Here is a 144,179-nt window from a genome sequence, read left to right as displayed (position 1 = left end):
TACTGTTTCTGCATTTTTTCCACTTCCCAGTCTCTGGAAACAGCCATTCTACTGTTTCTCTGAATTAACCTTTTTTAGATTTTATATACAGGCATGCATCAGAAATATTGAAGATTTGGCTTCAGACAACTGCAATAAAGCAAGGCACATAAAAGTTTTGGTCCTCAAAAAGTTATTGAAGTTATATTTACACTGTACTATAGTCTATTTTATGTCTTTAAAAACATGCCCATATCTTAATTAAATAATACTTTATCACTGAAAATGCTAACCACCATATGAGCCTCCAGCAAGTTTTCATCTTTTTGCAATAACAGCACCTGATATAACTGATCATCAATCACTGTAACAAAATATAATAATAATGAAACAGTTTGTAATGTTGCATAAATTACCAAAATGTGACACAGAAGAGACATGAAGTGAGCAAATGCTGTTGGAAAAAATGACACTGATAGACTTGCTCAACACAGGCTTGCAACAAAACTTCAATTTGTAAAAAACTGAATATCTGCAAAGTGCAATAAAGCTAAGTGCAGTAAAACAAGGTATGCTGGAGTTTACTCAAACTCATGTCCACTGAGTTGGTGATGCCATCCAACCATCTCATCCTCTGTCATCCCCTTCTCCTCCCGCCTTCAATCTTTCCCAGCATCAGAGTCATTTCCAATGAGTCAGTTCTTCGCATCAGGTGGCCAAAGTATTGGAGTTTCAGCTTCAGCATCAGTCCTTCCAATGAATATTCAGGACTGATTTCCTTTAGGATGGGCTGGTTGGATCTCTTTACAGTCCAAGGAGTCTTGTCCAACACCACAGAGTCTTGTCCCACACCACAAGACTCTCAAGAGTCTTGTCCAACACCACAGTTCAAAAGCATCAATTCTTCGGTGCTCAGCTTTCTTTATAGTCCATCTCTCACATCCATACATGCAATAAACATGAGGAGCAGATTTGTCTTCAATACTGTTTTTATTTTTTTTGTTTATCTACACAAAGTGGTATTTCTGCATCCTTATGGCTGGATGGCATCACCGACTCGATGAACGTGAGTTTGAGTGAACTCCAGGAGATGGTGATGGACAGGGAGGCCTGGCGTGCTGCACGATTCATGGGATTGCAAAGAGTCAGACACGACTGAGTGACTGAAATGAACTGAACTGAACTGAACTGATGGCTATTTTACATTTAATATTTTGAAGAACCTCAATACTGACTTTAGTATCAGGGTAATGCTGATTTTGCAAAATGAGTTTGGTATGTTCCTTCTTCTTCAAATTTTGGAAGAATTTGAGAAGTACTGACATTAATTCTTCTCTGTTTGGTAGAATTTATGGGGAAACCATGTGGCCTAGTCTTTTCTTTCTTAGGAGGTTTTGGATTACTGGTTGAATATTCTTACTTATTGCTGATCTGTTCAGCTCTTCTATTTCTTCATGATTCTTGATTTGGTTGTCTTGAGTCTTGATAGGTTGTATCTTTTTCTAGGAATTTATCCATTTGTTCCACAAAGATAATCTAGTTTGTTGGTATGTAATTTTTCATAATATGATCCTTTGTATTATCAGTTGTGATGTCTCCTTTAACTTACTTTTTCTTTTTTGGCCACACCTCACAGCATGCAGTATCTTAGTTCCCCGATCAGAGATTAAACCTGAACTTGGTGCAGTGGAGGCCCAGAGTTCTAACCACTGGACTGCCAGGGAAGTAAGTCCCTTAAATAAATTTTTAATCTTTTTTTGAGACCTTTAATTTATGATTTTACTTGAGTCCTTTTCTTAGTCTAACTAATGATTTTTCAATTTCATTTATCTTTTTAAAAAATTAGCCATTAGTTTCTTTTCTGTTGTTTCTCTAGTCTCAATGTCAGTTATTTCCATTGTGATCTTTCTTACTTCCTTCCTTCAACTAACTTGAGGTTTAGTTTGTTATCCTTTTTCTAGTTCCTTGATGTGTACAGTTAGGTTATTTGAGATTTTTCTTTTTCTTAATATAGGCATTTATCATTATAATCTCTCTTAGAACTACTTTTGCTACATACTATAAATGTTGACATGTTGTGTTTCCATTTTTGTTTGTTTCAAGATTTTTTTAAGTTTCTCTTTTAACTTTTTCTTTAATTCAGTGGTTGTTCAGTGTATGTTGTTTAATTTTCACACATTGTGAATTTTCCAGTTTTCTTCCATTATTGATTTCTAGTTCCATACTATCATGGTCCAAAAAGACACTTGGCATTTCAATCTGCTTAAATTTGCTAAGACCTGTTTTGTGATCTAACATATGATATATTCTGGAGAATGTTCCATGCATGCTTGAAAGGAATGTGTACTCTGCTGCTTTTGGATGGAAAGTTATGTACGAGTCTGGTAGGTTCATTTGGTCTAAAGTATAGTTCTGGTTCAGTGTCTCTATTAATTTTCTGTCTGGTTTAGCTATCCACTGTTAAAAGTGAAATGTTGAAGTTTCATACTATTATTATATTGCTATCTGTTTATCCCTTTAGATCTGCTAGTATTTGTTTTCATGTTTAGTGCTCCAGTGCTGGGTGCATAATATTTACAGTTGCTGTATCCTCTTGGTGAATTTATCTGTTTATCATTATATAATGATTACCTTCTTTATCTCATTACAGTTTTGATTTAAAGTCCATTTTGTCTGATATAAGTGTGGCTACTCCTGTTCTCTTTTGATTTCCATTTGCATGGAATATCTTTTTTCATCTCTTCACTTTGCACCTTTGTATGTCCTTAAGGATGAAGTGAATCTCTTATAGGCAGCATGTAGTTGGATCTTGGGGTTTTTTTGTTACTCTGTCCGCCACTTTATACCTTTCAATTGAAAATTTTAATCCATTTATATTTTAGTAATTATTGATAGGTGAGGACTTACTAATGCCATATTATTATTTTCTGGCTATTTTGTAGTTCCATTGCTTCTCTCTTCCCTTCTTGTTATCTTCCTTTATATATTCATGATTATCCATAAAGATATGCTTTACTTCCCTTTTTTTATCTGTTGTGTATCTACTGTAGGTTTTTACCTTATGGTTACCATGAAGGTTACTTAAAACATATTTTATCAGTCTGTTTTAAACTAATAGCAACCTAACTTTGGTCATATCCAAAAACTCTAACCTTCTACCCCTCTTCCCCCACCTTTTATGTTTTAATATAATAATTTAACTCACTTTATATTGTGTATCCATTAACTAATATTGCAGTAATTGTTACTTTAATATTTTTGTCCTTTAACCTTTATACTAGAATTAAGTAGTACCACCATATTACAGTATTAGTGTATTCTACATCTAACAATATACGTAACCTTACCAGTGTTCTTTATGTTTATATATATTTATGTTACTAGGGTGGCTCAGGCAGTAAAGAATCTGCCTGCAATGTAGGAGACCTGGGTTCTATCCCTGGTTTGGGAAGATCCCCTGGAGAAAGGAACAGCTACCCACTCCAGTATTCTTGCCTGGAGAATTCCATCAATAGAGAAGCCTGGCAGACCACAGTCCATGGGGTCGGAGAGAGTTGGACACTACTGAGCAACTTTCACTTAGGGTTTCCCTGGTGGCTCAGATTGTGAAGAATCTACCTGCAATGCAGAAGACCAGGGTTCAATCCTTTGGTTGGGAAGATTCCCTGGAAAAGGGACTAATTCGTGTCCTTTCATTTCAGCTTTAAGAATTCCTGTCAGCTTAGGCAGGTCTTGTGGTAAGAACTCCCTCAGCTTTTGTTTGTCTGGAAAAATCTTTATCTCACCTTCATTTCTGAATGACAGCTTTGCCGAAGTTTTCTTGGCTGACAGTTTTTTTTTTGTTTGTTTGTTTTTTAGTGATTTAAATATATTATCCCACTTTCTCCTGGTCTGTAAGGTTTCTGCTGAAAAATCTATTGTTTGCTTTATGAGAGTTCCCTCATATGTGAGAAATTTCTTTTGTCTTATTGCTTTTAAAATTCTCTTTGTCTTTAATTTTAAACAGTTTATTATATAAATGTGTCTTGGAGAAGATCATTTGGAGTTGAAACTGGAGACCTATGAGTCTCTTGAATTAGAATGTCTAATCTCTCCCTAGAAATTGAAAGTTTTCAGTTGTTCTTTTTTTGAACTTTCTTTGAGAAAGTTCTCGAAGTTCTGTTTTTTTTTTTTTCGTTATTTCTTTAAATAAGCTTTCTACCCCTTTCTCTGTCTCATCTCCTTCTATAACTCTAATAGTGCTGGGTTGTTTCTCTTCATAGTGTCTTACAGTTCATGGGAACCTTCTCCACATTCTTCACTCTTTTTCATTCATTCATCGTTTTATTTTCATTTTTTCTTTGTTATTCTCTTACCGGTAATTTCAAATGACCTGTCTTCTACTTCATAGATTTCTCCTTCTGCTTGATTGATAAGCTGTTGATTCTTTCTCTTTCATGTATCTCCATTCATTGTATTCTTCCGCTCAAGAATTTGTTTCTCTCTTATGATTTTTATTTCTTTTATACTTCTCATTTTGCCCATGTATTGTATTCTTGATTTTGTTGAATGGTCTTCCTGTTTCCTAGTAGCTCACTGAGCTTCCTTAAAACAATTATTTTGAATTCTTTATCAGGCAAATCTCAGTTCTCCATTTCTTTGGGATCAGTTAGTACGTCAAGGCTGTATATTGTCACCGTGCTTATTTAACTTATATGCAGAGTACATCATGAGAAATGCTGGGCTGGAAGAAGCACAAGCTGGAATCAGGACTGCCAGGAGCAATATCAATAACCTCAGATATGGAGATGACATCACCCTTATGGCAGAAAGTAAAGAGGAACTAAAAAGCCTCTTGATGAAAGTGAAAGAGGAGAGTGAAAAAGTTGGCTTAAAGCTCAACATTCAGAAAACTAAGATCATGACATCTGGTCCCATCACTTCATGGGAAATAGAAGGGGAAACAGTGGAAACAGTGTCAGACTTTATTTTGGGGGGCTCCAAAATCACTGCAGATGGTGATTGCAGCCATGAAATTAAAAGATGCTTACTCCTTGGAAGGAAAGTTATGACCAACCTAGATAGCAGCATATTCAAAAGCAGAGACATTACTTTGCCAACAAAGGTCTGTCTAGTCAAGGCTATGGTTTTTCCAGTGGTCATGTATGGATGTGAGAGTTGGACTGTGAAGAAAGCTGAGCGCCAAAGAGTTGATGTTTTTGAACTGTGGTGTTGGAGAAGACTCTTGAGAGTCCCTTGTACTGAAAGGAGATCCAACCAGTCCATTCTAAAGGAGATCAGTCCTGGGTGTTCTTTGGAAGGAATGATGCTCAAGCTGAAACTCCAGTACTTTGGCCACCTCATGCGAAGAGTTGACTCATTGGAAAAGACTCTGATGCTGGGAGGGATCGGGGGCAGGAGGAGAAGGGGACGACAGAGGATGAGATGGCTGGATGGAATCACTGACTCGATGGACATGAGTTTGAGTGAACTCTAGGAGTTGGTGACGGACAGGGAGGCCTGGCATGCTGCAATTCATGGGGTGGCAAAGAGTCGGACATGACTGAGCGACTGAACTGAACTGAACTGAACTAGAAAATTATTGTGTTCCTTTGGTGATACCCAGTTTCCTTGATTTTATATTTCTTGAGGTTTTACGTTGCTGTCTTTGCATTTGAAGAAGCAACTATCTCTTCCAGTCTTTCCTGACTGACTTCAGGAAAGAAATATACTTCTTCAGTCCTGTTAGGGAATTTTAGGTGTTCTTAGACCTTTTCTATGGATATGTCTACTTTACACTTCTTGCTCCCTCATGGAGGGAGATTCTTAAGATTGTGTGCCTTCTCTTGATCCTGCACAGCCAGACCACATACTGACAGCTTCTCATTTTCTTTATTTTCCTAGGGCAGTGCTCAGTTTTGTGTGTTTTTTCACAATCCTGTAGACTTCTCTCAGTTTTCTGTGCGTATGCATGCATGTTCACTAGCTGTTTGTAAAGCCTTGCTTACACCATCCTCAGCGGTGCACACAGGGAGCCAGTCACAGGTTGGGAGGTAGTAGAGTGTGGGTGAGGCATGCAGAATGTAGTGGGTGCTCATGGGCCAGTTGAGGAAATCCATAGGCAAGGCATCCCAAGAAACTTTCGAGCTGGCTTCTTGATATGACTAGTAGGAACATATCAAGACTTGTAGGATCTGCCATATCACTAGTAGGATCTGCAGCCCTTTGATATGTTCCATTCTAAGCCCTGGCTGCTATTATCCCAGCTACTCCCAGCCCCCTAGTCATGCAGCACACCTCAGTATTCTAGATAGGGCCAGAAAGAAATGGGTATCTTTAGTGGCTTCCTATATAGCTGAGAAAGTTAAACTATTTCTCTTACTCTCTTCAGTCCATTTAGTCTCAGGTTTTTACTGCAATAGTGAGCTGAAACTTCTCTGCTGGTCCATGCCAGACATCTCCAAAGGTCCTCTTGTCTGCGAGTGATTGTCTAAATCAGTGTTTTGGGGGTGAGAGATGGTAGAAAGCTCCTATTTCACCATTTTGACCTCTGCCTTCACTTCTTTTATTTTTAAAATCCTGATGTTACACTGACATCTTGTGGTAATTGATATGGCTTGTTTGTCAAAAGCTGACAAAATGAAGCGAGTAGTTACATACTTCAGAAAAGGAAGAAAGATATTAAGTTGTAGACACTGTGTTTAGTGCTATACTAAGGCTCCAGTCCATGGGGTCCCAAGAGTCGGACATGACTGAGCAACTTCACTTTCACTTTCCACTTTCATGCATTGGAGAAGGAAATGGTAACCCACTCCAGTGTTCTTGCCTGGAGAATCCCAGGGACGGCGGAGCCTGATGGGCTGCCGTCTATGGGGTCCCAGAGTCGGACACGACTGAAGCGACTTAGCAAGCAAGCAAGCAAGCAAGCAAGGATTAAATGGCTTGCCCAAAGTTATATGCATGGGGAATGCAGCATTTGAGTCTAGGCAGTTTGACTCTAGAAATGTACTTTCTAATATGATAGCCAAGAGCCATGTGTGGTTTTTATTATTTTTTTTTTATTTGAATTTGTTTATTTTAATTGGAGGCTAATTACTTTACAATATTGTATTGGTTCTGCCACGCATCAACATGAATCCACCACGGCCATACACATGTTCCCCATCCTGAACCCCCCTCCCACCTCCCTCCCCCTATCATCCCTCCGGGTCATCCCAGTGCACCAACCCCAAGGATCCTGTATCGAACCTGGACTGGCAATTCGTTTCTTATATGATATTATACATGTTTCCATGCCATTCTCCCAAATCATCCCACCCTCTCCCTCTCCCACAGAGTCCAAAAGACTATTCTATACATCTGTGTCTCTTTTGCTGTCTCACATAAAGGGTTATCATTACCATCTTTCTAAATTCCATATATATGCGTTAGTATACTGTATTGGTGTTTTTCTTTCTGGCTTACTTCACTCTGTATAATAAGCTCCAGTTTCATCCACCTCATTAAAACTGATTCAAATGTATTTTTTTTTTAATGGCTGAGTAATACTCCATTGTGTATATGTACCACAGCTTTCTTATCCATTCTTCTGCTGATGGACATCTAGGTTGCTTCCATGTCCTGGCTATTATAAACAGTGCTGCAATGAACATTGGGGTACACATGTCTCTTTCAATTCTGGTTTCCTCGGTGTGTATGCCCAGCAGCAGGATTGCTGGGTCATAAGGCAGTTCTATTTCCAGTTTTTTAAGGAATCTCCACACTGTTTTCCATAGTGACTGTACTAGTTTGCATTCCCACCAACAGTGTAAGAGGGTTCCCTTTTCTCCACACTCTCTCCAGCATTTATTGCTTGTAGACTTTTGGATCGCAGCCATTCTGACTGGCGTGAAAGGGTACCTCATTGTGGTTTTGACTTGCATTTCTCTGATATTGAATGATGTTGAGCATCTTTTCATGTGTTTGTTAGCCATCAGTATGTCTTCTTTGGAGAAATGTCTATTTAGTTCTTTGACCCATTTTTTGATTGGGTCGTTTATTTTTATGGAATTCAGCTGCAGGAGTTGCTTGTATATTTTTGAGATTAGTTCTTTGTCAGTTGCTTCATTTGCTATTATTTTCTCCCATTCTGAATGCTGTCTTTTCACCTTGCTTATAGTTTCCTTTGTTGTGCAGAAGCTTTTAATTTTAATTAGGTCCAATTTGTTTATTTTTGCTTTTATTTCCAATATTCTGGGAGGTGGGTCATAGAGGATCCTGCTGTGATGTATGTCAGAGAGTGTTTTGCCTATGTTCTCCTCTAGGAGTTTTATAGTTTCTGGTCTTATGTTTAGATTTTTAATCCATTTTGAGTTTATTTTTGTGTATGGTGTTAGAAAGTGTTCTAGTTTCATTCCTTTAAAGGTGGTTGACCAGTTTTCCCAGCACCACTTGTTAAAGAGATTGTCTTTTCTCCATTGTATATTCTTGCCTCCTTTGTCAAAGATAAGGTGTCCATAGGTGCGTGGATTTATCTCTGGGCTTTCTATTTTGTTCCATTGATCTATATTTCTGTCTTTGTGCCAGTACCATACTGTCTTGATGACTGTGGCTTTGTAGTAGAGCCTGAAGTCAGGCAGGTTGATTCCTCCAGTTCCATTCTTCTTTCTCAAGATCTCTTTGGCTATTTGAGGTTTTTTGTATTTCCATACAAATTGTGAAATTATTTGTTCTAGCTCTGTGAAAAATACCGTTGGTAGCTTGATAGGGATTGCATTGAATCTATAGATTGCTTTGGGTAGTATACTCATTTTCACAATATTGATTCTTCCAATCCATGAACATGGTATATTTCTCCATCTACTAGTGTCCTCTTTGATTTCTTTCACCAGTGTTTTATAGTTTTCTATATATAGGTCTTTAGTTTCTTTAAGTAGATATATTCCTAAGTATTTTATTCTTTTTGTTGCAATGGTGAATGGAATTGTTTCCTTAATTTCTCTTTCTATTTTCTCATTATTAGTGTATAGGAATGCAAGGGATTTCTGTGTGTTGATTTTATATCCTGAAACTTTACTATATTCATTGATGAGCTCTAGTAATTTTCTGGTGGAGTCTTTAGGGTTTTCTATGTGGAGGATCATGTCATCTGCAAACAGTGAGAGTTTTACTTCTTCTTTTCCACTTTGGATTCCTTTTTATTTCTTTTTCTGCTCTGATTGCTCTGGCCAAAACCTCCAAAACTATGTTGAATTGTAGTGGTGAAAGTGGGTACCCTTGTCTTTTTCCTGACTTTAGGGGAAATGCTTTCAATTTTTCACCATTAAGGATAATGTTTGCTGTGGGTTTGTCATATATAGCTTTTATTATGTTGAGGTATGTTCCTTCTATTCCTGCTTTCTGGAGAGTTTTTATCATAAATGGATGTTGAATTTTGTCAAAGGCTTTCTCTGCATCTATTGAGATAATCGTATGGTTTTTATTTTTTAATTTGTTAATGTGGTGTATTACATTGATTGATTTGCGGATATTGAAGAATCCTTGCATCCCTGGGATAAAGCCCACTTGGTCATGGTGTATGATCTTTTTAATGTGCTGTTGGATTCTGTTTGCTAGAATTTTGTTAAGGATTTTTGCATCTATGTTCATCAGTGATATTGGCCTGTAGTTTTCTTTTTTTGTGACATCTTTGTCTGGTTTTGGTATTAGGGTGATGGTGGCCTCATAGAATGAGTTTGGAAGTTTACCTTCCTCTGCAATTTTCTTTTTTTTTTTTTTTTTCTCCAATTTTATTTTATTTTTAAACTTTACATAATTGTATTAGTTTTGCCAAATATCAAAATGAATCCACCACAGGTATACATGTGTTCCCCATCCCGAACCCTCCTCCCTCCTCCCTCCCCATACCATCCCTCTGGGCCGTCCCAGTGCACCAGCCCCAAGCATCCAGCATCATGCATCGAACCTGGACTGGCAACTCGTTTCCCACATGATACTTTACATGTTTCATTGCCATTCTCCCAAATCTTCCCACCCTCTCCCTCTCCCACAGAATCCATAAGACCGTTCTATACATCAGTGTCTCTTTTGCTGTCTCGTACACCAGGTTATTGTTACCATCTTTCTAAATTCCATATATATGCGTTAGTATACTGTATTTATGTTTTTCCTTCTGGCTTACTTCACTCTGTATTTTCTGGAAGAGTTTGAATAGGATAGGTGTTAGCTCTTCTCTAAATTTTTGGTAGAATTCAGCTGTGAAGCCTTCTGGACCTGGGCTTTTGTTTGCTGGAAGATTTCTGATTACAGTTTCAATTACCGTGCTTATGATGGGTCTGTTAAGATTTTCTATTTCTCCCTGGTTCAGTTTTGGAAAGTTGTATTTTTCTAAGAATTTGTCCTTTTCTTCCAAGTTGTCCATTTTATTGGCATATAATTGCTAATAGTAGTCTCTTATGATCCTTTGTATTTCTGTGTTGTCTGTTGTGAGCTCTCTGTTTTCATTTCTAATTTTATTGATTTGATTTTTCTCCCTTTGTTTCTTAATGAGTCTGGCTAATGGTTTGTCAATTTTATTTATCCTTTCAGAGAACCAGCTTTTGGCTTTGTTGATTTTTGCTATGGTCTCTTTTGTTTCTTTTGCATTTATTTCTGCCCTAATTTTAAAGATTTCTTTCCTTCTACTAACCCTGGGGTTCTTCATTTCTTCCTTTTCTAGTTGCTTTAGGTGTTGTGTTAGGTTATTTATTTTTTTCTTGTTTCTTGAGGTATGCCTGTATTACTATGAACTTTCCCCTTAGCACTGCTTTGACAGTATCCCATAGGTTTTGGGTTGTTGTGTTTTCATTTTCATTCATTTCTATGCATATTTTGATTTCTTTTTTATTTCTTCTGTGATTTGTTGGTTATTCAGCAGCATGTTGTTCAGCCTCCATATGTTGCAATTTTTAATAGTTTTTCTCCTGTAATTGAGACTTAATCTTACTGCATTGTGGTCAGAAAAGATGCTTGGAATGATTTCAACTTTTTTTAATTTACCAAGGCTAGATCTATGGCCCAGGATGTGATCTATCCTGGAGAATGTTCCATGTGCACTTGAGAGAAAGGTGAAATTCATTGTTTTGGGGTGAAATGTCCTATAGATATCAATTAGGTCTAGCTAGCCTATTGTATCATTTAAAGTTTGTGTTTCCTTGTTAATTTTCTGTTTAGTTGATCTATCCATAGGTGTGAGTGGGGTATTAAAGTCTCCCACTATTATTGTGTTACTGTTAATTTCCCCTTTCATACTTGTTAGCATTTGTCTTACATATTGTGGTGCTCCTATGTTGGGTGCATATATATTTATAATTGTTACATCTTCTTTTTGGATTGATCCTTTGATCATTATGTAGTGTCCTTCTTTGTCTCTTTTCACAGCCTTTGTTTTAAAGTCTATTTTATCTGATATGAGTATTGCTACTTCTGCTTTCTTTTGGTCTCTATTTGTGTGGAATATCTTTTTCCAGCCCTTCACTTTCAGTCTGTATGTGTCCCCTGTTTTGAGGTGGGTCTCTTGTAGACATCATATATAGGGGTCTTATTTTTGTATCCATTCTGCCAGTCTTTGTCTTTTGGTTGGGGCATTCAACCCATTTACATTTAGGGTAATTATTGATAAGTATGATCCCACTGCCATTTACCTTATTGTTTTGGGTTCGAGTTTATACACCCTTTTTGTGTTTCCTGTCTAGAGAAGATCCTTTGGCATTTGTTGGAGAGCTGGTTTGGTGATGCTGAATTCTCTCAGCTTTTGTTTCTCTGTAAAGCTTTTGATTTCTCCTTCATATTTGAATGAGATCCTTGCTGGATACAGTAATCTGGGCTGTAGGTTATTTTCTTTCATCACTTTAAGTATGTCCTGCCATTCCCTTCTGGCCTGAAGAGTTTCTATTGAAAGATCAGCTGTTAACCTTATGGGAATCCCCTTGTGTGTTATTTGTTGTTTTTCCCTTGCTGCTTTTAATATTTGTTCTTTGTGTTTGACCTTTGTTAATTTGATTAATATGTTTCTTGGGGTATTTCTCCTTGGGTTTATCCTGTTTGGGACTCTCTGGGTTTCTTGGACTTGGGTGATTATTTCCTTCCCCATTTTAGGGAAGTTTTCAACTATTATCTCCTCAAGTATTTTTTCATGGTCTTTCTTTTTGTCTTCTTATTCTGGGACTCCTATGATTCAAATGTTGGAGCGTTTAATATTGTCCTGGAGGTCTCTGAGATTGTCCTCATTTCTTTTAATTCGTTTTTCTTTTTTCCTTTCTGATTCATTTATTTCTACCATTCTATCTTCTAATTCACTAATCCTATCTTCTGCCTCCATTATTCTACTATTTGTTGCCTCCAAAGTGTTTTTGATCTCATTTATTGCATTATTCATTATATATTGACTCTTTTTTATTTCTTCTAGGTCCTTGTTAAACCTTTCTTGCATCTTCTCAATCCTTGTCTCCAGGCTATTTATCTGTGATTCCATTTTGATTTCAAGATTTTGGATCATTTTCACTATCATTATTCGGAATTCTTTATCAGGTAGATTCCCTATCTCTTCCTCTTTTGTTTGGTTTGGTGGGCATTTATCCTGTTCCTTTACCTGCTAGGTATTACTCTGTCTTTTCATCTTGTTTATATTGCTGTGTTTGGGGTGGCCTTTCTGTATTCTGGCAGTTTGTGGAGTTCTCTTTATTGTGGAGTTTCCTCACTGTAGGTGGGGTTGTACGGGTGGCTTGTCAAGGTTTCCTGGTTAGGGAAGCTTGTGTCAGTGTTCTGGTGGGTGGAGATGGATTCCTTCTCGCTGGAGTGCAATGAGGTGTCCAGCAATGAGTTATGAGATGTCAGTGGGTTTGGAGTAACTTTGGGCAGCCTGTATATTGAAGCTGAGGGCTGTGTTCCTGTGTTGCTGGAGAATTTGCGTGGTATGTCTTGCTCTGGAGCTTGTTGGCCCTTGGGTGGTGCTTGGTTTCATTGTAGGTATGGAGGCATTTAATGAGCTCCTGTTGATTAATATTCCCTGGAGTCAGGAGTTCTCTGGTGTTCTCAGGATTTTGACTTAAGCCACCTGCTTCTGGTTTTCAGCCTTATTTTTACAGTAGTCTCAAGACTTCTCCATCTATACAGCACCGTTGATAAAACATCTAGGTTAAAGATGAAAAGTTTCTTCACAGTGAGGGACACCCAGAGAGGTTCACAGAGTTACATGGAGAATAGATAAGGGAGGAGGGAGTTAGAGGTGACCCAATTGACATGAGGTGGAATCAAAAGAGGAAAGAGCAAGCTAGCCAGTAACCACTTCCTTATGTGTGCTCCACAGTCTGGACCGCTCAGAGATGTTCACAGAGTTTTATACAGAGAAGAAAAGAGGGAGGAAGGAGATAGAGGTGGCCAGGAAGATAAAGGGGGGAATCAAAAGGAGAAAGACAGATCCAGCCAGTAATCAGTTCCCTAAGTATTCTCCACCATCTGGAACACACAGAGAGTCACAGAGTTGGGTAGAGAAGAGAAGGGGGAAGGAGAAGATAGAGGCAACCTGATGGAGAAAAAGGAGAGTCCAAAGTGGGAGAGAGAAGTCAAGCCAGTAATCTCACTCCCAAGTGAAAATGGGTACTGAAGATTGGGTTCTTAAAGATACAAAATTGATAACAAATACCAAAAAGCAAAGATTAAAAATCTAGAGTAGAGGTTGGGTTTTCAAATGTACAATATTAAGAAAAGAAAAAAAAAACAAAGTCACAAAAATTATTAAAAAAAAAAAATATATATATATATATGAACTTTGCTTTAAAAAATAGGGTCTCTCTTTTTTTTTGCAAAGTAATAGTAGGTTATAAAAATGAAAATTAAAGGAGTAATAGAGTACTTAAAAATTAAAAAAAATTTTAAAAAAGGATGATAGTAAAAATAGTAAAAATATATCTAGGACTGTTTCTGGTGGTGTTGTGGGCAGTGTGGGGTCAGTTCATTTTCAGATAGTTCCTTGGTCTGGCTTATATTTCTCAAGATCTATAGGCCCCTTCCTTTGTAGTTGGTACTAACTATAGGGTTTTAATCTATTGCACCTGTCACTTCCAAGATGGTTCCGTCTATTTTAGCTTCTTCTGTTTGCTGGTCTCTTCAGTGTCTGATTTCTGCCCTGGCCCAAGGGGGCGGTGGTGGACACTTTTAGGCTCACTTGTTCAGTCGTGCTGTGGGGAGGGAGGAACACTGCAAACAAGTAACATTGGCGTGTGCTCGCAGTGCCTCAGCCACACTGGGCCTGCCCCCACTCACAGCACGTGTGCCCGCCCTGCCCACACTGCTCAGGCTCTAGGTTGCTGCGCCGGTAACAGTCCAAGGTTGGCCCTGGGTTATATGCACTTCCCAGGTCTAAGCCACTCAGGTTCAGGCACTCAGGTAGTCCTCAGAGGCGTAGACTCAGTTGGGCCTGCGTTTTGTGCCCTTCCCAGATCCAAGCAGCTCAGGTGATGAGGTGTTTGGCGAGCACGGTCGCTGTGACTTACCTCCTCCCCGCCCGTCCCTGCCACTCGGTTTTCTGGGTGTACAACCGGTGCACCTTCTCAGGTGGATGTTGACCGTCCAGAACCCCAAGAAGTCTTAGTTAGCAAAGAAGCCTGCTTGCAGTTTGGTAGATAATGCCTCTCTGGGGCTGCGATTGCCGCCTTCCATCTCTGGCTGCCTGTCACCAGAGGGGGATGGTCTGCAGTGGGCTAGCTCTGTTCAGTCCTTTGTTCTGTTAGCGGGCCTGGCGGTGTCTTAGGTTAGGGCTTTTCACGTTGTAGCTATCCCACAGTCTGGTTTGCTAGCCTAAGTTAGTTCCCTCAGATTGCCCTCAGGGCATTCAGGCCTGGTCCTTACTCTAAGCAATGCAGCCTGCGCCTCCCTGCCCAGCCCCCGCTTGCTAGTGGCAGGTGCAGGCGTCTGCGCTGCTTCTCTGCTGGGGGAGTTACCGTTGGGCATGTAATCTGTGGGTTTTAATTATTTATTTATTTTTCCTCCCAGTTATGTTGACTTCTGGAGAAGGCAGTGGCACCCCACTCCAGTACTCTTGCCTGGAAAATCCCATGGATGGAGGAGCCTGGTAGGCTGCAATCCATGGGGTCGCTAAGAGTCGGACACGACTGAGCGACTTCACTTTCACTTTTCACTTTCCTGCATTGGAGAAGGAAATGCCAACCCACTCCAGTGTTCTTGCCTGGAGAATCCCAGGGACAGGGGAGCCTGATGGGCTGCTGTCTATGGGGTCACACAGAGTCAAACACGACTGAAGCGACTTAGCAGCAGCAGCAGCAGCATGTTGCCCTCTGTGGTTCCAAGGCTCGCAACAGACTCGGCAGTGAGAGTGTTTCCTGGTGTTTGGAAACTTCTCTCTTTTTAAGACTCCCTTCCCGGGATGGAGCTCCATCCCTACCTCTTTTGTCTCTTTTTTTTGTCTTTTATATTTTTTCTTACCTCCTTTCGAAGACACTGGGCTGCTTTTCTGGGTGCCTGATGTCCTCTGCCAGCATCCAAAAGTTGTTTTGTGGAATTTACTCAGTGTTTAAATGTTCTTTTGATGAACTTGTGGGGGAGAAAGTGGTCTCCCCATCCTATTCCTCTGCCATCTTAGGACCGCCTCCAGCAATGCCTCCATGTGTGGTTTTTAAAAGTTAAATTAGTTAAATTATGTAAAACTAGAAATTTAGTTCCCTCAGTAGCCACATTGTGGTGATGGTGATTTGGTCACTAAGTCGTGTCAGCCTCTTGGGACACCAGGGACTGTAGACTGCCAGGCTCCTCTGTCCATGAGATTCTCCAGACAAGAATACTGGAGTGAGTTGCCATTTCCTTCTTCAGGGGAATCTTCCCAACCTAGGTATTGAACCTGGGTCTCCTCCATTGCAGGCAGATTCTTTACCCACTGAGCTATGAGGAATAGCCCTAATAGACACATTACATGTGCTCCAATAGCTACACATGCCTAGTGACTACATCTTGGATGATATAGAGAATATCTCCATTTTTGCAGAAACTTCCATTGGATAACACCGCACTAGAAGCAAAACTCTTGACTTCTCTACTATACCACTTCATCTGTACTTGTATATAACATTGTCAGATTATTAAAGCAAGTTTATCCTCAAATTGAAATGGCACCCCACTCCAGTATTCTTGCCTGGAGAATCCCATGGACAGAGGAGCCTGGTGGGCTATAGTCCATGGGGTCTCACAGAGTCGGATACGACTGAAGCGACTTCACATGCATGCACACATCCTCAAATTTTTAATTATTCATTCTGTGCAGATGACTATCACAAGTATATATCTAGCTTAACAGTTTTCCTAATTATCAGTGCCACATTTCCATCTGTATAAAGGATATGTTCACTTGGACACACAAATATTAACCAAACTTTCATTTTTAATCTGAATGTAACTTTTTCCCCTAACCAACTTTCTCTCCTGACTTCCCTATTACCATCTTTCCTACTCTTTTATTCCCAGTTTCTGAGGTTTAGTTATTGAACTTGTTCTGATTCCTTCTTTCTTGTCCCCTGAATCTATATCTTGTCAATCTTTCCTTAAAAATATTTCTCAGATTTTACTTTCTTACTGCTGTTAAACTAGATCATAATGGGTCGACCTGAATCTTATCTTTTCTCATTTCCTTACAATCAACATTTATCAGGTTAATTGTATCAAATATCAATGGCCCTGTCACTCTCATTCTCAGAAAATTATAACAGTTGCCCTAAAATTTGGTTCAGTGCATTCTACAATCTTATCTACCTTATCTCTTTCTTGATTTTTGCATGAACTGTTCATTCTAACCAGACCGGTCTCATTCCTTTATTGTGAGATAATTCATCTTTGCTTTCCTGAAATTATGTTCTTATTCCTCCTCCACACATCTCTACTTATTGACATATTAACCATCCTTCAAAGATTAACCTCAGGGCCCTTCCCGTCTGTGTGGTGAAACAATTTAGGTCATAATGTTCTTAGATGCTAGAAAAGTCACTCTATGTACTATTCATCATATAACTTCTTGTCTTGCTGGGTATAATAGTCAGGATTCTCCAGAAAATACCTATTGGTTTTGTCTATGTCTATCTGTATCTATCTATATATCTAGAGAGAGAGAGATTAGAAAAGGGGAGCATGAAGTTTTAAAAATTGGCTCACGTGAGTGTGGTGGCTGGCAAGCCCAAAATCTTCAAGAAAGGATAAGTGTTAGAAACTCTAGCAAGAATTTGATATCTTGAGCCTGAAGACAGTCTAAAAGCAGAATTATTTCCTTTTTAGAGAAAAAAGAGAAAACTACAAACAAATATCCCTTATAAATATTTATGTAAAATTCCTCAACAAAATACAGTAAGTTCCCTATATATGAACCTAAAGTTCTGAACCTTCAAAGATGGGAACATGCATTCACATGTCCAGTCACATAAGTTAGTTCACATGTCTGATGTACATTATGATGTTCATGTATCCTCTACAAGTGTCTGTGCTTTTGTGTACAGTACTGTATAGAGTATAGTAGTATGGAATCTTTATTTCAAGCCCAGGATGTCCAAAAACAAGGGTAAAAGCTGTGGTGATGGCTGATACTGCTAAGAAACACCGTCTGTTTCACTGTACTACTATACTTTTCAGAATACTGTACTATAAGACTAAAAATGTTTTCTTTACTTTTTGTGCTTGTTTTTTTTGTGTATTATTTGTGTGGAAAGTATTATAAACCTATTACAGTTCAGTACTATATAGCCGATTGTGTTAGTTTAGGTATCTAGGCTAATTTTGTTGGACTTAAGAACAAATTGGACTTTCAAACACGCTCTTGAAATGGAACTCGTCCATATGTAGGGGACTTGCCGTACTAGCAACCAAATTCAACAGCTTATTAAAGTGATTTTACATCTTGAAAAAGTGAGATTTATTGCCAAATTACAAGGGTATGTGAACTTTCAAAAAGCAATCAATTTAATGTGTACGTGCTTGCTATGTCACTTCAGTTACATCCAACTCCTTGCCACCCTATACACTGTAGTCTACCAGGCTCCTCTGTCCATGGTTTTTCCAGGCAAGAATACTGGAGTTGGTTGCCATGCCATCCTCTAGGGGATCTTCCCAACCCAGGGATGGAACCTGCATCTCATGTCTCTTCTGCACTGGAAGGCAGTTTCTTTACCACTTGCACCCCTTGGAAAGTCCCAGCCAATTTAATACACCTCATTAATAGAATGAAGAAAAATTTGTGTCTATCTCAGTTGATACAGGAAAAACATATGAAAAAATTCAATACCATTTAATGATAGTAACACTCTACAAACTAAGAATAAAAGGAAACTTCTTCAACATGATAAAGACCATCTATTAAAAAACCTACAGGTAACATCATACTCAATGGAAAAAGACTGAAAACTTTCCCATTAAGATCAGAAGCAATTCTAGGATGCCTACTCTCACCACTTTTGTTCAACACAGTTCCAGCCAGCACACTTGGGCAAATAAAGGAAACATAAAACATCAAAATTAGAAAAAGAACTCTGTTCTCAGACAAGATCTTTTTTATACAGTGAATCTGAATATCTCTCTCTGTCACTTACACACACACAAAATTGTTATAGCTAATACATGTGTTCATCAACATGCAAAAATCAGTTGCTTCTTACTATTCACATTAGCCAAGATATGCAAACAACTTAAGTGTTCAGCCACCAGCAGATAAATATATAATGTATATCAGTCAATGAAAAAATTTGTTGTGCAAATGTGCCATTGACATTAAAAACATTTATTTTACTTATTACAATTACTAATTCAGCTAATAAAATTATATGGGACTAAACAATAGAAGATGAGATGGCTGGATGGCATCACTGACTCAATGGATGTGAATCTGAGTGAACTCCGGGAGTTGGTGATGGACAGGGAGGCCTGGTGTGCTGCAATTCATGGGGTCGCAAAGAGTCGGACACGACTGAGCGACTGAACTGAACTGAACTGAAACAATAGAAAACTGGGTATATAGGCACTGGTGCTCCTGCTACTGCTGCTAAGTCGCTTCAGTCGTGTCCGACTCTGTGCGACCCCATAGATGGCAGCCCATCAGGCTCCACCGTCCCTGGGATTCTCCAGGCAAGAACACTTGAGTGGGTTGCCGTTTCCTTCTCCAATGCATGAAAGTGAAAAGTGAAAGTGAAGTCGCTCAGTCGTGTCCAACTCTTAGTGACCCCACCGACTGCAGCCTACCAGGCTCCTCCGTCCATGGGATTATAGGCACTACACATCTTTAAAAAGAGTGTTTATTTGGCTCAATGAATTTTCTTTGCTCACTTTGTTTCCTACGTACACTATGACAAGAACACAGTGTGCTTTACTTGGAAATTCACCCTTGCTGTAATCAGATATTAAGGTGTGGTCAGAAAACAGGCTTTAGCAAAGCACAGCTCTGAAAGTGCAATTGGTTTTTTCTGTTGTTGAAGAGGAGAAACAACCCATGAGTTTGGTATAAATCAGCAGATCATGCACTTACCAAGGTGAGCCTAAATTGTTTTGATTTCTTTTAATGAATTTATGAGTTTTATTATATAATTGCTAATTTCTATGAAATGCAGTGTTTGATAGAGTCTATTTAATTACTTATACATATGTTAAATAACTGGAGATGGTATAACATCAGTATAGCAATTATGAAGATTTCTTGTATGAAGTTATGAACATTGGTTTCCAAAACAGGAAGAATATGCCAGTGTATTTGTATCATGCTTTCCTTCTCAAGGTCTCCCCTGGCAGCCCAAATAGTAAAGAATCTGCCTACAATGTGGGAGACTTGTGTTCTATCCTTGGGTTTTTGGAAAGATTCCCTGGAGGAGGGCATGGCAACCCACTCCAATATTCTTGCCTGGAGAATCCCCATGGACAGACCCATTTCTGACCCATTGAAATCATTTCTTCATGGAGAAACTTACTATTTGAAAGTGTATTTTACAGGTTTTTACAGATGCTTAGGTAGTACAGTCCATGGGTCTCAAAGAGTCAGACACAACTGAGCACTAACACTTTCAGGTAGTGTTTAATTGATTACTAATTCCACTCTTGAGTTTAAGTCCATATATGTTATAATCATCTCAATATAGATATTACCCCGTGGACTATACAGTCCATGGAAGTTTCCAGGCCAGAATACTGGAGTGGGTAGCCTTTCCCTTCTCCAGGGGATCTTCCCGACCCAGGGATCACACCCAGGGAGAACCCGGGTCTCCCGCATTGCATGTGGATTCTTTACCAGCTGAGCCACAAGGGAAGCCTAAGAATACTAGAGTGGGTAGCGTATCCCTTCTCCCGCGGATCTTCCCGACCCAGGAATCGAACTGGGGTCTCCTGCATTGCAGGTGGACTCTTTACCAACTGAGCTATCAGGCCCATAGATATTGCATGGCCTAACAAATCAGATTGAGTCAAAAACATCTGTGTATTTGCAAAGAAATGATAATTTATGTTGATAATTGCAATCCTGAGACTAGCTAAGATCCTAACTGGGCTTCATTGGTGGCTCAGATGGTAAAGAATCTGCCTGCAATGCAGGAGACCAGGGTTCAGTTCCTGTGTCGGAAAGATCCCCTGGAGAAGAAATGGTGATCCACTCAAGTATTCTTGCCTGGAGAATCCCATGGACAGAGAAGCCTGGCGGGGCTACAGTCCATGGGGTCGCAAGAGTTGGACACAACTTAGTGACTAAATGACCACCTAAGACCTTAAAATATCATCTAAAGGAAGAATACACTATATTTAATATAATGAGGTTTTTTTAATATTCTAATTTTTAAGAGCTATTTATTCATACATAGTAGAAGCTCTAACTTCCTCATATTTAGTAAACTAGAGAACTCTGCTCCCTCAAATTACTGGCTAACAGAAACTATTGCATCAGTTTTGTGATTGTTTGTTTTTTGTTTTTTTTTTACAGAGAAAACTAAGCACTAGATAATTTAAAGGTTTTTATCAGTAACAATAAGATCAGTGTTAGAGGAGGAATAAAATCCAATATCCTGGGAAAACATGCATTGTTCATGAAATCTGTCTTTTCTCCTTTTTATTCTATTTCTAGAATTTTATTAGCTCCAAATCTAAGCCCAGAATGAAGCAAAGAAGTTATAAATTCATGTTAAGTTCTGAATAGGTGAGCTAGGTAACAGAAACTTCATTTGATGTGTCAAGGTTGGGGGGACATGGTGAAACTCAGCAGCAAGCATGCTTTTCCGGAAGCCCTTAGGGATGTAAAGAATGCTTCATATCAATTAAATGATAAAAGTTCACATTGTCATGATATACTTGTTAATATTTTATTTCAGAAGAATTAAGTTGTAAATAAGATGGCAAATTCTGAACAAGCTGAAGAAATGCAAAAAAATTATCAGAGAAATGGGTATGTTTTGCCTAAATTCTACAAAACATGTTCTGCAACTTCAATTATATCTTATCCTTTTCTCAACTGTAGCAAAATGTCAATAATATTTTCCAAAAATAACAGTGCTCTTTGCACTTTGCTGGACTTTAACATAGTGTTATAACTGGATTAATAGTAAATTTAGGAAGCGTAATTGCTACAGGCTTTGATTTTGTATTTATTTCAGATATTTATTCTTCTAAATTTCTTATCTCTTACCAACATGTAGAGGGAAAATACTTAAATATTTTTAATTCTTTGTGAATCCTTCATTCAATGTGGTACAGTTAATAAAAGAAAATATTGGATTCTAATTATTTTTTCAATAAGTTAGTGTCTATATGTATATTTGTATGTGTGTTATAAAATTTTCCTACACCTGTAATTCATTAACTTAGAGATGTAAAATGGAAATGATTTTAAATATTTTATTTCTATTTTTACCATAATAATTGAGTTACATTTCAATGTAGAAACTATAAAACTGTAGAAGCTTGCTTTAGTCACTAGTTATATATTCCTGAAACAAAATTTATCAAAAGAAGATAGGGCTCGCTAGATCTAGAGCTTTAAGAGTCCACATTTGAGCTGGGAGAAGGGGTTGTAGGGCTTTATCATCTTGAAGCAATAATTTTTGTCATCTATGAATTATCTCAGCGCAAACTGGCCCAATATGTTAGTAAATTATTAACTTCAGGTGGAATAAAATTAAGTGACTTGTCATTTATCAAAGCTGCCAGAACAATATGTTATGAAGCTGAAGAAAGGAATCAGGGGTTCATCCTTCTGTAAAATCTTTTTTAGGAAATTTAATCTGATCCCCGCCGCCCTTCTTTTAATGTTTCAGAGTCTTGTCGTGTGTGTGTGTGTGTGTGTGTATTTAATGACAGATTACAGATTCCCTGAAATCAGTGGACAAAAACTTACATTCTTCATCTGAAACTCCTTGAAAGTGAGCTAAGAAATGAAATTTTCAATGGGTACAAATTTCTCAGTACACTTGTTTAATGTGTACCTAATAGAACTTCTTTCATTTAAAGCATACAGTTTCTCTTGAGCAATTTGTTACAAAGGGTTAAAAATTCTAATTGACCATCTCATGCCCATTAGGATGGCTCCTATCTAAAAATAGTAATAATAATATAAAGCAGAAAATAAGAGGTGTTGTTGAGGATATAGAGAAATTGGAATACTTGTGCATGGTTGATGGGAATATGAAATGATGTAGGAAACAGTATGGTGATTCCTCAAGAAATTAAAAGAATTACCACATGATCTAGAAATTCTACTCTTGGTTGGATACCCAAAAGAATTGAAAGCAAGGACTTGGAGAGATATTTTTACACCTATATTCATAGCAGTATTATTCACAATAGCCAAAAAGTAGAAGCAACCCAAGTGTTCACTGCCGGTAAATGGATGAACAGAATGTGAGGTAATACGCACTGGAACAGTATTCAGACTTAAAAAGGAGAAGAATTCTGACAAGTACTACAACATGGGTTAACCTTGAAGACATTTTGTTAAGTGAGATAAACCCTTCAGAAAACAATAAAATACTGTATTATTCCACCAAAATGAAGTTATTAAAGTAGTCCGATTCCTGGAAAAAGAAAGTACAATGGTGATTGGCAATGGCTATAGGGGAGGAGTTATTTATTGGGGATTGAGTTTCTTTTGGCCAAGATGAGTGTTCTATGAGTGGTTGATGGTGATAGAAGCACAGCAGTATGATTGTACTTAATACCATTATATTCTTACAAATAGTTGAGATGGTAAGTCCTATGTTATATGTATTTTTTCACTATAAAAAAAAATTCTACTTCAGATATGTGTCTTTCAGTTGTTACCTAACTAATAAAGCAGAGACAGCCAGTGATAAATTACTTTCCCAGTGATTATACTAAAAACCTTTGTACTGTATATCATCATTTGATTTTAAAATCTCAGTGTTGATATAAACTTGTTACCAAGTATAAAATTTGATACTTCAACACAGTTTTAATTAGAAAATTCTACAAATTATATTCACATTGTAATCTTTCCATTTTAAACATTTGTTTTCCAGAAAACTGCAAGAACTGCCTAAAGTAAGAAAGCAAGTTGTTGGACCTTTTGAAATAGTAAGTAAAATTAGTTAGAAAGTGTGTCGATGTATCAGAAAATTTTAGGGAATTGTCAGGAGAGTATAGAATAATTGTGTTTGTCTCATACAAACATAATTTATTTTTGTGTTTGGGGGATTTTAAGAAAATAATTTACCAAACTATTATTTCCAACAGGAAAAATATATGTAAGTAACAAAATCCCATGGACGGAGGAGCCTGGAAGGCTACAGTCCACGGGGTCGCGAAGAGTTGGACACGACTGAGTGACTTCACTTTCACTTTTCACTTTCATGCACTGGAGAAGGAAATGGCAACCCACTCCAGTGTTCTTGCCTGGAGAATCCCAGGGATGGAGGAGCTTGGTGGGCTGCCGTCTGTGGGGTCGCACAGAGTCGGACACGACTGAAGCAACTTAGCAGCAGCAGCAACCCATAAATGATGTAATAAGAGATTAAAAAAAAAAAACACAATACCTGTACAAATATCCAATTTCGCCCAAAATAATGGCAAAAGCTAAAGGTTGGTTTTTGGTGTCTGTTTTTTTAATAGTATCATGCTACCATGTTTTATATGTTTTCCTCAGTTTCGCTTTGCTGATGGACTGGATATCACACTCATGATCCTAGGATTACTAGCATCACTAGTAAATGGGGCCTGTCTTCCTGTAATGTCACTGATATTAGGAGAAATGAGTGACAACCTTATAAGTGGATGTCTAGTCAAAACCAACACAAGTGAGTACAATATTTACTTTTCTATGTTGCTACAGACTCAAAAGTATTAAGGAAAGCAGACAAACTCATAATACAGATTATTCTCTTGTCAAACTATGTAATATTTATTCTTCTGTGTTGCCAGGGACTGAAGAACCAAAATCCATATTTGTCAGCCTTCTTCAAAGAAACAGAACCAATAGAATGTGTGTATGTGTGTGTGTGTTTATGTAGAGAAAAAGAGAGACATTTATTAAAAAAAAAAAAAAAAGATAGCTCACATGATTAGGGGAAATCCTAAGTCCAAAATCTGTAAGGTAAGTTGCCAGACTTCGGACCCTCTGTTCCCTATTTGACTTTAAATATTAATTTATACCATCTTATTTTCCACCCAAAGTTTAATTTTTTAAATGCCCCAGTTTTGTTCAAGTGGAATAAATTCATAGTTTCCATCTCTATTTCCTTCCATGTGATGACATCCTGTCTACACAGTTATTAATTTTTTTGATATTTTAATGATAGAGTCTAAAGATGTCATTTCACTTGGTAAACAAATGGAACTCCCAATTCATTGAATATATGTTTGTTGATTCCCAGTTATGTCTATCTGTCTCTGTCTCTGAATGAGTGAGTGAAGAAAGGGAAGGAAGGAGGGGGAAAAAGGGAAGGAATAAGGACAAACTTAGCAACTTAAAGCAATCTCTCTGCAAGTACTCCTTCAGTTGCATGCATATGTGCTAAGTTGCTTCAGTCTTAGATCTGCTCTGTAAATGATTACTTTGTTAACTTTAGATAGGGTAGTCATGCATGAAAGTGAAAGTCACTCAGTCCTGTTTGACTCTTTGTGAACCCACGGAGTATACAGTCCATGGAATTCTCCAGGCCGGAATACTGGAGTGGGTAGCCGTTCCCTTCTCCAGGGGATCTTCCCAACTCAGGGATTGAACCTGTAGTCATGAGTATCTGACTGATATTGCTGAATTTTAATTTTGTTTTTGTTTGAGCTGTGTTATTCAGGTTTTCATTGTGTGTTTTTTCAAATGTAATGAATACACAAAGAGGTTGAGAAATATTTAGGTAAATAATGGGTTTTATTTCTATAGGGATTCCCAGGTGGCTCAGTAGTAAAGAATCTGCCTGCCAATTTAGGAGATACAGGAGATGCAGTTTCGATTTCTGGGTCGGAAAGACCCCCTGGAGGAGGAAATGGCAACCACTCCAGTATTCTTGCCTGGAAAATCCCATGGACAGAGGAGCCTTGTTGGCTACAGTCCGTGGGATCACAAAGAGTTGGACATGACTGAGCGACTAAGCACACATCCTATTATTGGTATAACACATTATTAAAAAGAAGTGGAAATATTAAGGAGTATATCTTCAGCCTTCTAACATTGGTTTTCTGAAGGAAAACAGAGGAGGATTTTTTGCTCCTACAATTAATGATATAAATAATAACTATCATTGATCAGAGGCCCATTTTTATTCCAGCACTGAACTTTTGCACATTTTACCTCTATTAATGTAGTCTCCAAAATGAAATTATACCATTTTTATATGATTCTAGGTATGATTTTTAGAAATAATATATATTCTATTTTTTTTCCAAAAGATATATTGTGGGAAGAGAGCTGACTTCAGAGGCATTTCTCATTCAGAATGCAGAAATAGTTTTCTTCACAAAGTCTCCAAAAAACCAAATTAAGAAATTGGCCCCATTTTTCACAAGACTCCTCTCTGCTTCAATAAGAGACCTTGTTCTGTCTAAACAAGTGCTTCTGAGGAGGAGCTTGTGAATTATTGCCACATGCAGAGTTCCCTTTCTCCACAAACTCCTTACATCCCATGACCTCTTTTTTTTAATATAAATTTATTTTAATTGGAGGCTAATTACTTTACAATATTGTATTGGTTTTGCCATACATCAACATGAATCCACCACGGGTGTACATGTGTTCCCCATCCTGAACCCCCCACCCACCTCTTTGTTAATTCAGTTAAATTTCCTTAAAACTTTGTACTGAGGTTTAACATTTCTATGTCAACTTTGATATTTGTGATAAGCTGCTTAAAAAATGTTTCCTATCAGTTCCAAAAATGGAATAAAGGAAAAATGCACATAAAGATCATATACATCATCATATAGGATGTTATTGTGTTTATGTAAGAAATGAAGAGCATGATGTCTGTTGATTTATTACAAATGTTTATTATGATCAGGGAAGGAAATGACAACCCACTGCAGTATTCCTGCCTGGAGAATCCCATGGACAGAGTCTGGTGGGCTACAGTCCATGAGTCGGATATGACTGAGCGGCTAACACAAACACACACATTATGGCCCTTTAAGAAAGAAAATTATGATAGTTGATATCAACCTCTGTTTTGTGCTATTGGTGAAATTACAACCTTGGTATACCAATTAACGTGTGATGTAGGTTTTTTAGAATATATATAGAAATTTTACATGGAAACAGGTAAACCAAAGATTATTTAAATACTACTTTATGATGTTGCCATTCTTGTATCCAACAAATTTCAATGAGCTTCTTTTAAATTTTTCCCATAACTACTACAACTTTCATTTGTATTGTTGCTTTTCCTGGACTTTCTAAATTGTTTCCTGGGGTATTTCAAACTGAATTCTAAATGCATAATCTCAAAGGAAAGGAAATTCTGTTACTATTACTTACATGCCGAAATCAGAGATATCCTAAAGAATTCTTTCCAGGTATGAGCTACATGGCTAATATTTCCTCGTAATTTTTCATGTTGCATGTGTACTTCTTGTGACAAGAGATAATAATTTCAAATTTTAGGTTGAAGAATAGGAAATAAAGATGATCATTAGCTATCGTGTTAAGCCCATCTTCTTAAGAAGACATTATGTTAAGCCCATTTTCTTGAGAAGGCATTATGTTTTGTTTGGAGGACTATATAATATATATATAAAACACATCATGGCCAATTATAAATTGATTAATATCCTTTATAATTTAAAAACCTTTTTACAGCAAATTATCGGAACTGTACTCAGTCTCAAGAGAAGGTGAATGAAGATATGATTGTGTGAGTACAAATGAAATGTTAATATTATATTCATTGCATGCTGCTTTGTATGGAAAAAACTGAAATGTCTATCTGATTATTAATATTACATATAAATAAGTAAAGTAAACATGTCCTCTTCTTTAATTAGATATATAAAACATAATTACATATTATTTTTTCTCCTACTTGAAAGGTGTATAGCTTCATATGCTTTCAGTTTTGACAAAATTGTCATAATAGAAATGTATTGGAATTTGCATTTTTATATCAGCTTTGTTTCCTGGAACTGAAGGTACATATCCTAGATATTAAATGACTAATTTTTCCTTTTCTTCAAGTTGTTTTTCTTACAAAACTTACAGAAAAAGTGCCACCTCAGTAAACTTTAAAAGCCAAAAATATGTGTGCAACAAACAGTTAAATAAAAAAAATAAAGAATAGTAAAGTTTTATTCAGATGAATTTTGGAAACGAACTATGCAGACTATTATCAGTTTAGTTCAGTTCTGTCGCTCAGTCATGTCTAACTCTTTGCAACCCCATGAACCACAGCATGCTAGGCCTCCCTGTCCATCACCACTCCTGGAGTTTACTCAAACTCATGTTCATTGAGTCGGTATTGCCATCCAGCCATCTCATCCTCTGTCGTCCCCTTCTACTCCTGCCCTCAAATTTTCCAGGATCAGGGTCTTTTCAAATAAGTCAGTCCTTCGCATGAGGTGGCCAAAGGATTGGAGTTTCAGCTTCAGCATCAGTCCTTCCAATGAACACTCAGGACTGATCTCCTTCAGAATGGACTGGTTGGATCTCCTTGCAGTCCAAGGGACTCTCAAGAGTCTTCTCCAACACCACAGTTCAAAAGCATCAATTCTTTGATGCTCAGCTTTCTTTATAGCCCAACTCTTACATCCATACATGACTGCTGGAAAACCATAGTCTTGACTAGATGGACCTTTGTTGGCAAATAATGTCCCTGCTTTTGAATATGCTATCTAGGTTGGTCATAACTTTCCTTCCAAGGAGTAAGCGTCTTTTAATTTCATGGCTGCAGTCATCATCTACAGTGATTTTGGAGCCCAAAAAAATAAAGTCAGCCAATGTTTCCCCATCTATTTGCCATGAAGTGATGAGACCGGATGCCATGATCTTAGTTTTCTGAACGTTGAGCTTTAAGCCAACTTTTTCACTCTCCTCTTTCACGTTCATCAAGAGGCTCTTTAGTTCTTCTTCACTTTCTGCCATAAGGGTGGTGTTATTTGCATATCTGAGGTTATTGATATTTCTTCCAGCAATCTTGATTCCAGCTTGTGCTTCATCCAGTCCAGCATTTCTCATGATGTACTCTGCATATAAATTAAATAAGCAGGGTGAGAATATACAGCCTTGACATACTCCTTTCTTAATTTGGAACCAGTCTGTTGTTCCATGTCCAGTTCTAACTGTTGCTTCCTGACCTGAATGTAGATTTCTCAGGAGGCAGGTTAGGTGATCTGGTATTCCCATCTCTTTAAGAATTTTCCAGTTTATTTTGATCCACATAGTCAAAGGCTTTGGCATAGTCAATAAAGCAGAAATAGATGTTTTTATGGAACTCTCTTGCTTTTTCCATGATTCAGCGGATGTTGGTAATTTGATCTCTGGTTCCTCTGCCTTTTCTAAAACCAGCTAGAACATCTGGGAGTTCATTGTTCACGTATTGCTGAAGCCTGACTTGGAGAATTTTGAGCATTACTTTACTAGCATGTGAGATGAGTGCAATTGTGTGGTAGTTTGAGCTTTCTTTAGAATTGCCTTTCTTTGGGATTGGAATGAAAACTGACCTTTTCCTGTCCTGTGGCCACTGCTGAGTTTTCCAAATTTGCTGGCATACTTAGTGCAGCACTTTCACAGCATCATCTTTTAGGATTTGAAATGGCTCAACTGGAATTCCATCACCTCCATTAGCTTTGTTCGTAGTGATGCTTCCTAAGGCCCACTTGACTTCACATTCCAGGATGTCTGGCTCTAGGTGAGTGATCACACCTTCGTGATTATCTGGGTCATGAAGATCTTTTTTATACAGTTCTTCTGTGTATTCTTGCCACCTCTTCTTAATATCTTCTGCTTCTGTTAGGTCCATACCATTTCTGTCCTTTATTGAGCCCATCTTTGCATGAACTATTCCCTTGGTATCTCTAATTTTCTTGAAGAGATCTCTAGTCTCAGACTATTTATAATAAAATTGTATTCAGATTAAAAATTGTAAATTCTGAAATAGATAATTTATAAGGACATTTTGTTTTTGTAGGCTTGTGTCTTAAGCAATATGCTTTCCTCTGTTGCATGTGTTGAGTTTGTTAGAGAAATGCAAACTTACTGGGTATATTCACTGGATTTCAGTAGTGTCTCACTAAAGCTATCTGTCTTATCAGACCTAAAGTGAAAGTAAAAGTGTTAATTGCACAGTCGTGTTGGACTCTTTGCGTGACTGTAGCTTACCAGGCTCCTCTGTCCACAGGATTCTCCACACAAGAATACTGGAGTGCATTGCCATTCCCTTCTCCAAGGGATCTTCCTGACCCAGAGATCGAGCCTGGGTCTCCTACATTGCAGGCAGATTCTTTACCATCTGAGCTACCAGGGAAGCCCTTATCAGACCTAGGGGATCTCTTATTCTTTTCCCCCAGAAGTGAAGCCTCCATGTTACACAACCCTAAGGACATTGCAATGGTACTCTCTAGGCCATAATTCTTGATCTTCCCCACTGTTAGCCACAACCTCATGTGACTGTGGCTTCATAATCTTCAATTAATTTAAATTAAATAAAATTTAAAAATCAGTTCCTCATCCTCAGTCACATGCCAAGTGCTCACAAGTTATATAAGGCTGGCTGCCATATTGTACAGCATCAATATGGAACATTTTCTTCATCACAGAACATTCATTTGGGCTGTTCTGTTCTGCAACTAAATGTGAATACTACTGCCTCAAGTTTTGCTTTGCTGCAGTCTCAGCTTTCTTAGAAGGAACATTTCCAATTTTTTTAGCAATTTTTTCATAAAATTTATTGGTATTGGATCTTTTGAAAATTCCTAATTAGGATCCAGGAACTTCCTTCTACTCACTTCATGGGAAATAGATGGGGAAACAGTGGAAACAGTGTCAGACTTTATTTTGGGGGGCTCTAAAATCACTGCAGATGGTGACTGCAGCCATGAAATTAAAAGATGCTTACTCCTTGGAAGGAAAGTTATGACCAACCTAGACAGCATATTCAAAAGTAGAGACATGACTTTGCCAACAAAGGTCCGTCTAGTCAAGGCTATGGTTTTTCCAGTGGTCATGTATGGATGTGAGAGTTGGACTGTGAAGAAGGCTGAGTGCCAAAGAATTGATGCTTTTGAACTGTGGTGTTGGAGAAAACTCTTGAGAGTCCCTTGGACTGCACGGAGATCCAACCAGTCCATTCTGAAGGAGATCAGCCCTGGGATTTCTTTGGAGGGAATGATGCTGAAGCTGAAACTCCAGTACTTTGGCCACCTCATGCGAAGAGCTGACTCATTGGAAAAGACTCTGATGCTGGGAGGGATTGAAGGCGGGAGGACTGAAGGCCAGAGGATGAGATGGCTGGATGGCATCACTGACTCGATGGACTTGAGTCTGAGTGAAATCCGGGAGTTTGTGATGGACAGGGAGGCCTGGCGTGCTGCGATTCATGGGATCGCAAAGTGTCGGACACGACTGAGCGACTGAACTGAACTGAACTGAACAGTATTAGAACAGGGCTCTGATGTTACAATCATGAAGTATGAGTTTCTTACAAAAAAAGTTTGGAACCTTTAAAATTAGGGACATCTATTTAAAAAACAGATAATAAAAGGGCTAGAGTAAGATATGTCTATGTAGTCTATGCACAGTTATTAAGCGATTATAAAATTTATGAGGAAATATTCCTAACATTTATAATGTACTATTTGTTATGATATTGTTTCTCAAACTAGTGTTATCAGTTTGGAAATATTTGAGATATATAATTAGAAAACACTGTATATGACACCCTTGTTGGACACTTTGGACAGATAAGCATAGTTATGGCTCAGTTTAACCCAAGTTTTCCAAACCTCTTTAACTATGGAAACTAAACATCCTGCTGAGCTAATGTTTTGATGAACAGCTGTCTGGGAAACAGTTTTTTATAGAACTCTTGGTAGGGATAAAGTTGTGCCTCTTACCTCTGTAATAATCAGGAACTGAAGACTTTTATTTTACCTGAGTCATTTTACAAAGACAATCACTCATAGCTTTATGTAATTTTAATGTTTTAATGTTGTCTGTGCCTTTGTCTTACTAATTAGACAATTGTTCTGAAAATAAGATTCCTCCTTTGTAATCAGTTCCCATTTCCACCCCTGCTGCTGCTGCTGCTGCTAAGTCACTTCAGTCGTGTCCGACTCTGTGCGATCCCATAGACGGCAGCCCACCAGGCTCCCCCGTCCCTGGGATTCTCCAGGCAAGAACACTAGAGTGGGTTGCCATTTCCTTCTCCAGTACATGAAAGTGAAAATTGAAAGTGAAGTCGCTCAGTGGTGTCCGACCCTCAGTGACCCCATGGACTGCAGCCTACCAGGCTCCTCCGTCCATGGGATTTTCCAGGCAAGAGTACTGGAGTGGGGTGCCATTGCCTTCTAGCCCCAAACAAATACATCTCTGCTATCTTTAAAGAGTTGCATAATTCAGACATTGCATGTGCTTAGAAACATTCAGTATATAGGATTTCCCACCTAGCCTCTTTTATTAAATGTAATGTTTTTGAGGTTCATTCATATTATAATGTGTTTAGTAGTTTATTTCTTTTCATTGCTTAGTAGTAATCCACAGTAAGGATATATCACATTTTGTTTGTCTGTTCACCAGATGATGGGCTTTAGGACTGTTTCCATTTTTCTTTTTTGTGTGTGCAATTTAAAAATAATGTTTCTATGAACATTAATATGTAAGTTTCTGTGTGGACATATGTTTTTATTTCTCTTGGGTAGATACCTAGGAGTGGAATTGCTGGGTCATATGATAAGGTCACATTCAACTTTTTAAGAAACTGCCAAACTGTTTTCCAAAGTGGATACACCATTTTACTTTCCCACCAACAACGTGTGTTTCAGTTTCTCCACAACTTCACCAACACTTGTTATTGTCTTTTTTATTATAGCTACTTTGTAGGTATGAAGTGGTATGGTATTGTGACTTTAATTTGCATCTCCCTAGTGACTAATAACGAGCATTTTTTTATTTACTTTTTAAGCATTCATGTATTTCTTTGGTAAAATACATATTCAAATATTTTGCATAGGTTGTTGTGTTTGTCTTAAATATTGAATTGTAAGAGTTCTTTATAAATTCTAGATATGAGTTCTTTGTCAGATATATGACTGGCATATATTTTCTCCTAGTGTGTGGCTCCTTTTCTCATTTTCTTAAAGATTCCTTTTGAGGCAGAAAAGTTTTAAATTTTGATTAGGTACAGTTTATCAAGTTTTTTGTTTATGAATTTCCCTTTTGGACTTAGGAATTCTTTGCATAGGATCATGAAAATTCTCTTCTATATTTTCTTCTAGAAATTTCAACATTTTAGCTCATCCTTAGGTTTTTGATCCATTTTGAGTTTATTTTTGTGACTATTGTGAGGTAAGGGTCTAACTTCTTTTTTGCATGTGGCTATTCATTTGTCCCAAGACTATTTCTTAAAAAAACGTTTTTTACACATTGAATTGCCTTGGCACTTTTGCTAAAAATCAAATGCCCACAAATATAAGGGCTTCTGTTCTCTCATTTTTGTTGCAGTTATTGATATGGTTATCCTTATACTACTGTTGGGCTTCCCTTGTGGCTCAGACAGTAAAGAATCCCCTGCAGTGCAGAAGACCTGGGTTCAATCCCTGGGTTGGGGAGATCCCCTGGAGGAAGGCATGGCAACACACTCCAGTATTCTTGCCTGGAGAATTTCATGGACAGAGGAGCCTGGCTGGCTGCAGTCCATGGGGTCACAAAGAATTGGACATGACCAAGCGACTAAGTACAGCATATGTTGGTATCACACTGCCTTGAATACTGTAGATTTAGAGTTTAAATAAATAAATTTTTAAAAATCAGGTAATGAAAATCCTCCAACTTTGTTCTCTTTAGACATCTCATCTCTACATACATTTCTACATCTATTTTGGGGTTATCTTTCAAAATCTGCCAAATAGCCTGCTGAGATTTTTGACAGGGGTTGATTGAATCTATAGATCAATCTGGGGAGCTCATCATCTTATCAACACTGAGTCCTCCAATCCATTTATTCAGATCTTTAATTTCTCCCAACAATGTTTTATAGGTTTCAGTGTACAAGTCTTCCATTTCTTCTTTGCATTTGGTTTTCTTACCCATTTTCCTCTTACAATATTGCAAACATTTTCCCCACAACATTATAAAGAGTTCAATAAGATTTCTATTAAACCTATAGCATTCTGTGGTATCCTTGAGCAGTCCCTTCTATTAGAAAACAGTCAGTTCTCATTATTGTAATAATTATCTTCTATTAAAGTCATCATGAACACTGAAATACCAATACTGAACCATTACTTCTAGGTTTCTGTGAACCTCCAGTCACAACATTTTCATTAATCAATTAATATTGAACTCCTGGTCAACAGCACTGTAACTCACGTCTGAATGACACTTCCCTTTCACATGTATTTTCATGTGCCATAGGGCACTTCACAGCTTCCTGCACTTAGGAACGCTAGACAAGACTTCAACTTGCTTCTTGAGAGTTATTTTAAACAGTGAAATCATCAGCAAAAAACACAAATATGAGAACAATTTACCACTACCTAGATCACAAAAATGACATTGAAGGACAGGGAAGCCTGGTGTGCAGCAGTGCATGGAGTCGCAAAGAGTCAGACACAAGTTAGTGACTGAACAACAACAACAAAAAACAATGAGAGCTAAAACAGAAAAGCAGAATGTTGCCTTGTTCAGCCTCAGCTGGGAACATCTATCTATGTTGGGTGACTCAAAATTTTTGCCACTCTGCACATGTCCATAAATAACAATGAAAACAGCAATAACTGATTTTGGGTTACAAGTAAATTTTATTGAACAGGCACATTTGCCAACAGAGAATCTGGGAATAATGAGACTCAAGTGTACATCTCTTTGTGCTTTTCTTGGTACTTTACTATCTTGGCTTTCCAATTACCTCACCGGCCACTTCTCAAGCTTTCTTTACTGATTCTTTGTCCTCTTCTTAAACTCTACCATGTTTGGAGAGTACTGCAGCTCAGTCCTTGGTCTTATTCTCTTTTTTTTTTATTGATATCCACACTTTATTCTCTGTCCCTGTGGATGATCTCAGCCAGTACTTTAATTGCCACCTATCAGCTGTTGACTCAAATTTTCATCTCCAGCCAATACCCATCTCCAGCACTTCAGCTTCTCATTTTCAACTTATTATTTGGTATCCACTTTGATGTTTAATAGGCATGTCAGACTTATGTCTAAATCAAAACACTTGATATCTCCTGCAAATCTGTTCCTCTGTCACCTGCCCACATCTGTAAATGGCACCCCATTCATTCAGTTGCTCAAGACAAAATCTAAGCAGTTATGCTTCCTTTCTTCCCTTCCTGCTTTCCTCACATCCAGTACATTGGCAATTCTTGTCTGTTGTTGTATTTCCAAAATATAACTAGAATATGTCTACCTCTTTGCAATCAGCTTCCACCGTCTACATCTAAGCCTCCATCTTTCTTACTGTGACCACTGCAATTGCCTCCTATCTAAACTGTCTTTTTTTTCTTTCGTTGTTGCCTTCATCTATTCTCCAGAGTGGATCCAGAGTAATCTTTAAAAGTTGAATAGAGAAGGACATTGTATGTTTAAATGGTCTTCTTATCTCTTGGAATAAAACTTGTGCAATGCACCATAGGTAAGAGCCCTGTGACTTGCCAAATTCTCCAGCCTTACAATTTCATACCACTTTGGACTGTTTTTGTTCTGGGAATATGGTAAGCTCTTTCCTGCCTCTGAATGTATTACTTGCTCTTCTCTGTTCCTGCAATGCTTTTCTTGCTTTTTCATGGCTGGTTCCATTTCTTCTTTTGAATCCCAGCCATTATATCATTTCCTCAAAGGAAATTTTCTTAATCATTCTTTTTATCTTCACTAACTCTCCTGTAGTCTGCCAGGCTCCTCTGTCCTTGGGGTTTCCCAAGCAAGAATATTGAAATGGGTTGCCATTTCCTTCTTCAGGGATCTTCCTGACCCAGGGATTGAACCTGCATCTCCTGATATTGATCCATCAGTGGCACTGAGGTTGTTTTCATATCTTGGCTATTGCAAATAATACTGTGATGAATGTAGAGGAGCATATGTCTTTTCAAACTATTGGTTTTATATTTTTCAGATAAATACCCAGAGTGGAATATCTGGATTATATGATAGTTCTATTCTTAATTTTTTGAGGAATCTCCATACTGTTTTCCATAGTGGCTTCACCAATTTAAATTCCCAGCAACAGTGCACAAGGATTCCCTTTACTTCACATCCCCACCAACACTTGTTATTTCCTGTTTTTGTGATAATAGCCATTTTAACAGATGTGAAGTGGTATCTCATTGTGGTTTTGATTTGCATTTCCCTGATGATAAGTGATATTCAACATATTTTCATGTGTCTCTTGGCCATCTGTATGCTTTCTTTGGAAAAATGTCTCTCCCGATCCTCAGCCCATTTTTTATTTAGATTGTCTGTTTTCTCCTTGTTGATTTTCATTAATTTTTATATATCTTGGATCCCAGCCATTATATCATTTCCTCAAAGGAAATTTTCTTAATCACTCTTTTTATCTTCACTAACTCTCCTGACTCACCTTTTTGTTAGTCGCTAAGTCCTGTCCAACTCTTTTGGGACTCCATGGACTGTAGCCTGCCAGGCTCCTCTGTCCTTGGGATTTCCCAGGCAAGAATATTGGAATGGGTTGCTGTCTCCTTCTCCAGAGATCTTCCCAACCCAGGGATTGAACCTGCATCTCCCGATATATATATATAATATTAGATATATGACTTGTAAATATCTTCTCCCATTCCGTAGATTGTCTTTCTCATTTTGTTGATAATTTCCTTTGTTGTGCAAAACTTTTTGGTTTGAAGTCATCCCATTTGTTTATTTGAAAGCTTGTCTGATTCCAAGAACCGATCTATTTCTTCTAGGTTGCCCAACTTGTTGGCAAATAACTGTTCATTATATTCTCTTATAATCCTTTGTATTTCTTTGGTATCTGTTGTAATTTCTCCTCTTTTGTTTCTGATTTTATCTAAGCCTTTTCTTTTTTCTTAGTAAGTTCAGCCAAAGTTCTGTCAATTTTATCTTTTCAAAGAACCAGCTTTTAGTTTCATTCATATTTTCTGTTGTTTTTAGTCTCTATTTCATTTATTTCTGCTCGCTACTGTCTTCAGGCTTCACTTCTTTTTCTTTTTCTAGTTCCATGAGGTGTTAAATTAGATTATTTATTTGAGATTTTTCTTATTTATAGGCCTGCTGTGAACTTCTCCTTAGTACTGAACTTGCTGTGTCCCATAGATTTTGGCATGAAATGAATACATTTCTTATCTGGTCTACCGCTGTTAGATATTTAGAATGTTTACAATTTTATGTATTAATGCTACAATAAACATTCATCTAGATTAATCTTTGTACATATTTCCTCAGGGTAAATTATTTAAGTTGGATAATTTTGGATTTAATGGTGTATTATATATATATATTTAAAGCATTTAAAATATATATTTAAAGCATTTTATAAAATACTTTTGACTACTATCATTTCTTTACTCTCCCTTTTTGTATGTTTTCCATATACAACTAAAATGATTATGTCAATGTAGCACTTTCAAATGAAAGTATTAAAAATATAGAAAGAAACTATAACTAACAAACATATTTTGAAATACCAAGCTATGCTAATAATATCAGATCAGATCAGATCAGGTCAGTTGCTCAGTCATGTCCGACTCTTTGCGACACCACAAATCGCAGCACGCCAGGCCTCCCTGTCCATCACCAACTCCTGGAGTTCACTCAGACTCATGTCCATCGAGTCAGTGATGTCATCCAGCCATCTCATCCTCTGGCGTCCCCTTCTCCTCCTGCCCCCAATCCCTCCCAGCATCAGAGTCTTTTCCAATGAGTCAACTCTTCACATGAGGTGGCCAAAGTACTGGAGTTTCAGCTTTAGCATCATTCCTTCCAAAGAAATCCCAGGGCTGATCTCCTTTAGAATGGACTGGTTGGATCTCCTTGCAGTCCAAGGGACTCTCAAGAGTCTTCTCCAACACCACAGTTCAAAAGCATCAATTCTTCAGCGCTCAGCTTTCTTCACTGTCCAACTCTCACATCCATACATGACCACAGGAAAAACCATAGCCTTGACTAGACGGACCTTTGTTGGCAAAGTAACGTCTCTGCTTTTGAATATGCTATCTAGGTTGGTCATAACTTTCCTTCCAAGGAGTAAGCGTCTTTTAATTTCATGGCTGCCGTCACCATCTGCAGTGATTTTGGAGCCCAGAAAAATAAAGTCTGACAGTGTTTCCACTGTTTCCCCATCTATTTCCCATGAAGTGATGGGACCAGATGCCATGATCTTCGTTTTCTGAATGTTGAGCTTTAAGCCAACTTGTTCACTCTCCACTTTCACTTTCATCAAGAGGCTTTTGAGTTCCTCTTCACTTTCTGCCATAAGGGTGGTATCATCTGCATATCTGAGGTTATTGATATTTCTCCCAGCAATCTTGATTCCAGCTTGTGTTTCGTCCAGTCCAGCATTTCTCATGATGTACTCTGCATATAAGATAAATAAACAGGTGACAATATACAGCCTTGACAAACTCCTTTTCGTATTTGGAACCAGTCTGTTGTTCCATGTCCAGTTCTAACTGTTGCTTTCTGACCTGCATACAGATTTCTCAAGAGGCAGATCAGGTGGTCTGGTATTCCCATCTCTTGAAGAATTTTCCACAGTTGATTGTGATCCACACAGTCAAAGGCTTTGGCATAGTCAATAAAGCAGAAATAGATGCTTTTCTGGAACTCTCTTGCTATTTCCATGATCCAGCAGATGTTAGCAATTTGATCTCTGGTTCCTCTGCCTTTTCTAAAACCAGCTTGCACATCAGGAAGTTCACGGTTCACATATTGCTGAATAAGAGAGGTATATTCTGAGTGTCATACGAGGGTAACCTAGATTCCTCTATCAACATACTCAGCCTTTCTGGCGGTGGTTTATTTTTAATTATATGCTTTAGCACAAACTCTCTTAATCAAATATGACAAATTTCATTTTTTGGTAACAAAGGAAAAAAAGGTGTACTTCAGTCTCACTAAAATTTCCAATAATCTTTTTTTCAGGTTAACCTTGTATTATGTTGGAATAGGAGTTACTGCCTTGATTTTTGGCTACATACAGATTTCGTTTTGGGTCATGACTGCAGCACGACAGACCAAGAGAATTCGAAAACAGTTTTTCCATTCAGTTTTGGCTCAGGACATCAGCTGGTTTGATAGTTGTGACATCGGTGAACTTAATACGCGCATGACTGAGTAAGAGGATGGATATGCAGTTTATCAACTTTGTTCTTATACATGATGTACAAATGACTTAATTTCATGTATTTTCTTGCTTCAGGGACATCAACAAAATCAATGATGGTATTGGAGACAAGATTGCTCTGTTGTTCCAAAACATGTCTACTTTTTCTGTTGGCCTGGCAATCGGTTTGGTGAAGGGCTGGAAACTCACACTGGTGACTCTGTCCACGTCCCCTCTTATAATTGCTTCAGCAGCCATATTTTCTAGGGTAGGTAAGATGGCTAATGCAGTGTTGACTGAAAGCAAGAATGTGAAGATATTTTACTGAGATTGTATAAAAAGAAGGCAGTTCTATATTTATGTGTCCCCAATTAAGAAAGAATATTATATGTCACAAATGCTTTTGATTTTGTTTATCAATAACCGCCTTTCTATCTTCAAGTAATTTGACTACAATGAAGTCTGGGTTTAATATCTCACTAACATCGAAGAATATTACTTTCATTTAGAACTTAATGCAGTTTCGAATACTAGCATGGATAAAGTTTTATGCCACTATACATTGAATGCTGGAAAAATCTTGTGTATTTTAAATTCCCAGATAATTGTGTTTCAATTAATTTCACTAGAACAGAATGGAGAAATCCTAAAACAGTAAACATTTAAGCTGTTATGTGACTATTTTATGTCAACCATTCCAAATTTATATTTTATTAGGCTCTGAATAACCACTTAAAATGTCTGCTAATGTATATGTTTATATATTATGTCAATCTGTTTCAATTTTTTAAAACAAATTATGTATTTACACAAGTTATATTTTATCACTGTTATAGTGTGAATATTAATCTCTTTACAAGATATTAACCTATTTACAGCCTGGTTTTGAAATCAGTGCCCTTTGTGAAGGGCAAAATATATATATCCCTGCACCAATATATCCTTAATATCTCTCTCCATGTTAAGTCTTTGGCAATACTACCAATGTGTATACCCATTTCCTAGATTGGAGGCACAGTGTACTCTTGAAAGATGAGTTTTGTTTTGTTTTGGGGTTTTTTTTGAGTTTAAAATTTTTCAAAGCTAATTGTTCTTTATGGAAGTCAAAACCATAAAATTCACTGAGTTTATTTGTTAGCTATATACAAATTCAACCAAACAAGAACTTTCAGCAATAAAACATATTCTGATTAAAAATCCCTTCACAATAGATTTGGGTGTTTAGACAACAGATCTTTATTTAGTGAGTTCTAGTGTTGACCTTGTAACCCTTGTCAAAATCTTCATCCCCAGCTTACCAGAAATGAGGACCCCTCAGTAGGAAAATTACCCATGTTACTAAAATCAGAGCTATAACTTCCCAGGAAGTGAAGTGGACAATGAGTTTAAAAAGAACAGCAGTGGGGGAAACTAAAGTCTGCTCTTGTTATTAACTGGTTGCAGTAGGAAGCAAAGTCAAAATTATCTAAATGACTGAAGAAGCCAGGCTGGATGGTTTCTAGCATCTTTTAATTCAACTTAATTCGACAAGTATTTATTGAATGCTGGATATGTATTCGGTTGGCCAAAAAGTTTGTTTGGGTTTTTTGATAAGATGTTACAGAAAAGCCCAAATGAATTTTTTGGCCAACCTACTACAAGGTTTTTTGCTATGTGCAGCTTCCCTTTCAGTGATACATTATAGAAATAGCTATCTTTATTAAGTGAATTCGATAAATAATGAGGATTACTCAGTTTGTAATACCTTCTGCTTTAGCAAACACCTGAACATGTCTTACACAAAATTAGTTCCAATTATGTGGAGTGTATTTTGAAAGTGGATTGATTTGTTATGGGAGCAAGCCACAGTTATAGACTCATAACCCTAAGGACAATTTCCCTGCTTCCTTTCATTGAACTGTTATGCTAATTACTAAGTTAAATCCTTCACTTATTAAAGGAATAGTAAGTGAGATGTATAATAGAGAAAAAGGCACATGCTGATTAAAAATTTTGAGAAATCAAGTAAAATTGACTAATATCACCAAGAAATAGTCTCTCTCTCTCATTCCTCTTCTTGCTACAACTCTCTAACTCACCCTTGGGAAGTCTTTCTTTTTTTCTTTTTACATAGTAAGAAATCAAATCAAGTCAGATCAGGCACACTAATTTCCAAAATACACTTAAGAAGAACCATGTCCCTAATATTCTTCTCCAAATCAAATTTTTCCAAACAGTATTGAGATAGATACTCATTTTCTAAGCTTTTAAAAATATAGAGAAAAAACAGTGAAGCTCCATTAGAAGGAAAAACAGAGATTTAGACTCTAGGTTATGTTAAGCTAAGCTTATTCACTGCTGCGAGATTCTAAAAAGTCAGTATCTGTCATCGTTGATTTCCTTATTTGCAAACTGACTGAGTTAGAATGTTGTAAGTATCTTTTCAGTAGTAAAATTTTGTCATTCTAGATTCTACCTGAATTAAATTCTCTGCACATTGTTAGTATCTCAGGTTATTCTTTTTTTTTCTGATAATCGATCACACTTTATTTTTTATTGGGGTATAATTTACAATATTGTGTTAGTTGAAGGTGTACAACCAAGTGAATCTGTTATACATATACATATATCCATTCTTTTTTAGTGTCTCTTCCTATATAGGCCATTACAGAGTGTTGAGTAGACTTCCCTGTGCTCTACAGTAGTTCCTTATTACTTATCTATTATGTATATATGTTTGCATGTGTCAAACTCAGTCTGCTAATTTGTCCCCTTACCCTTATCCACGGTAGCCAGAAATGTATCTTTTACATCTATAACTCTATTTCTGTTTTGTAGATAAGTTCATTTGTAGCCGTCTTTTGGATTCCACATGTAAGTGATATCATATGGTATTTGTCTACCCTAAGTTATTCTTAGGTTAACTGTGGTCTTTGTTTATTATAGATAGTTATTTCATTATCCAGTAAGGAATTAAATGCCTATTCCAAAGCTGGCGCTGTAGCAGAAGAAGTCTTGTCATCAATCCGAACAGTCATAGCCTTTGGGGCCCAGGAGAAAGAAATTCAAAGGTCTGTTTCTTTAATTATGATAATATACACTTGCTTTTATTTCCCCCTGAGGCTATTTCCACCAGGAGTCAGTGGTCCAGCTGTAATGGGAACACATCTCTGTCTGACGTCACAGCTGCAACTTTTTTTTTGGTGGTTGTTTTTGTTTTGTTAAATAAGATCAATAACTTTATAATTTGTGTAAAAGTGTTGCAGCCATATTATAAAAATTCAAACCATTGGAGAAATATACAGAAGAAAAATAACTCACCTTGTTTCACCCTCTTCAGAAAAACAATTAATATTTAGTGACTATCATTCCAGGCATCTTTTCACATATATACACAGACATCAGAATAGGGAGGTCAATACAAAGATCAATGGAAATTATTCTGCTAAGTGTGAGCCTGCTCTTCATCTTATTCATAACAAAAATAATTACTTTAACTTTTACCTGAAGAAAATTAAATGGAAATGGAATTTGAAGAAATTTTCAAAATTTAGACAGCAAATCTCTTCCCAGAAATAATTGTCATCCCAAAGTTATTCCTCTAAAGTGAAGAGGAAAATTAAGGACTCATTTCATGGCTAGAATCTTTGTTTTTAAGCAACTTGTTTCACTTTATCAAGGTTGGAGAAGGAAATGGCAATCCACTCTAGTATTCTTGGCTGGAGAATTCCATAGACAGAAGAGCCTGATGGGCTATAGTCCATGGGGTTGCAAAGGGTCAGACACGACTGAGTGACTATCACTCAAGATTATTATATTTTGTTGTGCCTTTTAAAGGTATACGCAGAATCTAAAAGATGCAAAGGATGTTGGCATAAAAAAAGCTATTGCTTCAAAACTCTCTCTTGGAGCTGTGTACTTCTTTATGAATGGAACCTATGGACTTGCTTTTTGGTATGGAACCTCCTTGATTCTTAGTGGAGAACCTGATTATACCATTGGAACTGTTCTTGCTGTAAGTCTTATTTGAGAACACAGGTAACTGGCTTATATAATCTTTTCTTACCTAGCGTTTATTAAAAATTTCTCTTTGAATGATAGTGAATATTTAGAGATGAGTGTTTTAATAAACAAGTATTTCTTTCCTTCAAATGATTTGTATGTGCCTTTATAGTTGTATGTTGTCAGGATTTACTCATCCAGTATGATTTAGTGTCTTCTAAAGGCATGATGCTTTTGAAAGAATCATAATTGAATTCTTCACTGGGAGTTAGAGTCATCTTAATCCAGGAGTCAAAAAGACCAGTCTCTTGTAAGACTGTTTTCTTTCCATCTTGCTGAGATAAGAGGACGCTCTGCATTCACCTTTCTAAATGTCTTCTTCTGGAAATATTCTGTAGATTGGACTCTCCTACTCTTCCTCTGTCCTTTCAGCTCATGGTAATGTTTAAAATAAACTATATACAGCTATGTTCAGCATCACAACTTAGAGTTTTTTAAACTCTTAATGGTTATACATTAAATTATAATTTTTTCACTTACGCTCCTAAGTTTCAATAATAAACATATCAGTTCAGGGTTAAGTTCATTTGTCTTGATGAACTAAATGGATCTGGCTGATATACTTTAGTTCTCATTTGGCCTTCCCATTCTATGTAGATTTCTTTTTTGTTAACTAAAGTCATCTTTTAAAGTTTAGACTTTTACTTTTAAGACTTTAAGCTATTCATTAATTTCTGGTAAATAAAACTTGAGTTTGAGAAATTTTTAGCACCTTTTTCCTCCTCAATTTATGTGTGGCTCTAGGTTTATAACTAACTTGCTAAGCTTTAGCTTCCTCATCTATAAGACAGGGAAACTAGCACTTAGCTTGTGAGACTCTTTGCTTATTTGTCTTTTGGCAGAGATGTGTCTGTCTGAAAATGGACAACTGTCCACTAATACAAGTAATCAGAAAAGTTGGGGAAGAATAGTACAGCATCTCTAAGACAATGAAATCTATAACATCCTTCCCTTTAAAGTTAAGAAGTTAACCAGCATGCGGGACAGTACAGCTCACCTCCTCACCGATCCAGGTTCATGTATGGCTAGCAGTCCTCAGTAAGCAGATTTTTCTGCTCAGCTTCCCCACAGGTAATAACAAGATGATTATGGGACAATTAGAAATTGTTCAACATTAAGAAAAGGCCAACTGCATTTGGATTAACTAATATTTCCTTTCTGTTTGACAACATCTTCCGATCTTTCCTATCTAATTTCTCTAAAATCCCTCTGAATCTCAACCAAGTATACACTTCATTCTGTTGTCCCTCTTATATAACTGTGAAGGATAAATATTATTTTTTGTTTCTGTAGGTTTTTTTTAGTGTAATCCATAGTAGTTATTGTATTGGAGCAGCAGCCCCTAACTTTGAAACGTTCACTATAGCCAGAGGAGCCGCCTTTAATATTTTCCACATTATTGATAAGGTAAGACTCCCAATTGATTTGAAAGATAACTATCATTACTGCAAGAAGGAAACCAAAGAACAGGCACACTCATTTCACTAAAATGAAAAGATGGACAAAATCCATGTTGACCAATTGGCTATAGAAAAAGGAATTGTTTTAACTCTTCTATAAGGAGATTGTGTTTTATCAAAGGCTTCACATCCAACTCAATGCACTTCTAAAGCAGAAAGGAAAATATTGCAAAAGAAAACACATCTTTAAACTACTTTTAGAATATAGAGAGTGTCAGCTTAGTTTCTCTAAGATTTATACTGCCCTCTTTGTTTTTCCAAGAAACCCACTATAGATAACTTTTCAACAACAGGCTATAAATTGGAATGCATAGAAGGAACTGTGGAATTTAAAAATGTTTCTTTCAGTTATCCATCAAGACCATCTATCAAGGTAAGTAAAATTTAATTACAGAAATGTACAATTTTCTAATATTACTTTCCACTGGCTTGATCACTTCTTAGGAAATTGTTTAGAATTAGTCTGACCAAGATTTGGCTACTTTGTGTAGAGATTTGAGGGGAGAGATGGAGATAGAGACACATAAAGAGGAGAAGGAAAGAAGGAAGGAAAGATCACAAATGCACAAATAACTCTGGAAAAAACTACTTGCATTTTGCAGCCTCTTCTCTGTATTCAACTGACTAAAGTATTTTCACCTCCCTGGAATTCCTTCACTCTGAATTTGGGAGCACAGCAAAAATGTCTTGAATTGATGGTGCCACCTACTGGTGGTCCCTGGATATTTTCCCACTCAGCATAGACAGCTCCGTGAACTTTTTGAAGTTTCTAATCTGGGGGAATTGTGTATATGTTGTGTCTTTCCCTTTTCCCTTCCCTAAAGCCTTTACTACACCAGCTTTTGTGCCTCAGTTTCTGTCTCTTACTTTTACACAAGCACACACTCACACACACACACACACACACCACTCAGCAAAAGTGCATCCTTCTCCTTTTATCATTCAGTCTTGGGCAATTTCTAGCAAAAATATGTGTGTCTGTTCTATTGTTTTCATCCTTTCATCTTATTAATGTATTTATCTTAAAAAAGGAGTTACTGTTAAAGATTTCAAGGAATAATTCCTACTAAAATACCTGTTTTATAGAAAAAGGATGATTTTAAGTGAAATAGGTAAAATTACTAATGCCATCAATCTTTACTATCTTTTAAAGTGTCCAAATATCCCCTGCATAATTTGCATCGAAAAAAATATTTACCTACTCCTACTACCTTATTTTTTTCTAGGTCTTTGATTGAAATTATTTTTTTCAAAGATCGCTATTTTTAAAAAAATTTGTTACTCAATTACCATTATTGGAATAGTGTTGTCTTCCATCATTTTTCTTAATATAAATAGAGCATTTTAATTCCATTTTGCAACTACATTTGGGTTGGCTTCCTGGAGACTTAAGCAGCAGTTTTGCCGGTACATTGCTTGATAAAGAGCTCTCTGGGTTTTAAACAACTATTTTTTAAATGAACCTTTGAAACATAGCTTTTTTTGTTAAATGTTGGTGGGAATGCAAACTAGTACAGCCACTATGGAGAACAGTGTGGAGACTCCTTAAAAAACTGGAAATAGAACTGCCTTATGATCCAGCAATCCCACTGCTAGGCATACACACTGAGGAAACCAGAAGGGAAAGATACACGTGTACCCCAATGTTCATCGCAGCACTGTTTATAATAGCCAGGACATGGAAGCAACCTAGATGTCCATCAGCAGATGAATGGATAAGAAAGCTGTGGTACATATACACAATGGAGTATTACTCAGCCATTAAAAAGAATACATTTGAATCAGTTCTAATGAGGTGGATGAAACTGGAGCTTATTATACAGAGTGAAGTAAGCCAGAAAGAAAAACACCAATACAGTATACTAACGCATATATATGGAATTTAGAAAGATGGTAACAATAACCCAGTGTACGAGACAGCAAAAGAGACACTGATGTATAGAACAGTCTTATGGACTCTGTGGGAGAGGGAGAGGGTAGGAAGATTTGGGAGAATGACATTGAAACATTTAAAATATCATGTAAGAAACGAGTTGCCAGTCCAGGTTCGATGCACGATACTGGATGCTTGGGGCTAGTGCACTGGGATGACCCAGAGGGATGGTATGGGGAGGGAGGAGGGAGGAGGGTTCGGGATGGGGAACACATGTATACCTGTGGCGGATTCATTTTGATATTTGGCAAAACTAATACAATTATGTAAAGTTTAAAAATAAAATAAAATTTTAAAAAAATGAATAATAATTTCCCCCGGAAAAAAGATCTACCCACTTTAAATAAACAAAACACAAATTCTTCGAAAGAAAGAACAGAAGTGAATTCTAGAGTAAAATTGCAGATGGGAGAGGAGGTACTCCCACTGGGTTCCCTTATTTCTCATCTCTTTTAGAGAATTTTTCTCTGCTTGGCCCTTTGAAGGTTTTACCTTTGGTCTGTTTAAAGATTCTCTTTCATTACAAATGTGGAGATCAAAGTGAAAGAATTCAAGAGAATATGTAAGGGTGAGAGTTTCTCAACAGGATTACTGTTGTCATTTTGAGAGGGTAGTTTTTTGGAGTTTCTCTCATAATGCAGGTTCCAGGACGCTAACTGCTGGTAGCAACCCCCAGGTATTGAGAAAAGTATAAAAGTACTTACTCCCCCTAAGTTAAATTGTTCCTTTGAGATCTACCACTAGAAAAGGAGGATGTCTAGTGGTGAAATCCTATTCTTGGGAATCCCTAAGAAGTCTGCCAGTTTTACTTTAGAATATATTTTGCAACAGTGTTAAATATATTCTAAGAAAGAACTTCCTTAAAGGGCTCACAGAGATATCTGGCAAGGTTTCATTCCTGTTTCTGCAGGTTAGAAGATATAACTTTCTCTAACTTGGTAGTCATGAAATTCACATGAAGTATTTTGACTGAAAAGTTGAAAAGTTTGCTGTGGCTCATTAATAGTCTATGAGTACTCAACTTAGATCTTTTTATATAGAGAGATTATTAGTTTTTTACTGTTACTTTCCAAAATTGTGTAGATAATTATACACATACATGAAACAAACATAGCAAGATCTAAATTTGTTGTTAAGTGCCAAAATTTTTCTGTTTGTAATTATATATTAAATTTCTGAAGATAGGAAAATCATATTATTACTTATCCTACTTTTATGAATTTCCCTCCCATACGTTTCAATAGATTTTGAAAGGTCTGAATCTCAAAATTAAGTCTGGAGAGACAGTAGCCTTGGTCGGCCCCAACGGCAGTGGGAAGAGTACAGCAGTCCAGCTTCTGCAGAGGTTATATGATCCTGATGATGGCTTTGTAAGTGCACCTAGTAAGAACATGTAGAGACCACACAACGAGATGTGGAAATGCCCACCTGTTACAGAGAACTTACAGCTATGTCAACTTTTAATTTTTAACAGTGGGGCTGGGAGAGAAGCCATATTGTTTTCTCTCTTGCATATTAATTCATTCAGCAAGTATTTATTGAGCACCTACCAAGAACCAGACATTGTTCTATATGTTGGGAATACACTGCTGAACAAAGCAAAAAAAGACCTCTCTGCCCTCATCAAGTTTACATTCTAATAAGCAGAGACAGACCATAAATAAAATCAGTAAATTATATAATATTAGAAGATAATAAATGCTGTAAAGAAAAATAACTAGTAATTTGTAATACCCAGAACTTAACAAGAATTTCAGTCTCTCAAAACATCCCAATAGAATAACATCGGTAGAAAATATGCACTCTCATTTTTTTGCATCATCCATATGATGCACTTAATTTTTTAACTGTAAATAGCATAGAAAACAAGACTATGATAGTCACAGAAGCATAATTTGTAATGCTTCTATTCAATTTTTCAGCTGTTACTTTTAAAAGAAAATATACTCTTCTGAAACATAAATTTGACATCTTAAGTCTTTATGTGGAGTATACTGCTGCTGCTGCTAAGTCACTTCAGTCATGTTCAACTCTGTGCGACCCCATAGACGGCAGCCCACTAGGCTCCCCTGTCCCTGGGATTCTCCAGGCAAGAACACTGGAGTGGGTTGCCATTTCCTTCTCCAATGCATGAAAGTGAAAAGTGAAAGTGAAGTCGCTCAGTCATGTCCAACTCTTCGTGACCCCATGGACTGCAGCCTACCAGGCTCCTCCGTCCACGGGATTTTCCGGACAAGCGTACTGGAGTGGGGTGCCATTAGACCTACATATTCATGCTAATATTGAATAAATTATTGGCTAAGTATCCCATATATAAAGCAGTTGCATGGATTACCCATGCCCTGACAGAATACCAGTTGGTGTGAAATACCAGAGTTACGATTATCATACCTTGGCTTCTGTCATTGAAATATGTTGGGATAATGGATAATGGCATTATCTATGGAGACTACAATGTTCATTTAAGATTATTTATAGCAGGGAGTAAAATGCACTTTTATCTTTTGCAGAGGATTATGGTGTTGAAGGGAAGGAAAGAATTGCCTAGAAAACAATGCAGAAGTCACATAAGTCTTAAAATAACAAAACTGAAGTTTTTTACATGTGTCTACATAATAACATTTGTGACTCCTAGAGTATATAGCCTCATAATACCTAATTTGTGGATCATGCTAGGGCCTGTAGATCATGTTAGCCATAGTGTTAGGGCTTCCCTGGTGGCTCAGACAGTAAAGAATCTGCCTGTAATGCAAGAGACCCTGGTTCAATCCTTGGGTCGGGAAGATCTCCTGGAGAAGGGAATGACTCCAGTATTCTTGCCTGGAAAATTCCATGGATAGAGGAGCCTTGCAGGTTATAGTCTATGGGGTAAAGATATTCATATAGTTTGACCAAATTTTAAGTCAATTTTTTTAGGTTTTATTAGTTCCCAACTACCAGAAAGAATCTATTGGCAATGTACTTGCTATACATATTTTATCAAAAGATAGTCAGTCTTTGTTTCCTGAAACAACCTGCTTCTCAGCTTATGTTTTGGAGTAGTAAAAACAGTTTTAACGCAATGCAGTGAAAGGCATCACAATGATTCATTCCTTTGGATTTGTAGATCATGGTGGATGGTAATGACATTAGAACTTTAAATGTGCGACATTATCGAGAACATTTTGGAGTGGTCAGCCAAGAGCCTGTTTTGTTTGGAACCACCATTAATAACAATATTAGATATGGACAAGATGGTGTGACTAATGAAGACATTGAGAAAGCAGCAAAGGAAGCAAATGCTTATGATTTTATAATGGAATTTCCCAAGGTAAGTACACTATGTACCCTATATTCTTAGCTTAAACCTAAAGCACTGAAATATTCCAAAATAAGTTAAATAATGATAACATCTACAGAGTAAGGTAAGTGTGATTAATTCTTGCATTGTCCTAGATGAAACAACTATAAATGAGAGCATGATAACAACCCAAAGAATACATCGTTGAAGGTCAATTTTTTTAATCTGTTTTGTTCTTACTAGTTCTCACTGCTAATGGAAAAGAAAAATAAAGGATATGTTAAAATATAACAAAGAAATATGAAACAAAATCATCAGTCCACCCTGAGAAATGTGTATCTGCAAAATGGTGATTTGCAAGTCCATCTTGTGGCTAAGAGTGGGAATGTCACAGGCAATGTTCAGATTGGTTCTGTGTTAAGGCAAAGGAAAAAATTTTGTTTTTGTAGTATATGAAACTACTATTGGATAAGAAATGTGAAATTATAGTTGGAAAGAGATACAGTAAACTATAATTTGGGATATTAGGACATATGAGATCCTAATGGATATTTAAAATTGACCGAGAGCTATAAAAACATTTATATTTCTTAAAGTATTTGTTCATTAGTAGCATTTCATTTTCATTTTTTTGTTTAATTTTCAATTTCATCCCAGTATCACCTGAAATTATTATGGGGAGCACCTTGTGGAATAAGAAAGGATGATATGTGAAATTAAAACACAAATAAAATTCTAACATCCCAGAAGGCAATAACAAAAAAGTTATTTTAATGAATATATTTTACAAACCACATTCCATAGATCATAATAATTTTGTTCTTTTGTTTTTTTCATAAAATTTTTGTTATGCTATTTATTACCTCCTTTCCCCATTATTTAGGGGTCATACTTAGGACAGAAAAGTTATTCTTTGAGGTCATTCTTTGCCTTGTGGTTTGGGAAAACACAAACTTCCTTTCTTTGACCTTCATTCAATGCTTTCACTGACTTCTTTTCTTCAAAAAAAAAAAAAAAAAAAAAGATCTTCAGTTTTCCCCTTGGAATTAAGGAGTTTTCTGGTGCCTCTTAAGTCATTTTTTGAACTATGGTGTTGGAAAAGACTCTTGAGAGTCCCTTGGACTGCAAGGAGATCCAACCAGTCAATCCGAAAGGAACTGAGTCCTGAATATTCATTGGAAGGACTGATACTGAAGCTGAAACTTCATTGGAAAATACCCTGATGCTAGGAAAGATTGAAAGTGGGAGGAGCAGGGAATGACAGAGGATGAGATGGTTGATTGGCATCACCTAATTGATGGACATGAGTTTGAGTAAGCTCTGGGAGTTGGTGATGGACAAGGAAGCCTGGCGTGCTGCAGTTCATGGGGTTGCAAAGAGTCAGACACAACTGAGAGACAAAACTGAACTGAACTGAAGTCATTCCCTGTAAGTTATGACTTATTTTTACTAAAAGACCAATATTTACACAAAGGTGTTTCTTGATATAAATCTAATAGTAAATTCTAAAGATATAATCCAAAGAACAAATTAAAATTGCTGGTTTATTATGATAGAAGCTAAATTCCACAGCCATGATGGTTAAACTGGGACATAAGAATAAACATAATAATAAATAAAAGTTACAGAAGTGGTTTCATATAGGTGAAAATTTAGGGAAAGCTATACTCAAAAATAAATACCATTTCTGGGCTTTCTATCTAGTTCCATTGGTCTATATTTCTCTTTTGTGCCAGGACCATACTGTCTTGATGACTGTAGCTTTATAGTATAATCTGAAATCAGGAAAGTTGACTCCTCCAGCTCCATTCTTCTTTCTCAAGACTGCTTTGGCTATTTGGGGTCTTTTGTGTTTCCATATGAATTATGAAATTTTTTGTTCGAGTTCTGTGAAAAATGCCATTGGTAATTTGATAGGGATCACATTGAATCTGTAGATTGCATTTGGTAGTGTAGTCATTTTCACAATATTGATTCTTCCTAGCCAGGAACATGGAATATCTCTCCATCTGTTTATGTCGTCTTTGATTTGTTTCATCAGTGACTTATAATTTTCTGGGTACAGTTGTTTTGTCTCCTTAGGGAAGTTTATTCCTAGATATTTAATTCTTTTTGTTGCAATGGTGAATGGGATTGATTCCTTAATTGCTCTTTCTGATTTTTCATTGTTAGTATATAGAAATGCAAGTGATTTCTGTGTATTGATGTTGTATCCTGCAACTTTGCTAAATTTACTGATTAACTCTAGTAATTTTCTGATACTGTCTTTAGGGAATCATGTCATCTGCAAACAGTGAGACCTTTACTTCTTTTCCAATCTGGATTCCATTTACTTCTTTTTCTTCTCTGATTGCTGAAGCTAGGATTTCCAGAACTATGTTGAATAATAGTGGCAAAACTGGACACCCTTGTCTTGTTCCTGATCTTAGGGGAATGCTTTCAGTTTTTCACCATTGAGACTGGACAGCTACATGTAAAAGAATGAAATTAGAACACTTCCTAACACCAAACACAAAGATAAACTTAAAATGGATTAAAGACCTAAATGTAAGTCCATAAACTATAAAACTCTTAAAGGAAAACATAAGCAGAACACTCGATGACATAAAATCAAAGCAAGATCCTCTATAACCCACCTCCTAGAGTAATGGAAATAAAAACCAAAGTAAACAAGTGGGGCCTGATTAAACTTAAAAGCTTTTGCACAGCAAAGGAAACTATAAGCAAGGTGAAAAGACAACCCTCAGAATGGAAGAAAATAATAGCAAATGAAACAACTGACAAAGGATTAATTTCCAAAATATACAAGCAACTCATACAACTCAATGCCAGAAAAACAAACAACCCAATCAAAAAGTAGAAAAAGACCTAAGCAGACATTTCTCCAAAGAAGACATACAGATGGCTAACAAACACATGAAAAGATGGTCAACATCGCTCATTATTAGAAATGCAAATCAAAAACACAATGAGACATCACCTCACACCAGTCAGAATGGCCATCATCAAAAAGTCTACAAACAAAAAATGCTGGAGAAGATGTGGAGAAAAGGGAATGCTCTTGCACTTTTGGTGGGAATGTAAATTGATACAGCCACTATGGAAGACATTATGGAGATTCCTCAAAAAACTAGGAATAAAACCACCATATGACCCAGCAATCCCACTCCTAGGTGTATACCCTGAGGAAACCAAAATTGAAAAAGACACATGTATCCCATTGTTCATTGCAGCACTATTTACAATAGCTAGAACATGGAAGCCACCTAGATGTCTATGAACAGATGAATGGATAAAGAAGTTGTGGTCCATATATACAATGGAATATTCAGTTCACTTCAGTCGCTCAGTCATGTCCAACTCTCTGCGACCCCATGAATTGCAGCACGCCAGGCCTCCCTGTCCAAAACCAACTCCGGGAGTTCACTCAAACTCACGTCCATTGAGTCGGTGATGCCATCCAGCCATCTCATCCTCTGTCATCCCCTTCTCCTCTTGCCCCCAATCCCTCCCAGCATCAGGGTCTTTTCCAATGAGTCAACTCTTCACATGAGGTGGCCAAAGTATTGGAGTTTCAGCTTCAGCATCATTCCTTCCAAAGAACACCCAGGACTGATCTCCTTTAGAATGGACTCCTTTAGTTGGATCTCCTTGCAGTCCGAAGGACTCTCAACAGTCTTCTCCAACACCACAGTTCAAAAGCATCAGTTCTTCAGTGCTCAGCTTTCTTAACAGTCCAACTCTCACATCCATACATGACTACTGGAAAAACCATAGCCTTGACTAGATGGACCTTTGTTGGCAAAGTAATGTCTCTGCTTTTGAATATGCCATCTAGGTTGGTCATAACTTTCCTTCCAAGAAATAAGTGTCTTTTAATTTCCTGGCTGCAATCACCATCTGCAGTGATTGGAATATTACTCAGCCACAAAGAGCAATGCATTTGAGTCAGTTCTGATGAGGTGGATGAACCTAGAACCTATTATTCAGAATGAAGTGAGTCAGAAAGAGAAAGATAAATACCATATTCCAACACATATATACAGAATCTAAAAAAATGGTATTGAAGAATTTATTTACAGGGCAGCAATGGAGAAACAGACATAGAGAATAGACTTATGGACATGGGGAGAGGGGAGAAGAGGGTGAGATATAAGGAAAGAGTAACATGGAAACTTACATTACCATATGCAAAATAGATAGCCAATGGGAATTTGTTATATGGCTCAGGAAACTCAAACAGGGGCTCTGTATCAACCTAGAGGGGGTGGGATGGGGAGGGACATGGGAGGGAGGTTCAAAAGGGAGGGGATATATGTATACCTATGGCTGATTCATGCTGAAGTTTGACAGAAAGCAACAAAACTCTGTAAAGCAATTATCCTTCAATAAAAAAATAAATTAAAAAGAAAAATAAATAAATAAATACCATTAATCCTTCTATGATGTGCTTAGTCACTCAGTCATGCTCAACTCTTTGCAACCCATGGAGTGTAAGCCCACCAGGCTCCTCTGTCCATGGGGATTCTCCAGGCAATAATACTGGAATGGGTTGCTATGCCCTCCTCCAGGGGATCTTCCCAACCCAGGGATTAAGCCCAGGTCTCCTGCATTACAGGCAGATTCTTTACCATCTGAGCCACCAGGGAAGCCAACTATGATACACACATATTTTTTAATTAATATGTTAGAATTAACTGATACTTGCTAGCTTTTCCCCATGAACAGCTATAAAACGGACTAGAATATATGAGGCATAGGACAATTGTTTCCAAGCATTAGATAAGCGGTAGCACAAAACTATGATTCCTGAGAGAAAGGAAACTTTTGAAGAAAGTCCATGAATGTCCAGCATGCTTCCTGGGAACAAATTATGACCCCATCACATCTCTGTAAAATGGAATTTAAAGAGAACATGTCAGTCCCACTGAGGATAGAATTTCAGGGCAGCTTAAGAAATTGAAGAGCCAAAATAAAAGAGCTGTGGACATGAGGTGGGGGAGGGGAGCAGATGACCATGTAAGCATCCTTTAGGAATCCTTCTCGGATATAAGATTACCCCTGGCTTACAGGAGAGCAGCTGCTACAAAGCTATAGTAGAGCAGAGATACTCAAAGTCAGGCAGTGTGGTGGAGCTGTTGAAAACACAACCCAGCCAGAGTAGAGAGGTCAGTCACATTAACACCTCTTTATACCTCGGGCATATAGCTGAGACACCAAAAAAAAAAAAATCACACCTTAGAAGTAAAGACCACACCTTAGAATAAGGCTGACTCTAAATAATCTGCTCTAACAAATCCTAAAACCAAGTGATGACAAGACCCTAAAGGAGACAGAACTTGGATATTAGGTCCTGACAAGTTTTGAGGCTTTCTTTAAATGAGGAAGCTCCAGGTGATGGTGAAGGACAGGGAAGCCCGGCGCGCTGCAGTCCATGGGGTCGCAAAGAGTGAGTGACTGAACAACAACAGATTCACCACAACAAAGCATAAAACCAGGATGATCAGTTAATATTTGAATTGCCTAGGAGAGTTAAAGGGCTTCCCGGGTAGTGCTAGTGGTAAAGAACCCACCTACCAGTGCAGGAGACGTAAGAGACGCAAGCTCGATCCCTGGGTTGAGAAGATCTCCTGGAAGAGGGCATGGCAACCCACTCCAGTATTCTTGCCTGAAGAATCACAAAGACAGAGGATCCTGGTGGGCTACAGTCCATATGGTTGCAAAGAGTTGCACATGACTGAGGCAACTTAGCAAACACACATGCATATGAGAGTAAAATCAACATTTTCCTCAGAAGAAAACAGAACTGAGTCTCTTCAGCATATTATGCATAGATTTCAATATATATTCTACAATATCTAGATGTGCCAAGAAACAGGGAACTATGATCCATAGGCAAATAAAAAAAAAAAAAACACCCATAATCGCAATATTTATTCACTTAAGCAAAATTTCAAGGGACTTCTGTGTCAGTCCAGTGGTTAAGACTTCCCCTTCCAGTGCAGGGGGTGCAAGTTCGATCCCTGGTCAGGAAGCTAAGATCCCACATGCCTCAGGGCCAAAAAACCAAAAACATTAATAAAAGAAGAAGAAAGAGCAATATTATAACAAATTCAATAAAGACTTTAAAAATGGTTCACATCAAAAAAATCTTTAGGGCTTCCCTGGTGGCTCCGTTGTAAAGAATCCACCTGCCAATGCAGGAGACCTGGGTTTAATCCCTGGTCTGTGAGGATCCCACATGACTTGAAGCAACTAAACCCATGCACCACAACTATTGAGTCTGTGCTATAGAACTACTGAGCCCTCCCGCCGGAAATACTGAAGCCCATGTGCCCTAAAGCCCATGCTCAGCAACAAGAGAAGCCACTGCTATGAAAAGCCTGCACACTGCAACTAAAGAAAAGCCCACACAGCAATGAAGACCCAGCACGGCCAAATAAATAAATAACACTTTTTTTTAATCTTTTTAAGTCTTTTTAAAAAGTTTCAAAAAAAATTTCAAAATGCATGAAGCAAAAACAATACATCTGAAAGGAAAAACAGGCAAATCCACAATTTTAGCTGAAGGCTTTAATACTTGATAGAACAAGTAGGCAAAAGATCTAAGGTTATAGACAACCTCAACAATACTATCTTCCAACTAGATATAACTGATATTTATAGACAGTTTCACCCAATAACAGCATAAAACATTTTTCTTAAGTGCATGTGGAATGTTCACTTAGGTAATATTCTCGACATTGAAAGAAAAAATGTTTATAATTTCAAAGGAAACATACAAAGTATGTCCTTGGGCCATAATAGAATTAAAATGTAGACATCAACAACAGAAATATACCTGGAAAATCCAAAAATATTTGCAAATTAAAGAACCTACTTCTAAATAATATATGGTGCAAATAGGAAGTTTCAAGAAAAATTAAAAACTTTTGAAGTAAAAATGAAAATAAAAGGTATCTGTATTTGTGGAATACACTTGATCTTTCAACAACATGGGTTTGAATTGTACGTATTCACTTATACAGGAATTTTTTCCAAAAAATACATACTGTAGCACTACATGACCCCCAGCTGGTGGAATTCAAGGATGTGGACACAGAGGACGGATTGTAAAGTTATACTTGGATTTTTGACTGGATGGGGGTTGGTGTTCCTAGCACCTATGTTGTTCAAGGATCAACTGCTTTAAGAGAAAGTTACAGTATCAAGTGCTTACTTGAGAAAAGAAAAAGATCTAAAATCCATTAACTGAGTTTGCATCTTGAGAAACTAGAGTCAGAAGAGCAAATCAAATGCAAAGCAAGTAGAAGAGAAATAATATAGACTAGAGCAGAAAACAGTGAACTTAAAAACAGAAAACATTAGAAACAGTCACTGTGAAACTAAAAGCTGATTCCTTAAAAAGATCAGTAAAATCAGTAAAACTATAGCAAACCTGATGAAGAAACAAAAAAGAGAAGAGAAATTATGAATATTAGGGATCAAAGAAGGTACATCATTGTTAATCCCAAAGACATTAAAAGGTTGATATAGGAATACTACAAATAAAGATATGCCTATAATATTGACAACAGAGAAGAGGTTCTATTCCCTGAAAGACACAAACCACAAAAACTCACTCAAAAAGAAGTGGATAGGTAACCTTAATAAGACGTATAACTACAAAAAAAATAAACTGGTTCTCAGAATAGTAGCAACAACTACAAATGAAATTAAAAGTGGCATTCACAATAGCATTAAAAATATAAAATAGAATAAATATAATGAAAGATCTGTAAATCTTCTATGTGAAAACTATAGAATGCTGCTTAGAGAAATTAAAGAATACCTAAATATAATAAATAAGATGTATCTTATTCATTGATTTAGAGGTTGAATATTTTTAAAGATATGCATTCTCCCCAAACCAATCTATAAATTTAATGCTATCTCAATCAAAATCTCAGCTGTCTTTTTCATGTGCAGAAGTCAACAAGCTGATTAAAAAATTTATTTAGAAATCTAAAGAACCAATAATAGTCAAAACAATTGTGGAAAAAGAACAACAGAACTGGAAGACCTACAATAGTTAATTTTAAGACAGCAATTAAGACAGTGATAATTACCTAACAGCGAGTTTCCCAGGTGGCTGATGGAAATGCAAGACGCATAGGAGATGCGGGTTCGAACTCTGGGTTGGAAAGACCCCTGGAGTAGAAAATGACAACCCACTCCAGTATTCTTGCCTGGAAATTTCCAAGGACAGAAGAGCCTGGCAGGGTACAGTTCATGGGGTCGCCAAGGGTAAGACACAACTGAGCATACACAGGCATTGACATAGCAATGGACGTGTAAGTCAGTGGAACACAACAGAGTCTACAAATAGACCCACATATATCTAGTGAATTGACTTTTGACAAAGCCAATGTAATTCAGGGGGAGAGAAGAAAGTCTTTTCAACAAATGGTGCTGGAAAAATTGGATATCCATGTGTTAAAAAGAAAGAAACGTGGCCCTTACCTCATACTTTATACACATAATTTACCATGAATCCCAGACCAAATGAAACTTAAGCCATCAAACTTCAAAAATAAGTGCACACTCTGTGATTCTATTTATGTGAAATTGTAGAACTAGCAAAATTAATTTGTAGTGATAAATATCAAGTCAGTGGTACCTGAGGCAAGGTGTGGGTTTTGACTGGAAAGGGTCATTTGGAACCTTTCTAGGATGAAGGAAATTTTCTGTTTTTATTTGGGTGGTAATAACATGGATACATGCATTTTTCAAAACTCATACAACTATTCTTTTAAAACAGGTGCATTTTATCATGAAAAATTATTCATCAATAAGGTGTGTGTGTGTGTATATATATACTTTTTTTTTTAATGTGGGGCTTCTCAGATGGTGCTAGTGGTAAAGAACCTCCCTGCCAATGCAGGTTATCCCTAGGTCAGGAAGATCCCCTGGAGAAGGACATTACAACCCACTCCAGTATTCTTGCCTGGAGAATCCCATGTACAGAGAAGCCTGGCAGGCTATTGCCCATAGGGTCGCAAAAAGTCAGACATGAATGAAGCGACTTAGCATGCACATTTTTAACGTAAAGGTCAAACTCTAGAAGTTAAAAGTTTAGAAATAGTATTTGAAAGTAAGTCCTTGAAGAAATGAAGTTTGTATCAGGGAGTTAGCACAATAGAGTATTACTAATTATGCTTCATTAGTTCTAGAAATTACCTCCAACTTCAAATATCTAACAATATATACTTTCTTAAAGATATATGTATCAAAAAAGAGTAAAAGAAGGCCCAAAAAGTCTCCCAAGATTGAAAAAACGTTTTGAGGAAGAAGTTTGTTTTTGCAGTAATCTTTTTCATACTATTTTTCAGAATATAAAGGAAATTATGGGTAATACATTGAATTACTAATAAATAATTTAAATAATAAATTATTTGTACTACAGTGCATTATAAAAGTGTCTTTAAAACTTTGAAAATTGGTTCAAATTATTGTTAATCTTCCTTAAAATCCTAGATTATGCTAAATCATAGATCAAATACTATCCAGGCTGTAAAAATGATTAATCTGGCATTAAAACACAACTATCTGGGGGAGAATGAATTCACATATATATATGACTGAGTCCCTTTGCTTTTTGCCTGAAACTGTTAACAACATTGTTAATCGGCTATACCCCAATACAAAATAAAAAGTTCAATAAATAAATAAATGAGAAAAAAAATCCACAACTGTGACTGACGTTTCCTGTTCTAATCATCTGACCATGCTTCCTTCTGTTTCTGTTTTCTTTCCTAATTTTCATTAGAAATTTAATACCTTGGTAGGGGAAAAAGGAACTCAAATGAGTGGAGGACAGAAACAGAGAATTGCAATTGCTCGAGCTTTAGTTCGAAACCCGAAGATTCTGATCTTAGATGAGGCTACGTCTGCCTTAGATACAGAAAGCGAATCAGCAGTTCAAGCTGCACTGGTGAAGGTAAGTAAGCAGACTCATTATTTTAATATTCTTGGTTCAGCATAATTTTTAAATAGAAGGAAGTATGGCTCCATAGTGGATTATTTATTTATTTCAGAGCCCTCCTTCAGTTATGAATGCAGAGTGTTCATCCTTGTAAAAACTTCTATAATGTTTATAGGAAGTGAATTGGAGAAGAAAAGAAGATGCTATGCTTGGTGTTAACAATATATATGAGGCTCATAACCAAGCAATCATCCCATATATACAGGTCTACATCCCATTCCAACAGGTCTGCACTTTCCACCTCCCCAAGGTAGCTCCATACCCCTACCACAATTATAATCACATCCACCCTTTGTCTCTTCCACATACAGCTATGGGGTTCTCTTCTCTGACCACTTTTTCCTCTCTAGGGTAATCCCAGAGTACTCATTTTAATTTCACTTCAAGTGGAGAAACATACCGTGTGGTTTGCCTTGACCTTGAACCATCCTCCTTCAACAGCCCTAAGGCCCTCATGCTGCCTTCCTACTCACTGTGTGGATGCGTGCTAAGTCGCTTCAGTCACGTCCAACTCTTTGAAACCCTATGGACTATAGCCTGCCAGATTCCTCTGTCCGTGGGATTCTCCAGGCAAGAATACTGGAGTGAGTTGTCATGCCCTCCTCCAGGGGACCTTCCCAACCCAGGGATTGAACCCACATCTCCCGCAGCTCATGCATTGCTGGTGGATTCTTTACTGCTGAGTCAACAGGGAAGCACCCTACTCACTACAAGCTGCTGAATATGCTTCGTGGCCACAGTGCAGAATTGGCCTTACACCAAAATGCACTGCATCTGGGAAGGTAGTTAGTGGTGGTAATGTGAAAAACCATAGAATACTTTTTCCAATAACCAAACCCTCTTTGATATCATGGCTTTCAAACCCTTTAGAAGGCTTAATAGCACTTTTTACTTTGTGCTTCTCTAAAAATTGGTTGTGTTTTTCTACGAAAATCACAGACTTTTTCTTTTTAAATACTGATTTAGCATGACTAGAAATAGATACTGGCAACCAGAGTCCCAACTGATTATTGAAAAATCTATTACTTACTATTCAGTTCAGTTCAGTCGCTCAGTCATGTCCGAATCTTTGTAACCCCATAAATTGCAGCACGCCAGGCCTCCCTGTCCATCACCAACTCCCGGAGTTCACTCAGACTCATGTCCATTGAGTCGCTGATGCCATCCAACCATTTCATGCTCTGTCATCCCCTTCTCCTCCTGCCCCCAATCCCTCCAAGCATCAGAGTCTTTTCCAATGAGTCAACTCTTCCCATGAGGTGGCCAAAGTACTGGAGTTTCAGTTTTAGCATCATTCCTTCCAAAGAAATCCCAGGGCTGATCTCCTTTAGGATGGACTGGTTGGATCTCCATGCAGTTGCAGGGACTCTCAAGAGTCTTCTCCAACACCACAGTTCAAAAGCATCAATTCGTTTGTACTCAGCTTTCTTCACAGTCCAACTCTCACATCCATACATGACCACTGGAAAAACCATAGCCTTGACTAGACGAACCTTTGTTGGCAAAGTAATGTCTCTGCTTTTGAATATGCCATCTAGGTTGGTCATAACTTTCCTTCCAATGAGTAAGTGTCTTTTAATTTCATGGCTGCAGTCACCATCTGCAGTGATTTTGGAGCCCCCAAAAATAAAGTCTGACACTGTTTCCACTGTTTCCCCATCTATTTCCCATGAAGTGATGGGACCAGATGCCATGATCTTCGTTTTCTGAATGTTGAGCTTCAAGCCAACTTTTTCACTCTCCTCTTTCACTTTCATCAAGAGGCTTTTTAGTTCCTCTTTACTTTCTGCCATAAGGGTGGTGTCATCTCCGTATGTGAGGTTATTGATATTGCTCCTGGCAACCTTGATTCCAGCTTGTGCTTCTTCCAGCCCAGCGTTTCTCATGATGTACTCTGCACATAAGTTAAATAAGCAGGGTGACAATATACAGCCTTGATGTACTCCTTTTTCTATTTGGAACCAGTCTGTTGTTCCATGTCCAGTTCTAACTGTTGCTTCCTGACCTGCATATAGGTTTCTCAAGAGGCAGGTCAGGTGGTCTGGTATTCCCATATCTTTCAGAATTTTCCAGTTCATTGTGATCCACACAGTCAAAGGCTTTGGCATAGTCAATAAAGCAGAAATAGATGTTTTTCTGGAACTCTCTTGTTTTTTCGATGATCCAGTGGATGTTGGCAATTTGGTCTCTGGTTCCTCTGCCTTTTCTAAAACCAGCTTGAACATCTGGAAGTTCACAGTTCACGTACTGCTGAAGCCTGGCTTGGAGAATTTTGAGCATCACTTTACTAGCGTGTGAGATGAGTGCAATTGTGCAGTAGTTTGAGCTTTCTTTGGCCTTGCCTTTGGGATTGGAATGAAAACTGACCTTTTCCACTCCTGTGGCCACTGCTGAGTTTTCCAGATTTGCTGGCATATTGAGGGCAGCACTTTCACAGCATCATCTTCCAGGATTTGAAATAGCTCAACTGGAATTCCATCAGCTCCACTAGCTTTGTTCATAGTGATGCTTCCTAAGGCCCACTTGACTTCACATTCCAGGATGTGTGGCTCTAGGTGAGTGATCACACCATCGTGATTATCTTGGTCGTGAAGATCTTTTTTGTACAGTTCTTCTGTGTATTACTTACTATTATCAACTTGCAAATCAGAGTTTTACAGATTTATAAAATTTTACCTTGTTTCCATCTCACATGATAAGAGTACCACAAGTTTCTCATATTTCTTTTCATAAAATAAATAATATGGAAATCCATGTTCATTGTAGACGCTTTGCCAATTTGGTTCATTTTGGTGAAGAAATGATAATTTCCTCAAAAGCTTGACTCATACTCTATTCATTTCTTAACACTTAATAACTAAGACAGGGCTCTATTTATAGAATACACTCAAATTGTGTATACTAATGGTGATGTTTAGTTACTTAAGGCTGGAATGTACTCAAAAATGATTAGATTTAACTGTCTCAAATTACACAATTTTTTAGTTTTATTGAAATATAATCAACATACATATATAAGATTTTTTTTAATATTATACTAGGCTCTGAAGTTGTTTACAGGTTAAACATTGTGCCCATTGTCTTTTCATTCAATATGTTAATCACTTCAGGCAATCAAAACTTGTTCAGACTTTTAAAAATACAGTAAGCCCCCTACATATGAATAGGTTCCATTCTGAGAGTGCATTTTTAAGTCCAATTTGTTTGTAAATCCAACGAAGATAGGCTGGGTACTCAACTAATACAATTGGCTATATAGTGCTGTACTGTAATAGGTGTATAATACTTTTCACAGAACAATCCATTAAAAACAAACAAACCCAAAAAATAAAACAGTTTTAATCTTACAATACAGTATCTTGAAAAGTATGGTACAGTCCCAGCTATATCACCTCTGCTTTTACACTTGCTTCCAGACATCATTGGCTTGAAGTAAAGATACTGCACTCTGTATAGCATTGTACAGTAAAGTACACCAGAGCACAACCACTTGCAGAGAATGCACACAAGTGATGGCGTGTACCAGACACGGGAACTAATTTAAGTGGTTAGACACGAGAAACATCTTTGAAAGTTCACAACTTGCAGGGGGAACTTACTGTAGAGAGTTGCTTAGTCATGATAAACTAATCAATATTTTTTTCTACTGCCTGAAAATATGAATATATGAAACCTATATCATAAGTGAAAATATAAAAATACAAAATGCTTGTAAATGATTATTCCAAGTATATATTTTTAAAATTCAGTTACTGTTATTGTTTTTCAGTTTTTAAAGGGTGTAATTAAATCAGTGTTATAGAGATGTATAGGTGTGAAACTACTTTAAGTAGACTTTGCTGATCTTTTGTGAGGTGAGGGTAAATGGTTACTATGGGGTGACAAGTGGTGCAGCTTGTTAAATATATATGCCTCAGTATTTAATTGATGTGTGGTGGAGAGGAGAGTTGGGGCTTCCCTATTGGCTCAGTGGTAAAGAATCTGCCTGTGATGCGGAAGATGCAGGAGACCTAGGTTCAATCCCTGGGTTGGGAAGATCCCCTGGAGGAAGGCATGACAACCCACTCTAGTATTCTTGCCTGGAGAATTCCTTGGACAGAGGAACCCAGCAGGCTGCAGTCCACAGAGTCGCACTGAGTTGGACACAACTGCAGTGATTTAGCGCGTGCACACACACACACACACACACACACACACACACGAAAGGAAAAGTTAAAATACAGGCAAACTATGAACACTCCAGTGCTGTGAGAGTTCTGTACACCCACTACACAGATGGTGATTGCGGAACCAAGCTTTAAAGAGGTCCCCACCTAAAGAGGGTAGGGCATCCAACAGGTCTCATTTCTGCTCAGACATCTGTCTATAAATTCTAGAACCCTGTGGCATGATACAGCCTAACCCACAGTAGTTAACCGATTTTTATAGCTCAAAATGTCATGTAAACCACTAGCCAACAAAGAGGGAACAATAAATTGTATTCTTTCTCACTGGTGAATGCAGCATCTACCTCCTTCCATACCCAGCCTTCAGATATCCTCCCAACCCCTCCTCTCCATTACCCCATCGTCTTCCTTTTGTATGAAGCTATAGAACCAGCAAAACTAATCTATAGTGATAAAAAGAAAAAAAGTCAAATCAATAGTTTACTGGGGGAAGAGGGTGGATTTTGACTGAAAAGGGGCATGAGGGAAATATCACTCTTGTCCTTACTTGGATTATTGCAATAGCTATCTCCCATGGGCTTCCTTGGTGGCTCAGATGGTAAAGAATCTGCCTGCAATGCAGGAGACCCAGGTTCAATCCCTGGGTTGGGAAGACCCTCTGGAAGAAGGAAACGGCAACTCACTCAAGTACTCTTGCCTGGAGAATCGTATGAACAAAAGAGCCTGCTAGGCTACAGTCAATAGGGTCACAAAGAGTTGCCCACGACTGAGTGACGAACACATAACATATCTCTCATACTGCTCACTTCAGTCTGTTCTCAGCACAGCACACAGACAATATTACTAAAATGTAAATTTGATTGTGTTGCCCTTCTGCTTCAAACCCTTCAATGGCTCCTTATCTTACTTCTCACTCTAAGTAAAAACCAAATTCCTTACAGAAGGTATAAGGTTCTATGGAGTTTGGCACCAAGCTTTCTGGAACCGAACCACTCTGTCCCACATTGGCTACCCCTTAGACATACCATAGCCCTTTATATCAGCTAATATATTATACACATATTTGTTTATTTTCTCTCTTCCCCTACTAAAATATCTACTCTCTTCTAAAACATCTGCTGTCTATTATCAAAGGCATTGATTGCTTAACTGCAGCATACTCAGCAATAGAACAATACCTGGCCCTCATTAGTCAATAAATATTTGTTGACTAGTGTTTGGATGAGTGTGATACAGAAGAGTTTCAAGGCCTGAAGTGCTCTTTTCTGGACTTTTTTAGTGTAGGCCTGCTACCATCTAGTTTTGCTTCATAAATCTTGTTCAAGAGGAGGATTTAAGATCAGTGGATAAAGATCTATATCACAGCTATGGAGTTTTACTCTGCTACTGGTTTGGACCTGGTGTGCCAATGCACCAGGCTTCCAAGCTGTCCTACTATGAGGAGGCATGGCAGTGAACACCTGCAAGCCCCTGGGGAAGCAGAGAAAGCCCATGTTGATTTTAGGATTAAGCCTGTGAAAGCTCTTTGAAATGTTAAAAGTTGTATGCAAATCTAAGGAATAATTATTAAGGGAGGTTCAGCTATACCGCATCAGTGGAGAACCTTTAAAAAGGCCCTTTGCTGATTATGAAAGATGGGTTTCCATCACAGCTTTATTCTTTGAAGAGACTGAGCCACTTTGCTGCAACAGCCATGGGCTTTTCTTTATCATCATTTCTGTTTCTGATATGATGCATTCTGTTGGTCTTCCTCTGAAGTCCCTTACATTATATTTATACTACTTGGAGAATTAATAAGTAAGTTGGTATATTGCATTAAGCTGTGGACTACTTTATTAAATTAAGCCCCAAGAAGTGAGGTTATATTACACACACAGATGCACACACATACACACACACACACACACACACGTTTTGGTGTGTCTGTGTTAAATATCTTTCTTTTTATATGTGGAATTGGAAATACTTTAGATCTTTTTCTTTCTTCCCTCCCTGTTTTTAAAACTATTTGTTAGTAGTTGGGAACAGAAAGGGAATTTCTACAAGGGAAATTCCTTGGCTGGAATTTAATTAGGAGAACAAAGGTAACACAGATACTACCTCATCCCAAAGCATCATGGGACATTTTACAAGCTTGCTTAATCAAGCTCACATGCATAAGACTTGGTGTTAACTTGGTGTCAACACTAACTTCTTTTAGAGTAAGGAGTTAGGCCACTAACTCCTTTTAGAATAGTGTTTCTCCCCATTTGATAGATCAGGGGCCCATTGAGAATCTAAGAAAGAGAAAAATAAACCACTGTAAATCTTCCCAAAAATGTGCAAATTCACTTGTACACTAAGATTTATGTATAATATTGAGAGGTTCATAGACCCCCTGAAGCCATTCATAAGTCATTATTTTAGGTGTAATAATGGAACAGATGAATAAGAAAAACTAATCCTTACAAGAATCCAATGAAAGTTGTACATTTATTCTCCTGTTTCACAGATGTGTAAACTGAAGCACAGGGAGGTTGCGTAATAGCTAGGAAGCAGTGAAGCAATGGCACTCCACTCCAGTACTCTTGCCTGGAAAATCCCATGGATGGAGGAGCCTGGTAGTCAGCAGTCCATGGGGTCGCTAAGAGTCGGACACGACTGAGCGACTTCATTTTCACTTTTCACTTTCATGCATTGGAGGAGGAAATGGCAACCCACTCAAGTGTTCTTGCCTGGAGAATCCCAGGGACGGGGAAGCCTGGTGGGCTGCCGTCTATGGGGTCGCACAGAGTCGGACACGACTGAAGTGACTTAGCAGTAGTAGTGAAGCCAGAACCTGGACCCAGATAGTCAGCATTCCAGCTCATCCATGTAACTACCATGGTTCAGTTCAGTTCAGTCACTCAGTCATGTCCAACTCTGTGACCCCATGGACTGCAGCATGCCAGGCTTCCCTATCCATCACCAACTCCTGGAACTTGCTCAAACTCATGTCCATGGAGTCAGTGATGCCATCCAACCATCTCATCCTCTGTTGTACCCTTCTCCTTCTGCCTCAATCTTTCCCAGCATCAGGGTCTTTTCCAGTGAGTCAACTCTTCGCATCAGGTGGCCAAAGGATTGGAGTTTCAGCACCAGCATCAGTCCTTCCAATAAATATTCAGGGTTGATTTCTTTTCAGACTGACTGGTTTGATCTCCTTGCAGTCCAAGGGACTCTCCAGAGTCTTCTCTAACACCACAGTTCAAAAGCATCAATTCTTCAGTGCTCAGCTTTCTTTATGGTCCAACTCTCATATCTGTACATGACTACTGGAAAAACCATAGCTTTGACTAGATGGACCTTTGTCGGCAAAGTAATATCTCTGCTCTTTAATACACTGTCTAGATTTGTCATAACTTTTCTTCCAAGGAGCAAGTGTCTTTTAATTTTGTGGCTGCAGTCACTGTCTGCAGTATTTTGGAGTCCAAGAAAATTAAGTCTGTCACTGTTTCTGTTGTTTCCTGTCTATTTGCCATGAAGTGATGGGACTAGATGCCATGATCTTAGTTTTTTGAATGTCAAGTTTTAAGCCAGTTTTTTCACTCTCCTCTTTCACCTTCAAGAGGCTCTTTAGTTCCTCTCCACTTTTTGCCATAAGGGCAGTGTTATCTACATACCTGAGGTTATTGATATTTCTCCCGGCAATCTTGATTCCAGCTTGTGCTTCATCCAGCTTGGCATTCAGAATGATGTACTCTGCATATAAGTTAAATAAGCAGGGTGACAGTATACAGCAATTTGGAACCAGTTTGTTGTTCCAATCCAGTTTTAACTGTTGCTTCTTGACCTGCATACAGGTTTCTCAGGAGGCAGGTAAGGTAGTCTGGTATTCCCATCTCTTGAAAAATTTCCACAGCTTGTTGTGATCCACACAGTCAAAGGCTTTAGGGTAGTCAATGAAGCAAATGTTTTTCTGGAGTTTTTCTGCTTTTTCTATGATCCAATGGATGTTGGCAACTGTTCTCTGGTTACAGCTGTTAGCAAATAAGACATCTTTAATGTATTGTTTTTTGGTCAGCGCTCTGAGCTAGGTTAGACTTTATTTCCTCTTAGAAGAAAGATGAGCTAACTATTGTAACATTTTCTCTTCTTATTCACTATTTACTTCTTCATTTACTTTCTGTTGTAAGTTTATCCACAAATGTTAGCTTGTTAATAAAGTTAAGAGAAGGAAAAAAGTATTAAATGATTATAAATAATTTTATTATCTTCAATTGCCAAGTTGTTTGTTAAGTTATTTAAAAATGATAATGAAGAGATTCCAGGATATAAAAAGAAAATTTTGTACTATACAGTCCTATTCCAATTTACTAACTTGTTAGTCCACATGGCTTCAACTCAGCAGAGTTTAGATTTTCAATGTGCTTTCCTTTCTAAAGGGTCTTAACCTAAGCATACATACATATTCACATGCAAGTTGAAAGAAAGAGATTGGGAAGGAGGTGAGTCCCTTATTAAATATAGCTTCTAAGTCCTTAGCATTTTTCTTTTCATCACCACATTTTACAAAAGAGAAAGCCTTCTTGGACAGGTGATGAGATGGGGCAGTAAATTCTTATTGTTCACCTATGGAACCAGTGTTGACCCAGAAGAACACCAAGCCAATGGGCTCTCAACATCATAATGAGGTAGTTAAGACTTCCAAAATCCTGTGTTTCCCATATAGCTACGATATACATATAGTCACTAAGTCGTGTGTGACTCTTGTGACCCCATGGACTGTAGCCTGCCAGGCTCCTCTGTCCATGGGATTCTCTGGGCAAGAATACTAGAGTGGGTTACCATTTCCTCCTCCAGGGGGTCTTCCAAACAAAGGGATTGAACCCAGGTCTCCTGCATTGCAGGCAAATTCTTTACCTCTTTTACTAACCATGAGCTATGAGGGAAGCTCATATATAGAGTTTCTTATAGCAGATGAGTTAAAATTTGGTAGCTAAAAAAGACAGAAATTTGCAAAAGAGTAGTGAGAGTCAGACACGACTGAGTGACTTCACTTTCACTTTTCACTTTCATGCATTAGAGAAGGCAATGGCACCCCACTCCAGTCTTCTTGCCTGGAGAATCCCAGGGACAGGGGAGCCTGGTGGGCTGCCGTCTATGGGTTCACACAGAGTCAGACACAACTGAAGCAACTTAGCAGCAGCAGCAGCAGCAGTGAGAGGTTTGTCAGACTTTATTTTTGAAGTACTAGAGTTTTCCAGAAACCTCTTGAGGTGTGGAAGAAGGCGGGGAGGTGGGGTAGGATGAGCGGGCAGGGCTACGGCCAACAGTTCATACAGAGGAGTTACTCGTTAATCTGTATGGTTTATTTAAACATATAAAGTTTCTATGTGTGCTTTCATTTGGTGAAAGGATTTTTCATCTTAAAGAAAAAGAGTTTGAAGACCACAGGCCTGGATCATGGAGCATATGTCATGAGTGGGCCCCAAGTCCACCTGAGGCAGTCTTCTAGGAGGCAGTCAGCGAGAACTTGTGGTTCCATAGGTTTCTTACATCACGCTTGCTGTTAGACACTAGAACTCTGTGTTTACAGGCTTCTCCAGAGAGTCTATTACCCCTGTTAATTGACCCAGCAGTCAAATGCAGGCCCTCTCAAATGCTTACAGCTTTTTATTGTTCTCCCTTCTTTTCCTGCTGCCCACTCTTGTTCAAGGCCTATGGCCGCCAATGATGAGAAGCTAGCTGACCTCCTCAGGCCCTTATCTCTGCCCTAGCAATTCTGGGAGGGATGTTTTAAAGCACACTGTCTTTCAAAATCCAAGCTAATTACCTGATGATTTATGGTTGTTCATGAAATTGTGAAGTAATCTGAAAATGCCAGCAAAGTGTCAAGTAGAAATCTTTCTGTTGACCTTTCTTTGGTCAAATACCTAATGGTTTGTCTTTCAGCATGTACAAAATGTGAAGGAGCAGAGGAAATGCCAGGAGATTCATTCAAACTGGTACTTTCTAGAAGGAATAATAGCAACAATGAAATATTGAAAATCTGCTACACCTAAGCATCTGAAAAAAACGTGGAATGAATTGCACTACCTTCCTTATCTTTACAGTGAAGTCAAAGTTGGTCAGTTGTGTCCGACTCTTTGGGACCCCATAGACTATACAAGTCCATGAATTCTCCAGGCTAGAATACTGGAGTGGGTAGCCTTTCCCTTCTCCAGGAGGTCTTCCCAGTCCAGGGATCAAACCCAGGTCTCCCACATTACAGGTGGATTCTTTACCAGCTGAGCCATAAGGGAAGCCTTATCTTTACAGTAATTATTGCTAAAAGACAAAGCATCAGCTGACACTTCTTTGATCAGTTTTCTAAGAGGCCTTGGCTTCCAAAATCTCTTCTCTGTTTTAAGTCTGAAATGATTGGTGCCAAACTTTTTTTTGTTGTTGTTCCCTATGGTTCATATTTGAGTTTTAGGTCACACTTATGATGTAGTGAAATTGTATTCTTGTAGTGAAATTGTTCTTTATGAGCTTCCCAGGTGGCACAGTGGTAAAGAATTGCCTGCCAATACAGAAGACTCAAGAGACTCAGGTTTGATCCCTGGGTCAGGAAGATCCTCTAGAATAGGAAATGGCATCCTACTCCAGTATTCTTGCCTAGAAAATCCCTTGGACAGAGGAGCCTGCAGGCTGCAGTCCATGAGGTCACAAACAATCAGATACCACTGAGCAACTGAACATACATACACAGTGTACTTTATGGTGCCTTAAGTGCTTACCTTGATACTTGCAGGCTCCGTTTTATATGCCTTTGGAGAAGTTTTTCCCCTTTAAAGTATTATGTATTTCTGTAATTTGTTTGAAATACTCAGATTCTAATTCATGATATAAATTAATTGTAACATAATATATGTACTTGTGCTCAGTCATGTCTGACTCTTTGCAACCCTATGAACTGTAGCCTGCCAGGATCCTCTGTCCATGGGATTTCCCAGGCAAGAGTACTAGAGCAGGTTGCCATTTCCTACTCCAAGGGATCTTCCTGTCCCAGGGATGGAACTCAAGTCTCCTGCATTGGCAGGTGGATTCTTTACCACTGTGCCACCTGGCAAGCCCCAACATAATATATACTTTAATCAAATGTTTGTAGTTTAGATCAGGATTCTGGCAGAGTAAAGATGATACAAATGTGTAAGCTCAGGCCATTCCTATCAGGGGAACATCAGTGCAGAAATGGTTATCTCTTAGTGTCAGTTTTCAGGTATCTGACAACAGTATGAACTTTCTCAGAATAAGTACATCCACACCATGTGTAATGCCTAATATATGAAGAAATACAAGAATATATGTGTGTAAAAATGCCTGAGTCCCTCTTTGAAGAAGAGAAGGACTAGACAAACCTGCATAAGGAAACCTTGTGATTCTGACTCTGTCTCAAGAGACTGCACACCATTCTCAGACCTCTTCTAGTTGCAAGCTCCAAATTGTTTGATTTTTACAACATTCTCTCTCCCCACATTCTCGTTTGAACATGAGGCATTATATGTGCCCTTTCATATTTTTAATTAAATTTCATTCACATTAATTTGTTTAAGAAATATTTAATAGTACTGTGAAAATCATTGAACTAATTGATAACATAGCTTTATCAATAAGGTTTGAGCTCTGTTGCTTTTAAGAAATAACATTTGTAACCTCATGGAAAAGTAATTGAATAAATGGGAGCAATATAGAGCAGAAGCCTGGGTGTCTGGGTATTTTCGCCTTTGTGGTGATAGTTCTAAATCATATCCACTTAACAACATTATTAACATTGTCTTTTAAGGCACTGTTGTTAAGTCCTAGGATCTCCCAGTTTGAATGAGAGAAGTGGGATCAGTCTAGGCTGAATACCTTGCCCCTAAAAACTTGACACATCAGACATACCCAAACTGAGGGCCCTTCTACCAAGTATGTGACAGATATTCCTCAAAACTGTCAAGTTCATCAAAAATAAGAACAATCTGAAAAATTGTCACAGTCAAGAGAATCTTAAGGCGTCATGATGATTAAATGCAATGCGATATCCTGGAACAGAAAGAAAGGAAAACAAGTAAAAATTAAAGAAATCTGAATAAAATTTGGAGTCTAGTTAAAAATAACATAGTTTATATTAGTTTATTAGTTGTGACACATGCACTATAGAAATATCAGATGATGACACTGGAGTATACTATGTGCGGGTACATGGATGTACTTCCTTTGCAAATTTTATGTAAGTCTAAAACTATTCTAAAATCAAAAGTTTATTTAAAGAAACTAAAACAGTCTCATTACATTTTTTACTCACCTTTTATACCATTCATAAGGATGCTTCCATATAAGGAAGGTTTAGAATTACCACATAAAAGTAAATAAGAGACTGAGGAAAACAAAGCAAACAATAAATATTCATTGCCTAAATATATCCACTCATTAGCTTAATAAAAAAAATCAATGTATTTGGCAATATGAAAAATGAAGGAAGCACTAAGCATTGTAGTACTTAGACCTCTCTTCTACTACAGAGTATGTTACATAAATATCATCCATAGAAACTCACAACGTCCATATTCAGACTTTGCTGAAGTTAAGAAAAAGAAAGCTTCCTACCTACAATGCAGTTAGCTGCTACTCAGTTCACTTTTTCATTATATTTGCATAATATCATTAAAATGTCTGTCTCATTGGGGATTTTTGCAGAACTTCAAGAATGGCCACCTGGGGTGCTGTAAACATGCTTCTTTTGTTTGACTTTCTTTTTCTTAACAGTTTTTTGATTTACAATAACTGCACATACTAAAATATACAATTGGAAAAGTTTGGGCATATATGTACACCTGTGAAACCATCACCATAATCAAATTTGTCAACCAGTCACTCTCAAATATTTTTACATGCTTTTTGTAATCCCTCCATCCCAACCCCTCTAACCTTCTTTGACTCTTGACAGCCACTGATTTGTTTACTGCCACTATAGAGAAGTTTGTATTTTCTAGAGCTTTATAGTATGTATTCTTTTCTGGCTTCTTTCACTCTGTGTAATTGTTTTGAGACTCATCCATGTTTAGTTCCTTTTTTTATTGGTCGATGGTGTTCCATTATAGAGATATAACACAGTTTGAGTTATTGGTATTGATGCCCATTTGAGTTATTTGGTTCGTTTGCACGTTTTGAATATTAACGGATAAGGCAGCTCTGAACATCCGTATGTCATTTTTTTCTGTGGGCATACACTTTTGTTTCCTCTTAGGTAAATACCTAAAATTTGAATGGGTGAATCTTATAGTAGGAGTATGTTTAAGTTTTTCATTGAGTGCCAAACTATTTTCCTTTTATGTTCTTTTCTTTTCATGGATACCTTTTTCCTTCTTTCTTTTTTGTTTTTTTGTTAGGAAAATATAACACATTTACAGTAGACTTGGAAACAGCAGAACAAAGTTACATATAGTTCCACTATATATTACAATTATTTTTAAGTAGATAAATTAAGATTTTTATTGGTGTTTCAATATCAAACTCTCAAAAATTAATAGAATGAATAGACAGAAAAGTAAAAGGATATAGTAGACCTGAAAACCGCTATGAACCAACTCAACATAATTAAGATTTATACAGTTTTCACACAACAGCAGGATACAAATTCTATTCAACTTCCCATAGACTATAAACCAGGAGAGCCTGGAATATATCCAGGGATATAAAACAAGATGCAAAAAATGTATGGCCTAAAGATATTGAAATGATAGTCTGTTCTCTTATCACTGTGGAATTATGTTTGAAAGCAATATCAAAAAATATTTGAAAATAACCCACATATTTTCAAGTGCAATGTGACATTTACCAAGACAGATCTTTGATTTAGCCATTGAAAGCCTCAATAAAATTCAGTTCAGTTTAGTTCAGTTCAGTCGCTCTGTCATGTCCTACTCTTTGCGACCCCATGGACTTCAGCATGCCAGGCCTCCCTGTCCATCACCAACTCCCGGAGTTTACCCAAATTCATGTCCATTGAGTCGGTGATGCCATCCAACCATCTCATCCTCTGTCATCCCCTTCTCCTCCCGCCTTTAATCTTTCCAAGCATCGGGGTCTTTTCCAATGAGTCAGTTCTTTGCATCAGGTGGTCAAAGTATTGGAGTTTCAACATCAGTCCTTCCAATGAACACTCAGGACTGATCTCCTTTAGGATAGACTGGTTGGATCTCCTTGCAGTCCAAGGGACTCTCTAGAGTCTTCTCTAACACCACAGTTCAAAAGCATCAATTCTTCAGCACTCAGTTTTCTTTATAGTCCAACTCTCACATCCATACATGACTACAGGAAAAACCATAGCCTCGACTAGATGGACCTTTGTGGGCAAAGTAATGTCTCTGCTTTTGAATATGCTGTCCAGGTTGGTCATAACTTTCCTTCCAAGGAATAAGCGTCTTTTAATTTCATGGCTACAATCACCATCTGCAGTGATTTTGGAGCCCCCCAAAATAAAGCCTGCCACTGTTTCCACTGTTTCCCCACCTATTTGCCATGAAGTGATGTGACTGGATGCCATGATCTTAGTTTTCTGAATATTGAGCTTTAAGCCAACTTTTTCACTCTCCTCTTTCACTTTCATCAAGAGGCTCTTTTGTTCAATAAAGTTAAAAGACTGAAAAAACAAAGAGGGCAGTTGCAGAGAAGAAAGCGTTTAAATGAGAAATTAATATCAAGGATACTTTAAAACCCCCATGTATTTGGAAATTAAATATCCACTTTCAAATCAAACATCTAATGAGCCATAACAAGGAAAATTAGAAAATATTTGTAACAGAATAAAAATGAAAAGAGAACTTAGAATTAGTCACATGCAGCTGAAGCTGCTCAGTGCAGCTAAATGCAGTGTGGAATCTTGAATAAGGTATGAAAACAATTAATGGACACCAGCATAAAATTTTGTGAAATTTGAACAAAATCTGTGCTTTAGTTAGTATTACTGTATCACATTAATTTGTTTTTTTTTTTTTTTTTACAACACAGTATTTCTTTATATTCTCAGAATCAGATTAGAAGTTTCTAGCCTCATTCAGATTTTTTAATCACTAAAATTATAAACTTTCTAGACTTTTAGCAGTCATACTAGATGCCAGAATAAATGGAACTATATCAAAGTTTTGAGTGAATATATATTAGAAATCTAACGTTCTGTTTGTACTTAGTATAACCAGTGTAAAATGTCATAAATTCTTTAGCTAAGCAAAATTTCATGTTTTCTAAAATATATATTATACATAGTATTTATATACACATGTGGGTATACAAAAGCTTTTCTACTACACTTGATAAAGACTTGAGAAAGAACAACAAAGAAAAGATGGAGAAATTGGAAAATATAAACTAAATGAAATACGAGCACTGAATATCAAATAGTAAAAGTGAAACAAACTAGATAAAAATAAAAGATTATCATATAATCCAGTTGTTTTTATTTATTTTTTTTTTATTTTTATTTTTTTTTTTTAACTTTTAAGCTGGTTTTATTTTATTTTATTTTTTTTTACCTTGCCAAGTGCTTTATATTATTATTTTTTTTTTCTCTAGTTTTATTTTATTTTTTAAACTTTACATAATTGTATTAGTTTTGCCAAATATCAAAATGAATCCGCCACAGGTATACATGTGCTCCCCATCCCGAACCCTCCTCCCTCCTCCCTCCCCATACCATCCCTCTGGGCCGTCCCAGTGCACCAGCCCCCAGCATCCAGCATCATGCATCGAACCTGGACTGGCAACTCGTTTCCTACATGATATTTTACATGTTTCATTGCCATTCTCCCAAATCTTCCCACCCTCTCCCTCTCCCACAGAGTCCATAAGACTGTTCTATACATCAGTGTCTCTTTTGCTGTCTCGTACACCGGGTTATTGTTACCATCTTTCTAAATTCCATATATATGCGTTAGTATACTGTATTTATGTTTTTCCTTCTGGCTTACTTCACTCTGTATAATAGGCTCCAGTTTCATCCACCTAATTAGAACTGATTCAAATGTATTCTTTTTAATGGCTGAGTAATACTCCATTGTGTATATGTACCACAGCTTTCTTATCCATTCATCTGCTGATGGACATCTAGGTTGCTTCCATGTCTTGGCTATTATAAACATGGATGCTCATTAGAATCATACCTGGAGCTTTGGAAAAAGAAACAATACCCAGGCACTTGCATTTTTCAAAAAATTCCAAGATAATTGTAATGTGCATCTAGATTTTTAAAAATCACTATAGGTTTTTGTATTAAACGTTAGTTTTAGTGGTATAGAATTCTATTATTTTCTGTTGAACAATCATGATACAATGGAATTAAAACAAATAATAGTTACATAATCACAATAGTAAAAGATATTTATCAGCTACATGAGAATTCCTGCTACTCCACATACTTGCCAACACTTGGTATATCCAGGCATAATAATTTTAGAACTGTTTAGCGGTGCTTTATTTTTATTTTAATTTGAGTTTTACCGATGACTAATGATGTTGAGCATTTTTATGTGCTTTTTGAACATCATATCTCTTCTTTTTTTAAATTATATTTTATTTTTAACTGGAAGATAATTGCAGTATTGTGATAGCTTCTGCAATACATCAGCATGAATCATATCTCTTCTTTTTTAAAGTTTCCATTCACATGTTATGCTTATACCATTTTTTGATTGGTCATTTGATTTCTTGTCATTGAGTTTTGAGAGTTCTTTATATATTCTTTACATTCTGAATATAAGGGCTTTATCAGATAACTGGAAAATATTTCTTTAATCTGAGACTTGTCTTTCCATCCCCTTAATACCTTCCAAAGAACAGAAGTCTTTGATTTTGAAGTTTAGTTTATCATTTTTCCCTTTATAAATCAAGCTTTTGGTGTTCTACTTAAGAAATTTTTAGCCAAATTCAAGATCAAAAATATTATTTCCCTACTTTTTATTCAAGAAGTATTATAGTTTTAGTTTTTACATTTACGTTTATGATCAATTTTGAGTTAATTTCTGTACATGGTGCCATGTATGGTTTGAAGTTTGTTTTATTTTTGGTTTGTTTTATTTTCTTTGCACATGAACTTTCAACTGTTCCAGCAATATTTGTTGAAAAGACTGCTTATTTCTGCACTGAATTGCCTTTACATCTTTGTAGAAAATCAGTTTTTCCATATATGTATGGGTGTATCTTTAGTCTCTCTTATACTGATGTCTCTCTTTTTGACTTATTTTCCTCCTTTTATACTTAATTGTTTTCTGCTTGGATCTTTATTATTTCCTTTCTTCTGCTTACTTTGAGTTTAACTTTCTCTTCCCTTTTTGTTTTCTTAGGTTGACTCTGAGGTCATTTACTTCAGAAATGTTATTTGGTTTCCAAGTATTTAGGGAGTTTCCAGAGATCTTTCTGTATTAAATTTTAACTTAATACTATTGTGGTCAGAGAACATACTTTGTATGACTTGAATATTTTCAATTTATTAAGATGTTTTATGACACAGAATATGGTCTGTCTTGGTAAATATTCTATGTAAACTTGGAAATGATATGTATTTGCTGTTGATCAAATGTTCTATGAATACTGATTATGGGAAATTGGTTGACAGTGTTATTCAAGTCTTCTTTATCCTTACAGCTAGTCTGTGTACTTGCTTTATAAATTATTGAGGGAGAGTTATTGAATTATCTACCTTTCATTGTGGATTGGACTTGTCCTTGCCGTTGTGTCCATTTTGGTGTGGTGTATTTTGGAACTCTGTTGTGATGTACATAAACATTCAGGATTGCCAGGTCTTCTTGATTAACTGATCCCTCTATCATTATGGAATATGCTCCTTTACTCTGGTTATATCCTTTGCTCCTTAGTTTTCTTTGTCTGATACTGATAATACAGTCCACTCCAGCTTTCTTTTACTGAGAGTTAGCATGGTATGTCTTTTTCCATCCTTTACTGTAGGCTTATTTGTGTCTTGATTTAAAAAATGTGTTTCTTGTAGTTGGCATACAGTTGGGTCTTGGTTTTATGCTCAGTCTGACAATCTTTGACTTTTAATTGGGGCATTTAGACTATTTACATTTACTGTGATTATTAGATCCCCTGGAGAAGAAAATGGCAAACCACTCCAGGATTCTTGCCTGGAAAACACCATGAACAGAGGAGCCTAGCAGGATATAGTCCGTGGGGTCACAAGAGTCAGATATGACTTAGAGACTAAACCACCCAATTTAAATAGATAATCTTTGCTGTTTTTTCTACTCTTATTTCTGTTTTCCTCTGCACTTGTTTCTGTTTTCCTCATGTTGTCCCTTTACATGGATTAACTGAATACTTTTTATGATTCTATTTTATCTCTTTTGTAAGTATATTAGCTATAACTTTTTTATTTCAGTGACAGGTTTAAGGTTTAGAGTATATACCTTTAACTTATCACCATCTACCCCCAAATGACATTACATCACCTCATGTATAGTAAAAAAAACTTACTTCCATTCCTCCCTTTCTGGCCTTCAAGCTATTATTATTATTATTTTCTAGCAAGATATGCAAGAGACATGGGTTGGGAAGATCCCCTGATGTACAAAATGGCAACCCACTCCAGTATTGTTGCCAGGAAAATTCCAAGGACACAGGAGCCTGGTGGGCTGCAGTCCATGGGGTCACAAAGAGTCAGACATGACTGGGGCAACTGAGCATGCACAATAATAATATACATATATTGTACACTTATACATGCGTTATAAACCCCATGCTGTTAATACACTGGGCTTGCCCTCAGTAAATGGTCAAGGGTCTGCAGCCTGAAAACAGTTAATAGTATAAAAGCTGTTATTTACTGCAAACTTTCCATCTTTGAGGCATGGTACCAATATTGGTAACTCTTATACAGTAATAAAACTTGCATTAGTATACTTCCACAACTGAGCAACTTTCACTTTCACTTCACTTCACCAAGAATATTAATCTGCACGATAACCCTAAAATATAGGTAGCATAATTTACCCCATTTAATAAATGAGGAAACTAGTTTAAGATCGCAGACCCAAGAAGTGACAGAAAAAAGACTGAAAACTAGGAACTGTGACTCCGGAGAACACAAATGTTGAGGAAATTATTGAAAATTAAACTTTCCTTTATAAGCATGGTATATTTTATAGTCTATATATGAAATTGTTTACCTTTTGTACTTAATTAGCATGTAATACAGTAAGTTGGACTTCCCAGGTGGCTCAGGGATAAAGAATCTGCCTGCTAATGCAGGAGACATGGGTTTGATCCCTGGGTCAGCAAAATCTCCTAGAGGAGGAGCTGGCAACCCACTCCAATATTTTTACCTGGAATATCCCATGGACAGAGAGCCTGGCAGGCTATAGTCCCCAGGGTCACAAAAGAGTCAGACACGACTTAGCAACTAAACAACATTATGTCCATCAGTATATATGTCACTGTATTGTGAGTTTTAATTGAAACAGTGGGCTCCATTCCTAGTTTATTGCTTGCTTAGCTATTCATGCAGTGTGATGATCTGCTTTCAAACTAAAAAAATCAAAGGCAATTTGGTGTCAGTCATATTATCTCATATTATTTTTTTAAAAGATCTAAAATATAGGTAGGCCTGCTGAGGGCAGTAATAACTACTCTATCTAATCTATGTGACAGAAGATGTGGATTAACTGTGAGACAAGTTTAGATGCTTTGAATAATAATTACAGTCTGATTATTAGAATGTTATTAAGGTCATGACAAGAAGAAACACTGGTAAAATATACATGACATTAAATTTGCCATTCTAACCATTAAAGAAAAATTTACTGACATATACTTGACTTACAATATTATATAGTTTCAGTTGTACAACATAGTGATTCAGTATTTTTATAGATTACACTACATATAAATTTATTATAAAATTTTAGCTATATTTGCTGTGCTAAGTTTTTCTGTATATATATAGTACTTGTTAAAAGTTAAAAATATATATTATCTTGAATCTGTACCTTCATTTTAGAGATGAAAAATAAGAAATGATTCTTTACTTTTAGTTACTGATAGCCATGCGGTTGTTAGGTGGCTCAGATTAAATAGTCTTTAGTTTCCTTTTCAGCTCTAAGATCCTGTGTTGGTGTTTTTTAAGTACTTATTTATTTATTTTTGGCTGCACTGGGTTTTCTTTCCTGTGGAGCAGCTGCAGTGAGTAGAGGCTACTCTCTAGTTGCAGTGCATAGGCTCTCAGTGTGGTGGCCTCTCTTCTTGTGGATCATGGCTCTAGGGGGTGAGGATTCAGTAGTTGTGACTCACAGGCCCTAGAGCACAGGCTCAAAAGTTGTGGAACACAGGCTTAGTTGCTCTGCAGCATGTGGGATCTTCCCAGACCAGGGATTGAACCCATGTCTCCTGCATTGGCAGTTGGATTCTTTAACATTGAGCTACCAGGGAAGCCTGACTATGGTTTTATAAATTCAACAATTTGGAATCTAAGTTCCTGCTTTTTAATTTTAATTTCTATTGGCCTTCCAGATCAGTTAAAGCTTTCAAATTTCTATATCCAAAGATAAGATTCTTTTATGCTTAAATAATAGTATAAGAAGTTTTCCTGAATATTCCAAGTTTATTTCATTCCTACTAACATTCATTTTCTTTGCTTATTGCTTTATAGGCAAGCAAAGGTCGGACTACAATTGTAGTAGCTCACCGGCTTTCCACTATTCGAAGTGCAGATATGATTGTGACCATAAAAGATGGGATGGTGGTGGAAAAAGGGACACATGCTGAATTAATGGCAAAACAGGGTCTATATTATTCACTCGCAATGTCACAGGTAATGTCTACATGACATATTTTGTGTTTGCATATTTTAACTTTTCAGAGATCATGACATGCTAGAAAACAGAAGTCCTGAATTATTATCTTATGTTTCATGAGGCAATCAAGGATATTCATAGTTCCTTAGTTAAGAAATTCAGTGTGTCTAATATCCTCAGCATTGTTGTAGATAATGATAAAAGTTAAAGAACTAATTGGTGTATATATACATATACATATACATTGGTGTATACACACACACACACACACACACACACACACACATATACACACATACACACACATATAGTATTTTTACCTAATATTTGCCATGCAGATAACAAATAGGCTTAAAAGCTTGTATCTGGCAGATCCAGAATAATCTAACTCTGTATACTGTGATCTTTTTGTTAAACCACAAAGAACTATAACACATAATCCCTACTTAAAGGCTTAAAACTTAGCTACAGAGGTAAAATGCAGAATCATGCATACAGATGCTACAAGTTGTAGAAATAAGAAGCAAGATTGTTGGAGACATGAATCCCATGAAAGTATTCATGAAGAAATATTGAAGGCAAGCAGGCGGGTAAGGAGGAGAAATCGAGGTAATATGGAAGTAAGAAGGAACTTGGTTTGCAGGTCAACAGAAAGGAGACCAGAAAGTAATAATGAGTGTTGGGAGAATAAAGGAAAATTTGGATAATGAAGATCAGACCATGTAAAGATTAAGACTTCCTGTGTAGGAAGCACCTAACCCAGTGCCTAACACAAAATGGGCACTCAAAAAATATCTGCTAAATGAAAGGATGTATAATACATGTCCATACTGTGTATACACCACATTATCACAGGTACACCAGAAAGCTCACGTTAGGTAATCAGGAAGATACATGACAATACTGGGGCAAGCTGGCAAATCCCAAATTTGGGATCCAAATTTCTGCATGTCATGTGATCTACCCTACTGAATTTCAGTTTTTTATTAAGGCACATTAACATAAGGGGTAGTGATTAGGCTCTAGCTATTTTCATTCTCCCTTCTTCTCTTGGTCAAGAAGGCAGCCCTCTTTCCAAGGGGTCTTCTGCAGGCAACTAATATTAACCTTTTTTTGGTTTATTTTACTTCTTTAACTTTCTGACTATATTTTTTATATCAACATTATTATTTCACAAATTAGGAAATCTGGAAAGCTATGAGCCTATACCTCACGAAACTTAAAATTTCAAACCCCAGCTTTCTCCATGTTAGAATGAAGGATTTTTAAACACAACCTATAAAGCAAAGATAGTTTTAAAAAAGAGAGAGAGAAAATAAAAAGTTTGAAAATGTAATCTCACACTGATTAATTTTAAAACCTCTTTATTTCAATTTTATTTCATGTTAGGCCATATTCTTCTTTAAAAATAAAATTTATGTGTTATTTGCCAGTTGAATTTGTCTGATTTTCATTCCATAGTAAATTTAACAATTTATTAATTTCAATATTTTCAAACTAATAATTGTAAAAAATAAAAGGAAATCATTGTAGTCAAACTAACCCTATTTTAAGATTCTTAAAAACTACTACACCCAGATCTTTGAAGCAACACATTTTTCATTATAGCCAAACTAAAACTCCATTTTTAGGTGTTAGGTTAAAGAGTTCCGGAATGTAGGGAAAACAAAAATGGAGTGTTTATGGTATAACTGTGTAAAACTTTTATTCAAAATCTTATTCAGAATGGATTAGTACTCTCTAATTATCTAAAATAATGTTCATTCTGATATAATAATATAATTTTAAATATTAATACTCAATGAACAACTCTAATATTCTGGGAACTATATATAGTAAACATAACAGACATGATATCTGCATAAACAGTAACACAGTTCTGAAACTCTGGATGGACTTATTTGCTACCATTGCCGGTAGTGTCCAAATGAATCAGTTTATGACAATTGATGATTTTCATAAGTATTACAAAGTTACTGCTGCTAAAGCAGCACAGCAAAATGGTTACACTCATGAACTCTGTAGACACAGCAAGTTGAAATCCTTACTCTTCCACATAATAGTTTTAGGACCGTGAGTAAGTTGTTTAAATTCTCTTTTCCTCAGTTTTCTAATTTCTAAAATGAGAAAAATAATAGTAACATTAAATGAGTTCATTCATGTAAAGTACTTAGAACTATTATTGGTGTAATAAATTTTATTATATTATTATTCTTTGTTATGCAATCAAATTTTTAAGGAAAGTTCAAACCATGGTTATTATTGTAACCATGTACCAATTAATGCTGTAATTGTTTATCTAGAATGCACATAATTATTTACATATATAGCGAGTCTGTGAGCTTCCTTTAGTGAGTTTCCACACGAAAATGAAATAAAAACAGGTAGAACTACATACATACCCAAACTCCTTGCCATTGTTATTTTGTGTAGCAGCCTTCTCAGCAAATAGAATTGTTCTTGTTCTGTAAGCACCTCTCTAGAAAATTTTATTATGAGAAGTCAAAATTTTATTTTAAGCTTGCCGCAAAGTAAATAGCTCCTGAAAAAAATGCCAAATAAAAATTTTGTTTCTTAGTAGGGAAATTTATTGAAAAAAGAAAGTGATAGCATAAAGGAATGTCTGATTCAAGACATTAAGATAGCATAAGGCTGGTTAAAGTTTATGTACCTTAAAATGACTAATTAATAATTGCTAATCTTATTAAAGAATCACAGTGTCCCTGGGAAGCCTTTCATGTACATACTCTCCTTTGCATCTGAAGTTACCTAAGTCTTATCATCTACACTCCCCACCTGGTTGGGCCTTCATCATCCTAACCAAGCTCTTCGTTTCTGTCTTCACCCCTCCTCCCATGTCTTCATAAGGAAGTCACTAAAACTGGCCTTACTTTCTGGAGTACCAAGAAAAACAAAAACTAGACTTAGAGGAATCTGGTTTAGAACTTTATCCTATTCTATGATTTAAGCAATTTCTTTAAGGTTAATTTGATGTCTTTGGAATTTCTCATTCTTTTGGAGCTGGCCCCACCAAATTTGCTTTTTAGTTTGTTTGGAATGGGCAGCAGCGGCCAGCCTGCAAAGTATTATTGTCTCCTGAGGTCTATCTCATACCTAGGGCCAGCTTCACATTTGAGTGCCTAACTATATGTTATAAATTTGTAAGCTCCAGAAAAGGCTGGGAAGAAGGAATCAGAGAGAGAGTATATTTGAGTCATTGCCCTCACAAAGCTCATTTTACTAAGATCTGTTCTTGCTAGTGGAATAATTGTTTTTAATTAAGGCATTATTTTCTGTGGTTAATTATACAGGTCTTTGGGGGGAAAGACACAATAAGCTATTGTCACTCACTAACATTTTAGTATGAATTGGACTTACTGGTTCTGTATTGAGTCTAAAAACTTCAGCAAGAACTGCTCAGAAATATACCACTTTCAGTAACAAAGGCAGTACAATTTTAGAGGGATGCTTAATAGAGTTGCTTTGAATTTTTAAGGCATTATTCTGGTGGTAACATGGGTATTCTTCATTTAAGGATATTAAAAAAGCTGATGAACAGATAGAATCGGTGGCTTATTCTGCTGAAAAAGATACCAGCTCAATTCCTCTGTGCTCTGTGAATAGCATGAAGTCAGATTTTACTGACAAGGTTGAGGAATCCACCCAATATAAAGAGGTAATGGGTCAACTATCAACAAGTTACCAACATGTTCTCCAATGAATTTTGATACAATCCTTATAATATATTTAGAATGTATTTATTATAAAATGTTATTATAGCACTTAGGCTACCAAACCTAAGTCTTTGCCGAACTTCACTCTAACATCACTGTGACTGTAACAAAGAAGCCTTCAAATAAGACTGCACTGAACGTCAGAGGTCATTACTGGGGCAAGAACTCTTGTGAGAATCCTTTCCTATATGGCAAACCATGGGTTAAAACAGTGGCTCCGGTGGTGTGGTACTAACAGTGATGCTCAAGGTCAATCTAAGTCAGATTAAGACCCAAATCCACTCCACACACTGGGTGCAGATAAGCACTAGCACAGACAGGATCCAGTCTTTCAACCCCAGGGTGCAACCCTAATAGCTTTGTTCATCTGGGCAAGGAGTACTTGTTCCCATGCTTGCTCGCCTACACCTACCCCCAGGCTCTTCCTGAGTCCAGATCAGTCTCCTTTAAGCCTCCTTATGTCTCATAACTCTCTGTACTACCTCTTCAGTCTTCATTCTTACCTCAAGTCTAATTTCTTTTTCCCAGTCAGCCTCCCTTTTCTTACAATTCCCAGCACCTTCTTCGGACCTCAACTTCCACTCTCACTCTTTCCCTCCGCATTCTTTCATAAAACATAGTTCCATCTCACCTCAGCCTGTGATTCTTCCAGCCTCCTCATTCCCTAAGTCCAGCTCTCTCCGCAACCCCAGGCAACCTCACTCAGCCCTTTTGCTGCTTCTCAGTTGTAAACTCATACACCATGAAGTCTCTCACCTCAGCCCCTGAATATTAGCTTCTGTTTTCCTAAACTCCAGCTCCCATATCATCCACTCTTATCTTTGGCTCACTATTTCTCACAAACTGGAGTTCCCTTCTTCTCCTTGGGTTGACAGATACTTGAGGTTGAATACCCCTTAGCCATTCCCACCATCATCCTGCCCACACTTCTCAGTCTCATCTATTATCCGTCTGAAGCCCTGGGATGACCTGCCTCAAACCTCCTCCTCTGCCTTTCTCTGGCACTGCCAGTCTGTTGCTTCTAATTCTAGATGCAGTTTTTTTCCCTTTTTAGGTATGTGATCCTACATAGCATTCACATTTATATGTTTGCTTATCTATTAATTTTCTTTAAAAAATGCATTTATGTAAACATTAAAAGAACAATATTAAGTAAATAATAGCATAGGTAATTTTCTCTATGGCAAAAGGCCTGAGTATAAGAAGACAGTATAAGAGTTTATACTGTATAAGAATTTGTGAAATGCTGTGCAACAGTGTAAAAAACACTGTTAAAACATCTGTTAATAGCTACTGGTAGTTAATAGCTACTCCCACTGTAATTGTTAAAAACAGAATAAAAGTCCACCTTGAAGTCTGAAAATTCACCAGGTATATAAAGTGGAATTTTAAAATCGGATAAAGGTGAAAATCATAAAATTAAAAAACAACTCAGACTTACAGAGAAAATGATAGGGTAAATTTACACTCTGATACAACTGCTCTGCTCCATACACACAGTAATGATAGATAAAACATAAAAAGGGAAAAAACAGTTAGACATATCCAAGCTCCAAAACAAGATAAATATCTCCACCTACTAGAAACAGAGCAGAAGTACCAAGTGGTCAGCTGGGCTTCAGTCATGCATCTACTCTTTTGTTTTTTTTTTTTATTGGAGTTTAGTTGCTTTACAATGTTGTGTTGGTTTGAATCAGTTATACATATACACATAGCCACTCTTTTGGGGATTTCCTTCCCATTTAGATCACCACAGAGCACTGAGTATAGAGTTCCCTGTACTATATAATAGGTTCTCATTAATTATCTATTTTATATGTAGTAGTAAAAGGAGGCTACAAACTTGGTTACCAGTGCCTGCTGCTATAGCGAGTAGAAAACTGAGAGCCTGAAGGAAGGATATAGTCTTACTAAGGGAAGCAAGCCAAACCTCAGCTCCATGGCCATATTTGAAATATTTTTTTCAGACTATAGTAATGCAATGAAAAGTGAACAGAGACTATAAAAATAAATAATGAAATGGAAAATATGAAGTAGGATTTTAGAACAGAATTAATAGGAGGTTGGGTTGAGTCAGAAGACAGAAACCACAGAATATGAACAGTGACAGTTTAGTGTAACGAATCATTAGGGAATTAAAGTAATAGGAATTGGCTAGTTAAAAGTAAGAGAACACTAAAGAATGCCAAGGTAGCAGATAAAAAGTGCCAACCGCTATCCCTGGGGTGAAACAGAGACCCAAGGAAGAGCCCTCTTTATTCCCTGCAACTAAATGACTCAGTGGCTAACAAAGAAGATGCCAAGGTACCTTGCTGGTGAAGTTTACTTGAAATCTGTCCTTTAGGATGCCAGGGGAGGGTCTGAGCTCCAGAATAAAAAGATTCAACGTTATTTGGAAGTCATTTCTTCCTGAATTGGGTCCATAATTCAAAGCAATCCCAGTCAACATCTTAGCAGATTTTTTGTAGAATTTGGCAAACTGATTCTAAATGGAAATTCAAAAAGATAAAATGAGGAAAACAACTTTCATAAAGAAGAACAAAGTTGTAGGATTTATAATTACTAATTCCATTTTGTAGTATAAAGCTATAGTAATCAAAATAATGTGCTATTAGAACAAAAATAGAGAAATAGATCAATAGAACAGAATAGAGAGAACCAAGAATTAGACCCACACACATACAGTCAGCTCTTTAGACAAAAGTGCAAAGGCAATTCAGTACAGAATATATAGTCTTTTTCAACTGTATTTATTTATTTTGCTTGCACTGAGTCTTCGTTGCCCGGCGGAGACTTTTCTCCAGCTACCACCAGTGGGAGCTACTCTCTAGTTGCTGCACTTGGGCTTCCCTTTGCGGTGGCCTCTCCTGTGGCTGAGCACAGCCTCTAGGGTGTGCAGGCTTCAGTAGTTGTAGCACCCGGGCTCAGTAGTTGTGACTCTGGGGCTCTAGAGTACAGGCTAGTTATGGAGCATGGGCCCAGTTGCTCCGTGGCATGTGGGATCTTCCCTAACCAGGGATCAAACCTGTGTCTCCTGCATTGGCAGGCAGAGTCTTCACCACTGAGCCACTAGGGAAGCCTCAAAAATATATAGTCTTTTTAAGAAAAGATGCTGAAAGAAAAACCTATCTATCCAAAAGAATCATCTTCAATCCATACTTCAAAGCATAGATGAAATTTTTTTTAAATTTTTTCACTTTATGAATATTTTTTTTAATATAAATTTATTAATTTTAATTGGAGGTTAATTACTTTACAATATTATATTGGTTTTGCCATACATCAACATGAATCCGCCACGGGTATACACGTGTTCCCTATCCTGAACCCCCCTCCCACCTCCCTCCCCATACCATCCCTCTGGGTCATCCCAGTGCATCAGCCCCAAACATCCTGTATCATGCATCGAACCTGGACTGGTGATTCGTTTCATATATGATATTATACATGTTTCAATGCCATTCTCCCAAATCATCCCACCCTCTCCCTCTCCCACAGAGTCCAAAAGACTGTTCTATACATCTGTGTCTCTTTTGCTGTCTCATACACAGGGTTATTGTTACCATCTTTCTAAATTCCACATATATGCGTTAGTATACTGTATTGGTGTTTTTCTTTCTGGCTTACTTCACTCTGTACAATAGGCTCCAGTTTCATCCACCTCATTAGAACTGATTCAAATGTATTCTTTTTAATGGCTGAGTAATATTCCATTGTGTATATGTACCACAGCTTTCTTATCCATTCATCTGCTGATGGACATCTAGGTTGCTTCCATGTCCTGGCTATTATAAACAGCAAAGCACAGATGAAAATTAACTATAAATGGAATTCAGACCTTACTGAAAAGCTAAAAATGAAAATTTTCACAAGAAAATATAGTAGAAAATCTTTATGACTTTGAGTTAAGCAAAGATTTCTTAGCTACAACACCAAAATCACAATTTGTAAAAGAGAAAGATAGGTAAGTTAGACTTCAAAATGAAGAAAATTTCTATTTGTAAAACTTTTTTTTTTTTTTTGCCTGCATCACAAGGCTTGCAGCATCTTAGTTCCCTGACCAGGGACCAAACCCAGGCCCTGGCAGTGAAAGCACAGTGTCCTAGCCACTGGACTGCCAGGAAATTCCCAGTAAAACTTTTTAAGAAATGAAAAGATAGACTATAAACTGTAAGAAAATATTTGTAAGTCACATATGTGATAAAGGACTTGTATCCAGAATATACAGAGAACTCCCAAAGCACAGTAATAAGAATACCAACAACCCAGTAGGGAAATGGGCAAAATATTTTAATAGACATTTTGCCAAAGAAGATATGCATATGGGAAATGAGCATATGAAAATATGCCTAACATCATTAGGCATTGTTATTGTTTAATCACTCAGTCATATCTGACTGTTTGCAGCCCCATGGACTGCGGTATGCCAGGCTTCCCTGTCCTTCATTAGGCATTAGAGAAGAAAAAATTAATTATAATTGAGATGTCATGATACACCTTTTAGAATAGTTAAATCTAAAAAGACTACTAAGTATTCGTGGTGATGTAGAGCATCTGGAACCCTACATTTTGCTAGTGGGAATAAAAAGTAGTAATCTCAATTTGGAAAAATAGTTCAGCAGTTTTGTTAAAAGTTAAACATGCACCTACTATGATCCAGCCATTCTTTTTCTAGGTTTTGTTGTTGTTGTTGTTAGTTGCTAAGTTGTGTCCAACTCTTTTTCAACCCCATGGACTGCAGTCCTCCAGGCTCCTCTGTCCATGGGATTTCCCAGACAAGAATATGGGAGTGGGTTGCCATTTCCTTCTCCAGAGGATCTTCCCAATCCAGGGATCAAATCTGCGTCTCCTGCATTGGTAGGAGAGTTCTTCACCATTGAGTCACCAGGGAAGCCCTTCTAGGTGTTCACTCAAGAGAGATGAAATCATATCTCCACACAAAGTCTTGTATGTGAATGATAGCAGCTTTATTTGTGATAGCCCATAACTTGGAATAACCCAAGTTTATGTCAAGAGGTAAACTGTGGTATATCCAAACAATGAAACACTTCTCAGCAATGAAAATGAATGAAATATTAATTCATGGAATAGCATGAATAAATCTCAAAGCAGTTATTTTGAACAAAAAGAAGCCAGATAAAAAGAGTACATACTATGTGATTTAATTTATATATATTAAAAAAAAAAAAAAAAAACTCTAGAAACTGCAAAGCAGTCTATAGTGACAAAAATATATCAGTGGTTGTAGGGGAAGATCACGGGCAGCTGAGAAGTGTGGAAGAAAGGGATTAGAAAAGCAGAAGGAAACTTACCAGGGTAAGGGGTATGTTCATTATGTTGACTGTGGTGATACTTTCATGGGTGTGTAATGAAGTCTAATCTTATGAAAATGTACACTTTATATATGTGTCGCTTGTATGAAAATTATAACTCAATAAAGCTTTAAAATATATCTAATTAAATTTTAAATTTTTAAGAGTTTTTTAACTTTTAAAAATCCTTTCATATCTCTTTATAAAATGACTCTAATTTCATATATTTTTATACCAAGTTCTCTTAAAAACATGCTATTAATATAACCTGTAACACAGTTAGGTAGTCCAGACTCTCATGATTTTACTAAAATTTTTCATTTTGTTTTTATTTCAATTTATTCTTTTCTCTCTTTATAGCATTATTTAAGTAATACCCTTTTTTTCGATCTTTTTTCATATGTTTAGAGGTAAAAAGGTATTCTGCAGAAGCTGATAGACCTCCTACATTAGCTGGCTCTGTAATGTACTGGTATTGTGTCCTGGGACATGCTTATAGTTTCATTAAAAAATGAGATAATTTTGTAAAGAGTTTGACAAGAAAGAAAATCCATGTTTAGGACTTCACAAAGAGTTGGAATGGAACTTTTAAAATTTCTCTATATTCTGTTGGACAGTGACCTACCTGAAAAGTAAAGCTCTTTATGATGAAAATCCTCAGAAAACTTCAGAAAGGAAGATACTAGATAATTAAATTATTAAGTGAAAGTGTTAGTTGCTCAGTCGTTTCTGACTTTTTGCAACCTCATAGACTGTAGCCCACCAGGTCCTCTGTCCATGGGATTCTCCAGGCAAGAATACTGGAGTGGGTTGCCATTTCCTTCTCCAGGGGATCTTTGCAACCCAGAGATCAAACCCAGATCTCCCACATTGCAGGCAGAGTCTTTACCATCTGAGCCACTAGGGAATCCCCCAATATAAATTTGGTTTAGCCATCCTGAAAAAAGACTTTAAAGGCTTTAGAATTTTAAAAGTTCTTTTGTTCAAACAATAGAGTTTGTATTATAATTGCCAGGCTAAGACTAAAACAAGAATTATATACTATTTTATATCTTACCTGAAATCTTTCTCTGGTTATCAGGTTCATAAATTTCATTACTTCAACAGTGAATGCCATGAGGAAGTTTCAACATATAAAATGCCTAGTAGTTTGCTACCGACATTCCTATTCAAAAGAATTACTCACCACAGAATTTGTTCACAAGATTTTTGAAGTTTCTTAAATAAATCCCCTAGGTATTCCAGACAAGAGAAAGGAGAGAGCATTATTATGTTATTTATCCTCTGATCATCATGACTACTACCTCCCCCATGGCACCCTCCATGGATCAGGATCTTTTCTAACTAGTCAGTTCTTCGCATCAGGTGGCCAAAGTATTGGAGTTTCAGCTTCAGCAGCAGTCCTTCCAATGAATATTCAGGATTGATTTCCTTTAGAATTGACTGGTTGGATCTCCTTGCAGTCCAAGGGACTCTCAAGAGTCTTCTCCAACACCACAGTTCAAAAGCATCAATTCTGCGGCACTTAGCCTTCTTTATGGTCCAACTCTCACATCTATACATGACTACTGGAAAAAACATAGCTTTGACTATACGGACCTTTGTCAGCAAAGTGATATCTCTGCTTTTTAATATGTTATTCAGGTTTGTCATGGTTTTTCTTCTGAGGAGCAAGTGTGTTTTTATGGCTGCATTCCCCATCCACAGTGATTTTAGAGCCCAAGAAAGTAAAATCTGTCACTGCTTCCATTTTTTCCCCATCTATTTGCTGTGAAGTGATGGAACTCGATGCCATGATCTTAGTTTTTTGAATGTTGAATTTAAGCCAGCTTTTTCACTCTCCTCTTTCACCCTCATCAAGAGGCTCTTTAGTTCCTCTTCATTTTCTGCCATTAGAGTGATATCTGCATATCCGAGGTTGTTGGTACTGGGTATTTATTGTGTGCAAATACTGAGTTAAGCTTAATTCTGAAAACAATCCTCTACTCAGCATAAAAATGAATGAAATAATGCCATTTCTAGCAACACAGATGGACCTAGAGATTATCATACTAAGTGAAGTAAATCAGAGAAAAACAAATATTATATGCTATCCCTTATATGTGGAACCTAAAAAAAAAAAAAGATACAAATGAACTTATTTGCAAAACAGAAACAGACTCACAGACTTAGAAAATAAATTTATGGTTACCAAAGGGGAAATGTATGGGGGAGGGATAAATTAGGAGTCTGGCATTGACATATACTCACTACTATATATAATAATAATAATCAACAAGGCCCTATTGTATAGCACAGGAAACTCTACTCACTATTCTGTGGTAACTTACACAAGAAAAGAATCTGAAAAAGAATGGATATATGTATAACTGAATCACTTTGGTGTACGTCTGAAATTAACACAACATTGTGAATCAACTATCCTTCAATAAAAATAAAAACTAAAAAAAAAAACCAAACAAAAAAACAGTCCTGTAAGATAGGAACTGTTATCTTCCTCGAAAAGATAAGGAAAGTGAACCATGGTGATTGTAAGTAACATACTCAGATATTGCAGCAATTAACTTATAATTGGGAACCCCAAAATAAGCTTTTAACCAAGGTATTAGAAAAATGTTTCCATAAATAGTAATGAAACTAGAAAACTTTCAAGCTAAAATGCTAGAAAAACTTTTACCTTCTGTCTATGCTTAGTCCCTATCTAGATTTTGTCCTATGCTAGGGCATGATATTCAATCCAGTTAAACAGGTGTAAAGGAAAATATGCCTGTGATTTCTTCTAAAGTCTTAGCTATCAGCACACGTGTGTTAATTTATACTTTTTTAATGATAGTGACTGAGTGAAATGCCAAAAGGTGATAAGTTGCACAGTCACTTTTGTATAAAATTTATTTTATGTTTTGATACCATTATCAGTAATATAGGCAGTAAATTTTTTCTAAGAGAAATTCTGCTTTCTTCTCTATTACCTATTATATTTGATATTTTATATTATAGATCTAATCAAGATGGGCTAACTTCTTTAGATTCCATTATGCTCTCAAACTGGTTATAACCAAAGTATTTCATTTTATCTATAGACAAATCTTCCTGAAGTTTCTCTATTAAAAATTTTTAAATTATATAAGTCTGAATGGCCTTCTGTGGTTCTGGGGACACTGGCTTCTGTTCTAAATGGAACTGTTCATCCAATATTTTCCATCATCTTTGCAAAAATTGTAACTGTAAGTAAAACTAATCCACTAATATTTTTAACCATTTTAAACAAAGTGTGACCTGAGAGAATAGACCTGGGGTACCTTAACTCAACAAGGGGAAAATTGAGATGTGTGGTGGGTCACCCCTCGTGTGGGATCCATGATAGAAAGGTTAGCTAATGTTCTCAGGGGATAAGCCAGCCTCTATTGTTAAGTGTTGGGCTGTACCTTGTTAACTGGGCAATCAGTAAAGAAATTGCTTTGTTTTCTAATTCTGACTCCAGTGCTGTGTCAGCATTCCAAAACACTGAAGTAATAAAAGAGACAAATATGGCTACTCTTTCTTTCAACTCGTCTGAACAATGACCATTTTTTATTACCAGTCAGAAAGAGGAAATAAGGAGTTCGGGACTGTGCTGGGGACCCAGGAGAGCTGATGAATTCAAGGATCTTATTAGAGCCATGTTAAGTCTTCAGTTTTAACAACAGCAACAGTCCAAGACTGTTGATGCTGTGTCAACATAGATACCAATATATGTATAGTTACTAATTTTAGGAACAATTTCTAGAGACATGTTAAAAGTCTCATATTGCAGGTGGTACTCTGAATAGAGGAATATTAAGAAACCTGAGTTATTAGAAATATTTTAATTAGAAAACTAATTTCAATAGTTTGTTTGAAAATATACAGTGATATTAATAGCAGATAGAGGACTCATTTGTCTGATTTCTTATTGATATATCTTAAGTGAGAGGATTTATGATGAGTTATTTTTCATTAAAGTAGTGTTATTTCTTATTTTATGTAATAAATGTAGAGGATAGAATGAGGTGCATTTTTTCCCCAGAAATATGTGGAAATTATTATGTTTAAATTCATTTTTAAAATTCTGATGAATAAATATTTTAGTTTTTTCTTTCTTTTATATTCTCCTCCAATCACCTGATTTAAAAAATCTACTCCTTTTCAGATGTTTGAAAATGATGATAAAACCACATTAAAACATGATGCAGAAATTTATTCCATGATATTTGTAATTTTGGGTGTTATTTGCTTTGTCAGTTATTTTATTCAGGTAAGCTTTTAATGAATTAACTGTGTATGTGATTACTGTTTTGTGTCATCCTATTTGAGTTAAAAATAGTAACTAGATATAACTAAATAAAATACAAATAAGTAAATATAGTAACTAAATATTCCAAAGAAATGGAAAAGACAGTTAAGAATAAATGTAAATTTTTGTTTGTTTCTTTTCCAGGGATTATTTTATGGCAGAGCAGGGGAAATCTTAACCATGAGATTAAGACACTTGGCATTTAAAGCCATGTTATATCAGGTTGGTGGTTAGTTATTTTTATCTTATTTTATTTAAAATGTGTTTTTAAATATTCTAGTTTTTAGTTTTTTCTTCATAAACATTTTCTTGACATAACCTTTCCTTTGATCATTTAAAAGCATCCTTTTTGTGTCCCCAAGCAGCATCTGACATCAGAATTCTTGTGGTGTACTTTCCTAACAGAAGCAAGTCGAAAATTGTTATGTTCAAAAATGCAACTTACAGAAAACAAGATGTAGAGTTCACTCCTTGCTCCTTGCATTTATCTTGACAAATCTCTTTCAATGTATAGTGTTCTAGAATCAGAATGGAAGGCTAACTTAAAACTGAAAAGGAGTGTTAAGAACTACAGTATCTCGAGGAACATGTTTAAAAAGGAGGAGTTAATTTCTCATAGTGCTCATTCACTGCTGACTTCTTAAAGCAGTCATTCTTTCTGCCCGCATCAGAAGAGTACTGAACTCAGATAACATGTCTAGCTTGCGACACACAATCATTCACACCTATGCAATAACTAAAAATAGTTGAATCAAATAATAATCTTGAAAAGTAAGTCGTGAGGGCAAATGGCAGGGATGTCTCAGATTGGCACCTCTAAAATTCTTTCAGGAGGCTGAGGTATATTGGGTTACCCTGAAAGCCAGTAATCATTTGAAGCCCTTTGCCACACTTTCTGTCACCGGAGCTCACCATGCAGGAGTAAATAGCTTCCTGCCAGGGTCATTTCTTTTCAAAAGTAGAGTTACTATCCCTCTAGCCGAGTCATCAAAACCAGTTTTTACATCTTGTGACTTTTAGCAGTAGTGCTCAAAGAACTGCTGAGTAACAAAACTCCTCCACCTTTGTGTGCTGTTAGAGGATTACAGATTAAAAAAAAAAAAATGAGTAAGTTTCCCATAGCAACTGGAAGCAGTTGGTACCTAACATCCTCTCTCAAAATGTCCTGTTAGAGACAATTGGAAGCACTCAATCCAGAAAAACAAAAATCTACTTGATGGATCATAAAATGATCTAAAGACTACACATCTTGTGTAATTCTCATTAAGCTTGTACTTTTTTTTTTCCTATGAATAGTTTATTTTTTTACCCCAGATTTTTGATGAAATTAGGTGTGATTTTAATTGGCTAATACTATATTTCACATTTGTTGAAAATTTCTGCTCATTTTTCATTCTTTGTGTATTTATGTTTTCCCACATTCAAGGACATTTATTTTCAATTTCCAGGAACTTTTGAAAATGTTCCCTGAATTTCTGAATATCTTAAATAGAAGAATATAAATTTTAACTTTTCCAATTATTACTTTGAACTTCTTTCTAGAGGTTTACAGGATGCTTTTGGTGGAGTATCCTAAGGCCGCAAGCCAGTTTAACCAGTAGATATTGTTAATCCAACAATATCTGATGGCTGATACTGGACATTAATCCTCTGCCTAGCATTAGCCATGTGACCATGAGGAGAGTAACATTCTTGGATTAATGTGTCTGCCCATGAGAATACACATACCTGTAAACTATAAGCTCTCCTTCTTCAGAACATACAAAGACACAAATAGAAACTGTGCTATTCAGCAGATATTATTCATTTCTCCCATAAATTCAACTGAGCCCCTTTCAGCTTACCATTTGTTTTCCCTCTTCATTCTTCAGTACTCTTTCTGCATATTTGCTTTTTTAAAATTGGAAAAAAGAGTAATGTAATTGGCCTTTTCTTCATAAATGTCGTAGAAGTTTCACTTTTGTCTGTTAGTAAGGGAAATTCCTAATGTACAGTTTTGCCCTAACTCCTGTTACTTGTTTTTTTCCCCTAAGATACAATTTTTTTTTTTAAGTCTTAGAAAGCATGCTAAAACTTGCAGTGCTTTTTATAACCATTTTGAAACCTCAGTTGAAGTTGAGGTATTTATGGAATCAGGTGTGGTCTTTTTGTAGGTATAAAATTGCTATTTTATTTGATCACTTGAGATCCTTCCAGTTGAAAAGAATGTTCAAATTGTTGCTGACTTCAGTGATTATAAATAACTCACTGTTTATTATGTTTAAGGGCTTCTCTTATGGCTCAGCTGGTAAAGAATCTGCCTGCAATGCGGGAGATCTGGGTTCGATCCCTGGGTTGGGAAGATCCCCTGGAGAGGGGAAAGCCTACCCACTCCAGTATTCTTGCCTGGAGAATCCCACAGACAGAGAAGTCTGATGGGCTGCAGTTCGTGGAGGTCACAAAGAGCTGGACATGACTAAGTGAGCACACAATGATAAATATTAGCCTATAGATCCATTTGGCTTTTTAAAAGATGTAAAGCTTATTTTTGCCTATTTCTCTCTAAACTGATTTGGGTAGGGCTTTGGTGCGGAGGGGTGGGAGGGGGCTCTAAATCATTAGATGATTGTGTTAGTGGAGATCACTAAGGAATCTCCAAAAAGATTTGAGGTAACAAATCCTGAAGCAGGAAAAACATATCATGAAACTCAACTGTAATGCTTCAGTTGGATGGCTTGATTAAAAATTCTGACATTTGGTTGCCTAGGTTTAAATCCTGGCCTCAGTTCTTTCCAGCTGTTTGACCTTGGGCAAGTTAATCTCTCAGTTCCTCCTTCTTCTCATTTATAAAATATGGATAATCGTAGTATCTGTCTTATACTTGTGATGATTAAATGAGCAAAAACATACCAAGCACTTACAATGCCACTACCGTAGATTTTTACTTCTATTAGAATTATTGGCAGGAAAATGGGTTTTCTAGTATCGGAAAACTTAATGAAAGTGAAAGTTGCTCAGTTGTGTCCAACTCTTTGTGACCCCATGGAGTGTACAGTCCATTGAATTCTCCAGGCCACAATACTGGAGTGGATAGCTGTTCCATTCTTCAGGGGATCTTAACCTAATTTATAATCATATCACGATCAGGAAGATAAGAAGCAAGCTAATTTTTACTCAATACCAGCTGTGTTCCAGAAACTATACTAAGTGTTTCAGCATATAGTGCCTATGTTGAAAAGCAAACCCTAGAGTGAATAATTGCTAACTTGTTGAAAAGCAAGTTTGGATATCTTGCTGATTGAACATCATCACATAAGGACTAAGACTAGTCATATATGTATCCTTTGCCTTATGTATCAGAGCAATTACTATACTATAGAATCAGGAATGTAAATTCTTTTTTATACTTCATATTGTATCTAAAACTTCTTTGGGTATTCCATGTCATGCTGAAATATAGAAATAATTACACAGTGTAAACTATATATATACACACACACACACTCATATATATATATACATATAATTGCGTTTGTGCATGCTCAGTCAGTCATGTCCAAAACTCTTCATGACACCATGGACTGTAGCCCACCAGACTCCTCTGTCCATGGGATTTCCCAGGCAAGAGTAGTTGGCAAACCACCCCAGTATACTTGCCATGAGAACCTCATGAACTGTATAAAAGGCCTTTTAAAGAGATATGACACTTAAAGATGAGTCTCCCAGGTCTGAAGGTGTCCAATATGCTACTGGGGAAGAGTAGAGGAAAATTACCAATAGCTCAGAGTGAATGAAACAGCTGGGCCAAAGTGGATATGATGCTCAGTTTTTGATGTGTCTGGTGACGCTAGTAAAATCTGATGCAGCAAAGAACAGTATTGTATAGGAAAACTGGATATGGTCAAGCAGGAGAGGGTAAAAACATCGACATCCTAAGAATCAGCAAACTAAAATGGACAAGAATAGGCAAATTTAATTCAGATGACCATTATATCCATTACTGTGGGCAAACAATGCCATAGAAAAAACAGAGTAACCCTTATAATCAACAAGAGTCTGAAATACAGTACTTGAGTGCAACCTTAAAAAGGACAGAACGATCTTGGTTCGTTTTCAAGACAAACCATTCACCATCACGGGAATTCGAGTTTATTCCCCTACCACTGATGGAAGAGATGGAAAGAATACATGGATGAACTGTATAAAAAAAGATCTTAATGAACCAGGTTACTATGATGATGTGGTTAGTCACCCAGAGTCAGACATTCTGGAGTGAGAAGTCAAGTGGGCCTTAAGAAGCACTGCTGTTAGTAAAGCTAGTGGATGCAATGAAATTCCAGCAGAACTATTTAAATCCCTAAAGGAGGATGCCATCAAGGTTTTGCATTCATTATGTTAGCAAATCTGGAAGACCCAGCAGTGGCCACAGGACTGGAAAAGGTCAATCTCATCCCAATTCCCAAGAAGGGTAGTACCAAAGAATGTGCTAACCATCAGACAATTGCACTCATCTCCCATGCTAGTAAGGTCATGCTTAAAATCTTGCATGCTAGGCTTCGGCATTATACAAACCAAGAACTTCCAGATGTCTAAACTGGGTTTAGAAAAGGAAGAGGAACTAGAGATCAAATTGCCAACATTTGCTGGATTATAGAGAAAGCAAGGGAATTTCAGAAAAATTTCTATCTCTGTTATATCGACTACACTAAACCCTTTGACTGTGTGGATCATGAAAAATATGGAAAGCTCTTGAAGAGATGGGAATACCAGACTGTCTTACCTGTCTCCTGAGAAACTGTATTTGAGTTGAGAAGCAGCAGTTAGAACCCTGTATGGAACAACTGATTGGTTCAAGATGGGGAAAGGAGTACAACAGAGCTGTCTGCTGTCACCCTGATCGTTTAACCTATATGCTGAGCAGATCATGAGAAATGCCAGGCTGGATGAGTTACAAACTGGAATCAAGATAGGCGGGAGAAACATCAACAACCTCAGATATGCGAATGATACCACTCTAATGGCAGAGAGCGACGAGGAAATAAACAGCCTCTTGATGAAGCTGAAGGAGAAAAGTGAAAGAGCCGGCTTAAGACTAAATATTTTTTAAAAAACCAATAAAATACAGCCCCATTACTGCATGGCAAATAAAAGGGGAAAAGGTGGAAATAGTGACAGATTTCCTCTTATTTGGCTCCAAAATCACTGCGGACAGTGACTGCAGCCATGAAATCAGAAGACGATTGCTTCTTGGCAGGAAAGCGATAACAAACTAGACAGGGTGTTGAAAAGCAGAGACATTACTCTGCCAACAAAGGTACATATAGTCAAGGTTATGGTATTCCCAGTGGTCACGTATGGTTATGAGAGTTGGACCATAAAGAAGGCAGAACACCAAAGAATTGATGCCTTCGAACTGTGGTGCTGGAGAAGATTCCTAAAAGTCCCTTGGACAGCAAGGAGATCAAACCAGTCAATCTTAAAGATCAACTCTGATTATTCACTAGAAGGACTGATGCTGAACCTGAAGCTCCAGTATTTTTGTCATCTGATTCAAACAGATGACTCATTGGAAAAGTCCCTGATGCTGGGGAAGATCAAGGCAGAAGGAGAAGAGGGCATCAGAGAATGAGATGGCTGGACGGTATCACCAATGCAATGAACATGAACTTGGGCAAACTCCAGGAGACGGTGGGGGACAGGGAGGCCTGGTATGCTGCAGTCCATGGGGTCACAAAGAGTCCAACATGACTGGGCGACTGAACAACAACAACAGAATCAGGAATGTAATATTAAATAATAAATTATTTTTTATACTTTTACTTTATATTGTATCTAAAATTTCCATGTCATGTTGAAATATAGAAATAATTATGCAGTGTAAACTATATATATATATATATATATATATATATATGTTCTATGAGTGCATGCTCAGTCACTCAGTCCTGTCCAAAACTCTTTGCAACCCCATGGTCTCTAGCCCACCAGACTCCTCTGTCCATGGGATTTCCCAGGCAAGAATACTGGAGTTAAGTTGCCATTTCCTTCTTCCGGGGATATTCCCAACCCAGGGATCAAGCCTGCTAGTATACAATAAAAACCAAGTAATGTCTTCTAGATCAGGAGCGCTGTAGTTAAAATTACCGCTCGTGTGTGTTCACAATAAGATAGGCTCTTGACTGGGGTTCTGTTCTCAACACCACTACTGTATCTTGCAGATCGTGATCTCTATAAAATGCCCTTTGAGCATCTAGACCCTAAGTTGTCTGGGACACCTTCTCAATCCAGGGGTTTACACAGTAGTGATGTCATGCTAGGACTGCAATCCCCCTGACCCCTCTCATATTCCTCCACAGGGGCTCTCTTCTTACATAGCAGCATGATTAATGCACCACCTTCTATCTGTCTTGTTTTTGTTTCCTTAGCTGGCAGAAACATGTTACCTGGGCATCAGGGCCCTGGCTGGGTTTAGTAATTCAAGAATTCTTTTGCTCTTCACTCACTAAAAATCAGTCATTTTTAGAGCCAGTCTCCACACAGTTTTAAGCCATAAGAGGTTTAAGTAGTTTGAGTGCATGGGAGGAAACATTCAATAGCTAAGGAAAGAAAATCAGCATTCCTCAAAGTTGAGAAGTGCTAAGTGCTATCTGTATTTGATGTTGAAAATGAAATTGGTTATAACATTATGCTTTTATTGTGTGTATTTTTGACCTATCAAATTGCATGCTTTTTTGGCTGCAGGGGTTTTACAGCAGGCTTTCTGCCTCTTTAGCTTCTCACAATGCCCAGTACTTATAAGATCTAGGTGGGAATGTAAAGTGTCAGGGAAAATCTTGCCTATATAGGTCCTGAAGAGAAGGAAACAGATTTTTTTTTTAAATCATTTCTAAGTTTAGACAGAAAGTTTGGAAATATTTCTAAGGTGTCTTGTGCATTACCTTACTTTTTTAGTAAAATCTGCTCTCCACAAATTACTTGGTGGTTCAAAATGATCATTTTAAACACCGATTATTATATAGTGTTGTAGCATGGTAAAGAGTCCAAGCTGTTGGGCTTAAGTTCTTCAGTTTGTATCTACATACAGATCTTCATGAAGTAAGAAAAAAAATTTATTTGCTCCACAAATTTAAATGCCTGTGAGTAAAGATGCAGGCAAATAAATGCTTTCAAAGTTAATATAGTGCTTCCCTGGTGGCTCAGACAGTAAAGAATCCACCTGGAATGCGGGAGACCTGGGTTCGATCCCTGGGTTGGGAAGATCCCCTGGAGAAGGGCATGACAACTCACTCTAGTATTCTTCCCTGGAGAATCCCCTTGGATAGAGGAGCCTGGCAGGCTGCAGTCCATGGGCTGCAGAGTTGGACATGACTGAGCAAATAGGCACACAGCACAAGTTAATACAGCACAATCACAAGTCAAAGAATTTTTTGATAACCATTTTAATTCTCTTTTTTCTTTAGGATATTTCCTGGTTTGATGATAAAGAAAACACCACAGGAGCCTTGACAACAATATTAGCCATAGATATAGCACAAATCCAAGGAGTATGTATATTGCTTTTATTTTTAAATGGTGTATGTTTGTGTTACACATGAGTGCATGTACACATATGTGTCTTTGCATATATGTGAGCTATGCTGAGATGACCCACATCATTAAGGAAACCAGCTAAGTCTCAGGGCTAACAGGAAGCTCTCAATGAAAGATATAAGGAAGCGTTTCAGTTCTGGACATTTTTAACTAAAAATAAGGGGCATTTAGGACACATAATAGGATAACCAGAGGACTACAGAAAATACCAAGAATGAGTTAGACAAAAAAGCTCAGAATTAGATAGTAATATAAGATACAGTAACAAAATTAAAACACACAAATAACTTGGAAGTTTTAAAAGAAGAAAGTTTCATTTTTCTTTCCCCCCAGAAAATAAAATCTCATTTAAGTAATATGTAACAAGTTAAATTCATGTGTATCTGGAAATGGTTCTGTGCTGTTGTTATACAGATCAAGTTAAAGAGTTATGTGTAATCATGACTGGTCACAATAGGTGTAAACAAAATGTACACTGATGCACAATATTCAAAATCAATGACAGAATGACTAGCATAACGTATGTCAAAGTGATGCTTAAATAAGTGTGGGGAGTAGGATAGTATGGAAGATAAAGAGTAATTTATTAGCTTTCATCCTGTTATTTTAATAAAATTAATCTTTTATTACAAGCGGAGTTTCAACTACGATTGAGAAAAGAAATGTAAAACAAAATTTTTCCACTTTGAATTTAAGTGAGATAAAGTTTTTGCTCTCTTTGTTAAAATAAGAATTCTACCAGTTATAAACTTTCATTTTTCCTTATGTATGTGGAGAAAAGGAAAGTCAATGATGCACCTCTGAAGGACAGAAAAATCTTAACAGTTTTTGGTTGTTGTTGTTATTGTTTAGAAATGCTGAAATGTTGATTACAGCATTGCTATCACAGCAACAAATTGTCAACTAAAACAGCTCTTCAAAATTGTATTTTCTTTTGGAAGCTATTTCCACAAGACATGGCCACTATTCTAATTTTAGTAACTTTTGCAAAACCTCTTTTTCAATATATACATTCAAGGAAATAGATTTCTAATACTAGAGAATAGAGCAAGTTGGTTACAATTATAAACATTCACATGCTTCTGTATTGGTTTAGAAAACTAATTTTATGATGTAGAAAGACCTAAAAAGGAAAGGGGGCATCATCTTCATCGCTTCCTGAAACTCTTTTTTATAATTTTTAAAACAAGGCTCTAAATTTCATTGGATAGCATTTAAATTTTAAAGTAAGGCTGAGAAGCTAGATTTTACTGATATAAATGGGAAAAAAATGATGGATAGAATTTCACTTAGTCATTAAGGAATGAGGATAGCAATAATCCTCCATAGCACAATAGAATGAGATGAATGGCAACATCTGTATTTAGAAATTCAAGGGTTCACTAAATTTGGCAGAAATATCAGTCCCTATAATTCCATTTGGATCTCCATTCTACAAAACTTTTTTTTTTCCTTTGCTGTGTGAATGTTTTTCTCTTACTACCTATCATCATTCAGATCTTTTAAGAATTCAGTGAAGTAGGAATTCTTACTTCCAGCTATACTTTATAAGTAAGACATTTCTTTTAGTAAGTATTTACTTGAATGAAAAGAACAAATTAGTACTAAAGACCAACACTGCTTTCCTAAAATCTCTTAGTTGTGTCAAATGATAATGTTGTCTCTTATCAAGAGAAATTAATGAGAATATTTGTCAGTGTGGTTCCTCATAAGCGTTTGACTAATACCATTTGATCATTTGAAAATTTCCTGTTGCAGTTAGTAAATGTCGTTCTCATGATAACTTCTGGGCAAGTCAAATCATTTTCATTGAATAAGAAGTAGTAGCTAAAGACTGCTGCTGCTAAGTCGCTTCAGTCGTGTCTGACTCTGTGCGACCCCATAGACGGAAGCCCACCAGGCTCCCCTGTCCCTGGGATTCTCCAGGCAAGAACACTGGAGGGGGTTGCCATTTCCCTCTCCAATCCCTCTTTCACTCCAACAGTGAAAAGTGAAAGGGAAGTCACTCAGTCGGGTCCGACTCTTAGAGACCCCATGGACTACAGCCTACCAGGCTTCTCCATCCATGGGATTTTCCAGGAAAGAGTACTGGAGTGGGGTGCCATTGCCTTCTCCATAGCTAAAGACTAGATGGCTAGAATACTCAATGACCCATTTAAAGTTGCAGAATTTGAAAAGCAAAGCAACAAAAGAAGGATACAAAGAATGAGACTGTATCTGCTGCTGCTGCTGCTGCTAAGTCGCTTTAGTCGTGTCCAACTCTGTGCGACCCCATGGACTGCAGCCTACCAGGCTCCTCCACCCATGGGATTTTCCAAGCAAGAGTACTGGAGTGGGTTGCCATTGTCTTCTCCGGAGACTGTGTCTACTAGCATATAATTCACATAAACCCTTGCTTTGCCAAGGTTTGAATGGATTCTCTATCAACTTGAATGGATTCTCTATCAAAGGAAGAATTATTTCCAAATCCCATTTGACCAGTATTTCTTTTCTCACAAAGATACACCACACTAGAGATGAATCAGAAAACAATAATTCAGGGTCATATTTCCTATCAACTTGAGGAAGATATATTTCCATCTCAGTTTCTTCATCATGCAATTTCAGTCACATGTTACTTTTATCAAATGTAATAGGGTGAATGTTCATGAACTAGCCCCTTAATAACATAAATATTATTATGAAACCCTTACTAATGACCAAAAGTCTAAGCTCCAGGTCATTTTTAGATGTTCTGATACTCTGAGAGTCTTGAGAAAAACATGTTAGTGAAATAAGGTTATAGGACAAAATGATTCATGAAACAGTTGATTGAATACAACCATTTTAACTGGCATTATTTCAGCCCAAGGTAATGGCTTACTGCCAGTACAGCTGTCAACAGACTATTTTCTGTGTAAAATGTAGTTTTATTAAAGGTATAGAGCCATTTTAAATTCTTGGGAGACTGAATTTCACAGAATTACAAGGTACTGTTTCTGTATATTTTAGCAACTCCTCTTCACCAACCAGAAGTCTTACCTCACTTTTGTCCTTAAGAAGCCCACAACATCCACTTGATATACCACTGACAGACACAACGTTAGTTCCAAAATTCTCCTCATCAGAACTATAGTTACATTGCCCCCCAAGAAATAGAAATTTCATTTATTAATTCCAAGAGCCCAATGAATTGATTAGGTAGAGCTCTGCTATCATTGCCTAGACAATGGTGACCTCACTTCTTGATTAAATTTTTTGACATGGAAAGAGTATAAAACAGCTTAACATTACTTAACAATGTGAGTAGTCACTGAAATCACTTTATCACAGTATAATGTTAGTGTATAATTGCTGTTTGCCTTACAATTTTAGGTTGAATTCATTGAGACATTATCAAGTCTATAGCAAAACTTAATATAGTGGTTCAAGGTGGTTCTTCTTATAAAGAAAAATTTCAATCTCAGTCCTGAACTCAATACTCCATAGTAAAACTTTACCGCTGCTAAACCCACAAACTGTTGGGAAGACAAATCAAGAAATTCAACTTCCGCTTTTGACCAAAAAAATAAGAGAAAGCTATAGGGACAAATGGACTTCACTGAGCATACTGGTCCAAATGTGTAATTAGTTCAGTTCAGTTCAGTTCAGTTCAGTGGTCAGTGGTGTACAACTCTTTGCGACCCCATGAATCACAATACACCAGGCCTCCATGTCCATCACCAACTCCCGGAGTTCACTCAAACTCACGTCCATCGAGTCGGTGATGCCATCCAGCCATCTCACCCTCTGTCGTCCCCTTTTCCTCCTGCCCCCAATCACTCCCAGCATCAGAGTCTTTTCCAGTGAGTCAACTCTTCACATGAGGTGGCCAAAGTACTGGAGTTTCAGCTTTAGAAGAACACCCAGGACTGTTCTTCTTTAGAATGGACTGGTTGGATCTTCTTGCAGTCTAAGGGACTCTCAAGAGTCTTCTCCAACACTACAGTTCAAAAGCATCAATTCTTCGGCGCTCAGCTTTCTTCACAGTCCAACTCTCACATCCATATATGACTACTGGAAAAACCATAGCCTTGACTAGATGGACCTTTGTTGGCAAAGTAATGTCTCTGCTTTTCAATATGCTATCTAGGTTGGTCATAACTGTCCTTCCAAGGAGTAAGCATCTTTTAATTTCATGGCTGCAATCACCATCTGCAGTGATTTTGGAGCCCAAAAAAATAAAGTCTGTCACTGTTTCCCCTTCTATTTCCCATGAAGTGATGGGACCAGATGCCATGATCTTCATTTTCTGAATGTTGAGTTTTAAGCCAACTTTTTCACTCTCCTCTTCCATTTTCAAGAGGCTTTTTAGTTCCTCTTCACTTTCTTCCATAAGGGTGGTGTCATCTGCATATCTGAGGTTATTGATATTTCTCCCAGCAATCTTGATTCCAGCTTGTGCTTCTTCCAGCCCAGCATTTCTCATGATGTACTCTGCATATAAGTTAAATAAGCAGGGTGACAATATTCAGCCTTGACGTACTCCTTTTCCTATTTGGAACCAGACTGTTGTTCCATGTCCAGTTCTAACTGCTTCCTGACCTGTATATAGGTTTCTCAAGAGGCAGGTCCGGTGGTCTGGTATTCCCATCTCTTTTAGTAAATTCATTTATTTTTCACAAAATACTTTATTAATGAATAATATGAATACAATGAACAACAACAAGCCTTAAACACCTTCATTTTCACAAACTTTATAAATTTGTCCAACTAAACCTTTTTTTTTCCTCTACAAATATTTTTGCCACCATCGGTTGTAATACATCTTAGCAGGTTACACTTAGGTTGTACTCGTCTAGGTTTTTGTCTCAACTTCTTTGAAAATATTCTCAACTGTAGTTGTTGCATACAGATTATCCATAGCAGCTAATTTTTCAGTCACTTCAAACTTGACATTGACTCATCAAAAAAAAAAACAAGAATTAAGCAGTATAACTGTTTAGGTCAATCCATCAAGAGCCAGGGAAACTACTTAAAATGACCTAGCTTGATTTTCAATTGATCATTGACATTTTTGTTGTTCTCAACTTTTTGAGCAATAGTTTTCACATCATCTGATATAAATTTATGCTCTCTGAACACATCTCTTCCACTACTGCAATCAAACATGATTTAATTAACTCACTATCTGTGACTTTCTTTACTTAGCTAATAAATGAGCTGCTCAGAAACTTATTTAGATTCAGCCTCATTTTCACTTTTTAGTTTTATGAATAAATTGTTAAGATGTGTTATTCCATTTTAATTTTCTAATATTTATAAATGTTACTTTCCTGTGAATTAGGAATTTTATGATGAGTGCTGTCTCCTAATGTTGACCTGTTCTGTTTCTTTTTAGAACTATACAGTATCATAGCATAATAAACACAACACTGTGGCATCTAATTAGAACACAAAGTGATCCACAGCCTATTGTGCCTTAAAAGCAGACCTCCCAAAGTCCACTTTTCTCTTCCTTTCTTGTCTTTAAATGATGGACATCAATGGTAATTTTTAAAATTTGAATAAAATACCATAGTACAGCAACACACGTGGCACTCCACATGCTGCCAAATTACAGTTGTCTCACACTGAGCAGCAATACAAAGTGAGGAGAGGGGCACATAAGGTTTCTCTAGCAATGCCTCAACTTCCATCATTTTAGCGCTAAGATAGCCATAGACAATAGGTAAACAAAGAGACATGGCTGTGTTTCAATAAAACTTTGTTTATGGACACTGACGTTTTGATTTGTAGAAATTTGATGTGGGTCTTTTTCATTTATCCTCCTTATCTCTTAACTTTTTGAGTGTATGCTATACAATTATAATAACTTTTAAGGCCATTATCTGCTACATCTAACATTTCTGTCAGTTCTGAGTCAGTTTCAATTTATTGATTTTTATGCTCATTAAGGGTCCTTTTTTGCTGCTTTTTGGCATACCTGATAATTTTTGACTAGATGCCACATGTTGTGAATATAAATTTTTAGGTGCTGAATATTTTTGTATTTCTATAAATATTCTTGTCTTGTTCTGGGATGCAGTTAAATTACCTGGAAACAGTTTGATCTTTGGGAGGCGGGTCTTGGTTTTAAGATTTATTAAGCAAGACTGGAGTCAACTACTGAGGCAAGACATTGAACATGCGCTACTCAATGCTGGGTGAATAATGAGGTTTTCCAGTCAGGCTGGTATGACCAAACACTATTTCTAGCCTTCACACATGCATTGTTCAATTGAATACTCAAGAGGGGCCCTTTCTGGATATGTAGATTTCTTTCTGTATACCTTTAGTGTTCTGTATTGCAAACTCTAGCTTCTTTGGCCTCTCCAGACTCTCAGCTTTGTCTATTCCACTTAGTCTGGTGGGCTCTGTCTTAGAGGTCTTAGAGTTCACCCTTTCTATTCTACAGCCTTGAAGCTCTTTCAAGGCGTAAGCTGGGGCAATCATAGGGCTTAGCTTGTTTGTTTCCCATTTCCCTTGGTTGCCTTAGGTCTAGTATCTTGAAACTTATTGTTTCATATATTTTGTCTATTTTTTATTTGTTTCAGCTGAAAGGACAAATTCATTCCTTCTGTTCATGTTAGCCAGAAGCAGGAATCCTGCCATATGGAATTTTATTTCTACAATTACATACTGAGTTTACTTCCATTTATCTTCTTACGGTAGCCATTTTCTGGAATTTTCTTATCAAAGTTGTATTCCCCACATTTATTACAGTACCTTGGACATAGTAGATGCTCCATAATGGTTATCTGCAGAACTATTTATGACTTTCTGCTTTTAATTCTCAAGGAAAAATTCTATTTTTCTGCACAATGATAAAGAATCTAAAGAAGTTTAATTAAATTTCTTCTGATTTCCAGTTCTAAATTCTTTCCAGAACTACACTATTACTCTAGGCTTTAAAGGCAATTTTTTATTTTCCTTTAGTTCTTATAGTATTTTTCAAGACTGAATTGTTTTTTTTTTTTTTAATTCTTCCTGGAATAAGAAAGATATATTTGGATCCTTCTTATCCTGCTACCATCACCAAAAGGCAGGGATTGTGGCCTGTCCATGGCTGCATTGACTGTATATTTCAATAAGTTTCTGGTAGCTTAAACTAAAATGCCACATAGAAAGGTATATGATCTTATTTTTAAGAAGCAGATTAGTACAAAAGTGGATAACTCAAGCTTGTTGAATAAACAAGGATATGCAAGTACAAGTCAGTTTATAGAAAGGTCTTATGTCCTAAACGAAAAGTTCAAACACAAGACTGTTCCATCAAAAATTTGGCAGGTTTACACTTGAATGTTTTTAGACATGAGTTTGGTATGCATAGTGTATAGCCTAATTTTCAGTGATTCTCAAATGTTCATCTACTGTGGCATCTTCAGTTCATCTACTGTACTTCTATCTCTCTTTCCAGCACACTGCATAATTTTATACACAAAAGCTACAATCCTCAGCATACTTTGTCTTTCCTCTTCTGGTTTTCTACCTCTTTACTTCCATTTGATCTACTGTCAAGAATTGTAATTTTTAAAGAAAATAGGATAAAAATGGAGGAAGGCAGTAAAGAAAAGAACTATATTATGGCCACCTAATAGGAAATATCCAAACAGAAAAGAATAACTGTCCACTGGATATATTTCATACTTTTGTTAATATAGATATAGTGCTAAGAACTGTCATCTGAAAAAGGAAAAGTCATTGACTTCAAACTAAGAAACTACAAAGCGGAAATTAATGAATGTATAAAGGCCTACAAATCATAGGTATCAAGTAATTGATGGCAAGTAATTTCTTAGTAATATATAGATGAATTTTATATTAAAAGAATATCTTATTCTTAACAAAACCTGATTGTAATTTTTTTTAATATTTCTATTTTATAGAAAAATATATACAGTTTATGTGGCTGTAGGGGCATTCCACAGTTAATTTGATGTGGGGGTGGGACCTTCAACATTACGAGTGCTTAAGTTCCACAGCCTCTTCATCCCACTATATGATCTATATAACTCTGAAACTCATGGTGAGGGTGGGAGGAAAGGAGCAAGTTGACAGTATATTAGTTTGCTAGGTTGCTGTAACCAAGTACCACAGTCTGAGTGGCTTACACAACAGGAATTTATTCCCTCATGGCTCTAGAGGTTAAAAGCCAGGATCAAAATGTTGGCATGGTTGGTTTCATTCTGCATCCTCTCACCTTGACTTATATATAGTTTTCTTCTTGTTGTGTCTTTCCTCCATGCAAACATGTCCACATTGAAATTTCCTTTTTTTAAAATAAGGAAACCAATCATATTGGAGTAGGGTTCAACCTCAAAAAACTTATTTTAACTTAATCACCTCTTTAAGGACCTTATCTCCAAATGCAGTCACATTCTGAGGAACTGGGAGTCAGGATCTCAACATATGAGTTTGGGTGGGAGGTGTAGGACAATTCAGTCATAATATACACATCATATATCTCTGCATCATCCAGAACCCTCAAGAGACAGAGTGTGAGCAAGTATTAAGTACCAAATGATGTTCTTATTTTAAGCTCATAGATTAGAGTCAGTCTGTAATAAATACCCAAAGGCATATTTAAAATGTTACCTGTCTGTCTGTCTGAATTTTCAGTATTTAGTGGTTTGTTTGGTATTTGCTATTGTTATTTGTTTTTACTTTGGGGAGTTTTTTTTGATTGTTCAGTGAAAAATGGGAAAATAGTGAATCATTATGAAATGCAGTCTTGAAACTAAAACCATAAAAAATTTTTTAGGAGTAAGTCAGAGCCCTGACTGATAGCTCAGTTGGTAAGGAATTTGCCTGCAATGTAGGAGACCCCTGTTCGATTCCTGGGTCAGGAAGATCCTCTGGAGAAGGGAATGGCTACCCACTCCAGTATTCTGGCCTGGAGAATTCCATGGATAGTCCATGGGGTCACAAAGAGTTGAACACAGCTGGGCAACTTTTTACTTCACAGAGCCCTGTGGGGAAAGAAGATTTTTCATTAATGTTATTTTAATGATGATACTAATTTGGGAGTGGGGTACGTCAGTGAATAGTAATATCATTTTTTAGAGAAGCAATTTGACAATATTTATGAAGAATGAAAGGGTATATACCCTTTAACATATAATTCCAGGCTAGGAATTTAATATCAGGAAATAAAAGATGAGCACAAAGATTTTGCACAAAGATGCTCATTACGTCTTTGTTTTTAGTAGTGAAAAATTGGAAGCAATTTACTAAAAAATTTTTGAAGACTATTTAATGACTGACGAAAAAGCTTGCAGTATAATATAAAGGGATAAAAGCAGGATACAATGCTGAATACACACAATAATCCTAATCTGAATGTGTATGTATTTATGTCTGGAAGGATGTCATTTTAAACATTATTTAGACCTTTTCCAATGACCATGTTTTCATGATCAGAGCAAAACATATGTTCTAAAAAGTGAATTGATATCTCAGTTGATTGTAGCTATGTTTCTAGGTAAATAGGGGTTTCCTTTTTTCATCCCAGTATAAAGGAGATTAAAATTTCAAGACCTGTAGTTCTCATAAAACAATGATGAAGATATTTCTACCTATTTTAAGTTTTCCCCAAATTTCTTTTACGTTATCTTATATCATAATGTTTCCAACTCCTTTTCTATCTTGATGTTGCCTCTGTAGAACTTTGCTGAGTGAAATTGTTATAAAGTGCAGAAAAGGGAAGATATTATATACAAAGGATATACTTCAGTGAATATCTTCATTCAATTCAGCATACTATAGTACAGTAGCTAAGAGTACCAGCCCTTTTTCAGTGTAAGAGGAAGGGGCAGGACTGGGTTTTGGAGACCACATATGGTGAGTCGGGCATTCATATGAGGCACCAAGCTCATGTAGGAAAGCAAAGCCAGAGCATGCAGAGGAGAGGGTATGCGTCCTGGGCAGAGACAGGGGTCATGATAGCAGATTGGTCATGATCTGCATGATAGCAGAGAGACTGATCATGAAACTCTATTAAAGAAAATGGGAGCTAGGTTTCTTACTATTGAAGAAGTGGATAACAAATATTAGAAGGGAGAAAGCCAGAAATAATAATCTTGTGTTTTTTTAATTGAAACTGGATGTATTGATATAAACCCATGGATTTCAAGAAATGTAAAGAGAGAAATAAATATAGATTTCAATATGTGCATGCATCTATACACATACACACACACACACTCCACCGTTATATCCACTAACATTCCACTGATAATGAACACAACTAGCACTATATATTGACTTCTAAATAACATCCTCTACTAACAGGAACTCAGACTCCTTGAAGAAATGACAAATTTAAGGTGTAGGGCCTAGAAAATATTTTTGTATCAGAAACCAATAATACATTCAAAGAATAATAGGAACAATTCAAAGGACAACAATATTGGACATAAGGCATACAAATAAAACATAGTGACCCCATAGTAGAGGACATTTTTAAACTCTAAATATTATTTAATCTCTAAATGGACTTCTCTGGTGTTCTAGATGGTTAAGAATCTGTAATGGCTACCTACTGCAATATTTTTACCTGTAGAATTCCATGGATAGAGGAGTCTGGCAGGCTACAGTCTATGGGATCACAGCCAGACACAACTGAGGGACTAAAAAACAATCTCTAATTATTGGGTTGACCCAAAAGTTCATTTGGGTTTTCTGTAAGATGTTATGGAATATATTCAAAATAAAAATCTACGTATAAATAAAAAAAAAACCCCTTATTTTGCAAGAAACTATCATAGCAATTCTTATAAACTTAAAATTGACTGGCTTTTCCCCAATTTATGTCTGATTATAGGCAACAGGTTCAAGAGTTGGTGTCTTAACACAAAATGCAATTAATATGGGACTTTCAGTTATCATTTCCTTCATATACGGATGGGAGATGACACTGCTGATTTTGAGTATTGCTCCAGTACTTGCTCTCACAGGAATGATTGAAACAACAGCAATGACTGGATTTGCCAACAAGGATAAGCAAGAACTTCTGCGTGCTGGAAAGGTAAAAGAAAGACCATTGCTACCATCATAACATTTTAAGAGAAAATCAATAAGAGATTCCATATTTAACATTAACTTCCTTTCTTAAGAATCTGTAAAGTGGTGTATATGTATTGAAATCCATACAAATAAGTTTAGGACGGGTATAGATATGTCATAGCAATAGGGGGGCACATAATTTAGAGCATGGGCTAGCAGTCAAATTGGTTGAATTAGAATCCAGATTCTATCACTAACAAATGTGTGATATGAGCAAGTTATATCAACATTTCTGGACTTCAATTTCTTCTTTTGTAAAGTAGAAATAAAATACTATCCACTTATACATCTTCATGAGTATTATAGAAAACAGTCTTATTAGGTATACGCAATAGTATCTGGAAGGCAATAAGCACTCAATAATGTCAGTCATTATTACTGTTAGCAAATTGTGGGGGAATTTGTTAACATTGTGATTACCCACTCTCTAATTGTTGAATAATTAAATTTCTTGAATAATTACAGTTGTTTCATTTTTCAAAATAAAGAGGAAATATAATATTTACTAAATGCAAGGCAAGGTACTGCTATTGGGAGTGCCTAAAACAAAACTTTATACTGGTCAAAATGAACAATGTATTTACTTAGAAAATGCTTTGACATATATAACTTTCTTCCCTAGTACCTCAGTCAGTAAAGAATCTGCCTGCAATGCAGGAGACCAGGGTTCAACTTGGGATGGGAAGATCCCCTGGAGAAGGAAATGGCAACCCACTCCACTATTCTTGCCTGGAAAATCTCATGGACAGAGGAGCCTCGCAGGCTACAGTCCATGAGGTTGCAAGGGTTGGACATGACTTAGCAACTAAACCCACATGTAACTTTCCCAAGATCAGTCATATTCATAACAATTATCATTGTAGTAGAGATTTAGGGAAATATTGGAAATGTAGTACCATAATATCTAAGAATTGAAAGAGATGTCATTTGATCCAGCCACTCACCCAAAGTAAGAATCTCTTATGTAACATCCCTCTTGAGTGTCTATCCATCTTCTATCCTCCCTTTTCTGTAGTTGCAGGTAGTATATTACTTTCCCAGGCTGTTGCCTATCCCTTAGATGATAGTCTACTTTTTTGTTTGTTTGCTTTTGGGGACCTTCCATCCTTCTCAGTTTTCATCTCAGTAGAGGTCCAAAACCTGTTTCTCATGACTTTAGGAAGCTGCATCATGTAAATGTCAAGTCTTCTCTTGGCCATCCAGCCCAAGATATAGTATTAAAGATTTATATCAAAGTTGGTGAACATGCCTGAGTATGAAAATGATTTTAATATCCTTATGGTCTGAATCACAGTGACTGATCATATTAGATATAGATTAGATATAGATATAGATCTAATATATTAAATTAGATATAGTATCATATTAAATATCATATTACATATGTATCTAATATGATACAGTCACCTGTTCATGAATAGGGATCCAATGAAGCACAGGGCTCAAATAAATCTAGTTTTCATGACCCTTGGACCTTTCCACCTTTCCTGCACTAGATAAGGACCTTTAGAATGTCTACTTGAGCAAAGACTGAACTGTTTAGCATGTATTTGACTCCTAGGGTTGAAATTTTGTTCAGCCCTCCACGTGTTTGCAAATTATCACTACTTCCAAGTTTATCTGGCCCTAATTAATTGTATTTTATTCATCTTAATTTTTACGTCATGGTGGTGGTGATTTAGTGACTAAGTTGTGTCTGACTCTTGCGACCTCATGGACTGTAGTCTGTCAGGCTCCTCTATCCATGGGGTTCTCCAGGCAAGAATATTGGAGTGGGTTGCCGTTTCCTTCTCCAGGGTACCTTCCCAACCCAGGAATTGAACCCAGGTCTCCTGCACTGCAGGCAGATTCTTTACCAACTGAGCTATGAGGGAGCACATCATGAGCTTTAGTTATAAATCAAAAATCTTTGATTTTTTTCCTTTTTGCATTATTAGAGTAACCTCAAACTATACAATTAATAATTCCAGTCAAATAGGCAACGTGTCCTTTTCCTACTGGCTTTTTAATCTGTCACTTTACCAAACACCAAAACTTAGAATATGGACCAGTAAGAATATGGTCCTTCTTTGGTTGCATGTATAGATTTGGACAAATCATCAAATGTTTTATTTTTCAGATTTAAAATGACCATATTAGTTTTAAAAAATGAAGGTTATTTTCTAAGTCTCTCTTATTAGTCCTTTCTCCCTTGTGAAAAGTGAACCCAAGATTTTGTGTTCATTTCTCTTTATTTTTCTCAAGATTTCAGCATTCTTATCCATTATCTTATCCACAAAATATTACAAATGGAGGTTTCTTTGAGTTTCTTTTGAAATTACAAGACTTTAGAGCAGAATCCAGGTGTCCTGACCATGGTCCAGATATCCAATTCTCTCCCATAACCCAAGTCCCCTTCAAATAACCTTGAGTGTCTACCTAGGTCTTCATCTGTTCCACAGTCCACTCTGCCAGTCTGGAAACAGACTGTGAAAGCAGGAAATTTCTCTTTCAGATCAACATGTGTTCTCATGTCCAAATTATTCTAAGCCAAAAGTCTCCTCCATTTTCGATACCTCTTCTTTTTGAAAACTATGTAACTATGAAGAAGCATTAATATAATTAAACTAAATATCATTTTTAAGGGATATCTCTGGCAATCCAGTAGTTAAAAACCCATGCTTCATTGCAGGGAGCACAGCTTCGATCCCTGGTTGGAGAACCAAGATCCTATGTGTTGTGTGGTGCAGCAAATAATTGAATAAATAAATATCCTTTTAAGGTTAAAGAAATCAAAATTTAAAATAGCCATAAAATATCTTATACAGAATTGAAAAGCCACACTCTATGTTACTTTATGGCAGTGTTCCTAAGTTGCAAACAGGTTGCTGTTTGCATTTCTGTGCTAGAATGAAATAATTATTTATTTGATTCTCTCTGCTGTCTTTTTCTTGAATTAGCTCATAATTCATAAGACAGCTCCTTTGCATAGTTACATATGGATATAATGTTGACTAACATTTGATCCCTCTGCTTATGGAACTAGTTTAAATAGAAATTCAATGAAGACTTGAAGGCTAAATTTAGATCAGTGGACTAAATCTTTTCCAAAGGAATTTTCCTTGAGTGTATTATCCTGATATATTACTTTCTTATCTTATTTTGTCCATGGGATTGCAAAAAGAGTCAGACACAACTTAGCAACTAAACAACAACAATCTTATTTTGGGGAAAGGAAAAAAGAAGCTAAGAAAACTCATCAGAAAAACTTATTGACTTGATGTACTTAACATGTCTTCGATGTGACTGTAATTCACAATCAGAAGTTTAACCACTACTAATTTTATTTCTCTTTTATTATCTTGTTTTATAAGATAGCAACTGAAGCTGTGGAGAATATACGTACTATAATGTCATTAACAAGAGAAAAAGCCTTTGAGCAAATGTATGAGGAGACGCTTCAGACTCAGCACAGGTGATTGTAGATTCATACTGACTGTATTAACTATAGTTTATTCCTATAAAGGCAGTACTCCCGGGTGACTGCAGTGGTTTGCCTGCCAATTCATTTGCTCTGGAATCATTCCTAATAATGGCATATCAGACTTTCTCACATAAGTCCACCAAGAGGAGACTAGAAAGAGGAGTTGAGAGTAAGCACATTTAGAACATATGTTTTAGGTCCTCTCACATTGCCATGAACTATAACTGGGTGAGCATTTTATTATTTCCATGAAACAAGGTTGAGGAAATAATAATATCTAAGAAAGAAAATAATATTGCTTAGCCCTTTATATTGAATCTCTAAAATAGTTCACATTTTAAAACAAATATATACGCATCAAATGCGATCACTTCTTTTAATTTTAAACTAGCCCTCCTTACTTTATCAGAAAGACAGCTTTGTATTCTTTCACACTCATGCTTCTTTGGTTAGTAATGCCCTTTAATTTCCACCATTTGTTCTCTTAGTGCAAGATTAGGATAGAAAATATTTTTAAGCCAAATCTCTTTAACTCTTTCATTAGGTCTGCTTTAACAGACCTTGCCCATTCATTTGAAAATACATGGAGTCAGTTTTGTTACATCGAACTATAGAGACATAGAGCTATAGGGAAAATCATTATTTTTTTGTTGTTTTCTCTGTAATAATTATTAGTAGTTAAAAAGGTGAATTCTTTTTTTAATTCTTAGAAAAAATTCTCTAAAATTCTAAATAATAATCTATCTTGTTTTCTATATTCATTACTCTACATTTATTTAAAAGACCTTGCTATACCTCATGCCCCATTATCTGGTAAATTTTGTGCATTTCAGAAATACCTTGAAGAAAGCACAGATCATTGGAATCTGTTATGCATTCAGCCACGCCTTCGTATATTTTGCCTATGCAGTGGGATTTCGATTTGGAATTTACTTAATTCAAGCAGGACGAATGACCCCAGAGGGCATGTTCATGTAAGTCATGCAAATATAAACTCTGTAAATGGGTTATGTACTTAAAGTAACCAGAAAGATATCTAGTTTAGAGTGCATTATCATTTAAATAATTTTTTGTGTAAAAGACATACTGGGAAATTTAAAAATAATTGTTATTTAATAAGTACAGTCACGTCAGTAAAATACTAATATAACACAGGACTTCCTGGTGGCTCAAACAGTAAAGCGTCTGCCTACAATGCGGGAGACCTGGGTTCGACCCCTGGGTCAGGAAGAGCTCCTGGAGAAGGCAATGGCACCCCACTCCAGTACTCTTGCCTGGAAAATCCCATGGACGGAGGAGCCTGGTAGGCTAAAGTCCATGGGGTCGCAAACAGTCAGACACGACTGAGCAACTTCAATGTCAACACAGGTGTGTGTGTGTGTGTTGTTGCTCCAGTCGTGTCTGACTCTCTACGATCCTATGGACTGTAGCCCGCCAGGTTTCTCTGTCCATGGGGTTCTCCAGGCAAGAATACTGGAGTGGTTGCCATTTCCTTGTCCAACACAGGTACTCTGAATTAAACTCTCAAATGAATCACTTACTACTTCAGTTTACTAGATGTGGGAATGTAAGGTAAAATATGTCTTCTTGTTATCCATTATCTCTCCAGGTAGAGATGGCTTTAACAAGTATGATTGTAAATCAGCGAGGTGAGTTCCTTGCTAAGCAAACACTCCAGAAGAAACACATGTAAATGAGTATTTCTCCTCAGAAAAGTCACACTGAGAATCGATCTTGGCATCCCAATGAGGCTGCCTCTTCCCAAAGCATTTGTTGGTGCTTCTATTTGAAACTCTGTTCACATAGATATGAATTTCTTTACTTCATACAAATACCTAAATTCAACTTCTGAAATTAGAAAAATTAATTTTGAGTATTAATTCTGAGCTTCTTAAGTCTCCCTAAAATGTCAGAATGTTATTAATCTATATCATAGATGTCATTGCTAAACATTTAGAGCTGCCCTGAGATTTGTTTAGATAAAAACTAAGCAAACAATCTTCTTAGTTAAAGAATGATACAACCTCAAAATCACACCATCACTCTCATGCCTGCAAATGACATCAGGCAGGATATTTCTTGAATGGGGCCTCTCAAGACTGCCAACCATTCTGTTTCATATGATAATCACAGTAACAACAAACTTGATTGAGTCCTTATTCAGTATTAAGGATTTGTAATACATGATTTGCTTAATCTTCTCAACTGCCCTGTGAAATGTTATGATTCCCATTTTACAGGTGGGGAAAATTAAGACTCAAGGAGGTTACCTAACTTGGCCAAAGTCACTTAATCAGTAAGTGGCAGAGCACAGATTCAAGTTCATGATGCAAGATGCTAGGGGCTTTGCTTAGTAGACATTTATTATTATTAATCATTAGTTATTATTATTACTAACTCTGTGACAAATTTGCATAGAGTATTTCTATAAAATTATTATTTTTAAATTCTTATGTAGTTTTCTGAACATTTAAATATCTAGAGTCGGGCTAATGATTACCATAAATGAAACAAGTAACTTGCTTATGTTATTTTATGGCCCTAAAAAGTAGGAGAATCAAAAGGCCCCCGTACAAAAACTCCTCCTCCTGCTGGCCTACCACATTTCCTGAATTTCTTTTTTATTAAACTCATTAAAAAGGATAACTTCTGGAGACATAAACTTTTTAGCTGTCAGAATATATGTTAAGACTATTAACATGAGAGCATTGATTAATGAACAGCATCACATTGGTATTTCCCAGGGCCCTGAGGGAAGGAAGAAACAAGGAGCTATCTGAACTAGGAGCACTAGTATCATTTTTGATTTGTTTCATTCAACCAGACTACAAACAGACTAAGGATACTGATACTTTTATAGTGTGGACATAGGAGATGGGCTCTGAAAAATATGGGAATGGGACTGTGCAAAATGTGAACAGATAAGATTTGTCTTCAATAGCAAAATCTTCAGCTTTCTTGGAAATCCAAAGTGGTCTCTGACAACCATGATCATGTCATGAGTGTCCCTTTATCAACACTAAATTATACCTAGCTTGAAGGATGCTGCACTTTCCAGAGTAGGACAGCTTTCTACCTCATCAGCTAAGTGAATGGAAAATTTTACAAAGTTAACCACTTTCTACTAGAACCCTCTTTAGGTAAAAAGAACTTTGTGGTGTTTTCTAAATCAGTGATTTCCTGATTCATTAATCGAGAAACTGGTTAAAAATGAAGATATTTGGAGCTCACCCCACAGATCTAATCCAGAGATATGTAGATTTGGTGTAGGGCCAGGAACCTACATTTTACCAAACATCCAGATTATTCTGAGGCACAGAATCTGAAGATCACTCTTTAAGAAATATGACTATAGGGACTGAATCCCAGGCTGCTCTCCATAGCTCCTTAAAACCTTAGAGTTTTCTTTTGATCATTTCAGAAAATTTTCCTAGAATTATCTAAAACTTGGGAAATTCATATTTTAATTTACTGTATAAAATAAAAATGTTTTATTCACTCTGTAAAATGTGAATGTATTTTCATGATGTATGGTCACCAGGATGAGGAAGCTGTCTCTCTTTCAGAAATGACAGTGTGCCTTTAGAAGGCTTCCCTGGTGGCTCAGATGGCAAAGAATCTGCCTGCAATGCAGGAGACCCAGGTTTGATCCCTGGGTTGGGAAGATCTCCTGGAGAAGGGATGGCTACCCACTCCAGTATTCTGGCCTGGAGAATTCCATGGACAGAGCCTGGCAGGCTATAGTCCATGGGTCACAAAGAGTCAAACGTGACTGAGCGACTTTCACTTCACTTATAAAAGGAGATACACAAAGACAGTCTTATAAGCAGAATTCCTTGATGTGCTCATAGTATTAATCAGCCAAGCTCCTATCAACCTTAGTTTTTTCTTCTTAAAAAAAAAAGGGTCATATAGATCTCTTATGGTAGAAGCTGTCTCTATTATTGTAAAAGTTTCTCTGAAATGAGCATTTTTTAAAAGGTTTTAAACATTTTCACTCTGTTGCCTTGCAGCCGATGCATAAGCATTTAGAAAAATTTCTTGCTTAGGTTTTCATTACACATATGTGTAGTAAAACTCTCCACTTCTGCCACTGTTAGCCCTTGTAACACTTCGGGTTTACTCTAATATAAACGTACAGACTTTGAGAAATACAACATGTTTATTCTGTCTGAATTTTAGTGTCTTTAGGTTAGTTTCTAGCTGACTTGTCTTGTGCAATATAGTCCAGAAACCTTAGTGTCCAGCAGAGGTTTCTGTAGCTCTTCATACTCCGACTTCAGAACTTGCCTCTCTCTCTGTTTCTTCCTTCTATGTTATGCATATTAGCAGGAAGCTAAGCAGAGCAGATGGGTAAGAAAGAATCAAGGCATGACACCTTCAGAATAGTTAAAATAAAAGCCACAGCTTTGAAAACTGCCTGACAAGCAGAGCCAAGCAGCATATGTGTTTCAGCCTAGTCCTCCAAAAATCAAAAATACAGTTCATGACAGGAAATCATATTGGACTTTAAATATTCAATCCCAGGTAGCTCAGTGATAAATTGCCTGCCACTCAGGAGACACAGGTTTGATCCCTGGGTCGGAAAGATTCACTGGAGGAGGAAATGGCAACCCACTCCAGTTTTCTTGCCTGGAAAATCTCATGGACAGAGAAGCCTGGTGGGCAACAGCCCGTGGGGTCACAAAGAGTCAGACACAACTTAGCAACTGAGCACAAGCCCAGAAAGCAAGCTAGATCCTCACTATTATCTTTGCTCTGGTAAGCCAGGCAGCCATGGAACTGAGTTAACATTATATTGATAGTTAGGAAAACAATCTTGATTAGCCAAAACAAGGAAAACAGGAAAGTCTTCTTTCAGTGTTTACTGCCAAGACAGCTGCCCAACTTCTCCCCAGAGATTATCCAGAAGAGAGGAGGACAAGATAAGGAGACCAGATAGAGGGATCAAGCATTGAAGGGATCTAAAGGAGACAAATCAAGGGAGATTTGATATCTAAGGTTGTCTGAAGATTCTAAAATGGGAAACAAGTGGTAACAAACCCCAACATGCAGGACATAGTTCAGGTCAGCTTTCCACGGAAAGGAGCACTGTAGAAGGGAAAATACAGTAAACATGGAAGTTCAAGTTCCAGGCCTAAAGTTTTCATAGCTATGTGATTCTGGGCAAATTGCTTATTTCTCTGAGTTAAGAGTCTCCTGATTTATTAAAAATGGATAAATTTTCCTACCTTACTCCTAAGTGATCAAATGGTATCATATATATGAAAATATTCTATAAAACCTAAGGAAACAAATAAATATAAGTTGTATATTTTCTTTCTCCCTTCTGCTGAGAAAGGGATTTAGGGTAAAAAGAAAAGGATCTTTGTATTGTTACCTAGATACAGGGAGAAAGAGTATGAGTATAGGAATAATTGTAATGGCCACCTGTGTGAGGAAAGATACTTTATCTTCCAATTCAAAAACAGAAACTTACTGGGTAGGGACTTCAGAAGTTGTGGTTTGACCTGCTGCACTAATCTACATCCATAGAAATGTGTGAGCTTATTTTCCAACAGGAAGTGTCCCATTAACTTTCAGTTCTGTGAAAGGAATGACAACAACTTAAACATTCACTGAGCACTATACTAAACACTTTACATTATTAACATATTCAATTCTCACAACAATCCTGTAAGATGCAGATAGACTTGTTATCTCCGAATTGTCATGCAGAAGCAGAACCACAAAGAACATGCTGAGGGTCGCAGAGCTAGTACAGAAAGGACGGAGTTTGGATGTAGTCCCAGTGGTCTGGCTGCAGAGTCAGTCTCAGAACCCACTAGTATACTTCCTCTTGAAGTAAGTCGCCAAGGTATACACACTGGATATGGGAGCAGGGTTAAGGGGAGACATACAGACATGAACTAGTTACTAGGCTAGATATTTCTATTTGGAGCAATTGTATTAAAATCAGGTTTGTTCATTTCTATGCTTTTTTTATTCTTGTTCCTAGCCAAAAGATCTTTTAAAAATTTGAATTCTACTTCAGCAGCAATGATGGGCAAGGAGATTTCTCCATTGCTTGGGAATGCTTGAAAGGATCATTGTAGCGAGGCTGCAGTGACAATGACCCCATGCACCCATGAAGAATCCATATAACTAGAAAAGAAGCTCAGCACGTGAAAACCCTCTCCAGATCTCTCTCTGCTCAATATTCTCTTTCCTCAACTCTAGCCATCCCAGAGATTTTTGGTATAAAATCAGTAAAGCAGTATAAATTCAGAGTAAATCCATGTAAGGATAAGCTGTAGATAAAGATTTCTTCTTCCATGGACAATTTAAATTTAAGAAAATTATGGAAGTTAAATTTTAGGTTTTTGAATTCTTACATTACATATTTGTGGCTCAAGAATTTTTTCAGCATGCAAATCATTTCTGAACTGTGCAATGTTTCTTGTAATCTTATTTAGGCATGAAGAGGCTGTATAAGTATTTATCATTGATTAATACTTTGATGAATGTGTTATTGGTGACTTTAAAACTATAGCAAATTGCTGCTGCTGCTGCTGCTAAGTTGCTTCAGTCGTGTCTGACCCTGTGTAACCCCATAGATGGCAGCCCACCAGGCTCCCCCGTCCCTGGGATTCTCCAGGCAAGAACACTGGAGTGGGTTGCCATTTCCTTCTCCAATGCATAAAAGTGAAAAGTGAAAGTGAAGTCACTCAGTCGTGTCCGACCCTCAGCGACCTCATGGACTGCAGCCTTCCAAGCTCCTCCATCCATGGGATTTTCCAGGCAAGAGTACTGGAGTGGGGTGCCATTGCCTTCTCCACTACAGCAAATTACTCTTTATATATCTTAAATGGGCAAAATTCCCATGACCAATATTGGCATGGGAAGTCAGCCTGAACATTTCCTGGAGTAAGCTCTTGGTTCAGAGGCCTCCAGGAGCTGGGACCAATTTGAAGAGACTTAACACTCTCATAGGGCTCAGGTGGCTCAGGCGGTAAAGCATCTGCCTGAAATGCGGGAGACCTGGGTTCGATCCCTGGGTCGGGAAGGTTGCTGGAGAAGGAAATGGCAACCCACTCCAATATTCTTGCCTAGAAAATTCCATGGATTGAGGATCCTGGTGGGCTACAGTCCATGGGGTCGCAAAGAGTCGGACACGACTGAGCGACTTCACTTCACTAACACTCTCATGGAGTTAGAGCACTGGTTATTGTGCAATAAATACTTAAGTGGAAGTGAACTGCACTTTAGTTCATTCTATCTAATTGGGCCAGATGAGGTTAGGACAGATTCCGTAGCTTTGGTCTCTTTATACAGCACCCACTGGGAGAAAAGTATAAGGGAGAATAATGTCCCTGACTAAACCCCTAGACTTTATTTTTGGGGGCTCCAAAATCACTGCAGATGGTGACTGCAGCCATGAAATTAAATGACGCTTGCTCCTTGAAAGAAAAGTTATGATCAACCTAGACAGCATATTAAAGAGCAGAGACATTACTCTGCCAACAAAGGTCAGTCTAGTCAAAGCTATGGTTTTTCCAGTAGTCGTGTATGGATATGAGAGTTGGGCTATAAAAAAAGCTGAGCACCGAAGAATTGATGCTTTTGAACTGTGGTGTTGGAGAAGACTCTTGAGCGTCCCTTGGACTGCAAGGAGATCCAACCAGTCCATCCTAAAGGAAATCATCCCTGGATATTCATTGGAAGGACTGACGCTGAAGCTGAAACTTCAATACTTTGGCCGCCTGATGCGAAGAACTGACTCATTGGAAAAGACCCTGATGCTGGGAAAGATTGAAGGCAGGAGGAGAAGGGGACGACAGAGGATGAGATGGTTGCATGGCATCACCAGCTCAACAGACATGAGTTTGAGGAAACTCCTGGAGTTGGTGATGGACAGGGAGGCCTGGCGTGCTGCAGTCCATGAGGTTGCAAAGAGTCACACAACTGAGCGACTGAACTGAACTGAACTGAAACCCCTAGACAGTCCCATCACCACAAAGTTAGTTTCCTCAATCTAATCCTCATCAACATCAATCCCCGTTCCATTTAGCCTCCCCTCAACATAAACACAATAAAGACAGCACAGAGCTTTCAGTTGGTGCTCTCCTTCTTACTAAAACTTTTCTTCTTAATCTATTTTGCATCTTTGTTTTCCCTTCTCCCCTTCTCAGTAAATTCATCTTATGGGAGACCTAACAAAGACATTAGCCTCGGTACACTTACGTCAAATAATTAAATTGACTTTTAATTATGCAAATTTTAGGACAGTAAGATATTTTGGCACATTTCAGATACTAAGGTATGTTCTTAGTTGTTCTGAGAAGCCTACTCTCATGTGTTACCTAAATTCAGTACACACTTCTGATATTTATAGCTGAGTATTAAGTATTTTGAATGGCATTTTAAGCTCTAAATTTCGGTAAATATTAGTACTAAAAATGCCTTGACATCACAGAGCTAGTAACTACAAAATTTTAGCATCACACATTCCAGTAAACCAGTTGTTTATATATCTTATATGGTGTTTGACCTTTATAAAGAAAACAAGGTTCAAGATCTGAAGTCTATGTTGCTGAAGAGATTGCATCAAAATCCACCCCTTGATAGGTCCCATCGCTGGAGAAATTCATGAGGGGACCAGTGTGTTTGTGTTTACCTTGCTGCGATCCAGCACAGCAAACAAGCAGCTAGGTTCTATGTGTCCTTTTATTGCCTAATGTTTAAATACTGCCAGTGAAACTTATATAATTGTTAGCTGAATTACACCTTTAGCTCTGTCACTGAGATGCAGTATTTTTCATTCCAATAATGTGTTTTCATGACTAAAATGAAAAATGAGAGGAAAAATATTTAACCATGGCCACATGATATGCCACATTTCTGTGACTATTATCCTGTGTGCTATCATCTGCATACTTACCATTTTAGAATTAATATGTTTTAAAACTGAGATCATAATCTGTAGCAGACCAAAGATCACAGCACTTCTTCCAGTCTGGCTAAGCTGTACTTTACTCATACATTGTTTTTAGGATCTTAACAAAGCACAGTCTCCATGCTTTGCTCACTTTAAATCTTGTAGCACTTCAGGCAGATAACCAATCATCTGGCATCAGTTATCTGTTCTAACTACATTATATGCAAAAAAAGGGGGAAAAAAAAACCATTCATATCTACTGTGTAAATTCCGACCTCATGACTGGGGAGTCCATTCTTCCCTTGTTAGTTGAATTCTCTGTCAAATCTCCAAGCAAATGATCCTTATATCAAAGAAGCTAAGAAGTTTTATATTCACTAGTTAGAGCCTTTGACCTGTCTTTCTAATTGGAAGAGAAATTTTTAAGATTACCTGAGCTCCAAAGTTATTTTGTTGTATAGGAAAGGGATAATCAATATGTGGTAGAAAATTACAAAAGAGCTGTATCATTGTTGGGCCTTGAGCATTAATGGCTCTATCTGGTTCAAAAGATTATATTCCAGTGCTTGATTTTTCCTTCACTTTTAGAGCTCTTATTTGAAAATATACCTAACTGAGATTCAAATGTTTTATCTTTTGATAGAGTTTTTACTGCAATTGCATATGGAGCTATGGCCATTGGAGAAACACTTGTTTTGGCACCTGAATATTCGAGAGCCAAATCTGGGGCTGCGCATCTGTTTGCTTTGTTGGAAAAGAAACCAACTATAGACAGCTATAGTCAAGAAGGGAAAAAAACAGTAAGCACAACTATGATTTTAAATGTCCACTTATTATTAATTCTTCATATGCATGCTCTCTAATTAGACTTAAATTAAGGCATTATTCGATAACTGCAAATGAGTGCTATAATAATTAAAAGCTTGTATAAATAACTGTTATGGTTACAGAAGGAGAAAGAGGATCTTTTCTTAATCAAATTTTCACCTCTCCTACTAAAATGTACAGATTTTATATTAAAAAATATGTGCTTCTGGTTTATTTGCCTGATGCCATGAGAATGTTCTTGAACACAGGATTGATTTATACATTTGATTTTATTTAGACTGCAAAAGTTTTAATATTGGATAAAGCTTTGCATTAAGATTTATTCATTTTTTTCTCTGATAACATATGCAAAGTAAATAGTATCCTGCTACTTCAGATGCCATTTTTCATGGAAAATATATGTGTAAACAGAAGATAGGAAATGGGAACTATATTAAATTATTAATATTAAAACACATGTACACATTTAGTCACAAACTCTAAAAGATACATACATTAAATATATATTCAGTTTTTCTAGACATTTTAAATTTAAAAGAATAACTATTAGGTATACACTTAAAAGGAAATTTTCATTTAAATGTATTTCCCTCTAGAATTTTAACAGTAGATTTATATGTATGATAGCTTAAAATAGTACATTATCACTCAAACTTCATAATTATTAAAAGAAATGAGAGTTAAAAATAAAAAGATCATAACATTCTCAAAATAGAATGCTTTAAGATACATGAATGTCACAATAAAATTTCATACTTGTCTTTTGAAAAGTAATATAGGAAAATTTTTAAATCTTAGGATTTAGATATTTAGTAATATTACTAGTCATTTCTTTCTAAATGTTACAATAGAGGGATTGAGCATCTCACTGATAAACATTCCCATAGAACTGTTTCAAAGGGATAGATTGTGGAAATGTTTCTTATAAAGACTATAAAATTAAGTTATTTAATCTCTACTGTATTTAATAGACACTTACTTCTATCACTCCCTATGCTTTATTTTTTATTTTAATTTTTATTCATTTATTTTGGCTGTGCTGGGTCTTTGTTGCTGTGCTGCCTTTTCTCTAGTTGTGGTGGGCAGGGGCTTCTCTCTAGCTGTGGTACGCAGGCTTCTCCTGTGGTGGCTTCTCTTACTGAAGAGCACAGGCTCCAGGTTGAGCAGGCTTCAGTAGCTGCAGTTCCCGGGCTCTAGAGCATAGGCTCAATAGTTGTGGCACACAGGCTCAGTTGTTCTGTGGCATATGGGATCTTCCCAGATCAGGGATCTAGTCTGTCTCCTGCACTGGCAGGTGGATTATTTACTACTGAGCCACCAGGGAAGCCCATTCTCTATGCTTTAAAAAAATAAAGTCTGATAAAAACAAAACTGGCAAACAATGATTATTACTGAGGTTGGGAGATAGGCATATATGCAAACAGTCCATTACATGTTATTCTCTCTACTTTTATAGATGTTTGAAATTTTTCCATTACAAAATATTTAAAATAGTAAAATTTTAAATGTATTAAAGTCTGGAAGTCTAGAATATCTTTCTATACCTTTCCAAAAGGCATCAGAGCATACAGAAATAATTGTACTCTCTAAGGTTTTTTTTAAAATTTTTTTTTCACAAATAATATTCATGTGCTGTAATGGGCAAAACAGAAAGCATTGAAAAAGCTAAAAATAAGCTGCTGTTAAACTTAATATTTTGGCACATATCGTTTCAGGATTTTTTTTCCTAATTCTACAATACTTAACCACAAGTTAACATTTCTTTCCTTTGACAACAGAATAATTTGTCAAATATTTTTTGATACTCCTCCCCTCTACCTATCTCTGCCTCCTACCTATATACTGGGCTCAGAATATGCTGAGCATGATTATTAAACCTCACTAGTTAAAATGCATTTGATTGAGGGCAAACATGGAATTCAAAAGAACCTAAAATCTTAAGAACGAAATATATAAAGAGAAAGTTAATCATCATTTAGTGATTGTTCTGGAAAATCTTTTATAAACATCATACTTATGATATACATAAATATTGGTTTACAAATTATCAACCACTAAAGAGATTGAAGCATAAAGAGAAAAATAAATTTATAGGCAAATGTCACTGCCAAAAGATCAATTAACACAGATAAATCTGAATTTAAAATAGAGATGTATATAAACTGTAAATCATGGTCCAACTTATAAAAACAACATTTATACATAGTTTATGAGGGCTCCAGCTATTCTGAGTTAAGCAATAATACCTATAAAGCACAAATAATATCTGTAAAACACAAACTAATTTTTTTAAAAGATGTATTTATTTAGAGCAGGTGGTCAAACAGCTCTTCTGCAGATCAGACTGTGACTGGGTACTGAAGCCAAAGAAAACCAGTGTTTTTAGGAAGTCTGAGAGCTAAGACCACAACAACTACAGATATAAAAATCTCAAGCAAAATGACAGAAAGTACTGATGCTGAAGCTGAAACTTTGGCCACCTGATGTGAAGGGTCAACTCACTGGAAAAGACCCTGATGCTGGAAAAGTTTGAGGGCAAGAGAAGAAGGGGGAGACAGAGGATGAAATAGTTGGATGGCATCACCAACTCAGTGGACATAAGTTTGAAAGATATAATGAAGGACAGGGAGGCCTGGCATGCTGCAGTCCACGGGGTCGCAGAGATTTGGACACGACTTAGTGACTGAACGACAACAATGTGCAGTCAGCAACGCGACAGAGAGGAACATGATGTTTAAAATTAAAATGGTTGTGGAACAGACAGTTTTCAGAAAGCACTCGGCCAGAGTGTGCTGTAGTATGTTACAGACTTTCTAAGTCATCCTTTTAAACACTGCCAACTTTCTTTCACAGGACATATGTGAAGGGAATATAGAGTTCCGAGAAGTCTCTTTCTTCTATCCAAGTCGCCCAGATGTCCTAATCCTTCGCAGTTTATCCCTCAGTATTGAGAAAGGGAAGACAGTAGCATTTGTTGGAAGCAGTGGCTGTGGGAAAAGCACTTCTGTCCAACTTCTGCAGAGATTTTACGACCCAGTCAAAGGACAAGTGGTAAGACTGAATTCAAATACAACTTATCTGGAGGTTAGCAGAGCTGTTCTTAAACATTCCCTTGGGCTTAAGTTCAGGCTTCCTGCTATTCACTCTGGCCATCTCCACACCACAGTTCTCAAAACCATAGGCATGATTAGAGCTCTTTTGAATCAGCTCCATTAAGTTCTGCATCCTGATCTCAAAAAAACGCAACCTCTCCCTCCTTTGAACTCCAAGGATGGTTTTTTTTACCTGGCACTTTTCTTACTCTAACTTATATTCAGATTTTCAATTATTCTGTCCCTTCAAACACCACCACATTACAAACACACAAAGACAACTTCCTGTTCTTCCTTCCCCTACCACCGCAAAAAACAAAAAGCCCATAAAAGTCAAAGATTGTCCTGATAGTCATCATTCTGCTGCAATTTAGTCTTTTGCCCATCACAGTCGCAAAGATTATTTGCAAAATGGCTGCCTTCACAGAAAACAATGAACAGTGAGTACCAAAATAAGGTAACACTCAGCTGTTTGCATACAGCATAGCACCCTCCTTCTTTTAAACTCTCCAATGATTCTCTATCGCAGTTAGAATAAACGAGAGTCCATACTATCAAATCAAGGTCCTTTGTGATCTAGCCCTTGCCTCTCCCTCCAGACTCCTCTCCTATCACTCCTACCTCACTATACACTGTGTATCAGTCTCACTGACTTCTTTATGTTCTTTAAATACACAGTGTTCTTTGAACACACATTGTTCTTGCTGTTCCCCTGATCAAAATTTGTTCTTACTATAACTTCTTTGCCAATACCTTCTCATCATTCACATCTCAGTCTAAAAATTCTACTTCCTTAGAGGGGACTTCTTAGATAGAATATAATGCATTCACCTGTCCCCTTCCCAAATCCTCAGCACATTCTTAGTCACTCTCTATCCCATTATCTTATCATGTTATCATGACACTTTATTTTTCTGACGTTGTTTGTTAGTGTGCTTATTACCTGCCTCTCTCCACTACAGTATAAGCTACAGGAGGGTAAGACCTTTGTCTTGTTTATTACTCTTTCCCCAGTGCCTGAAGAGTCCTCATCACATAGTAGGTATGCTTATGCTCATCAGATGTCAGTTGAATTTTGTTACCTCACTAGGCTTTAATAAAACAGGGTCCTTTACAGTGGAGGTTGGTCATTTTTCATCTGACTTTAGTCCAGAACACCAGACTTCATTCTAAACTCTGGGCAGGTCTCTAGAATATATGGCCATTCCCAGAAATGTCAAGTAAGTTTAAGAGTTGGTACTTCAGTTAGTTATTAATACATGCTGTCTGCTTCTATACAACATATGATTTATGAGCCCTTCTCGGGTAACGTTTATGCTATGAAACAGCTTGGATTCCTAACCTTCTTGTTATGATTTGTATACGTTTGAATGCAGTGAGCTGTAACATGATGCAGTTGTTGGATCTTCACATACCATTCTCCATTCTGCTTTTGGCAGCTATTTGATGGTGTGGATGCAAAGGAATTGAACGTACAGTGGCTCCGTTCCCAGATAGCAATCGTTTCTCAAGAACCTGTGCTCTTCAACTGTAGCATTGCTGAGAACATAGCCTATGGTGATAACAGCCGTGTTGTGTCACTGAATGAGATAAAAGAAGTAGCAAACGCAGCAAACATCCACTCTTTTATTGAGAGTCTCCCTGAGGTAAGAAAATGTCTGAAATCTTGAACTAAAAGCTGTCTAGTATTTTATTGGGCTTAAGTGGTTATTTTTATGTGCTTCTTGGATTACACAATTTATTTATTGCTGGCATCTAATGTAAAGTGAGATATAAAAAGCAAAATTTGAAATTATGTTTGTGTGACTTTTTCCAAGACCAACTGTATTAATATTCACTGAATATCAATTAATTTTCATATTTTTATTTTATACCTTCTACTCATTTATTCATTTATACTTCATTTTATACTTCTATTCATTTATACTCTACTTATGGCTACACCACCATCATCCCCCTCTGGACCACCTTGAAAGTAAGTGAAAGTGTTAGTCGCTCAGTCACATCTGACTGTGATGCCATGGACTCTGTCCATGGAATTCTCTAGGCAAGAACACTGGAGTGGGTAGCCATTCCCTTCTCCAGGGGATCTTCCCAACCTAGGAATTGAACCTGAGTCTTCCACATTGCAGATGGATTCTTTACTGTCTGAGACATCAGAGAGGACCACTTTAGTACCTTCTTAATCTGTCTTCCTGCTTCCAGTCTTGCCTCTTTATAATTCTTCCTCACATCAATTGGATCTTTTAAAAACATAAAGTAAATCATACCCCTCCCTGCCTAAAACCTCCTAAAGTCATCCCTTTGAACTAAGAATGAAATCAAAACTTCTTAAAAGACCGGCAGGGCCTTCTGTGATCTGGCCCTGATCTCTTTATGTGCTCACTCTCTCCAGCCATACTGACTTCTTTCTGTCTCATGAACTTTTTTATTCCCTACTGCAGGACATTTACACTCATATTTATTCAGCTGGGTTCTCCCTTCTTATGACTCTTCGAAGAGCCAGTTCCTTAAATTTCAAGCTCTTTCAAATGTCACTTTTGCAGAAGTCTTCCGTGGCCATCTTATTTTAAAGAGGACCCACCAGCCCTTATAGCCTATCGCATAGTCTTCAGAGTGCTTACCACAGTCTAAAATTATGCTGGTGCTTATTAATTTGCTTAGGACTCCTTTTCCCACTAGAGTGTTAGGTCCTTGCCTGCCATTTTTGTCATCTCTCTGTATTGGCTGTGGCAGCTGACACAAAATCTCAGAAAAGTTGAAAATCTTGGCTGTCAAGAGGGCTTTAGCATAGCAAGCATTGATACAAATCCAGAATTAGTGCACAGAGACACTAATGTTGATTGCAACTTATAAGTTCTTACTATTTATACCTACATGCACACATAGATAAAATAAAAATATAGGGACTTCCTGGTGGGCCAGTGGTTAAGACTCCACACTTCCTAAAAGGGGCACAGGTTTGATCCCTGGTGAGAGAACTAAGACCCCACATGTTGCACAGTGCAGCAAAAAAATTTTTAAAAAGTATATGTGTATACCTACATTTATATATATACACACACACACTTACTTTTGATTAGAAGCAAGTTTGTATAATGTGGTTTTCTAGCTCACTTTAAAAGGAAATGCCAAAGGTTAGTAAGCATTGTATCAAACAATAATCTAATGCCCTGTTTTGGGAGAAGGATACTCTTTTATACTACTAGATCATCCCTCACCATCTCCTGTCCACATTAATTGGTTCCTCTAACTAGAAATGGGCCATTAATACAGTTTCCCTAACTTCAGTACGGTTCTGCATTACTAACTATAATAGAAGGAGTAACAAAATATTGTGACCCTATAGCTTTCCCTTTTTTAACCAAGACACTCACTGAATTATTGATTCAAGGATAGATTATTATCTACATAATCCTAATAGGGTTTTTCTTTAATTTATGTATGGTAAAATGCTATCCATTTTATATTTGTACCATTTGACTTTTACCGTTAAATTGTTTTTTATCTTTCATTCTTTTCATTGTACTATTTCTCAGATTTACCCAGAACTATATACTGCAGAGATTCAGCATTCTTTTTACAATCAACTTTGAGAATCATAATGTCATTTCCAAAAGAAAGAATAGCTTGTTTCTAAGTGTTTTAAAATAAAACTGTAGTTTACTTTCATATCACTCTTACCTGCAAAATATATAGAACCATAAAGAAATCTGGTGCCAAAATATCCTTTGGGAATAGGACAGGGAAATTACTAGTCTAGCAGTAATGTAAATAACCATTTGGAGTGGAGAAAGGACAGGGATTTTGGGAAATCAACTCGGAGCTATTTCCAGGGTTAAGTTATGAAGGTCTGAATTAATAAAGTAAAATAAAACAAGGAAAAGGATGTAAAAAATATCATAAAAGTGGAATTGTCAGGACTGAGCTTCAGGTTGTCTGTAGAAAGTGAGCAAGAAAGTACATAATACACTGGGCAGCTTTCTGGCATGAAAACACAAAGAGCATATGATGAGAGTACAAAAGCAGGAATGACGAAGTTTCACAGAAAACCACACAGAGGATATTGCTTTGAACTGGGTTTTGAAGAATGAGTAGTTCACTAGGCACAGGGAGCAACACCATTTTTAGGAGACAGAATAAGCTCATGCAGAAACACATACATGTGAAAGGGTTTTATGTGTTTGAGGGAAAATAAGTTTAAAGTTCTGAGCATAAAGTGGGGAATTAAGAATAAGCCACACAAATATGAGCATGGACTAAATGTGAAGGTTCTGAATTACCAGACTAAGTTTGGTCTCTGTTATTATTGGAAAGAGGAAACCGCTAGACGTTTTTACACAAAGAAGCGACATGATCGAATTTTTAAAGGAAAAAAAAAAAAAATCATGTGAAGCTCAGCCTTTTGTTTGCTCATTCAAGAGACGCTGTGACCTCTGTGGCAATGGCCCAGACTACATGAAAGGGGCAAGTCTTGGTACATTACAACCTGGATGAGAGAAACTCAGGTCCATATTTTTCTTTCCCCCAGTTCCAATTTCCAAAAGTTCTTAAACGTCACACACTCCCCTCCACACACAAAGACCATATGTTTGAAGTAAATTTGTTGGGTGGTCAAAATGATGTGAGGTTTTATGTAGTCTTTATTAATCCTACTTAGAATGAATTGTCAATTATTTCTACATAAGTATTCACATATTTGATTACTGATTGCTACCCAGCCCTTTCTGAGGGTCTTAAATAATATATGTGTATGTGCTCAGTTGCTCAGTCATGTCTGACTCTTTGAGACTCTTTGAGACCCTGGTAGGCTACATTGTCCATGGAATTTTCCAGGCAAGAATACTGGAGCATGTTGCTATTTCCTTCTCCAGGGGATCTTCCCATCCCAGGCATCAAACCTGAGTCTCCTGTGTCTCCTGCACTGGCAGGCGAATTCTTTACCCCCAAAGCCTGGGAAGCCCAAAATAATATATATTGCATATTAAATATAAATAATGTATGATGTGTACAATTTATAGTATTTTATTCTAAAGTAAAGAAAAATAGAATTGTTAAGCAACTATAGCCCTGTGGGTTTCAGGTAAAGGATTATGGACCTGTCTGGCAGATCAAGGCTAAACTTCCCTGGCGGCTCAGATGGTAAAGCGTCTTCCTACAATGCAGGAGACCTAGGTTCGATCCCTGGGTCGGGAAGATCCCCTGGAGAAGGAAATGGCAATCCACTCCAGTACTATTGCCTGGAAAATCCCATGGACAGAGGAGCCTGGTAGGCTACAGTCCATGGGGTCGCAGAGTCGGACACGACTGAGTGACTTCACTTTAGAGTGTGCTAAGGGTAACAAATCTATGGTGTATGCCATGAATAGAACCTCCAGGCATTTGGAAATATCAGCCTGGGAGAGGAGTTCAGATAACACTGGCTTGGTCTTGAGGATCCCTGAGAAAAACATCAGATGTAGAAATCCCCTAGTGCCCACAATTTCACACAGTCAGCTCTCGAACCACTTCCTGGCTCCCATTGGAACCACCCTGAAACTCCTTTAAAGGGCCTGCAAGGAATCTCCAGCATGCAGTTGGTTTAGGATTAGACTCTATCTGATGTTCCTTCCAGGATCCAGTTGGTATTTAGACCCAGGTTTACACTGAACAGCTACTGCTTCTTGACTATCTCATAAAACAGGTGATTTCAGGGCACTCACCATCCTAGTGTTTGCCAGAAAACTGATTTAGATTTTCAGTTGAAACAGGAAAGAATGAAATCCTGTAGTTCTTCATTAGAAACAAACAAAAAGACAAAAACCTTCAGTTTAAGTGTCTGAAAATGTTTTTAGATTACTATTGAGACAACATGTATATTTATATTTATAATCTGTTCTGCTTGAAAGTGTTAGTCTTTCAGTTGTGTCCGACTCTTTATGATCCCAATGGACTGTAGACTGCCAGGTTCCTCTGTCCATGGAATTCTCCAGGCAAGAATACTGGAGTGGGTTGCCATTTCCTCCTCCAGGGGATCCTCCCCACCCAGCGATTGAACCTGTGTCTCCTGCATAGCAGGCAGATTCTTTACCATCTGAGCCACCAGGGCTTAATGATGGGCAAAAACATCTGAACTGTATTTTCATCCAGTTCATTCTTTGAGGCTTACATCTTCCTGAAAGCTAAAGAAAGCCAAGAAATGCAAAGTGATTTCTAAGCTAGTATTATATCTTCTTCAGCTGTAAGAGAAGAATCCACGTACAATTTAATCTAGACTGGCAGAAAGAACTAAAAGTCCGTTATCATTGCCACCAAATCCAGTTTTTGGCTTAAGATTGAATCCTCTAATTTAGATGGGAAACTTGCGGTGTGTGGATATGAACCGCTGAGTTTTACCTAATTATCTACAGCCCTGTGATTCCAGTTTTAATAAAATGTGTTTTAGGAGGAAAAGGCCCAGTGGGCTAGCAGTCTCAGGTAAAATCACAAAGAAAAAAGAATGAAGGTGAAGTCGCGACCGACTCTTTGCGACCCCATGGACTCTAGCCCGCCAGGCCTCTCCATCCATGGGATTTTCCAGGCAAGAGTACTGGATTGGGTTGCCATTTCCTTCTCCAGGGGATCTTCCTGACCCAGGGATTGAACCTAGGTCTCCCGCATTGCAGGGAGACACTTTGCCATCTGAGCCACCAGGGACTCTCCCAAAATCACAAAGGAGATAGCTGAAGTCTGTTTCCTTTGTAGACCATTCACAAAGGACACTCTTACTGGGCTTCAATAATTCAGACACCCATTGTTTGATATAAAGTAAGCAACTAAGCATTTTAAGTTGAAAAATGAGATTAAGGAGACATATCTGTTATTAAAGTTACTCACAAGCTCTGTCAAAACCCCCTCTGCTGGAGAAACACCTCCTGAAGGCAGCAAGGTGCAGAGGGAAAGGCAGTTGAATCAGGCCTCTCCAGGGTCCTAAGCTAAACAGTACATCATCACGTGCTGCGTTTCTCTATGATGATGCTACGGGATCCACCTTTAGAAGGTTGCACAGTTGGACTTACTTTCCCAGTGGAGCTGATCCACCCACACATCCTTGTTTGGGTACCAATGGCATGTATTTCTCAGACAACTGGCAAGGGCTAACAGAGAGCAGTATGAAACCCTGGAGGAAAGCAGAGTCAACAGGATAATGTAGAAAACAAGTGGGAGCCTGCTTGCTGATCCATTATGATTTAGATATGTGAGAAATTTCCTTTACCCTTCCATGGAGTGTAATACTGAAAAGGTAGTCATTAGTAAGTAGGAGAGTGTAGCAATTTGTGAAGTGCTAAATATCACTATCATGACCTGAAAAGTTGAATGGACTGTCTTAAGATGACGGCCTAACTTATTCCTAGGATGATACCTGCACCACTGAGAATGGCATCATGACACCTGGAGAAATGTGCCCACAGAGATTTAGTAAGAGCCACAGCTAGGGAACCCAATGACTTATTTTAAAATGTTACTTTAAATCATTTTGACCTGAAAACAGAAGATAATTTAACTTAATGGGGAAAGATTTGTGTTTACTGGGAACTTTTTCCCTAATTTTTTTTTTTTTTTTAATGCTTTAATTTGAACAATTCTTTTGTAGAAGCAAAATGGCAAAGGTCTACTGTTTGTGATCAGATTAGATATGTAAATGAAATGGTAGTGTTTACTGCTGGTTTAGCATTTATTTGCAACAAAGCCCAAGAATAGATTTCAGCACTTGTTGGGACACAAATTTTAGAGTAGCAAAATCTGAAATATTTAGATGGCTCTCGCCCACAGTTGCCATGTTAATTTAAATAACCAAGACTTGCTTTCTTAATTGCATGTTCCTGTAATAGAAATACAACACACACGTTGGACTGAAAGGAACACAGCTTTCTGGCGGCCAGAAACAAAGACTAGCTATTGCAAGGGCTCTTCTCCGTAAACCAAAAATTTTATTGTTGGATGAGGCCACTTCAGCTCTTGACAATGAGAGTGAAAAGGTAACTTTCTCTTCTTTCATCTCAGGATTAATAGGAAATATGAGAGTGGAGTATTTTGGAAGAAATTAAGGTCAGTTGGTGGAGAAAAAAAAGGCCTGGAGAGAACTGTAGTCATAGGGTCACCAGTTGTAATTAAGGTTTTGACCTTTATGTAAAGGTCAGAGGCTGGTGGGGAGGGGGGAGAGAGTTGGGGCACAAAGCATCTCGTGTGTTAGAAAGGTTTTCTCATTAGAATTGGTCTCATCATCAAAAGGGTCCCAATTCTTGAAATGCTTCTCCACTCAAGAAAAAAGCCCAAGGAAGATTACTTTCCTGTTTTATTATTATTCTAATGATACCAAACAAAATAATAAGGTAATCTACATATGTAAGAGAGTGATCTACACAGCAATGTTGGAGCCTGCTAGTTTCTCTACCTTCTTTAGAATATTTGCTCAGTTTGAAAAGGAAGTGAGTGAGTGGGTGAAGTCGCTCAGTAGTGTCTGACTCTTTGCGACCCCGTGGACTGTAGCCCCCCAGGCTCCTCCGTCCATGGGATTCTCCAGGCAAGAATACTGGAGTGGGTTGTCATTTCCTTCTCTATTTGCCCCCTTGAAAAGGAAACAAGGGGGCAAATAGACATGTAACAACAGGTGTACAGTTCAAGCTTCTTCTCATGTTTAATTTTACTATATTCTTGTCCCTTAGAAGTTCTTGCATATACAGTATGTTCTTGTTAAATGAAAGCTGGTTAAATGAATAATAATGTTCAATATTTATTAAGTGCTTATTATACACTACTATCTCAATCCTCACAACAGTTTGATTAATTATTTTTTACTATGTTCAATTTACAGATCAGCACACTAAGGCTTTAGAAAAAGTTAAGTAACTTCGTTAAATCCCTTGTGGCTCAGCTGGTAAAGAATCCATCTGCAATGCAGGAGACCTGGGTTCGATCCCTGGGTTGGGAAGATCCCCTGGAGAAGGGAAAGGCTACCCACTCCAGTATTCTAGCCTGGAGAATCCCATAGTCCATGGGTCCCAAAGAGTCGGACACGACTGAGCAACTTTCACTTTCACTTTAAATTCTAATAAAGTGCATCTGATCTAAGATCCCATGAGATTAATCACTACACAACTACTATTTGTAGATGATTATCATTCTTGATTTCCATGAGACAGTGTGTTATGAAAGAAAAAAATGGGACTTTTGGAATCAAACATATTTGGGCTGTAATTCTGGATTCATCAGTTACTAGCAGTGTGACCTAGGTCAAGTGACCTGAATTTTTCGAATCTTGGTTTATTTATCAGGAAAATGAAAATACTCCTTACAGAGATACTGAAATGATTTAAATGAGATAACCATCATTAGAATATTTTATATATTCAGCAAATAATCGGATTTTACCTTCTGCTTCCATTTCTTGCTTGTTCTTGTTTTGTTTTTGGCTGCACCGTGAGGCATGTGGGATCTTAGTTTCCCAAGCAGGGACTGAACCTGTGTTCCCTGTAGTGAGAGCACAGATCCTACCACTGGACCTACAGGGAATTCCCTTATTTCTCATATACATACAACATTATTACCTCTTTGTAGCTGAGATGCTGTTTTAGCTAGGACAGTTTTACAACTAAATTCTAAAAAGAAAAACAAACAAAAGAAACTATGAGAAGAAATGAAGTAAACAGACAATTGAGTATGGAAATACTACTTTCTGGGTTTGACTTTGAAACCACTTAAATACAAATAATGGCAATCCACTCTAGTACTATTGCCTGGAAAACCCCGTGGACAGAGGAGCCTGGTAGGCTACAGTCCATGGGGTCGCAAAGAGTCGGACACGACTGAGCGACTTGACTTTCACATACAAATAACCATCTAACTTTTATTGTCACAAAAGCTACTCCAAATAAAAATCTTAATTAGTGTCTGTAATTACTTTTTCTAAATTTCTATTAAGATATTCCACAAATAAGGGTAGTTTCCTTGAAGATAAGCAAATAGACAATGAATGTTATTAGATTTCCTTAATCAATTTGACTTGGGCAAGTTTACTGGCATTTAACCAAAGCTAGCAATCACAGGTCCTTCTCTCTTTCAGGTGGTTCAACATGCCCTTGATAAGGCCAGTAAGGGGAGGACATGCCTAGTGGTGGCTCACAGACTCTCCACGATACAGAACGCAGATTTGATAGTGGTTCTGCACAATGGGCAAATAAAGGAACAAGGAACTCATCAAGAGCTCCTGAGAAATCGAGACATATATTTTAAATTAGTAAACGCACAGTCAGTGCAATGATTTTGTTGGAGTTAACACATATTTTGATCTTTGTGTATGCAAAGAAAGACTGCCTAAGAATTATTTGGTATGCTTTGATTTTGTTTATTGCATGTATCAATAGAATCATGCTATTCAAGTAGACACGTTTTGTTCACACACCATCTACCCTTCAGATTCTTAAAAGGAAACAAAAATTCATTTAAGTGAGATAATGCATATATCCTTCAATTTATAAAAAGCACACTTGCTTATAAAGCAATTTGCTGCAAAGTGCGTATTTTCCTATCAATTTCTGCTATAAAATTGGGAATATATTCCTAGAGGGAAAAATTACCCAACTAACTAAATTAAAAGATTTTAGCAAATAGTATGATGTAGTTGGACCTGTGGCATTGCAGGAAGAATGATTTGGAACATCCCAAATTTTCTAGCAAATATTAGAGTAATTTGAGCTGGTCCTTTTCTCCAAACCATCAGATGTTCTCTCACAGTATCTCTCAATGCTTCTCTCAGTGAATATCCACTATTACCCAAACTTTCATTATATCCTTTTGTCAAGAGGATAGAGAGAATTATAATGTAATTAAGAATGTAAAATTTTTGGCAGAATTGGGAAGTTATCTTCCACTTCAGTAAATGAAATAGTTTACATGATCCATTCTGAAGATTCCACTATTTCAAGCTTTGGGTTTGGCAGAGTAAGTCACAAGCTTACTCCATATATGAACACTTATTTACTTAAAGTAAGAGCTGCTTTTACTATGGTGAAAAAAATTTTAATGCCTTTATTATTATTAAATCAACTAATTTGTTTAAACTTTATATGTAATACATGTATGATTTTAAAATTCCACGTAAATAACAGTATTGATCAACTGAGTCATGTTTTACATTTACTTAAATATGTAATTTCATCCAGTGATTTTATGTCTATTCTTCACTGTATTTCTTTCTATTTACAGTGATACTTACAACCAGCCTCCCTAAAGTGCACTCTGCCAGTAATCTGAAATGTGAAAAAAATTAAAACCATTTGTGTTTTATGCCACACTTTAGAAAATGCAAAATAAAAATAGGATTGGGGGATTGAGAACCCGATTATTGTTTAAAGGCATTGGCATGAAAGCCTGTGGCCGCTTTGCTATGTGTGGATGTCGAGCTCTTGGTGGTTTCTCTTTCCTGAGTAAGGAGGGAGAGAGCAGTATGGTATTGGATATGCTAATTTCTCAGAGCAGGAGCAGTCCAGGCTTCAATTCTGTAATGCCTCCTAGATTAGAAATACCTGCCAAGCCTATATTCTCCTTGGGCTTAGCCACAGCAGTTCCACAGTCATACCTACAGATGTCAGTGAAACACTTTCTAATTAATAGCCCCGTCTAATATTGTATTTGTATTTCAAAAGATTTTAAAGGGTACTCCACAGGCAGAATTCTCTTAAAGCTACTGCCTTCACTGGAACAAGTAACCAGGCTGAGAACTGGGGTCCTGGATAGTATACAAGGATCTGTGGGGTTATCAGCTGATGAAGGCAGAAAGTAAGTAGAGACCAGTTGCTTTTAGTAAACATCACAATTTAAAAATTTTAAATTGCTGTATTATTTTAAAAATGGTTTTAAAATATAACCCAACCAACTCACTTTTTATCTTACCACTCCTTAAAACAAACGGTGGTGTGTTTTTATGTTCAGTAATCTTAGGTCATAGCTAATAACCTGGCTTTTAGCCTACTCAATGTATCGGTTTCATAGTATATACAGAGTGCTTTGCATATGACTTATTGTATGAAAATATTTTCTGTTAGTGTCCACTTGTGTGTTCCTTGTTTTAATTTGAGCTCTTATTTCCAGAGGATTACTGAAGTGGAATCATAAGTTGACTAGAAAATTCACTCATAAGAACTAGCCAAGGGAGGAAACTGGGAAAATTGGAAGTAATAGAAACTTAAAAGCTCATTTAAAAGACATAATTATTTTTTAAAAAATGCATGGATCATCAAATGTCTACATAGTAACCTCAAGCAACACAGCTTGCCTCCTTTTAGCAAAAGCACACTAATAAAGTCTGTATTACTTTTCTATTGCTGCTGTAACAAATTACCACAAATGCAGTGGATTAAAAAAATATACATTTGTTATCTGGCAATTCTCGAGAACAGAAGTCTAAAATCAGTCTCCATAGGCTCCAGAGACAGATCCATTCCTTGTTCTTTACCCATGCACCTCAGCATGCATCTCTCAGATCTCTGATTACTTCATTATACCTCCGTCTCTGCCTTTGCCCTTCTTCTCGTTCTCTTATATAAGGACCCTATGATTACACTGAGCCCATGTAGGTATCCAGGATAATTTTCCCATCTTAAAAAAAAGCATAGTATCTGTGAATACAATGTCTATCGAAATACACTGAAAAGCATTACCAATGTAATTGAATTTGTTAGGCATGTTTCCTTAATGATTTATACTTAATTATAAAGGTGCAGTTCAATCCTATTAAAATATTTTACTTTTAAAACTACTTGAGGAGCTCCTTAAAGATGTTTGAGATTTTAGAAAAGCAAAAGTTATAGACAATTCAGTGTGAAGAACTATAAATGAAAGCAATCACTGCTGCATTATTAAACTGAAGGAAAGAATGGTCTCGTAAACTGATCTGTGCTTCTGTAGATGTAGTAAATGATGGAATGCTATTCTTTATAAGCCAAGTAAAATTTTCTATTGAATGGAGGTATTTTGTTTGACCATCAGCTTTACTACAATCCAGTAATGTAATACATGGCTAAAATATTTTCTCCCCAGCTGAAAGTCAAGAAAAGATTCTAGGAAGATAGTTGAAGTTGTTAAATTACCAGAACATTCTGGACAATTGTACAGCAAAAAAGAAAAGGAGAGCAAGCAAGAGAAAGAATGAACTAGAAAAAGAGGGAAAAAACTATTTGAAAATACTCAAACAGTAAAGAATATAATAGACTCAAGGAATCAGCTTAGGACTGAAAGGAAAAAAATATTCCACCATGAAATCCTCAGAAAATGTAAAAAAAAAAAAAAAAAAAACCCTACAAATTTAAATTTGTAGTTTCGTGGCCCTAGTTAAAGCAGAATTACTTTGCCTATATTAGTTTTATAAGTTCCTTTAGCCCCCACTTTCCTAGAACTAAATCCCCTAGGAAGAGAGGGTTAAGACCAGCATACAAGCCAAAAAGGAAAAGTCTGGCTCTTAAAGCATGGTATATACAGGACACCAAAGGAAATCAGGAGCAAGAAGGGGTCACCAAATAAGAGCTAGGTCAATAGGGCTCTCAAAGAGAAAGGGAAAAGAACCTCCAAAGTAACAAAGAGAATATCTTCCATTATAAAATGAAATGCTCCTGTCATTAGCATCCACAATAATAAGATCAATAATATAAAATAAGCTAATTTATAAGTTCCAGTTTTTATATACCATACATACTTTTTATACAGAACTTATAAAATTAAGTTCACATTCATTAAGCACTCATCCATCAGGCACTACGATTGAGCCTTATAGGCATTAACCTACTGACAGTAAGATTCTTTTATTCAAACTTTACCAAATGAGGCACAGATTAATTAAGGAATCTTCTCAAAGCAAACACCAAGGAAGTAACAGAATGAGGATTCAATTCAGAAAATCTGACTCTATAACCCACACTCAACTAACACATTACCCTTCTAAGATGGAACTGGAAGTCGTACTTTTGAATCATTTACATAGAAAATAGCTTGCTATGTGCCTCCGCCTTACACAGCAAAAACATAAAGGTGCATGGTTCCTCCCTGGTTAACATCTGATGTGAATCTAGATTTTTTTTTCCTGCCAACCCATACTCTGAAAAAAATTCTCATGCACAACCTAATTATGATTTGGAAGGCTTACAAATAAAGCTGCTATGGCAATAGCACATTCTCCCCACAATTGTTCAGTCTTCTCTACCTTCAGACACCAGTGCTCACAAGTGTAGAGGAAGATTAGACCCAAGGTGTACATAGACTGTCTCTCTCACTGTTGAATCACCCCTTCTATCTTTATTTTCAGGGTGTTTATCATAACTCTTTTGTTCCATTTACAGCCCACTTGCTGATGTATCATTCTTCTCTTTGGTTAAGATAAAAAAGATGTTGATAGCTGTATCATGCAAAAACTAAGACAGATTTACAAATGTTGTAACTGACAAAAAAAAAAGATAGTAACATACGCATTGGATAAAGTGTTGGCTAAGGTGGAGTCCATCAGAAGTGGTTTGGGTTTGCTCAATTGTACTGAGGCTCCTATTCATATGAATGACTTTCCAAATATTAGAAAATAAATACTGCTTCAGTAATAAAATTATTTTAAAGTGGGACATTAAATGATGTACTATAAAATTCCATCTATTTCCATATTAACAGAAGGCCTAAGACATTAGCCTAGACAAAATTAAAACATCTGGAGTGACCACTAGTATATCACAGACCCAGCATAGAAAAGTACAAACATCACAAAATTTTAATCATACACTTCTGAAATGTGAAGGACAACACCCTGGTAGTTCTTCTTTATTGGAATCTTCAGAGACATTCCAGTCTGTTGGAAAAGAGCCAACCTTTCTCCACGTTCATTTTTATCAAGGTTAGATAACAGAGTCAAAGATAAAAGACACTTTCTTTGACTTACTCAAGTAAAATTCCTCTAAAAACATGTGCATTTTAGTAGAACATACAAACTAAGGACTCAACAGTATACATCTACCTCTAAATCTTGAGTCAATTTACAGGTATCAGAGAGGTATTGAGATAAGTATATTCTTAAGATAAGATCCATAACCTGAATCAAATTCTCAAAGGGGTTTGTTAACAACAAAATTGAGAACCATTGTTCTAGAGCAGAATTTAAAAAAAAAAGACAAAACAGAACAAAAACTGTCTCTAAAACTAGCCACTTTAAATATAGGATTCATAAACAAAAGTTGTAAACTTGAGCATGGATAGAACAATTAATTAAATCCAGTAAGTGTTACCTTATTTTCTTTGTTGAAGTTTAGTTTTAGAAAGGCATAAGCTCTT

At 37.0% G+C, this 144,179-nt stretch overlaps 1 protein-coding gene across 1 annotated transcript; it reads left to right on the top strand.

Moving 5' to 3' along the window:
- Nucleotides 1–22,812: 22,812 nt before the first annotated feature.
- ABCB5 (ATP binding cassette subfamily B member 5) lies at nt 22,813–140,672 on the top strand. The gene is made up of 27 exons (XM_027538440.1): nt 22,813–22,832; nt 23,466–23,520; nt 24,089–24,239; nt 27,230–27,284; nt 38,696–38,887; nt 38,973–39,144; nt 41,802–41,926; nt 42,693–42,870; nt 44,211–44,324; nt 44,640–44,750; nt 47,555–47,680; nt 49,417–49,620; nt 59,399–59,569; nt 80,423–80,584; nt 84,103–84,243; nt 92,694–92,837; nt 93,782–93,886; nt 94,070–94,147; nt 101,365–101,448; nt 112,317–112,520; nt 115,912–116,012; nt 116,855–116,995; nt 125,582–125,738; nt 128,620–128,817; nt 130,298–130,504; nt 136,709–136,855; nt 138,940–140,672. The coding sequence occupies exons 1-27, from the start codon at nt 22,813–22,815 to the stop codon at nt 139,135–139,137; spliced, it is 3,741 nt and encodes a 1,246-aa protein (XP_027394241.1). The 3' UTR covers nt 139,138–140,672.
- Nucleotides 140,673–144,179: the final 3,507 nt, after the last annotated feature.

Source organism: Bos indicus x Bos taurus, chromosome 4 (genome assembly GCF_003369695.1).
Source record: "Bos indicus x Bos taurus breed Angus x Brahman F1 hybrid chromosome 4, Bos_hybrid_MaternalHap_v2.0, whole genome shotgun sequence".
Taxonomy (NCBI): Eukaryota; Metazoa; Chordata; class Mammalia; order Artiodactyla; family Bovidae; genus Bos; species Bos indicus x Bos taurus.
Note: the sequence above shows the minus strand (reverse complement) of the source record. Positions and strands in the feature narration are given on the sequence as shown.

What these genes read in the sequence shown, in the direction of transcription:
- ABCB5 (XM_027538440.1), top strand. Translation starts at nt 22,813, where the DNA reads ATGGATGAACAGAATGTGAG. An exon ending in CAGCAGCCATATTTTCTAGG is followed by an intron (nt 39,145 to 41,801) that starts GTAGGTAAGATG and finishes TGTTTATTATAG; the next exon opens with ATAGTTATTTCATTATCCAG. An exon ending in CAGGAGAAAGAAATTCAAAG is followed by an intron (nt 41,927 to 42,692) that starts GTCTGTTTCTTT and finishes TGCCTTTTAAAG; the next exon opens with GTATACGCAGAATCTAAAAG.